We start from the raw sequence: 144,179 nt of genomic DNA, 5'->3' as shown, positions 1-144,179 counted from the left end.
GTTTCTTCTCCAATGGCAACCTGCCCTTGTTTACTCACAGGAAGACAAAAACTAGCAGATGGAGACATAAACTTAGTATAAACCAGTCAGATGCACAGGGCTTCAATGAATGTTCCTTGAGTTCCTGCTGTGCAAGTCTATACAATTGCCTAATTATAGTGTTGCTTTTCTTAGTGGCACTACTGACAAAAATCTTTCATAATTCATTACGTACCTATTCAAACAGTTCTGAACCATTTTATATCCGTTTTCACACAGAACTGGATCAAATATATTATTTCATGAGTCTAATTGGAAATGTGAGTATTTTAGAGTGCAAGATCATGACCAATCCTTCCAACTCTGAAGACTGGGGCCTGCAGATAGGTGTGTCTAAGCTTGTTTCATCTAGAGGAGAAAAAAAAAAATCAAAGGAATTACTTAATAATTATTTCTGAGGTCTGAAAAGCATGACTTTGTCCTTAGTGGCAATGATTTAAGAGGGAAAAGGATGGATGGGTCTAAATCAGTGGTTCTCACAACGGAGGTGCTTTTGCCCCAGGGCACATTAGCAATGTCTGAAAATATTTTTCCTTGTTTCAACTAGGGCTTGGGAGCAGCAGCTACTCTTAAGTAGTGGGTAGAAGCCAGGTACACTGCTGAACATCCTATACTGCAGAGAACAGTTCCCCCCTTTCCGTAACCCCCACCCACGCAAGACCTCCCACCCCTGCCAACACACACACAAAGTATATCAGTATTGTGAGATTGACTCATAAAGGAACTCAAATTAGGTTGAAGGAAGAGTTTCCTTATCACCCCTTAAAAGACTCTGAACCACACCATTAGGGGAGTTTTCCCAATGTTTTGAAACAGAGAAAATAGGTAGGTATGTAGTAAGGAACTTCCCATTCTTTTGTTACTGGTAGCTAATACTGTGAAATAATTACAAGCTAACAGAGACATCTTTATTTCATGTTTGCACGTACATTAATCCCATCACAGGTTGTTTTTTCCCCTAGACAAGATTTGGAGAAAACAGGCTTGTAAAAGGTTTTCTGATGATTCCTCTAACTTTAGACATTTTGATCTGGATTTGTTTTCCCTCTTCATTTTTGGAACTATAGGTTAATGTATAGTTGTTTAGAACATACCATATGTCATTTGGGTTAATAACCACAATTATCATTAGATCTGACATGTGTTCTACCTATCCAATATAACTTAAATTGTAAACTCCATAATAACTAAATTTAACTTGGAAATGTTTTCTGTTATATAACATGTTTTGACCTGCTCAACCCAGCAGGAAGCCAGACAAGAAAACCATAAATTGATTTTAAAAGCTTTTCAACTCAGTGCAAACAGTAATCTGTAGTCAGGGTTAAACCTTGAAATTCCCAAAAGATTTGAAGGTTTTATAAAGTTTACCCACCCATTATGTTAATTTCTACCTTTTTTAGTATCTGACTTAATTGCTGTGAAAGTCAATTATCACAATGACTGGTTGCTTTTGTCGTTTTTTTTTTTTAAACCAAAATTTGCCAAGAATTTAACTTATTTCACTAGTACTCAATATCTGTTGCATTTTGGGGGTAATTTTTTTTTAAAGACTTATTTATTTATACCAGAGCTGGGGCACAAGCCAGAGGCATGGGAGGGCACAGCGGGTTGAGCGCAGCCCTGTGAAGCTGTCTGTAGCCTCTGCAGCACAGGTTTGATTCCCGGCTGGCCAGGGAGCTAAACACATACCTCGGCAGACCTCTACTGTCTCCCCCGCTGCTCCCCTCAGCAGTGTATTTCGGTCTGTTTGCCCGTTCTGGGTGTAATATTTTTTGGACTATGTTTGATGGCAGTAAATGTACCAGAATGCTGTCTTAATTGGCTAAGATTTCTCTGTTGGGACTAAGATTTCTCTGTTTTATAGAACACCTTGTGGTATAGGATTTAAAATCCAGAACCATAGTCAGAAGGCCTGGGTTCAAATTCAGCCTTGCACTTCCTTTGGGGGTGGAGCCAAGTCACTCAATCCCTCAGTGTCTCAGGTAAATGGGTAAATGTATACCCATGTATATGGGCAAAATAATAGGTTTCTCCTCTTAGTTATTTATCAGAATTAAATTAGTTACACCAGTGATTCTCAAAATATAGTCTGGAAATCTGCAGCAATAGTATCACTGAAAACTTATTAGAAATGCAATTTCCTGGCTCCCATCCAGACCCACTAAATCAGAAACCCTCTGGGTAGTATTAAGTTGTATAAAACCTTAAATAAGTGTCTGCTATAGCACAAGCATTCAACAAATGTTAGCTGTTATTATCATCAACATCTATTTCTGAAACACGTTTGACTTTCATACTCTCCTACTTTTCAGTCAAACACAAAGTGACTTGCTCAGAATCACGATCCTTTCCCCCTTTACCTTCCTTCCTGGCTCGTTGGACATCATTCTGCACTCCTTTCTTGGAGCCTTCATCCTTCTTCTATAAATCCTGTGCAGATCTTGTTGCCATGAAACAGGAGTTCTCTGTGCTTCCCATAGTACCTGTGATTATGTGAGAAAGGCAGTGTGCCCTCATGCCAGAAACACGTACTTTTTTAGATTTCCTTTAGGAAAGAGATCTTCACCTCTCATGTATCCCATTGCACAACCCCAGAGGGCACCACTCATACTATTGGATTATCAGAAAATTTCATGATGCTTTTTTGGTTGAAAAACATAGAAAAAATACATCATGACTTTTCTGACAACCCAATATATTCTCTATAATCCAGCCCAAGGTTTCATCCTAAGAAAGAATTTTTAGGATAAATAAGGAGGAGAGGTGATGCCCTAATGATCTCAAGAACAATATTTTTGGTGTAATGGAATCTTTTAGCACTTCTCAAAGTAGTAGATCTAACAGATTCATTTGGGACTTGAGTACCATGTGAAAAACAAAGATATAGTATCATACTGGAAGCCTGGGGTGAGTGGCTTTAATGCCAAAAGGATTTGTATTCTTGTTCAGATTCACAAATCTATTTAACTGACAGAAAAAAAAGAAAAGCAAACTTCCTTCCAAATGTACCATATAGAAAGGGGAGGGGCAAGAATAACTTTACGGTGGAGAAACCTGACAAACATTACCTCAGCCCGGTGACCTCAGTCAAAATCACAGTCATAAATCACGTTGATATCCTTGATTTGATTTGCAGTTTACTTCTGTGGTCTGCTTTCCTAAAATTCATAGTCCTAATCTAATCATGAAAAAAACACCAGATAAATTCTGACAGAGGGAGATATTCTACAAAATACCTGATCAGTATTACTTGAATTGTCCATATCATCAAAAATAAGGGGACTACTGTCACACACCACTTATTGTCAGTCTTAAAATTTTTTTAGCTATTTCTTGTGGACATGTAGTAGTACCTCATTTAAGAAATTAATTTGCATTTTCCTTATGAATACTAATACTGAGCACCTTTTACTTGTTGGTCATTTGGCTACCCATTACTGTCAAGTACCCAATGTAAAAATTCGATTGTCTTTTCTTGTCAAATACAAGAATTATTCATCTGTTTTGGAAATGTTTTATTAGGTATATGTATTGTGAACATTCTCTACTAGTCTGTGGCTTGCCTTTCACTCAATGATGTATTATGAACAGAAATTTTATTTTTTTATTTCTTATTTTTTAATATTTTATTTTATATAATTCTTACATCATTTTTCATCTTTGCACAATGTATGCATTTTTGTTATGGTTATATTCCCATACAATTGCACCCTCCCCTTATTTTGACTCCAGTTCTTCCTCTCTTTGCCCCTCCTTCCCCCCTTGTGTCTCTGGTTTATAGTTGCTTGTTGCTTTTGATTTTTACTTTGTGTTAATTAGTCTTTTTCCTGGTCTCTTATTTAAGTTTTCTAGATTCCTGCTATGAGTGAGACCATCCGGTATTTTTCTTTTTCTTTCTGGCTTATTTCACTGAGCATGATCCCTTCTAGCTCCATCTATGTCACTGCAAACTGCATGTGTTTATCTTTTTTGATTGCTGAGTAATATTCCATGGTGTATATGTACCACATCTTCTTGATCCAGTTACCTATTTTTGGGCACTTGGGTTGTTTCCAAAGCTTAGCTATTGTAAATAGTGCTGCTATAAACATAGGGGTGTAGGCGCCCTTTTGATTTAATGTTTCTGTATCATTTGGGTAAATACCTAGGAGTGGAATTGCTGGATCATATGGAAGCTCTATGAACAGAAATTTTAAATCATGATGAAGTCCATCTGCAGGCTTTAGGATATTTAAAATGTTTGTAATTAAAAAAAATTAAATCTAAAAATAAAACGAGTAGGGTCTTTCCCCCCTTTCCCTCCTAGTTATCATATTTTCTCTCTCTCTCTCTCTCTCTCTCTCTCTCTCTCTCTCTCACATACACACACACACACACACACACACACACGCTCCGCTCTCTCTCTTTCTCTCTCCCCCTCTCCTTTTCTTCTCCCTTTCTCCCTATTTTCTTTCCTGTATGTTATACTAACTTGTGTCTAATTTCAAGGTCAACCTAGAGGATAATTTTTTAACAGACAGGGCCAGTCTCCCTTTGGACTGTCCCATGATCCTTGCTTCCCTCTGTCCCCTCCTGACCACACCTCCCCTGCCTGCTGAGCAGGTCTTCCCTCCTCAGTGATTGATGACAGGCAGGGCCATGACCACAGCCACTCCGTGTGCTGAAGGAAGGCTAGCTTCCCGCTGTGGGAGCAGGAGTATGAGCTGCACAGAGCAGAGCACATGAGGCTCCTGCTTCATTAAGTTCCTGAAAGTTCACCTGGATAGCACTGTAAGAAAATATTCTGTAATGCAGGGCGGGCCCAGACACACTCTAGGATTAATAGTTCAGATTCTACTTGGGATAATTAAGCATACTCCGTGCTTCATAAGCTTCAGGAAGAGAGATGGGCGGAAACAGAATGACTCTTGTTTGATCAGTGTGCTGAGAAGTCTGCCGCTCACATAGAAGTAATGGGGAGGAAATGACCGTTAATGGTGGATGAACTTAATGGACTTCACAGTCAGCCAGATTTACAAGCCAAATGAGTGCCTGGGCAACAAAAGAAGAGACGGGTCAAAATCGTTGCTCCTTGAGAAAAGGAAAAGTATCTTTTAAGATGAAAATAATATCTACCTGTGATGTCCACCACACCAGTAGACTTGCAAGCTTCAGTTTCAATTTGGAATCTGAGGCCTAACTTGTTCCACACTGAGCCTTCATTTACATGCTTTTTACCTACTCTCAGTGTTTGCTCACCATTATCTCTGTAGATATCTGTCTCTGTCAACAGGTACAAGCTTCTTTAAACTATGTTTTATTCCCTCTATGTCCAGCAAAATAAATTGTTCATGATAAAAGACATTAATAAGTTTTTTTTTAACAAACTAAATTTCTGTTCACTTAGGAGACCAAGACAAAAGACTTTATCTAAATATTTTATATGCAAAGAAAACATTTAATCCCTTTAAGAACAAGGATTAATCCCTGCTGGAAAATGTCCTTTTTTGCCAAGTACTGTGTATTACTTTGCAGAACAAATATTGGAGGACAGAAAATATAGATCTGTAACTTCAAAGCTCTTTGAATGGTAAGAGTCTTAAAACTCCTACCATGGATGCCATCACAGTCCTCTGTACCTTTATTGTTTCCAGGAGGAAGTTCCTTGGAGATTTTCTCTGCATCTCACTCACAAACTTTTAGCCACTGCCTTAAGTAGCAATGTCTGCCTTGGAAAGTTAGTCATGAAAATTTTGTATTCCCTGACCTCTAACAGAAGGTTCCTATTTTACTTCTCAAAGTAACTCAAAGGAACTGGTTTTAATCTACAAAAGCTCTATTGTCCAGGTAAAAAAATTTTTAGAGGTCTCTGCTTTCCCTTGCATACTGCTCATGGTAATTAAGATGCTGGACTGTGTTAATGTCTATAATGCAAGGATCTGAATTCCAGGGAATGTGAAATCTGGTCTTGAAAAAGATAGATAGTATTCTCTTTATAATCCTCTTATTAACTCACATTAGATTATGTGAGTGCAATTCTGAATAACATCCAATCTGTCTTTATTAAATCATTGAAAATAGGACTAGTGGGCTCATGAAGTTTTCACATGAAATGGAGAAACACCAAAAAAAAAAAAAAAGCCAAGTAGATTTGGAGATTAATGTTAATGAATTTATAGAGGGAAAAAATAAAGATGACCTATTACAAAATAAAAAATGATTTAGAAAAGAACACATACTAATTCACCTACTGAAAAAATAACAGAATCAAGGAGATCAAATTTAGTTACAGATAATTCTTAGCAAAAATTATTTATTCAACCAGTTCATTGGCCACCTCACCTACTATGCCTCACATCATATGAGATTCTGAGAACGGCTACCAATTTATGTAAGGTATAAATGCAGTCCCAAAATAATCACTAAAGAACAAGACTTGCCCTAAGTCAAATTATGAATATATAATGCAACATTTATCATCAGTTTTCTTACTCCTATTTATATCTAATGTAAACTATATATGCTTAATATAATTAAATCTTACTGTGAGAATTTAAGTCAATATATCCTCTCTCAAGAGTATTCATATTTAAAAGCTTATCTATTTCAATTGTGATGCTTGAGTGATTCCGGTGAACTAAATCAGAAGGTGGAGACAAATTTATCAGCAGAGGATGACAATAAAATCCCTTTATTTAACCTCACAGGAAGTGTTATCCCACTTTTTATTATTGTTAGGAATTTGAAAGGCTAGCTTATTTAACTGCAAGCTTGAAATAATTTTAGTTGTAGTCAAAAAGAAAGTCTTGGTTTACCGAGTCAGATATTCCAGAGGTTTACATCATGAAACAGTAAAGGAATATTCTCTCTGCAATCTGTTTCTCTGAAGACTGTGATTGGAATGCTTAGAGCAATATTTGTTAACAGAAGTAAATTGATATAGTTGAGAGGGTCCAGAGCAAGGAACCAAAATGATCAAAGGAGTGACTTATGCATTGAGATCAAAAGACCTGGCAGTGTGTGGACTGGTCAAGTCATGGTGGAGAGGAATACCTGGGTACTCGATAAGAGTCTACAAATATTTGAAAGGTTAACACCACAGAAGGCAAGTCCTTATTCTAGTTGCATTGAGGTGACAAAATACGAAACCGTACAGGTAAAACAAAAGAAAGAACAACATACCAAGGATATCAGAAAATATTTCCAACAAGTAACAACTGAGTTTTTGCAAAATTAGACACTATGAAACATTAGATCCACACTGCCCATAGGAGAAACCCACCATGAAAGTGCCCTTGTTTTCAAATTACTGAATCTTACTGTTTTTCTTGCCTCTGTTACCTATCATTGGATACTTACTTACTCATCTTCTTCCACTGCTACCCAAATTCTTTCATATCTTTATAGGTTCCATCAGTGACATTATACATTGACAGAATATGATTTATCTAGCAAAGTCATATAGACATACAAAATATGAAAGCTTTTGAATAATTGATATCACTTTATGTGCTCCATACATAACCATTTCTGTTAATCAAGGAATGCAGAGTTAAAAATTTTTAAGAACCAGAAGCAAATTTGAGTTTGCGCAATAGAAAAATAGGGTGACCTCCAAAATGCACGAACCTGGTGACTGAGTAGAAACTAAAACTTAAGCTTCACCAGTGGGCCTGATACCTAGCATATGGCAAAAGGTCTCTGACTCTACCTGAGGGACTCAAGTTTTTCCTACAGCTATGATAAGCAAATTTTAGCATTTTTTTTCTTTACCAGATTTCCAAATTCACATGCTCTTAGTATTGCTTAAAATTCATTTATTTAAAATTACAAATTAGGTTCATTAGCAGTCCAGCTCTGATCCAAATAGGAAAATGACTTTGAAGTAAGGTTTCACTAAAGGTCAACACATCCATCGTCCTTCACACAATGATAAGCTTGAGCAGGGAGGAAATGGCTTCTCCTTCACACACACACAAGCAACCTGCTTGGGATTCTTCTCTACCCAGTAAGTCTACATGGTGCACAGCTAAGACCTGCCAAGAACATACCTGGGGCAATTTTACTGTATCATGTATTTTGCTAAAGTTGGTACTATGATTATTTCTTTTACCTAAAAAATTCATTATTATCGAAAAGACAACTGTGGTATAAGCATCTCATATAGTAATGAATGGGATGTTTCATAATTCATGGTCTACCTATTTGGTTCTCAGCACTGAACTAGAATCAAGAGATACAAAGAAGAATACAACATGGTTCCTACCACCAAAGAGTTCTAATGTGAGAGATGAAAACAAACCAACTTTTAAGATTGCTGTGATGGAGTACAGATGAAGGATGAGAGAAGAGGCAACCAACACTGGTAAGATTGGGGAAAGCTTCCTCAAAGATGAATCTTTTTTGGTTGTTAAGCATTCTTTTTCTATTTCTTTCTATGTGTATACAAATTATGGAGAATTTTCAGTGAGTTTTAAATTGTATAGATTTTTGGCATTTTTAAAGAAATCTCAAAAAAAATATCCTAGGCATTCTTCCATACATGTCTACCTCATTTTTCCAAATATCCAGAATGTGTATATGTCCATCATTTATTTAGCCATTAGTTTGTTTTTGTACAATTGGGTTGTTTCTAATTTTAACTAGTTTATAAAAATCTGGAGAACAACCTCCCACTAATTTTGTTCCTATGATGGGTGTCTGTCTGTACCCCCTGGGGATGGGGATGGATCAGAGAAGTCAGAGTTGGGGTCTTTTATGCCTGGTGCTATTTTCCACTGGTCTTCCACAGTAGGATGGCTGGTACTTTCCAGAAGTCCATGAATGAATGTTGTGCTCTTTCTAAAAAACAATATAATCTCACTAACATTTTCAAATCAACAACATGTTGACTTTTTTAGGGCCCTTGTCAGTAGAACTGTAAAAGCAGTAAGACTAGGTATCCTAAAGTGTTTCAGAAAGTGTTGAGAGAGGTGGTATTCAAGTATTGCTCATTTGCTCACCTACTTTCTTCTGTTGCTACACATGAAAGGGGCAATGTGTCTCTGTTTAGAAGGATATTGCAGGTGGATATTCCTTGGTTCTCTGAACCTCCGCTTATGTCCCAATTCTCCTGAGTTCTGACATTAAGTCCTAAGTCACTGCCTCCCTCACTCTCTCAGGAAAGTCGGTCCCACTCTGGAGGTAACAAAGTCTCAGCTGCAATTCCATGGAGCCTCTGTGTCCCTCTAGTTTAGTTCTAGAAGAACAATCAAACTCTCATACCATGAGAGGAAGATGGACCGAAGTTCAGAAGTTAGATGACACATAGTCTTATGAGGAAACTTAGTGTCCATTCTACAGGTACAAGGGGAATGACATGATGCTGTGGACTATATGTTTGTGCTCCCCTTCCAAATTCATGTGTTGAAACCCTAATACCAAGTATGATGATATTTGAGATGGCCTTTGGGAGGCAATTAGGTCATGATAGTGGATTCGTTGTGATAAGATTAGTGCCCTTATAAGAAAAAACAGAAGAAAGTTGCCTCTTTCCCCAAAATCCCACCCCCGCCATGTGAGGACACAAGGAGAAGGTAGTCAGCTGGTCTCACACCTAGAACAGTAAGAATGAATGTTTGTTATTAGGCCATGCAGTATATGATAGGGAGGTGTAGATGACCCATACTCATGACAATAAAGAAACTGGATTCAAGAGGGTCAAAACTTAGAGGAATGGGGAAGGGAAATGCTTGTCTTGTCTCTCTTGGGAATGGTAATAAACTGGTATACTTCTGAATCAAAATTGAGTATTTATCCCTCTGTTAGAACTCATACTGTACTGCTATAGGTAAAGAAATCATTTATACCTTAGAAATAGCTATCCTAAAACTATTGACAATATAAGGCATGCAGAAATTAAAACTCTTTAGTATAGAAGTACTCTTAGACCCAAGGAAGCTCTAGTGCAAAAAAGTTAGTCTCACCTAATCATAACACAAAGTCCAGAAATCAGGAGGAAAAGAAAATGTTAAATTTTCTCGTTGTGCATTGACAGTAGATACCGTCAATGCACAATGGTAGATTCGAGGGAAAGAGGACATTAAGTTAGAAATGAGTATTGAAAACATGTAAAATAAAATGAAGGAAAATTTATACAATAAAAAAAAGGATAAAATAAAATAATAAATCAGAAGGGTGTACACAGATAACAGTATGTCACTAAGAATAAATCAAATTGATTAGTTGTGTTATATGCAGATAAAAAACACCATTTTAAAAGGCAAATAGCAGATTTGGGGGTAATATTTATAACACATATACTAGATAACTTATTTATAATATAAAATCATTTTTCAAATCAATCAGAACATAGCAAATAATAGAATAAAATGCAAATCATTATCAAATTTGTGAAAAACTGTCTGGCTTCATTTTCAACCTAATGAAGAATACATATTAAAACAGTGAGATAAAATTGTTTGCTTAATTGAGAAAAAAATTGGAAATACTAAGAAAATTCAATGTGAAACAGGTGAAGTTTGAAAAAAAGTTTGTTTTCATATCCTGCTGGCAATAGTATTAATTGGTATGATCTTTTTGATAAATGCATATTATTTGGCTTAGTAATCTCCTGGTCATTTTACCTAATAAAATAATAATGTGGTAACCAAATTATTAACCTTGGTATTCTTTACAATAACAAAATAATTGGAAACACCTTAATATCTACTAAAATAGGAATATTATGCTAGCATTTTGAGATATATAGCATACACAAGTGTGAAAACAATACACACAGAGCATAACCATCTTTTTGTTTAAAAAGTTAAGTGTGTGTGGCATGTTTCTCTGTGAAGGGTGTGTGTGTGTGTGTGTGTGTATATGGTGGGGTAGGAGGGGTGTGTGGGGGTCAGTTGTGGATATGAACAGTTAATGTAATAGTGTATTGCATGTGTGTTGTATGCCTGTGCATGGTCACTCTGTGTTTTTATGCATGTATAGTGTGGTAAGTGGGTGTGTGTGCATGTATGATATATGTATGTGCGATATCTGAGTGAATGTGCTTGGTGAGTTGGTATGTGGCATGTGCATGCTGTGGTGTGACAACGGTATTTGTGTGTATGTGTGTGATACATGTATTTTGTGTATACATGTGAATGTATATAGTGAATGTGTGGGTTGTGTGTGTATGTTAGTGTGTGTGTCCCTGAACAGATGCACATTTGGAAGGTATCTCATCACGTGCTGGCAAAGCTGGCACTGTGTGACATAGTTGGAACTGGAATGGAAGTATGATGGAAAGGAGTTCATTTTCTCTGTGCACAATTCAGTGTCCTTTGAGTCCCTAATGCAGATTCCTATTCCAATGCTCTGATGTCTGATTCATGTTTCCCTTTTCATGCTAGACCTTTAGGGAGGAAATGGTGCAATTTCTATTTCAATTCCAACACAAGAGACCTTTTTCTTAAGACTTTCACTTGAAGACAGTGACTCATTTTGCAATCTCTCCCACAATGTAAGAGACATCCCCAATAAAGGAAGTGATTGTCAGAGACATTTGTTTCATAAAGCGCTGCACATAGATACAATTGTGAGATAAAGCAGCAGCAACGCATTTCCTGTATTAAATATCACACAGAAGTAGCACTTAAGATACTGACCAGAAGGTTAAATAAACAAAAGAGGAAGAACACTCTTGGCAGACACCAGTGTGCTAGTTACCTTGTCTATTATTTGCCAGTTATATAAAAGACAGTCATAAGAGAAGGCAGCAAGGGAATGGCTGGGACACGTCCATGTCCTCAAAGCAAAAGCATATCAGTCTAGAAGTATGTGCCATAAGCTATTGATAGGGGTTACTTCTGGGGACAGATCAAAACTTTGGCTTCTTGTTTTGTTTAAATCTGGATAATGTTTTAAAAGAATAATAAATTAGTATTATGAAAAAGGGTATTTTTTTATTTGTTTTTCTCAGCTTTCCCAATTTTCTATGATATGTCATTTTGATAAGAAGAAAACGCAATCTCAAAATTTGAAATTTAACATTTTAAAAAATAGGACACATAAACCCTCCTGTCAGGGATTTATGTGGCTCAAGAAGCCTAGTTTACAGAAACTATTAACACCTAAATTGGCAGGGCTCCCTACTTGTGAAGATTAAAACAACATTTTAGAAAGATATTTAATTAACAAAAAACAACAGTAAAATTGTGTGATCTTATAAAGAAACACTTTTAGAGTTGTACATTCCTAATGTTGATTTTAGCCATGTTGTTATAGGACAGGGAGAGGGGCAGCCCAAACCCCGCAAACCTGCCTATTCTAAATGGGTTCTGCCATCCGCCGCATCAACACAAAACATATGAGACTTTAATGGGAAGGAACTTTAATAAAACTAGGAAACAATACAGGTAAGGCAAAGAGTCTAGTTTCTAAATGAAGCACCCAAAGTTACCCATCCCCTCGTGGGTAAAAGTCCATCCAAATGGGATTGGCCCAGAGCAAGGCCCCAAAGCTTGCCACAAGTCTACAGCATCTTCCAGTGGGGACCCACAGAAAAGGGCCAGAAACAACCAGACAAGCCCGGAAGGAAAAGAGCAAAATCAACATCAAGATAAAAGCTGCCATTGTCACCTCCCCATGGGTCTCACCCACATCTGTGTCACCCAGTCCACGACCAAAAGACAAGTGCAGTTTCTTCACGTGTCTCTAGGCTCCATACGCCTCCTCCAGGTCTCCTGGCTCCATCCTGCTTCCTTCCTTCCTCAGTCTCTTCTCCAGCTTCTCCTCTTCCTGCTCAGCTCCACCCTCCCTTGGGTGGGGCAGGGAACCTCCCCCTTTCCTGGGGACCACCCTGTTACAATGTGACCTTAGGAATGGCCATAGCCTTTCTGACCTCTAGTCTCCTGGTCTGTGAACTAGGGATGCTGAATATGAATCTAGCAGAGTCCTAGGTTGATGGGAGATGCTAACCAGGAACTATTGTCAACAAAGAACAACAGCATTAGTTCTCTGGAATGTCTATGAAAACTGAGAGTTACACTGTGCTCCCAGTCTCTCAGAGACCCCAAATGAATTGTTGATCATGAAGGCATTTGAGGGAGGCTGGGCCTTTCCTCCCTTTGATCAAAGAGTCAACTCTCTTGCCAGCATACCATATGCACTTGGACTCCCAACATTTTGCCATTTGGACCTCCTCCATCTCCACTTGCTGAAGTCTCTGCTATTCATCCATGCTATCTGCAATCATGGATATCATACTCTTAGTCATAGCACAAGAAGTCTTCTTCCTTCCCAGCACCCCAAAGTTTCTGCTCTCTCACCTCATGAAGACTGTAGAACTACAAAATACTGTCCCTTCCTCAAACCTCAACATAAACAGACCACTTTGAATGTGTCACCAGTACTCCTCCTGGTTCCATGTAGTCACCTGCTCTCCACTACACCCTTAGCTTAGGCACTGGTGAAGAACCAAACATCCCCCTCTGACAGTGAAGGTATGGCTCATTGTCTAGTGGTGCCCATAGATGAAGAACCCTGGCAATCACTGAGGGTTAAAGACACAGCATATCATTTCTTTTTGAGAGAAACTTATTTATTATCGTTCATATTAATTGGTGTATCCTTAACCTTGAATTCTAATGTGAATGAATTATCTCCTCTAAAAGCTGTCTTGATACACTTTGGACTTTTCTATTGTTCAGTACTGAAATATAGCAGAAACAATGTAATAAAATCAATGCTGTCCACTTTCAAACACTGTAACACATGTTACATGTCAAAAAGCAAAACAGCTTTTGGTTCAAAATGAGAGATGCTTAGAAAAAGCTGAATGCAGAGGGCTTTCTCTTCCAAAGAGAAACTATTTGTTCTCACCTGCTGTTGTTAGAAATGACAATTCTTTTAGCAACTCTTTAAAAAGCTAAGAGTTAACATGTGCTCATACTTATTATATTCCAGTACTATTCTAATATCTACAAAAACACTAGGGAGTTATACTTGAGGAGTAGGAACTCCATTTAGAGATAAGGAATTTGAATTTTAAAGTGACTTAAGTAGACTAAGAAGTTAATGTGGAAATATTGGAGTTTGAGCCAAGGCAGCCTGATGCAAAATAGCATGCATCCAAGTAGTAGAATTATAATGAGGACTTTAGAAGATGCAAAGTTGACTAGAACAGTTTCCTTTTGCCAAAGTCCTTCTGTCTATTTCCAACAACATATACATCTCTTACTTTCAATGATCTATGAAGCTGGAAAATAAATAGAAATTAAATTCTGAGGGACATGTAATCAACAGTTTATGACCTTGAATAAAGTTAGGAACATTCCATAATTAATCACTTTTATAAATTATTAATAGGAACTATTCTGTGAATATATGGCATAAAAGAGAGTTTTATACCTAGGGGAGAATTTATAGAATTCTACACAAATTGTCTTAGAAAACAGGAAAGGAAGTGATGCTTCCAAACTCATTTTATGAGACCAGCATTACCCTACTACCAAAAACAAACAAGGTCATCACAAGTAAAAAGAAAAACTAGAGATTAGTATTCTTCATGAACATAGATACTAAAAACACTTAAAAAATCATTGAGTTGATGGTCCAACCACTGTGGAGAGCTGTGTGGAGATTTCTGGACCTACTAAACATAGAGCTTCCATATGATCCAGCAATTCCACTCCTAGGTATTTACCCAAAGGACACAGAAACATCAACTCCAAAGAGCACCTGCACACCTATGTTTATAGAGCACTGTTTACAATAGCTAAGCTTTGGAAACAACCCAAATGCCCAAAAATAGATGACTGGATCAAGAAGATGTGGTACATATATACCATGGAATATTACTCAGCATTCAAAAAAGATAAACACATGCAATTTGCAGCAACATGGATGGCGCTGGAAGGGATCATGATCAGCGAAATAAGCCAAAAAGAAAAAGAAAAATACCAGATGGTCTCACTCATAGCAGGAATCTAGAAAACTTAAATAAGGGACCAGGAAAATGAATAACTATAAGAAACTGAAAATCAAAATCAACAAAAAACTATGAACCAGAGACACTTTTAGGGGGGCGGGGGCGGGAGGGGAGGGATTGGGGTCAGAATGGGGGGGCTGCAATTGTATGGGGAATATAAAAATAAAATTTATTATTTAAAAAAAAATCATTGAGTTGAATTTTGGAATATATGAAAAGGATCATCCATTATGACCAAGTCCCAAGTATGCACGACTGATTCAACATTCAAAAAATCGGTCAGTGCAATTCATATAAATTAACTAAAATAAAAAAATTCTCAAAGATTGCTTTCTATTGAGTATGTGGTACTGAATAAGATTTCTCACACAATTAAACTCGCCTTTGTTTTCTACTGAAATATTTGAAGAGCAAAAAACTAAACTAGAATTCGAATTTTTGTCTTAAAAATGTACTGATGGCAGAGCTTGCCTTCTCTGTATATTCACAGCTAAACTTCAGCAGAACATCAATAATCCCTGAAAGAAAAACAGACAACTACAGTACACATCAGGAGCAGTGGCTCAGCAGAAAGAGATAGGAAAATCTTTAACTGAATTGTGTTCAGCGCGATGCTGGGGCAGGACGACCCACAACCAGCTATGGTGAATAAAGCCGCAAGGAACATGAGAGTGCTGGTGTTTCTTCAAGACGGCAATTTCATTTCCTTTGGATAAGTACTCAGAAGGGGGATTCTTAGAAGCTCTCTGTAAATTCATTGTCTCAGCAACACTAACAAGGTAGATGTTTTCCCCTTCTTATTGTTTAGGAAAATGAAGGTCCCTCTTCCCACGAAAAACCCCAGGAAGCCCCCTCCATTCTCTGGTATGAAGGTTTGAAACGTCCTCTGTCATAAAGTCAATGAAATGCAGCATGGAGCTCTGTACAACGGGTCCGTTAGTTTTCCCAGTGCCGTTATACAGCCAGGTGGCTGAAATGCAGCTTGGTGCAGAGAGTAAAATAAGGCACTTATACTGTGACCCGGCATCGATAAAATGTGGTAAACTGGTGTTATTAAGACATAATTGTGTAGAGTGTAGTGACATATTTCTTTATCAGCATGGCATCAGATTTAGTTTTACCAATCAGAGCTTTTGGGAAGGATAAGAGAAAAGCTTTTCAGTAGTTCCCCTTCATGGTGTTCAGAAATAACAATGGGCCCGCCGGCATCTCCACAATGAAGGGAACACTGTGGGCTGGGGCACTGCACTAATGAGCCGTGGGTCAAGAGGTCATTCCTCATCTGAGGCGGTCCTTTAGCCACACTCTGCTCCTGGGCACATATGGGGTCCTAACCTCAGTTCCCTTTCATCTTACACTTGGGAAGGTCTTGGTCACAAGAGGACCAATTCAAAATAATTTTCGACGACTTAGTGACTATCATTGGAGATGATATTGCATTGCTACATGTATTTGAACCACAAATGTTTCTTAGTGTGATTTGTGTAGATTGAATATCATGTAACCGGTTTTCATTTGAGTCTCTGCTTTCAAATGCCTCCTGTTAGCTTCCAGCAGAACAGTAAGAATCCTCATTCAGTCCCTCATCTATTTCTATTAGTATTAAATTCCATAGAGACCTTAGGGTCTATTTGCTTATGCAAAGAAACTTACTGAGCATCTAGTTGTGATTTAATGTCAATGTATCATGAAACTATTCCTGTGTGCAACTTGGTGGAATATGGATTTCGTGTTACTTGCAAGGTTGACTACTTCAGAGAAGAAATAAGCCTGTGTCAACTTGGAAATATTTTATCCTTTTAAATAGGTTTCTTCTTCTTCTTTTTTTTTTTTGTATTCAGAGGAGCCCAGAAAATTTTCTATGGAGTCCAGGTATCACAGAAGTGTTCCTGGTCTGCTTTTGAGAATTTGTTGAGCATTACACCTGAACTTTAAATACTATCTGAGTTCTGTGCCTCTTGGAGAAATGATATATGAGGTAGAAAAATTATTAAACACAAAAAATAAACACGGCCACTTCAATGTTATATTGAACTCATTAACTAATTATATTGAACTCATTCAATTACATTGAACTCATTAACTAACTCATTAACTAATTTATTCAAATCAAATATTTTGCAATTAAAATTGTTTAAGAATCGTAGAAGTCTGGGAAAAATACATAAGCAATATTTGCATATGTCACACTAGGAAAAAACTGGATTAGGGAAGGAAGTTATATAAAGAAAGATTAAATTCTATTATCTTCTAAATTTTGCAAAAATATTTCTGTGACCTTCTAAAAGTTCATGTTCCCATTATAAAATAAACCATTATAAAATAAACAAACTTTCTTCATTCTGTGAAAAAGTTGTCTGGAATTCAGAAATGCAGTGTGCCTGCATTATAATGTACATGAAATTTCTTCTGTTTTAATAATGCTAAAAATAAAACAATCTTATTTTGCTGAATCTACCATTATTAAAGAATAATATAAGAAAATATAAAATAATGTGCAAGTGATTTAATTTTAAATTATAGTGAATTAGACTAACTGGGGATTTTTAGTGAATTAGAAGTCAGAAGTATGGATTTGAAAGAAATAAGCCTTAAAAAGCAAAGAATGCAGCATTGGGGTTAGCACAGGACAAGGAATTTCCTCTACATAATTACAGTTTATTGTGAATTTAAAAATGCTCAACAGGTATTAATGAATAATACCTACCCCCAAACTATAGATTGTTCTAAAATCTAATTTTTAGAATCCTAAAATATGATCAAGACTAAATTTCTACCCCAGGACTTACATGAGAAGAAGGCAGATAAGTCACCCATTAACTGTTGGTTATCTGCTGGTTAACTACTTTAATTAAAATGCTACTGTTTAATTGACAGTCAAAGTCTAATATTTTAACTTTCAAGGAAAAGACAGCTTATGCAAAATTCTTAAAGACTAAACATTATTCTCTTCAACTGGGGTTTTTTTTGGCAATGCTTTTTGGAATATACTAATGTTTAACTATTCTGAATGTTTGATAACCAGTTTTTGTGAAACATTGTGATTTTTATCCACTGAGAGGTAATTAAAAGCTGTCATTCGGAACCCAGATGGATCAGGGATCTTATCACACAAGAATCATCCTGCAGCAATTACCATGCCTTCCAACTGGGAAACAGATAACAGAAACTGTGGTACTTGAGGCACAATAGGCTAACGTGATTAGAAATCAGGCAAACTCTGGCTTCTCTTGAGCTGTACTCCCCCACAGGCTGAATTATAGCTCTCCTACCAGTCCCACGGCTCTGAATGATGTCATGGGATCTGTAGTTCACCGAGATGAAAGGGATAAAGCAGAACCCGCTGGCACTAGGCAAAGCTCCCAACACAATCCACAACACAGCTTGGGAACCTAAAAGCTACACATCCAGCCACTCAGCCCAAGCTTGGAAGAACCATCGGTATTGCCTGGTTGCAAAAAAGAAAAAAAAAAAAAAAAAGATGGGGGTGGGGGGAAAAAAACAACTCGATCGGTGTTAAACAAAAGAATTTGTGGTCTAGGAGGCAGGAGGTGACTACCTGCTGAAAAGTGAACTTTCTTGATATCCTTGCATATATATATATATAAACTTAGCCCTGCCTTTGAAGTTCTGCAACTGATCACCGATCAGATTACTGGCATTTCATCTTGCTGCTCCTCTGCCTTTGATCTGCATGGTTAATTTTATTTTCCTGGATTTGAAGTTTCGTCTGGGCTTGTGCTGACATACATTTTGGGAAGGTAGAAGCATTTGGCATAGAAGTGCTGCCAAGGAGAAACTAAGTGAGTACTGGAAAGAGTTCAGCACGTTGCAGGTACAGCATTTTATGTTTTGTTGTAGCTTTCACTTCACTTTTCATGTGTGTTCTAAAAAAAGCATCGTTTTAATTAATTAAAAAAAAAGCTTTTCCTTCTTGAATATTATGCTACATGTATGTACTAGACTAAATATGATCCTCAGTGCCTTTTTAGTAGTTTGTACAAAATGGTTTGCAATCTGTCATGCAAATTTCATTTGGAAATGAGCTGTTCAAACAGGACAAAACAGAAGAGTGCTAAGTTTAGCATATAACCAATGTTTGCTTCAGCGCCTGAGATCTGTAAGCTATAATTGCTCTAAGTATTTACAGCATACTTTATTTAGTAAACAGGCTGTGGAACTTTAACTTGTTGCCAGTGCTTCCTGATTTTCTTATATAAAAGAATAAAGTGCATCTCTGGTAATACTGTTTCTTTATTCTCTTACCTCCCTGATGTAAAAACTATCAAATACATTTCTTTATGCAGTTTGTATTCTCAAGGGAATCACTGAGAAGGCATTCAAGTATGATTAAAGGCTTTTATGTGTAAAACTAAAGAATTTTAAAACAGTGAGGGTAAAGTTGCCCCAAGGTTAGTTAAAAAGCCTCTAGTGATTTTCTGTAACCTTTGGAAATAGCACCAGGCTCATTTAGAGAAATGTTCACAAGGTTAATATCCTTAAAGTAACATTCACTTCAAATTTATAGTGACAGCTGTTGTAAGTTAAAATTTGGGGACTGTTTATGAAAACTATCTGGATAGTCAACAGTTATTATGTTGCATAAAGATTTTTGTCACATTTTCACTTTGGTTCATGCTCAACATGGCAAGACCAAAGCACATTGCTGTGCTGAATATGAAAGTTGTTTTTCGTCCATTCAGTGATTTTTAAACACACACACATACACAGTAAAATCTTTATATTGAGGTGCAAAAGTTAAATACAGTGGAAAAATAAGAGCTCCATTTTCTCAGTTCATTTTAATGCTCCAAATTTATGTAGATAATTATTATCATCACTCTATTTTATGCTGACCTACAAAGAAATTATGTGATAACACTGGTTATCCTTTAGCCTGAAATTCTGATGGAACAGAAAAGGTCTAATGTCTTGTTTCTTATGTAATTAATTTTTCAAAGTCAATTAATTGCATTACTTTCTAAACTTTCTTCCTGCTATAGAAGTGGGGTAATTAGCATTGTTTGCTTAATTTTAGAACTTTGATAGCTGTTAAGTGGATATTATTTAAAGCTATACTAAGCTGACTATTTTTTAACAATGTGTTAGTAAGAATTTAATGTAAAAGTCTTAACTATTTTTTTTAGTCATGTCAGGGGAGACATTTAAATTTTTGTTTTACTGACAATGTAACAAAGCATGTTCATAATATCCTGGAGTATCAGGTTAGGCTGATTTTTTCCATTTGTTGACTTAAAAAGATTTTCATTTAAATCACACACACACAAAAAACCACTTTTAATGTTGATATTCCACTAAAGAAAATTAACCTTTTAAAATCACGACTGAATAGGACACCTACAGAAACAGTATGCTTAGGACCTCAGTCACTTAATTCAGATTTGGTATTTTAAAACTTTTTAAATGACTATTTACTTTGCTTCCTGGTTCATTTTAACAAATACAGACTCTCCTCAACACAAAACAAAAGGGAGAATTAGCAATTATCTGATTAATTTAGGCTTTGTAGCAAACTAGCCTGGGCAAGTCAAGTCCTTGAAAATCCACTTCAGTGTCTGAATTAATTCAGTTAATTGTTTATTTCTTGTGTCTTCCTTGAGAAATGAGACAGATTATATTTGATTTTAAAAGAAAGATGGTCCTGCTAAATGTGCATGTACATTCTCAAAGGCATTTCTTAATAATCATAAGATGATCTTCATTGTTATTTAAGTGTGTATATTTCTTAATACTTCTGCTGAGTGAAACTCTTAAGATATATTTTTCAAAGGCCTTTCTATCTATTGCTTCAATGGTAGCTTTGTTATTACAAAAATTCCAAGTCTTCAAAAGACTTTTATTTCTAATCCTGATTCAGTCACTGATTAGTTATGTGGCCTTAAGATAGACACTTTGCTACTTAATTATCTCATATATGGAGGTGATCAGTTCATCCTCATGTTAAGCAGGGCTGGAATTTTTATAGCCATTTCACAGATGAGGAAACTCCAACCCGAGAAAAGTTACTTGACTACCTTAACTATGGTTCCTTGGCTAGCTTTCCAGGTCCTTGTCCAACATTCTTTCTGTTTCTCCATGCACAATCTATTTTCCAACAACTGCTAAAACAAATGCACTGTTGAGCCAATTAGAGAATGATGTTAGTTTGAAAGATAAAGATAGCCACTTCCTATGACATTACATTTTTTTTGTTTCCATCATAGATATGTCAGTCAACTGGATTAGTCTGGTTATTTCCCAGCTGTTCCTTTACTTCTGTGTTTCTTAGCAGTCTAAATACAATTCCGGCTACAATTTACTGCTATAATTTACTGCAACATTTAAAATGACTTTCACAGAATGTTTAATATGTTAGTACAATGTGGAGTTATATATATTTGTGTCTGTCTGTATATGTGTATACAATTTTGGCATTATAAAAGCACTTCTTTGTATGTTTCCAAGTAATTGATGTTTTTTTAGACGATATCAGGGGGGATCCGTGACAAGTTTAATAGATAATTAAAGGTGATTATTCTCCAGGGGAGATTGTCAATGGAATTTTGGGAGATTTCTGTTGGTGAATTTAATGTTGATTTATACAAGATATGGGCTGCATACTATATTTGATGATGTTAAAAGTCCTTGAATATGTTTTAATGAACTCTTTCTGGGTTATTTTTATTAATGATATATTTCTTGTGAATTTAATATTTATTGACTGTAAGTTGTGCACATATACATTGCTCTCCAAGCTAAATAGTTTTATTATATCTTATCACTTCATAAAGGTTTTATATAAAGCTTTATAGATTATTAGTAACACTCATTAACATTTATTAATTCACTAATTATTCATTAACTCACTAATATTAATTATTTATGTGCCAGACATTCTAACAATACTTTAAAAAACACTTTCTCATTTAAATTCACAAGTTTGTGATACCCATTATGCTGATGAGCACAATGAGTCTCAGAGAAGTTAAATAACATATATAAAATCACAGGGCAAATTAAGTGACAGAAATAAAGTGTATCTGATTTCAGATCTTGAGTTCTTTTGTTCTAGGGTTAGATGGCTAATTCTTTCTGTTTTAAGTATTGACTTCCAATACAAAGTAACCAGTTATTTCACCCCCAAAATGGGTCTATTTGGAAACAACTATATACCAGTTTGGAAAGTGTAGTCTCATGGTGAGACACAGGGCAAGTCCTCAGAACCAGTGGCTGGGGAAAGAGAAACAAACCTCTCTTCCTTCCACTGAGGCAGCAAGGTACCATCACCTCTTGGGGGAGATGCAAGGCATGTTGGCTCCTACAGTTGATTGATTGTACATGTATGGGTACTTTCTTTTGGCTTCCTGTCTTCATGTAACTAGGGTTTCTGCACATTAATTTTCACATTATGTAGAGAATGTAGAGAACTGAATTTGACTGTTAGCAAATATTTTAGTCAAAAAATGGGTTCTAGGTTTTTTTTCTTTCTTCCTTTTGATATATTTTATGACAGCTACTAGAACTTTTTGATAGTTTTCCCAGAATTTTGGGCCATAAGGGACTGCAAGACATAATCCATTCTTTCTTTGCTTCAGGACTGGACTGAAATCAGCATTCACTGTTGGTTTGGCAGGGCCAGTTCAGGGCACCCTGGAAAAACTAGTAATTTGATACTCCTTTAAGGAGTTATTTTTGTCAGCCTGATCCAAAGGAATGCCCTATGAAGGGTGAGCAGGAGGCTCCCTAGTGACTATGCTTAATTTTTCTACATTCACAAACCAATTAGGTTGGCCTCCAAAGTTGTCTGTTGAATTCTACCATTTGCTGAAACCACCACTCAGAGGTAGTCAAGTCTCAAGTACTTAGATTGAAGGTAGTTTAACACCAACCATCCAAAGAGACTTAAATTTGTTCTTTTGTATAAAGAGGGAGGGAGAGGTGGAATGGTGAGGTAAGGCTTTCAAGAGACATCATCAAACCAGTCCCTCCAATGGTAAACTCACTCTCAGAGTTCTGCCAACTACAGCTTTTTCCATCCCTTTAAATGCCCCCAATTCTTTGGCAACCCTATAGTATAGCATTTATAGACTGCTGTCCAATGAGCCTGTTCTTTATTTCAGCCATATGCAGAGGAAGGAGAGAAAAAGAGTCAGTGATCCCTTCTCATTAAATACATGAAAGGTGCCTGGCCAAATGGGGTGGGGTATGGAGGTGGGCTGGGGATGTAGGGTGATAAATTCACAAAAATCAGTGTAAGCATCTTCACTTACAACAAATTTGCTCTATAGATGTCATGAGTTTGACATTATTAAACTAAATAAATAACCTCATGGCCTTAGACACATGCTGGTTTATACACTAGTGGTATGGTAAAAATTATATTAGAATTTAGGGAACCTGCATTTTGATTCCAGTTTTATGATTTACTTGTTGTGTGACCTTGAAAAAAATCACTCAATATCTTACTCCAATCCTTCACTGATAGTTTATAATTGGCAGTAATGGGTCTTGGCAATTAAATAGTTGGATCTTGGTTATTTACTTTTATTTTCTTGACTATGTTTATCAAACTTTATTCGTCTTTGAGATTCTCACTCCTGTTTACAAATTCATTCAACAAATTTTTCATGAGTACCAACTATGTTCCAAGCACTGTGAACTAGTAAACTAAATTCAGTATTCTATTCTACTAAATTCAGTTAGATTTTCTTTTTGTTCAATTTTCTGATTTATACCAGAAATTTCTAGAAATTAAATTATTCCAGTGAGCTAAGTCATCACTGAAACTATTTGTAACCTCATTATCTCAACTTTGTATTATATGTGTTATTCCCAAAAATAGTTTCAGAAAATGAACCCTTAACAATCTCAAAAACAAGATCACTACCATGATCCTCATAACAATTTGACTTTCCTGGTAAAATTTCAACCCATAAATGAGATTAAGTTCTTTAAAGGAAGAAGCACTAATTCTAAGCATTGCTGCTAAATTGTGGGTCTGGGTTCTTATGTCTTCAGGTCACATAAACTCTCAAAGTAAGGTAAAGCAAGGAACATTTATTTAGCTTACCTGACCTCTTCTTTAACGACTAAGGCATTTTTATAGTAGCTTGGAAGGATGTTATATCCTACACAAGATATACTGCTACTAATAATGGGTACCATTTAATGAGCACTTACTATGTACCATTGGGTTAATTGCTTTAAATACCTTATTTTATTTACAACTGCCAATGAAACATCTCATTTTACAGATGAAGAAATAAAAAATTAGGGTGGTTATGAAACTTTTCCAAGAAAATGCTACTATTGAATGGCAAACTGGCATCCAAGGGCAGATTATTTGATGCCAAAGCTTTTACATATTAACAATAGGGTCTCTTTCCATAGTGAGCTAATAGACTAACTGGGAAAATCAATCAAATACACATAAAATGATGCAATACTGAATGAACTAAATACTGTTTTACTGTCTTTAGTATAAAGGCGGTTGGAGAAAAAAGAACATTTGGCTTTAGCCAAAGAGATAGTTTCTGAGCTAGCAGATTAAATTCCACTCAGAAAATATGTATTGAACATTTGTTTGAATGTTTGATGCTATTAGAGAAACAAGTTTGAACAAAATAGACCCCTTCTCTGAAGACATTTTTAATGCCTTGGGTTAAAAATAAGTTAAGGATACTTATAACACAAGCTAGAATATGGCAACTGCTGTCATTGTAGTAAGAAGGCCACAAATCTTGGAGAGATTCATGAGAGTAGTGACTTTTGAGTTGGGTCAGGAAATAAAAGTAACGTAAGGGGTCAAGAGAGGGAGGGAAAACCTGTGAGTCTAAAGAGGAAGCTTAGAGAGCAAGGGGAAGGGCAAATTCAGGGCACATTTGAGGCAAGTCATGCAGACCAGTTTGGCCAGAATATAAAGTGTGCGGTCTAGAAAAGAGAAAGATAAGGTTGAAAATGTGGGTGGAGCTCAAACATGGAAATCTTTGAATGCTAATTCAAGGAGTATAGAAGCCATTCTTTATGATGAGGAACCTCTTGTAAATCTTTTTAATGGACAATGACTTTGGAGAAAGGTGGGAGGAAGCAGGATGGGTTGGACAAAGCAGCAGAGAGAGAGGTTTAACAGACTGTGGTAATACTTAGTGAATGTGGGGACAACTTGTATTGTGGTGGAGGTGGTAGGACAAAGAGGAAAAGGAAGAAATGGCATATGAGTGAGACTTTACCAAGGAAGAAGAATAAATTCACTTAACAAAAATGTTTGGAGTACTTACTATATGCTAGGCTCTGGGATGTTAAGAAAATAAGATGTGCCCTTAGGGTATTGAAGTCTAGTTGGGGAAAGGAACCCAAATAAATAATTACTTTATAAAATAATCAGCATGTTCGTGAGGCATACTGAGTCTGTAGTATTATCATCTAACAGCTGACAAAATAGGGAACTGTATGTTTGCCTTGAAGTTCAAATTAGATAAAATTAGATAGTGTCTGCCATTTGTAAATCATTTACAAGTATGCCATTGTGATTTACATTCTGGTCATGTTAGATTTGGAGTAAACCATCTTGAGATGTGACACCTAGGAGTGACAGTCTTTATTTAAAGATTTATTTATTTATGCATACAAGATCTGGGGTGTAGGCCAGATGTGCAGGAGGATGAGAGGATTCACCAGAGACAGAGTGGGGAGCAGATCAGGCAGACAACCAAAATACACTGCAGCGGGGAGCAGTGGGAGAGTCAGGAGAGGTTTGCAGTTCCATGTGGGTTGCTCCCTGGCCCTGGTTGGGGATGGAACTCAGTGCTGCAGTAGCTGTGGGATAGCTTCATAGTGCTGAGACTTAACCCCTTGTGCCACCAAGGAGACCAATGACAGTCTTCTTTTTTAATGTATTTTTCAAGCACCTAGTACACCACGAAGGGTGTTCTCTGTGTTGGATCACAAGAAGTGCTTATCAGTAATTAACTATAACAACTTATTCATTTATTCAATAAATACTGAGTGGCTACTATGGGTCTCTGGTTGTAGAAAGGAAACAGAATTTGACACCACCTAAAGAGCTCTGTTGGGAAGAAAAAAAAAAAAAACCCACCAGTGTTTGCTTCTGTACCAAAGGCATGCACAGAATTTTGGGTTTGAAGGAACTCTGTCCACTTATTGCTTACTAGACAGACGAAATAATAATTGCTTACATTACTATAATATTCTACTGCTGGAAAACTTTTTAATGCTGTTTCATAAATATACAAACTAAGGTTCAAAAGTTCCAAAGCCTTACACCAATGGCTAGTGAAGGCAGGAGCCCAGGCTCTGTGCTCACCCCACATCACCAGAGGTTTCAAGTTCATTGAGTGATCATGGGAGGTCGACTCCTGCATCCGCAGGGGGAGGGGTCACTAGCGCCTGGGACAGCAACCTGAGAAGCTCCCTGAGGAGCTGAGCTGAGGCTGGAGGGGGCGCCGCTGAGAGGCTAAGGGGAGAGATGGGCGGGGCTTTCATCGGTGGGCGGGGCTTCATCGGTGGGCGGGGCCCGGCAGGCGGCGGCCGTTGCCGGGCTACCAGAGAGCGCGGGGGCCCACAGCGCTGGCGAGCTCTCGGCTCAGTGCTCTAGAGAGCACCCGGGATTCGGCTGCACGCCTTGCGCACAGCGCCCTGCCTTGCTCGGCGCGCTCCGGTGCCTCAGACTCCAGCCCGGATCTACGGAGCCGGACTGGCCGTGGGGCCGACGGGGCTGCTCAAGTGACAGGAAAGGTAGGTGTGCGGCCCCTCTTGGGGCTCGCCCTAGGCCCTCGCCCCAGAGGATCCCGGGGAGATGAAAGCTGGGAGAATAGGCGGTTGTCTTACAGAAGGAGGGGGCGCAGGCAAGGGGTGCTCACGTGAGAAGAGGGGGCGGGCGCACTGTGCTGGGCGAGGGCGACCCTCAGGAAAGGGTGGCAGCCTGGGATTGCCGGGTTAGGGCAGAGGGGGCTGGGGGAGTGGGGAAGGCACCGAAGATGCTAGAGCTTTATCTGCACTAGCTGGAGGGACAGGGGTGTGTGAAAGCCTCAGGATCTCCCCTGGCTATGGGATGACGGGACTTAGTCTTAATATCTTGGGATCTTATACATAGAAAATCGGCTTATAAGGCAAACGTGTGTGGATAAATAAGTCTGAACCCCGGCTTTAAACGGTTACGCTCCAGTCCTTGCCTATCAAAACCCGCGCGTCTGACTTTGTGGGGCGCAATTCGGCTGAGTAGGCTTGCACCCCGAATGCTCTTACTGGAGGAAGCTGACTGCAGGCCAGGACTATCCAGTTGTAGTCGAGAAACTGCAAAGCATTTACAAGATTTATAAATAGTCCATAAATATACTCATTCTGTGGAAAAAGAAAGTGTCACAAATATGAGCAATATTTATTATGTAGTGATGGGTGGAACTTCTCATAGATTAGCAAGAAAGAAAGGCCAGCTCTAACAGCCCTTGTCAAGGTTCTGAAGTCATGGAATAAAATGGTAGCAATTATATTCTTTTTTTTTTTTTTTTTTTTTTTTTTTTTATTTTTTTATAGAGGCATGTTTTATTTATTTATTTGTTTGTTTCTTTGTTTATACATGCAATTATATTCTTGAAGATGAAGTTTGGAAGGATCGGAATTCAATGATCTGTTTTGTTGGTCGCTAACTCTTCTTCAAACTTAGCATTGGAGAGATTCATGTCACTTTTTTGAGTGCATTTTAATTAAAATGACTCAATTTGCAGACAAAACCATAAGCTTTGTTTGCTATTTCTTTAATAATTTCAGTTGAAACAACTTAATTAAAAATATTTACAGAAGTTTTTACTTCAGTGATAGATTTCCATAACTAGAAGTTTATGTAAACAGGAAACAGTTATTGTTAAACATGACTTATACAAACAGAAGTATTTATTTTAATATGTTGTTTCATGATCCGATAGCTATAGCAAAGGGGAGGATTATATTGCATTAGTTCAAGATTTATTCAATATTTCTGTTGTGCAGTTTTACCTTAGGCACTTTTGTCAATACTACTTTCATGAAGTTTAAATACATATTTTATTTGGTGCACTGCTTAATATCTAATTTAAAGATATGTAACTAGGGAGTGAGAATTGAGTCCTACTGTGGAAAAGTTTTTGTCATTAATTATTACTCACCAAGAAGTGGATATTTATAAAGAACAATTCTTTGTATAATATTTATAGAGCTGTTCTGAAAATAATAAAAAGCATTTCATTTGAAAATATTATGAGGACATTCTTAGAGTCTTATGTGTTCTGTACATTCTTTGCTTTTTAATCATTGAAAATGTCTTATGACATCTATTTTATTGCCAAGGCTATGTGACTTTATTGACTTAAGAGATTTTTTTTCAATAGAAAGTGCTAACTCTGGGATGTTGTGTTAATGTTTTCTGGGGCAGCCATGAGAGTGTCTTTTGATTCTGAGGTCAGGCTAGATCTTGAATTTGAAGGTAAGGACACATGAAGATGTTTTGTGTATTGTATTATGTGTAGCATGCCTTTCTTCTCCATAACTTGAATATGGACACATTGCTAACATTTAAGTAGCCATAAGAAACTTTTTAAAAGAACAGGAAATGAGAGGGTTTTGTTTTTTTTTAATCTCCAGGTGATCACCAGCTCTAATTTATCTGTGTGAATATGTGTGTGTGTGTGAATGGAAAATTGAGATATGTGTAGTCAAAGGCTGTCTTTAATATACAATTTAATTTGCCAGTTATAGCTTTGATACATGAATCTAGAGCATGTTGGGTACTTTTGAAATATACTGAGGAATTCTGCTGACACTCATGAAGAGAATTTGGGTCTCCTTTTCCCCTTATTTTAATGTCTGTACCCAACTTTTATCCAGTCCAACATAAGAAGTTAACACAACATGAGCAAAAAACTGTAGGCATCTTTAATACACGAGGGGAAAAAAAACCCAGTCCTTTAAATCTGCACTTTAAAGGCAAGTATTTAAAATTCTGGAAAAGGTCAACATACTCTGTGTTGACTGCAGGAATAAGAATACCCACCTTGAATAAATGTACACCCCAAATGAATAGACAGCTGCTTATGTGATAAGAGAGCTGGGGAACAGTCACAGTTAAGTCCATTTGTCTCATGGCAGCTGATTATTAAATGTTCACAGCCTTTTAAAGTGACTTCCTAGCTGAAAGAAAAGAACAGTAAAGCAGTAGGAACATAATTTCTTTTCATGATTTACTGATTGAGCAGTGGGTTCATTCATTGCATTTAATCTGTCTAAAATGTTTACATTTTAAAGTAAGTTGTTTAAACAGTATTGGGTTATCTTCTAGTCACAGAATATGTACCTTTTAAAACCTGGATTTTTAAGAGAACAGCCACCATCAGCAATTATATAAGACAAAGGAACTTGTATATCTGAAGATTAAATATTATTTAGCCTCTCTGCAGTCAGCTTAGATGGGTCTAATAGGAGGAAATTCTAAAAGAATAGAAGCTACTTACACTGGAGAAGAACACTACAAATGTTACAAAGAGTGGTTTTGGAATCCATCCAGACATACTTCTAAAATAAAAATTTAAACAGCTGTGTTTTAGAAGTGGTTATACACAATTCTCTTAGAATAGACTGTGATGTTTGAGGTCCCCTTAGTTCTTGATGCTACAATTGCTCTATTTGTGTCCTAGGATAGAAAAACATTTTTAATTTGAGGAAAAGCACTTTAGTTACTACATATGCTTATTGAGTGAACAGTTTGAGAACACTGACAGTGATTTTCCTAAAGCAAAGATGATATGCCTACAACTCAGAGAAATAAAAAGGATGTCTCAAAAAAGCCTATTATAATTTAAATTCTGATAAAAATAAATAATTATGGGAGCCTGACAGTGAGTGACCCCTAATGTTTTTGAAAAGTGGTGGAATTGAAGATATTATATTTGGCAATGGAACATTTCAGTGCTTCTAGGGTTTTTAGTAGAAAATATTTCATTATTTGAAAAAGGGAAATCATTCTCAATTCCCAGCCAACAACAATATGTATATTTTTATTACAGCATACCTTTGTGAGCTTCCTAGGCTGCAAAAATGATTGCAAACTACCATGTAGGAAGAACGAATTTCAAATATAGTGAAATATAAGGCCAAGACTCAGCATACCTAGAGGCTATGGATTATTGTTCTATTTGGAAAAGTCAATACCTACTTTTCTAATTAATTTTTTATTCTCTTAACATAGGACTGACATTATTTCTAAACCATTTATGATTATGTTCCACCATTAAAATGTAAAAGGCTATATGTATAACATTGGCTTTATTTCAATGCTGATTTTATAAATTGTAAGCTTGCCAGTTTACTTTAATGTTGATTTTTTTAAAAAAAATATTTCAGTTTATTGCATATTGGAAAAATGTATGAGTTGAGTGTAGCTTCATTACATAATGTTAATACAGTTTTACTAAATGAAAACTGTTACCTTATTGCATGCACTGCATGTTAGATACTAAATCACTTTTAAGAAATGGAAAAAAAGAAAATTAATCTATTCTGAAAAAAGTCATTCTGATTTCATTTGAATGATTCCAAGATTCATTTATTTTGTTTACTTATAAGATCCAAAATAAAGATCATTCTTAGAAAGTTTATTGAATTGTTAAAATTAGAAAGGTTAAGTATTGGGTCTTCTTTCTTAAAATCTTTCTTGATATTATTATAACACTATATTCAAAAAATGATGTTCTGATTTAAATTATGTTCTTTAAAAATATCTTTCAATCTCAAGTTATAGTTACATATATTTTTCACATATATTATTGTAGTCCTTATAGCAACCCTATGAGGTAAATCGTTATCCTGAAGTAATGAATTTCTCCACTCATTCAACATGTACTTAGGCATATATCTTGGATGAGTTAATGTTTCTAGAACAAAATTACAATTCTTGTTATTAAGTCCTCAAACCATAATTGGTGGTAAATTCCCAAGGCTTGGCTGGTAATTAAATGAAGGAATGAATCCCTGTGTGCAATAGGGAGTGGTAGTGACTAGAGCACTAGAGGGTATACGTTCTTTGAAAGGGACAACTGTTATTCAGCTCTAGATCATGTTGCCTTTATGTGGAAATCACTGTTGCCAAATTTTCTAATATTTCAAGAAAATTCTTCATTTTTTGATCTTGAAAATCTATTTTAAAACTTAAGTGATATGTCGACTGAAGAAAATAATGCTGCTGGATAGACACAACACAAAAAAGAATACTACAAAGGCTAGACACTGAGAAGAGAGACAATAAACCAGATAATTATGATCTGGCACAGAGATAAACCCAGGATCCTATGGGAGAGTGTCTATCCAGATTTTGAGGAGATCCCAGGAGAACTTTGATAGGTTGTGGCAAAAGCAAACAAAGGTACAATATATAGCGAGTCTCTAAAGCGAAAGAGAGGTATCTGCTGAGGGAAATGCAGGTTGAAACCACGACTGTGGGTTACAATCCAGTGGTTTGCCCAGCCCAGAAGAGAAGTCTGGGGCTATTCTTCCCCAGCAGAGCTTCAATGCACTAGTGTTTGTGAGCCCCTTCCTCTTTGCCTGTTGACACACCATCAGGTTTTCATGATTTGCATAAGGAAGTGAAGCAGGGTGCATTTCTGCACCTGTTGGATTCATCCCCTTTAGCTAATTAGGACACATCCATATTGGTTAGCACCATTGATTCAGATGAGAAGGCTAGGCAGCTTGATTTGATAAGCAGCCACTTTCTGTGTAACCTAACATAATGTTTACTCACTCTAAGCTCTAGCCTCCTCTCTTTTCTTTGGTTTGCCTGGTTACTGCTAACCTGCTCAATATTGTTGAATAGCACATAGTGAGGCAGAAATTGCATCCTTCTAGAACTGGATAAGTCAGGCATTTGTCTTCTTATTGCTTTGCTTGGGTCAGTTTCCCTGTGCTTATTTTGCAAAATAGATGCTAGATAGTTAGTGATAGTATCTAGTTTGAATATTTTGGCAAACTATGAAAATCCCAGAGCATCTATTGAACCTAATCTCTATAATGTGTTTGTCTTATTCCTAACAAGTCATCTCAAGTAAATAGACACTATGCCCTAAAAGCCCAGGTTTAAAATCAATTTCAATAAATTCCTTTTTATTACTTCAATTTTAGTTTAAATGTAATTACTTAAATGCTTGTTATTTCATTAAAATTTCCTTTTTTTTTATAAATGCCAGAGCATTTCACAAGGTATTTATTTTTATTCCAGGAAATTCAAGGTCACACTTGTAAGACTCCGCCAATACCAGCTAAGTTGGCTCTTTCTAAATACCCCGTGGCCAGGCTATATTAAAAGGTGTTTAGGAGATCTCACCAGTCCTGCTAAGCCGAGCTCTCTTCAAGTGCATCTGTAGTGTCATCCCCACCCCTCCACCTGACCCTGTCTCCCTGCAGGCACCTGATAACTGCTGCATCAAACTGTGTTGGCCAAATGGATGAACAATTCAATGTACTGTTCTCTTATTTAGTTTTGCTTGTGTTAGTCAATTTTGTGGGTATAGTCCATCTATGCCAAGAGGGCTATGGACAGTGCAGGATGGTAGGTTACAACCCAGAGTTAGCCCTGCAGAATGGTTGAGTGCCCTGTTGAGTCAGTAGACATGAATATGATTTGGCTTTTACTGCTTAAATTACATGTGTCCCTTGACCCTCAGTTTTCTTTCTCTTCTTCCTTACTAAATGTCTACTTTACAGTATGGTAGTAAAGAAAAAAATGTTATACTTTTAATAAATCCTTAACAAAGTTCTTGACATTATAATTGCTTAATTCAAACTCTGAATCAGTCTTTGAATGTCTCCTGCATACGGATAGGTCTAAAACATGACCTGCCCCTTGATTGTGACTGTCTGAAAATGTCTTCCATTTGTGTAACAGGTTACAGGCTTCAAGGACTGTTACATGCAATGGCTCATTTGATCCTCAACAATAATACCATTAACAAGAACAACAATAATTGCTAGCACTTAGAGAGCACTTGCTAGGAGCCAGAAACAGTTTATATCAATTAACACTCCTGTAAGTGCTTTCTCTACAGATGTTAAACTCATCTATTCCTCACAGCAATATCAGGAGGTATTTAATGTCATTATGCCAAATTTAGATTTGGGAAACTGAGACTTGGGTTCCATAACTTGTGCAAGTTCATACAGCTAAAAAGTGGTGCTCACAACAGCAAAGCAACAATAACAGTATCAGCAACCATAATTGATGAATCTCTCACTCTGTTCTAAGTACTGGGCTAAACACTATGTGAGTTATCTCAGTTCATCCCACTGCATGTCCATGAAATAAGTTCTGTTTTTGTCTCTCTTAATGTGTAAACTCAAAGTGACGTTGCTAAGAAATGGGACTGAAAACCCAGGTGTTCGGTTGCTACTTTCTCCTGACATTCCCAATGAGATCCAGGTTATTTTTACACATATTAGGTTTACATGCAGAAAACTCTTCAAACCTGGATTTTACATCATGTTGACTTCTGTCAGGATAATCTGCACAGTCTAAATGATTTTCCAGTCTTTGGTATAAAAAACTAGGATAAAAGAAAAGTCACAGAAAACAAGTCAATGGCACATTTCAATTTCCAACTCCATTAGAAATCTCCCAATGTGCTGAAATCCCTGTACTTTCTAGTAAATTAGGAATTTTAAAAATGTATCACTCTATTATTTAATCCTGTCTCCTCTTTTAAAGCATTTAATGTCTTGAACATGTAAAAAGATAGATGGATAGACAGATGTAGATATTGGATGGATGCATGGATGGATGGATAAGGGATACATATATGAAACAGAATGTTTAATCTATTCACCAGAGAAGAATTAAGTCTGTTACATGCAACCAAATTTCACTTGTTTTCTGCAATATATACTTCATTATTTGTGCTTCTTTGTCTACTTAATTCATCAAACATTATAGAGCATCTGTATGTGCCAGGCAATATGCTTGACACTGGAAATACAAAAGTAATAAAGGCCTGGTCCCTATTTTAAAAGAGCATGCTGTCTGATGAGTAAAACTGATACAGCAATAAGCATATGAAGGAATGTAGAAAGAATTATAGGACCATAGGGAGCAACTCTCTTGGTTGTGGACAGCATCTCAGCAGTGTGAGAGCAGGCTGGTCATTGGAGGTATTTAGTAGGAGACTCTCCAGATCCAGAGGAAGAGAACAAGATCACTGGTGTTCAGGAGAAATGTGATATCAGCATATCACTGAAATGGATGGCCCGTGGGAGGGGTGACCAGTGATGAGACAGGCAGGCCATCTGGTGACATTGTGAGAGCTCTCAGGTTAGGAGTTTAGGAAAAAATATGTGGGAAGTAGTCCACCTGCACACTTGGAAATTTAGTCATGGTAATGCTACCCTTATATTTCTCATTTGAACTATTCAACTTAGCATGCATGTTGGAAAAATAATACAAGTCAGCGCACCAGAAATACTGATAGTTCCATTATGTTTTTTCTACCTTATCATTAGAAAAGAAACTCTCTTGATATATGTCATAAAAGGTAGTGTTCCTTTTAAAAAATATGTCTAAAGTGTTCACTTAAATTTTTGCCATAAGAATGTTACACACGGGCCTCCCCGGTGGCACAGCAGTTGAGCGCTGGGCTGCGAAGCTGCCAGCAGCCTCTGCAGCGCCAGTTCGATCCCTGGCCACCGGGCGAGGGTCCCACATGGCGCGCAGACCTCTCCTGCCGCCCGCTGCTCCCCTCAGCAGTGTACTTCGGTCCTTCTGCCTGTTCTGCTCCCGCTCCCGCTCTGGCTCTGACATATTCTCTCACCCTCCTGCGCTTCTGACTGTACCTAGTGCTTGTATAAATAAATAAATCTAAAAAAAAAAAAAAAAAAAAAAGCTGAAGACTATTTGCAAAAAAAAAAAAAAAGAATGTTACACACATATATTTTTCATTATTAATGAAATATTTATACAATGAAGAATTTTTTGAGAAAAGAAGGGGAAAATTCATCCAGAATGCCACAATATGAATCTAACCATTGATACTATCTTGGCCAGCTTATTTTTGTACATAAAATAGACATATTCTATAAAGTCAAAATCATATTGCTTTGACTCCTAACTTGATGTATATGTCAATGACTGCTCCAGCATTTGTCTGCCTTCCTCGATCATTAACACAGTGTCTCTATAGAGTATTCTGTCCAGACTACCTTCTCAATGCTATTGTTATGCTCTGACTCTACTAATCTCTATTTCTCATAGTTTGTGTAAATGCTTTGGTGTTTATTCCCTCTTTTCCATATTAGTTTAATCCCGTATAGATTTTATGTTTTTTGCTTTAAAAATTAGCTCATTTAAAAAAAAATGTAGGACCATGTCAAGAAAGAGGTAACATGAACCATACTTTCCAGGGAATGTGATTTTTATCTGCTGACCCCAAACTTGGGTCTACACAAGCTGCATGGTTACATAATTGTTGGATGATTTTGAGATGTATAAGGGGAGGGAAAAAACTGTAATTAAGAAGCTGGAAAAGAAAAAAACATCCAAGGAAGTGTTTGAATTCACTCAAATTAGGTTATTCATTCAACAAACATTAAAAATGATTTTTCATTGCCCTATGACTGGATCTGCTTAGGTGTCTGAAAGGACCATCTTGGTTACACATCTACAGAGCTGATTAAATTCACCCTGATTAGCTGTATGATCAGTAGCCTGCCCTGTTCTGGTTGCTTTGTTGGCATTTTACTGTTTTTCTTGAGCTCTTTGGTCTGTAGTTCTGATTCTTTGCTCTGGCTTCTTTCTAAGTGGTCAGATTATCTGCTGTGGGCCACTGTTAGTTTGGGGAGATTTAACTTTAAAGGCCAATTGAAGCATTGTTCACCACCAGACGAGTCTTCACTTTTTGAAAACAAATTCCTTCTCTTGACATTGTATGAATCTATAAAATGAACAAGCAAACAACCAAATTTGTCTTTATATATTAGAATCTTTCTGGTCAAATTGAAGAAGTTCTGTTTATCTTCTTTTAAATCAAGTTTTAGTGCCAGTTTGTTTTCTTAGGTTATTTCTAGTCTACTAATGAATGAAACTATCAGTAATTGTCTTTCTGACTTATTTCACTTAGCATAATCACCTAAAACTGCATCCATATTTGTCACAGAAGACATGATTTCATATATTTTCAATAGCTGAGTAGTATTCTAGTGAGCATATATATCTAAATTCTGCAGTCACCTATTGATTGGCATTTAGGTTGGTTCCATGACATGGCTCTTATGAATACTGCTGCTCTGAACCTATCTTTTTTTGTGTTAGTGCTTTCATATTATTCAAATAAATAGATAGAAGTGGTATTGCTGGATCTTAGGGTTTATCTTTTATGGAAATGTCAAGCTAGTGCTTCCAATTTCAAACTAGTTAATTATTTTTAAATGTTCTTAAATGAATGCTTACTTTTCTGCTGTGAGATAGTTGCCCTGTAGTAGTTTAGGGAAGAATTCACAAATGCCAAATGCTAGCTGTGTGTTTGCTTCTTAGTGGAGCCGAAGGTCCAAGTTTTATTAAACAGAGTGGATTGTTTTGCAGGGTATAAGGGATAAAGGGACACTGAAGCCAACCACCTGGGTTTGCATCTAGCTCTACCTCTTAACAGTGGTGCAACCTTGGATGAATGACTCAGCCCTCTCTGGGCCTCAGCTTCTCCATCCTAAAATGGGGGTAATGATACTATCTACCTTCTAGAGTAGTTGTGAGGATTAAATGATTTAACATGCTGAAAATAGTACTACCACATAGTGCTTAGGTCTTGTTAATTATTTTATCACTATTATCATCCCTGTGGCACTGATTAAATCATAAAAATGTCAGCTCAATCTTGTTTCTGTTTAAATATAATTCTCCACTGGATGAATTATATTGACCAGTACAGAGACTTGGTTAGAAAATAAAAGCATGGGAATTCAGAGCCAGTAGGAGTTTTGCATATGATATATAGGAAGACAAAGCATCCATTCTTACCACCTAAACTTTTTAAAGAATTACATACTATTGTTATATTGTATCTTTTTCAAAGACTATTCCTTTTAACCATATAAATGATGTTACCTAGTATAAATAGTAAATGGTAAGCAATATAACAAATACAGAGTGTGGTTGTTAATGTTATTAATGTTAACTATATCTTCTTATCTTTTAGGATGCTTCAACAGTAAATACATTTAATAGGAGCGATGGCTTTAAAAGTGTTACTAGAACAAGAGAAATTATTTTTCACCATTGTAGTTTTACTAACATATTTGGTAAGTCAATTCCTTTTCCTTACTTTCATAAGAATGTGGTAAAAGAATTCATATAAGTAGTACTGACTATTTTCTGTCTTTACTCCCACATTTAAAATTTTTCTTTCAAATTATATTTTATTTTTACTGCATTAATAATTTATGGTAACAATGATTAATAATGAACAAAAAATGCTACTGAATATCAACTCCCATGATGATTGCTGAATTGTTTTACTTAAATGTAAATGAAGTGATAAAATAACAGTGTTAGATATTAGCCTTGTAATGATTTTCCCTGAGTTTACAGGCATGTCTCTTGATCGATGTTCTAGACCCTAACAGAATTGTGACTTACATGGCTTGTGCAGAATTGAGATTTTTAAGTTATTTCTTAATAGTTATTTGTATCCTTTTCAGTCCAGAAAGCATTAAATACAGATGGAGAATTATAATGTTAGCTTCTCAAAAAATATGACGTTTTCAAAAGATGAACTTTTTTAGTCTGGAACTGTAATCATGCTCTATAAATATTAAAAAGAACTATTTAGGGCCTCCCCAGTGGCACAGCGGTTGAGCGCTGTGTTGCGAAGCTGCCCGCAGCCTCTGCAGCGCCGGTTCGATCCACAGCCCCCAGGTGAGGGTCCCACATGGTGTGCAGACCTCTCCTGCCGCCCGCTGCTCCCCTCAGCAGTGTATTTCGTCAGTCTGCCTACTCTGTTCTCCGCCCTGACTCTAGTGAATTCTCTCACCCTCCCCCGCTTCTGACTGTACCAAGTGCTTGTATAAATAAATAAAATAAATCTTTAAAAAAAAAGAAAAAGAAAAAGAACTATTTATCCTGAAGACAGTACCTAAAGTCTTCTTGGAAGAAAAAGTAAGAAGAAACAGGGTCAAATTGAAGTGTATAATTCAGGTACATATAAGAAAAGCTTCTTTTCAATTGAGGTTGTGAACCATTGGAACAAACGGCCTAGGAAATAGATTGGGGCAATTTCATTCTCAAATAATTACAGTCTCTACTTGGTGGAAGACAATCTTCTATCTTTCAAATAAAATCAAGGGAGAATAAAGAGAGGAAGAGGTTATTAGACCTTTAGCCCCAAATCATTTTCCCTCCTACTTTCTCTAGAGGTTTTAGTTAAGGAAGTTGCAGTAATCATCACATATTCTTCCGCTTCAAGGTAGAGATAATTTTACTGAATAATTATTCATTATTAGAACTATCAAAAACAATTCCCTATGTATCTATGTATGTTAGGCCTTAACCAGTCTCTCCTCCTGCAGTACTTCCTATGGCTTTCAGCTTTCATTTACAAAACCAAAATTATGGGAAACTATTTTAGCTATATTCTTTCTCTTCTCTCTATTGCACACTAATTCTATTAAAGTTATTTTCTATTGATAGTCAAAAAAAAAATACAGAAAGTTAAAATCATAGTGAAGAATGTTAGAAAGGGCAATCCTACATAGAATAAGAGGTGGAACTAAATATTGTCACCAATCTGAGATTCTTTTAATAGCAACATTTTTTATGAAATGTCATCTGTCTAGAAACATGTAAATATACTTTGGTAGTTTGATAAGAGTTACTGTTTTTAGATAAAGTGAAGGGAGAAAGTATATATTTTGGGAAATAATTAAAAACTATTTTTGCCAAAGTAGATAATCTTTCCAATGAATCCTATGCTCTCACCCCAAGGTATATTGTTAGGTCCCATTTAAGTGGATAAATGGTATTCAGTAAGAATAAGCTCATATTTACATAGCACTTTTACTTTGAAGAGAGTTTGGCCACAACTGTCATCATTAAGAATTTTATTGATTTAAATGGTGCTGGGAAAACTGGGTCGCTACATGCAAAAGAATGAAGCTTGACCACCACCTCACACCATACACAAAAATCAACTCAAAATGGATTAAAGAACTAGACATAAGACCTGAAACCATAAAATATATAGAAGGAAATATAGGCGAAACACTACGTGATTTGCACATCAAAGACATCTTTACAGACACATCACCCAAAGCAGTGATAGTGAAGGCAAAGATAAACAGCTGGGACTACATCAAATTAAAGAGCTTTTGCACAGCAAAAGAGACAATAACAAAAACAAAGAGAAACCCCACCAACTGGGAGAACATTTTTGCACCCAACACTAATGATAAAGGACTGATCACAAAAATCTGCAAAGAGCTGATGAGACTCAACAACAACAAAGAAAATAATCCAGTCAAAAAATGGGCAGAAGAGCTTAAAAGAAACTTCTCTGAAGAGGAAATGCAAATGGCCAACAGGCATATGAAAAAATGTTCAACATCACTTGTCATCAGGGAAATGCAAATCAAAACTACCATGAGATACCATCTTACACCAGTGAGAATGGCACATATTAAAAAAACTAGCAACAACAAATGTTGGCGAGGGTGTGGAGAAAAAGGAACTCTTCTGCACTGTTGGTGGGAGTGCAAACTGGTCCAACCACTGTGGAAAGCTGTGTGGAGATTTCTGGACCTACTAAACATAGAGCTTCCATATGATCCAGCAATTCCACTCCTAGGTATTTACCCAAAGGACACAGAAACATCAATTCCAAAGAACACCTGCACCCCTATGTTTATAGCAGCACTGTTTACAATAGCTAAGCTTTGGAAACAACCCAAATGCCCAAAAATAGATGACTGGATCAAGAAGATGTGGTACATATATACCATGGAATATTACTCAGCATTCAAAAAAGATAAACACATGCAATTTGCAGCAACATGGATGGCGCTGGAAGGGATCATGCTCAGCGAAATAAGCCAAAAAGAAAAAGAAAAATACCGGATGGTCTCACTCATAGCAGGAATCTAGAAAACTTAAATAAGGGACCAGGAAAATGAATAACTATAAGATAGTGAAAATCAAAATCAACAAAAAACTATGAACCAGAGACACTTTTAGGGGGGCGGGAGGGGAGGGATTGGGGTCAGAATGGGGGGGCTGCAATTGTATGGGGAATATAACAATAAAATTTATTTAAAAAAAAAAAAAAAAAAAAAAAAAAAAAAGAATTTTATTGATTTATGACTGTCAGATTTTTTTTTTTAAATAGAGGCATGTTTTTATTTATTTGTTTGTTTGTTTGTTTGTTTATACATGCACTGGGTACAGTCATAAGCGCGGGAGGGTGAGAGAATTCACCAGAGCCAGAGCGGGGAGCAGAGCAGGCAGAAGGACCGAGGTACACTGCTGAGGGGAGCAGCGGGCGGCAGGAGAGGTCTGCGCGCCATGTGGGACCCTCCTCCAGTGGCCGGGGAGCTGCCGGGGATCGAACCGGCGCTGCAGAGGCTGCGGGCAGCTTCGCAACCCAGCGCTCAACCGCTGCGCCACCGGGGAGGCCCTGACTGTCAGATTTTTTAAAAGAGGAAATCTCAGTAAAAGCAGATCAACAGAAAAATTTAAAAAATACATTTTAAGATAACATTTTGTGAAACATTTTTTCCAGGTATGTAAAGGGATTTGTGAAACAGGAGACTGTAGACAACAAGAATTCAGGGATCGATCTGGAAATTGTGTTCTCTGCAAGCAATGTGGACCAGGCATGGAGTTATCTAAGGTAGACATGGTTGCATGGTAAAGTTGTAGAGTTGTGTTCTTTTTAGCTAAATTAGTAATTACTAGTAAATTAGTAATTACTTTTGAAGATGTTATTAGTTGTAGAGAATTGATATATGGTTTTGTTCTAAATAAAGCATCAAACTCTTCCAGTTAGGAAAAAAAGATGACTTGGTTCAGTGTGTTACTTTAGCCAAATATTACACAATTTCCTTTTCAATATTTTTTTATTCTAACCTTTTCTTTTAATTTTTTAAAAAAATTTTTATTTTATGTATTTTTTACATTATTTTTCATTTTTGCACAATGTATGCATTTTCATCTTGGTTATAGTCCCTGTACAATTCCCACCACCCTTGTTTTGATCCTACTCCCTTCTCCCCTCCTCCCCTATATAAACCTTTTCAATATTTTTGATTCATGTGTCTGACTAAGATAAAAGGAATAGAGTCCAAGAATCAGAATTCAATAAATGTCCTTGTGTTATGGAACAGTGTTTATCATATTTCAATGCAAGAAGTATTAAGGTTTATTTGCATTAATTAAAAGTAAGCAATGTTCTCTTGAACATTTTGAAATAAAGTACTGAAACAGAAAATGGTAATGTTATCATTTATTGGGACTTCTTTTTCTTTAAGCGAATATTAGCATTGACTAAGAGGTAGAGGTCAACAGCATCTTAAGTAAACTGCTACAAGGTAGCCATTTTTTTTCCAAAGCAGTGTTTTGAACATTCCTTTGATAATGCACGTGTTATTATTAATCTCCCCATGATGAGTGTATGTTACTCCCAGAAGCATTTTAAATGGTTAATATTCATTTTAACCATTATTTGTTGAGAAACTGTGCATTCTAGTAGGGCATATTTCAGAATCTTGGATGTCTTGGGGGTGTTTTTTCTCTGTGAGCATGTCGAGCTATATATTCATTTTTTTTCTGACCTTTTGAAGATGTTATTAGTTGTAGAGAAATGATACTTGGTTTTGGTCAAAATAAAGCATCAAAGTCTTCCATTTAGAAAGGAACAAAAGATTTTTTTAATTTAAAGTGACTTAAAAGTCTTTTTCCTCTACAGACTGCCATTATTTAAAGTTGAGTCTTGTCATTCATAGATTTTTGATCAATGACCTATAAACAGCAGGAAACAAATAATTATGCATTCCACAAGTGATTCAGGGTGAATGGCCTTTCTCTGGTTGTTGTGTTAAATAAGGGGTAGCCTTAGTATCCTGTGCTTTAACCTTTGGATTAAAGCTTGACTGATCTTTGAACTCTGTTTGGTGTCTAGTTAATGGTAGCATCTCAGCTGATATTTTTGAGTCCCTGTTGACTGTCTAACATGCATTATCACACATAGGTTTTGCTTATTTGAGTGTAAAGGATCCTTTTTAGCAGATGTGCACATCTAGGGTCAGTGAACAGAGTAGTAAAAATGTGATAGTGCCCAAAAGGAAAATAAAGAATGGTGCTACTACTCAAAAGTATTTTCCCCAAATTTCTGTGATAATCTGATAGAAACTTCCCAGTTTCTTAGATGAGTCATTCACTGCTAAGATATCACTCCTGAATTTCATCCTTTGAGTCTAGAGAATATAACCTCAAGATAATTTCTGGAGAATCAGAGCAGAAGATAAATGTCTTATCAACTCTAACATTCTTTTTTTTTTTAGAAATCTATCTTTGAGATTATCTGATAACAGTTTCTATATTTCATAATTTCCCATGAATATCCAGAAGAAATATTTTTCCTGAGGTAGCAACTTTCTAAGTATTTTGTCCTATTATAGTAGAAGTGACCAATCAAGCAATCTGAATAATTCTACCTTTCTGTACTTTTTTTATTTATTAAATTTCTATTTCAATATTTATTACCATTTTCTTCATGAAAAGAAAAGAACCAGGACAAATTGAGGAAGTGTAAGAATACAGGTAAATGTAAACTGAAAAATTATATTCTTAAGACCCACTCAGGGCCTCCCCGGTGGCGCAGCGGTTGAGCGCTGGGTTGCGAAACTGCGCGCGGCCTCTGCGGTGCCGGTTCGATCCCCAGCTGCTCCCCGGCCACCGGACGAGGGTCCCACATGGTGCGCAGACCTCTCCTGCCGCCCGCTGCTCCCCTCAGCAGTGTACTTCGGTCCTTCTGCCTGCTCTGCTCCCCGCTCTGGCTCTGGTGAATTCTCTCACCCTCCCTCCCGCACTTCTGACTGTACCCAGTGCATGTATGAACAAAACAAACAAACCAACCAGCAAACAAATAAATAAAGCATGCCTCTATTAAAAAAAAAAAAAAAGACCCAGAGGTACAAATGGCAGAAATGTACATGCCATGTTCTAGTAATTACTTTGGGGTAAGAAATTTCAAAACTGCCCATCTTGAATTTATAGTTTCTTCCTTCTAGACCATCTTTGTTAAGTCTTTATCAATATCATATAACTTTCATAGGTGAGAAAGGTAAGTTCTGACTATATTGAAATCAGACAAATCACTTATAATAATACCTCCAATTGGTTAATTATGATTTCCAAGCTTTTCAAATCAAAGGGAAATTTGTTTTGTTTTTGACTAGGATGAAAGCTTTTTATAAAAAAAGTCAGAAAAATAGGGCCCCCCCGGTGGCGCAGCGGTTGAGCGCTGGATTGCGAAGCTCCCCACAGTCTCTGCAGCGCCGGTTCGATCCCCAGCTGCTCCCCGGCCACCGGACGAGGGTCCCACATGGTGCGCAGACCTCTCCTGCCGCCCGCTGCTCCCCTCAGCAGTGTACTTCAGTCCTTCTGCCTGCTCTGCTCCCCGCTCTGGCTCTGGTGAATTCTCTCACCCTCCCGCACTTCTGACTGTACCCAGTGGTTGTATAAATAAATCTTAATTAATAAATAAATAACTCATGCCCATATATTAAAAAAAAGAGAGAAATATATAAATAATTGCATTTTACTTGGATTACTATCTATACAGTCTAAAAACAGGATAATTTGTAATGTTAATTATAAATGAAACTTAAAATCAGCTGAGTAAATTTTAAAAATCTTACTCACTTTACCATGCAATAGCCCATCTATCACATAGAAAGGAACTCCAAGAAACATTACAAATTGAATGATTTTATAGGCTGAAGGGAGAAGGAACAAGGAAGCTACACTAGCAAAGTGTACGTTGGTCATATCAAAGACATATCACTGATCAGCAGAGTCCTGATTGACTGGCTTACAACTCCATTACTAGGAGAGCCAGAACTATAATTAAGTCACACTTTGGTCATGGAACTTAGTATAAGTGACTCCCTATTGGACCTGTTGTCTTGTTTTTAAGAAAATGAATGAGTCCAAGAGCCTTTTCCTTTTTAACTGAGGCTTACCATTGTGGTTACCTGTGGCATTTGAAAATTTAAAAGCACAATAAACAGTAAATATTTTTAAAGGCAGTTATGAAAAAGTAGAAAAGCTGAATCAAATTACTGATACCCACAGCAAAGGGCTTTGTATTTTCTTTGCATTAAGGGTAAAAAACAAAGTACATTTCGCCAGACAGAAGAGCTTTCAAATAACCTTTGTTCTAACACTATGATATCACTTGTTTTGCTGTGTTAACCATAATTTAAAACTTGCATCCATTTTCTAATATCTTGTCTCTCTAAAATAACAAACTCGGGTCATAAGTTCTTTAATTACAAACATGTATCTGTGTCTTAAAAATAAATCTCGGAAATACTTTGGGTAAGCAGGTGTAGTTAAAATTTCCATCTGTGGTTTTATTACTCCTAATTATTATTTTCTTTGGAAGACATTCAATTCTACTTTTTTCTCAAGGTGTCTGGACTTACTTGCCCATTGTTCGGTCTCTACCATTTAAAACATGTAGTTGGGGTTTGCCAGAAGCTTCCAGAATAGCATTCCTGGAGACTGTGTGTGTTTTGGCACCCCTGTGGTGTGTGATCAGTGGTTCTCGCTCTCTCTGCCTCTGTTTCTCTGTCTCTCAAACACATACACACACATACACACACACACTCAATGTCCTTTTACTTCCTTTCAATTACTAGATAGTAAGAAGTTTGCACAGAATGTAAACCATAGATCTGAGGTATACAACAAGGGAGGGACTGGGGTCCAACCAGGGGAGCAATGATCACAATTGGACTATGGTGATGGGCCATGGGTGCTTGTGGTGGTGGGACAATTATGGGGACTACACCCGCCTGAGGGGAGAGACTGAACACTGTACAAAAAATGAATGGTGTAAGAGAATTAAACACAACAAAAAAAGAAATCTATACAGAAACTCAAATTGTAATACCATTGTGGCTTATTTAATTGACTCCCTTCCCTTCTCTGGCCACTTTTTAAATGGTTATTTATTTTAACATTTCACCTTGAATATGTTGAGTTATGTTCATCAAAACATAGCAAATGTGTATTGCTCCCAAATAGGTCTTCAATTATTATTCTGTAATACATATTTTGCAACTAAAACAGTTAATATTAGCTAACATTTACTACTATAATAAGCCAGGTTCCCTGTGACTTTCATATATTAAATAAAGGAATGCCTGTGATAATATATTTTAAATAGGGAATAGAACTACTCTTTTTTTAGGATTTATTTATTTTTTAAAGATTTATTTATTCATACAAGCACTGGGTACAGTCAGAAGCATGGGAGGGTGAGAGAATTCACCAGAGCCAGAGCGGAGAGCAGAACAGGCAGCATGACTAAGTACACTGCTGAGGGGAGCAGCGGGTGGCAGGAGAGGTCTGCACGCCATGTGGGACCCTCGCCTGGTGGCCGGAATAGAACTGGTGCTGCTGAGGCTGCATGCAGCTTCGCAGCCCAGCGCTCAACCGCTGCGCCACCAGGGGAGGCCCCTAGAACTACTCTATTGTAGGGTGGGGAAACTGAGGCACAGAGAATTAGTTGATCTGTCCAGTGTCACAATTAGTATGTGACAGTGCTGGGAGAAAGTGATGGAATGACTTGTGAATAATGATCTATTTCTTATGTTGATAGCACTCTAGTACAGTGTTGTCCCACAGAACTGTCTGTGATGATAGAAATGTCTATATTGGTGCTGACAATAAGCAAGCTACTAGGCACTGTTGTTATCAAAGACTTGAAATGTGGCTGGTGTCATAAGGAACTAGAGTTTTAATTTATGCCATTTTACTTAATTAAATTTATTACACCACAAAAGATTATGAATGTTCTATTTGGACAGTGAAACTCTGGAATGATGAATTTCTAGAAATTCTGGCTTAGACCCACTTCCAAAAAAATAAATATCCAAGTCATGTTGCCCTAATGTACTTGCAGCACAGGAGCTGCCTCCCTGTTCAGTTTGCTTGCTCTCCTTCCTCCTCCTAGCCACCTACATCCCTGGTTTCCAAAAACCCACCTTATTCTGTCCTTTCATGTGCTTCTTTGCCTTGCATTGGAATTATGGCCTCTGGCTCTCCTCTTAGGATGTGGCCCTTTGTGCTTCCTTGTGCCCTTATTCAGTATCATCTCTTTAGCTCCTTGGTTTCCGGCTCCCTCCCTAAAATCCCCAGTCCTTATATCTTCTCATTTGGGGTCTCTTTAATAATTTAACTTAATAGGTAGTTTCTCTGTATTATGGGTAAAAAGGTGATAGGTCACTGAGCCATTTGGAGTCTGTTTCGAAGGTTTTATCCCATTAAGCTATATTTACTCTCTTCCACTGCAGTTTATATAAGCAAGATCATTGTTAATGCCTTTTTGCTATTTGGGGGGAAAGACATACAAAATATTGTTTGCCTTGCTCCATAAGTGGTACGTTCGGGACATTTTGAATCATAAATTTGCACAAAGATGTTACATGGCCGTCCTTTCAGCTCATGAACAGAAACTGCATTGGGATATGTGGGAGAAGATGATTTTTGTTTCCCAAAGTGACCACATTAGACTTTTAATTCTTACTGTCTAGAATTTGCCCAGCTACAACCCCTCCTCCTTACTGAGTGTTAATGCCAACAATATGCTTTTAACATGATCTCCTCCCAGCAGTAAATCAGGAAACTAGTTTTTGCATGAACCACTTGAAACAGACTTCAAGTCTCTGGCACAGTTTTCAAAGTCAGCCTTTCTAAGCAATTATTGGGATGACTTTAGTTAATATGAAAAAGTTAATTCTTATAAACAGCAATATGCTTCTTTCTACCTGCTCATATGTCCGACTTCATATTTTTAAAGATGTCTCTTTTTTAAAAACTATTTTCATCCTTCTGAAGAAAGTCACACAAGAAGAAATTAATGTAATTTGCAAGCATAAAAAGATTCATTTCTGCTAGTTAATTACAGTGTTGCTTTACTTTATTTATGTCTAATTATACCTAATCGAGCCTAGTGATGTTGGCAGATATTAACAAGTTCTAGCTTGTAATTTTTTCTTTAAAAAACTCAACTACAGGTTTTCATAAACTGAAAGTTAGGAAGGAATATGTCTTTGGTGTTGTTTTATTAAAGGAAATTAAAAAGCTGATTTCTAAACACCAGCCACATAAATCTAATTTGTCATTTCCACTTGTGAGCCCTAGATTTTCTCCACAAATAACTTCTTTTCTGTCCAGATTGGAACTTTTAAAGTTCAAAGAACTAAAGTTAATAACTTATTGGCTGTACAAATAAATAGTGCTTTAGACCTGAGGCCCATAAATGTGTTTTCTGGACAACTGATGGCCTGTGAGGCTCTCCCTTGTGGTCTGGGGAACTGCTCCTCGAAATGTAGGTGGGATCTGCTTGTGTTTTGTTAAGTGCTGGATTTTCTGATTTTCAGGAGAGAAACGAGAGAAGGGGATTTGAGGACTGTTTACTTTGAGTCATTTTGCTACTGGAAAGCTACCAAATCTGGCTTAGAAATATTGGGCAGAGCAAGAGGCCTGCCTCTGCTGCCAGTCTGCTTGGAAGCTGCCCTCTCTACCCTTGGAACCAAGATAAGGAAGCCCATCTCCCACCGTAACTCCCATCTTCATCTGCCTCTCACCTCCACTCCACCCCACCTTAACCTCCCCCTCACCTCCTTGCTCATCAGTGGGGGGGGGGGAGCAGTGATGGGGACAGACACGGACTGGGCTGGGCTTACCAAAAGGCAGATTTTACTGTGGTCTTTAGTCTTTATAGGCTTTTGATCCCTGGGATACAATACTACTACTAGCAGTAGCAGTAGCAGTAGTAGTAACAATAGTAACAATAGCGAATGCTTTAGGAAATTCTGCCTTAAGTAATATTTGTTTACTCAGCAAGTTTTTACTTATTACTCACTGGCCTGTTTTATATCATTAAAAAAATTCAGTGAAATTTGTAAAGATGGTAATGGAGACTTTCTTTCAGACCTTCAACAATGGGTGCAGAAACCATGAACAGGATTTTATAGCGTGAGGAAGCAATTGGGCTCAACTCCAAATAGAGCTTGTGGAAGTGGGGACATATAACAACCAAGCAAGGTGGAAGATAGAGGATGGAAAACGACTGAAAGGAAACATCAGGGGTGAGGGTTCTGGCTAAACTGACCTAACAGGATTCTTTGTTGATGACAGGCCAGGGTGCTAAGACTTATGGGGGGTTGGGGAGGGAGGTAAGGGGGGAGTAGATGAGGAGAGACCTGATCAGATATTGAGAATAGGAGGTTCTGTTTAAACTGACTTAACAGGGTTCTTACTAAAGGTAAATTTTACAAGGAAAAGCATAGATGCATCTAGGAGAAGTTTCAGGAACCCGATTAAAGCTTGGTCAAGCCAAGAATATATCAGTACCACGTACCAGGCAATGGGGAAAGAGTAGTGGAAGGAGTTGTCGGATATCAAGGATTGTTCGCCTGTTGTATAGTTGTTGGAAGCAAGTGTAAGAACTCTATAGCAGTGCTTTTTAAAAAACCGCATTTTTTTTAAAGATTTATTTATTTATTTGTTTATTTTTATTTATACAAGCACTGAGGGTACAGTCAGAAGCGCGGGAGGGTGAGAGAATTCACCAGAGCCAGAGCGGGGAGCAGAGCAGGCAGAAGGACAGAAGTACACTGCTGAGGGGAGCAGCGGGCGGCAGGAGAGTTCTGCACGCCATGTGGGACCCTCCTCCAGTGTCAGGGGAGCAGCCGGGGATCGAACCGGCGCTGCAGAGGCTGCAGGCAGCTTCGCAACCCAGCGCTCAACCGCTGCGCCACCAAGGAGGCCCAAAACCACATTATTTTTAATGCAATTAAATACGCATTATCCATGTGTATGTTTCCACTTTATTAATAAAATGGTCTTTCTTCTCAAGATTCTGAGAAGTCCTGGCTATTTCCTTCAAGCTTTTAAGGTATACCAAATCATAATATCAAAAATGAAATGATGGAATTGCTTTAGAGCCTAAATCTGTGTCTGCCATTGATGTTAATGGCAGAACTTGCTCCTTGAAAATAAAATACATTTAATTCTGAAGCCCAAGACAATGACTGACTTAACCTTCCTCCATTCTATTTTCCTTCTCCCTTATACTTTGCATCCAAACACACACACACACACACCCTTAATGAAATAAAGAAGGGACAGGTCTAGTACAACCTGAAAAATGTCACACAAAACCAGAGAAAAACAATTGTCAATGCAGTAATATCAGCTTTTATTCTGGACTATTGCAGCAGAGGGGAAAAAGACTTCAATATAGAACTGAGCTCAACTCCAAATGCAACACAGACAAGTGGGAATTTATAGCCAAAGATCAAGGTAGGGGGTAAGTGGATGGAAAATGGCTAAGAGGAAACATCAAGATAAGGGGGGGTTCTAGCTAAACTAACCTACTAGAATTCTTGCTGAAGCTGGGTCAAGTGGTCAGACATCACCTGAAGGAGGGTGGAGAAGAGGAATTTGATCAGATATTCGGGGTAAGCATATAATGAGGATGACAGGATTTTTGGACAACCGGGCTCTTAAGATCAAGGCACAAGAATGAGGTCTGTTCATAAACGTGGCTCAGAGGAGATTGTCTGGAGTTTCAACAAGAAGAGAGTCTGCCAAAAAGCTGAACCTAAACACTGCCAGCCTGGCTAGCTCTCTTTAAGTACTCTTTTGTTTTATTTCCCCAAAAATCCATTCATGCCTTTCTTCTAGTCCCAAGTGTGGTATACTAGCCTGCTGTGGAAAACAATATGCCAATGGAAATTGCCCCCTTTCTATCCAAAAGTAATGAGCAGTGGGGGGAAGTGATCAAAAAATTTAATACTATTTTTGTTAGATGCGCAAGTACTTCATGTGATGAATGCCAGTGCAATTCATCAGACATATGTGGTCACCCTTTCTGTCTTCTGGAGACAATGATGAGGAAGAACCACTTCAGTAAAGAAAATAAAGCTACATCTATGCAATGTAATGCTCAGCTGATATGGAGCTTCTAAAGGAGCACGTAAAAATGCACACACACACACACATGCACACACGGACACGCACACACTGGCAGGTTAATCTGGTAACTCTTGCCTTGTGTGGTGGAGGTAGGAAGTTAGAGACAAAGGATTTAAAGAAAGGTTTAAAATATCTGTAATTTTTTTTTAAATGAAAAGTGATAAAAGTAAAGGTCAAAGAACTGGTCTCTAGCCAGGAAGTGACACAGTTTGTGAAGGCACAGTATCACTGTGTGATCAGCACTGTTACCAGGGCTATGGGACCTCACTTTCAGTTTTTCTGCCTCCCCTCTCTTTCTCTTGGTAATAATTTATTGGACTTAGTGGTGAAGACTTCAAGATATTTTAACCACCTAGTTTTACTGAATGAAATAAAAACATCAAAGTAGTCATTTGTATCTGGGTAATTTAATATTTTTATGCTGTTGAATTTATAGCCTAGATTTCAAATTATTGTGGCGTCTTTATGTTTATGGTGCTTTAGAAATGTGATGATCAGCTCCACAAGTGGTAGCTGCCATGGGCACCCTATTATAATTTAATTCCTTGGAAATAACTTTTCAATCTCTAGTTAATTCAAGGTTTCTAGTTAATTTAAGATTGTAGAATGGTTACTTCATAAATTTTTTTAGACTATAATGAACTGCAAGCTATGCTATTTTGAAAAGTTTGAAGGTAATGTTAAGCTGTTTTTCTAATATTGGCTTTTTCAAGATGGAGAATATGTCAGAGAAAATACATTTTATTTATTTTTTTTATTAGATAATAAATTTTATTGTTATATTCCCCATACAATTGCAGCCCCCCCATTCTGACCCCAATCCCTCCCCTCCCGCCCCCGCCCCCCTAAAAGTGTCTCTGGTTCATAGTTTTTTGTTGATTTTGATTTTCAGTTTCTTATAGTTATTCATTTTCCTGGTCCCTTATTTAAGTTTTCTAGATTCCTGCTATGAGTGAGACCATCCGGTATTTTTCTTTTTCTTTTTGGCTTATTTCGCTGAGCATGATCCCTTCCAGCGCCATCCATGTTGCTGCAAATTGCATGTGTTTATCTTTTTTGAATGCTGAGTAATATTCCATGGTATATATGTACCACATCTTCTTGATCCAGTCATCTATTTTTGGGCATTTGGGTTGTTTCCAAAGCTTAGCTATTGTAAACAGTGCTGCTATAAACATAGGGGTGCAGGTGTTCTTTGGAATTGATGTTTCTGTGTCCTTTGGGTAAATACCTAGGAGTGGAATTGCTGGATCATATGGAAGCTCTATGTTTAGTAGGTCCAGAAATCTCCACACAGCACTCCACAGTGGTTGGACCAGTTTGCACTCCCACCTGCAGTGCAGAAGAGTTCCTTTTTTCCACACCCTCGCCAACATTTGTTGTTGCTAGTTTTTTTAATATGTGCCTTTCTCACTGGTGTAAGATGGTATCTCATGGTAGTTTTGATTTGCATTTCCCTGATGACAAGTGATGTTGAACATTTTTTCATATGCCTGTTGGCCATTTGCATTTCCTCTTCAGAGAAGTTTCTTTTTAGCTCTTCTGCCCATTTTTTGACTGGATTATTTTCTTTGTTGTTGTTGAGTCTCATCAGCTCTTTGCAGATTTTTGTGATCAGTCCTTTATCATTAGTGTTGGGTGCAAAAATGTTCTCCCAGTTGGTGGGGTTTCTCTTTGTTTTTGTTATTGTCTCTTTTGCTGTGCAGAAGCTCTTTAATTTGATGTAGTCCCAGCTGTTGATCTTTGCCTTCACTATCACTGCTTTGGGTGATGTGTCTGTAAAGATGTCTTTGATGTGCAAATCACGTAGTGTTTCGCCTATATTTCCTTCTATATATTTTATGGTTTCAGGTCTTATGTCTAGTTCTTTAATCCATTTTGAGTTGATTTTTGTGTATGGTGTGAGGTAGTGGTCAAGCTTCATTCTTTTGCATGTAGCGACCCAGTTTTCCCAGCACCATTTATTGAACAAACTTTCTTTGCTCCAATGCATAGTCTTTGCTCCTTTGTCAAAGATTAGTTGACCATAAATCTGTGGGTTTATTTCTGGATTTTCTATTCGATTCCATTGGTCTGTATGTCTGTTCTTGTTCCAATACCATGCAGTTTTGATGATTATGGCTTTGTAGTATAGTTTGAAGTCTGGGAGTGTGATGCCTCCATTCCCTTCTTTTTTTTTCAGGGGAGCTTTGGCTATTCGGGGGTTTTTGTGATTCCATATGAATTTCATCAATAATTGTTCTATTTCTTTGAAGAATGACATTGAAATTTTGATTGGAATAGCATTGAATCTGTATATTGCTTTTGGAAGGATGGCCATTTTAATAATGTTTATTCTTCCAATCCCTGAGCAGGGGATGTCTCTCCATTTCTTTGTGTCTTCTTCTATTTCTTTTAACAGTGTTTTATAGTTTTCTTTGTATAGGTCCTTTACCTCTTTTGTTAGATTTATTCCCAAATATTTGATTTTTTTTGTTTCAATAACGAAAGGGATGGTTTTTTTGATTTCTTCTTCTTCAGATTTATTGTTTGTGTATAGGAAGGCTACTGACTTTTGCGTGTTGATTTTGTATCCTGCCACTTTACTGAACTGATTGATGAGTTGAATTAGCTTTTCTGTGGAGTTTTTGGGGTTCTCTATGTATAATATCATATCGTCTGCAAATAGTGATAGTTTGACTTCTTCTTTTCCTATTTGGAGTCCTTGGATGTCTTTCTCTTGTCTAATTGCCCTGGCTAGGACTTCCAGTATTATATTGAAAAGCAGTGGTGAGAGTGGACATCCTTGTCTTGTTCCAGATCTTAATGGAATTGCTTTCAGCTTTTCACCATTGAGAATGATACTGGCTGTTGGCTTGTCATAGATGGCCTTTATGATGTTGAGGTATGTCCCTTGTATCCCAAGAATTTCAAGGGCTTTTATCATGAATGGGTGTTGTACTTTGTCGAAAGCTTTCTCAGCATCTATTGATATTATCATATGGTTTTTATATTTCTTTTTGTTGATGTGTTGGATAACATTGATTGATTTTCGGATGTTAAACCATCCTTGTGTCCCTGGAATGAATCCTACTTGGTCGTGGTGAATTATCTTATGGATACATTGTTGGATTCTGATGGCTAAAATTTTATTGAGGATTTTTGCATCAGTGTTCATTAGGGAGATTGGCCTGTAGTTTTCCTTTTTTGTGTTGTCCTTGTTCGGTTTTGGTATTAGTGTAATGTTGGCTTCATAGAACGTGTTTGGTATTGTCCCTTCCTTCTCAATTTTTTGGAAGAGTTTGTGAAGGATAGGCACTAATTCGTCTCTGAATGTTTGGTAGAATTCATTTGTAAATCCATCAGGTCCTGGGCTTTTGTTTTTGGGGAGGTTTTTGATTACCATTTCAATTTTGCTAATTGTAATTGGTCTGTTTAGGTTTTCTATTTCTTCTTTATCTAGCTTTGGGTGATTGTAGAGTTGTAGGAACTTGTCCATCTCCTCTAGATTGTTAAACTTGTTTCCATATAACTGTTCATAGTAGTTACTGATTATTCTTTTGATTTCTGCTGTGTCCGTTGTGATTTCTCCTCTTTCATTGATGATCCTGTTTATTTGTGCTTTCTCCCTTTTTTCCTTTGTGAGCCTGGCTAGGGGTTTGTCTATTTTATTGATTTTTTCAAAGAACCAGCTCTTGGTTTCATTGATCTTTTGGATTGTTTTTTTAGTTTCAATTTCATTTATTTCTGCTTTGGTTTTTATTATTTCTTTTCTTCTACTGGTTTTGGGGATTTTTTGTTGTTCTTTTTCTAGATCTTTGAGCTTCGAGATTAGGTTGTTTCTTTGCGTTCTTTCTTGTTTCTTGATGTGAGCTTCTATTGCTATATATTTTCCTCTTATTACTGCTTTTGCTGCATCCCATACATTTAGGATATTGGTGTCCTCCTTGTCGTTCAATTCAAAAAATTTTTTAATTTCTTCTTTGATCTCCTCATTAGTCCAGTGGTCTTCCAGTAGTGTGGTTTTTAATCTCCATGAGGTAGGAAAGTTCCTTGCCTTCTTTTTATGGTTTATTTCTAGTTTGATGCCTTCATGGTCAGAAAAGATGGTTGATAGGATTTCAATCTTGGTGTATCTGTTGATGTTTGTCTTGTGCCCCAGTATGTGATCGATCCTGGAGAATGATCCGTGTGCGCTTGAGAAAAATGTGTACTCCGTTTTTTTGGGGTTTAGTGTTCTATAGATGTCTGTTAAGCCCAATTGCTCTAGGTCCTTATTTAGAGCTTTGGTTTCTTTACTTATTTTTTGTCTTGTTGATCTATCCATTGTTGATAGTGGTGTGTTGAAGTCTCCCACTACGTATGTGTTTTCTCTGATGTCTGTTTTCAGAGAGGACAACAGTTGTCTGATATATTTTGGTGCTCCTTCGTTTGGTGAGTATATGTTAATGAGTGTTATTTCTTCTTGAAGTATTGTCCCCTTGATCATAATGTAGTGACCATTGGGGTCTCTTTTTATCTTTTTGAGTTTGAAATCTGTTTTATCTGATATAAGTATAGCTGTTCCTGCTTTCTTTTTTGGTCCATTTGCTTGTAGGATTGTTTTCCATCCTTTAACTTTGAGCCTATTTTTATCTTTTGTAGCTAAATGTGTTTCCTGGAGACAGCAAAAGGTTGGGTTTTGTTTCTTAATCCAGGCTGCAACTCTGTGTCTTTTTATTGAAGAGTTTAGTCCATTTACATTTAGAGTTAATATTGATATGTTAACATCTGTATTTGCCATTGTGTTTGTCTTTCCTTTGATTTTATTTATTTATTCTTTTAATAACTTTTTTTTTTTTTGGCCTTCTTTCATTGTTAATCGTCCCTCTGAGGTTCTGGCTTTAGGACTCCTTGTAGTATTTTTTGGAGTGGTGGTTTAGTTGCAATGAAATTCCGGAGTTTCTGTTTGTCTGGGAAGGTCCATATTCTTTCTTCAAAGAGGAAGGAGAGCTTTGCGGAATAGAGTATTCTTGGTTGGCATCTGTTTTCTTGGAGTCTGTTGACTATGTCCCTCCACTCTCTCCTTGCCCGTAGTGTTTCTTCGGAGAAGTCTGATGTCAGCCTGATTGGCTTTCCTTTGAATGTTATCTGTTTCTTCCCTCTTGCCAGCTTCATTATTTTTTCCTTGTCCTGGATTCTTGGGAGCTTTACTATTATGTGTCTTGCTGTATTTTTCCTTTCGTCGTGGAAGTTTGGTGTTCTTCTTGCTTCTTGTATATCAATTTTTAGCTCCTTCTTCACATTTGGGAAGTTCTCTTCAATTATCCCTTTGAATATTTTCTCTGTTCCTACTTCTCTCTCCTCTCCTTCTGGTATTCCTATAACTCTTATATTTCCTTTCCCCATGGAGTCAGATAGTTCCCGAAGTCTTTCTTCATTCTTTTTCCTTCGTACTTCTCTTTCCTTTTCTGTTTTGGTTCTTTTTATTTCTGTGTCTTCAAGAGTACTTATTCGTTCTTCCATTTCATCAATTCTGCTTTCATTGCTTTTCCCAGAATTCTTTAGTTCTTCCATTAATTCTTTGATCTCCTGCATTTCTTTTACTTCCCTCTTTAGGGACTCAATTTCATTCTTCTGATCGTTGATTATTTTTCCCTTATCATTGTTTTCCTTTATGACTTCTGTCAGTTTTTTAATCACGGCAATTTTAAATTCTCTTTCTGGAAGGCTCAGAAGTTCTTCCAAGTTACTGTCGTTGCAATCTTGGGGCTGGTTTTCTTTTTGTGGTGTGCTTTTCCTCTGGAGAGTTGCTAGGTTGCGTGTGGTTCTTCTCCTCCCTACTGTCTGTTTTCTAATTTGCCGTATGCGTTGGGACACTGTGTTGTTGGGACTGGCCGGCATATTGGGTGGGCTTCTCTGCTCCCCTCTGGTTCCTCCAGGAGTCATCTGTCAGTTTCAAGCAGTCTTTACTGGAGAAAGGTCCCTGTTCTAAAATGCCGATGTGAGGACACACTCCCCTGTGCGCCTGGTCTGCCCCGGCGGTGGGTTCCTGCTCCCCATCTGGGCTTGGACTGCAGGCCAGAGGGGGTCTGGCGTAGGCGAACTTCCCCCGCTCACCTCTGGCTCCTGAGGAAGCCTTCTGCAGGTAGTCTTTACTGAAGAAATGTCCCTGTTCTATAATGGTGATGTGGGACACACTCCCTGCATAGCTGGTCTCAGGCACACTCTTCTGCGCGCCTGGTCTGCCCCGGCTGTGGGTGCTCGCTCTCCCTGTGGGCTCAGACTACTTGTTCGGAAGGGGCCCGGTGTGGGCTAATCCCCAGCTGGCCACTAGCTCCTTCAGGAGCCTGTGCTGGCTTCAAGTCGCTAGGTGGCGCCAGTGATCTCTCCTAGAGCCCTTGGGGAGCTGATTTTCCACCCTGTGGGACAGGGAGCAGAGCGGGGATGGTAGGGTACACCTCAACGGCTTTGGGATGCTGTGTCTGCCTTGTGCCCCACCGTCGTGGGGAACCCATGCCCCTAATTTCGTGCCCCGGGTCTCAGTTCCAAAGCCCTCAGTTCCAGGACGCGGGCTGTAGCCCAGATCAGTGGCGCGGGAATGGCGCCTTTTGAATCCTGCTCCCCTGCCTGGGCGCCTGGTTCCTGCTCACTCAGGGAGGGCCTCCGCGCGTCTCCCCGCAAGCCTAGGTCGCAGGCGTGGGGACCTGGGCAGCTATGATCCGATCCGGATCCGCGTCTGCTTTTTCAGCGCGCCGCTTTCCGCGCAAGCTTACCGGGTGGCCGGGGCTGTGTACTGGTGCTGGTCTCCTCCTGGGGAGGCGGGGCTCTCTTTAATGGCGCCTGGAGCTCACCTCCGCTGCGGATACTGCAGGGTTCTCCACAGCTCCCGTTCACAGGGTGTGGTGGCTGCAATAGTTCCTTTCCACTCACAGTCCCGCTTGCTGCGTCCTTTGTTCTTGTTGGCCGTTTTGGTTTGTTGTTTCCCTCCTCTCTGCCGGTCAGAGAGTGCCGACTTTGTGGGTGGGGGAGGGGAGCAGGGTTCTGCGCTTTCCTCCCTTCTGGTCCTCTTTTATGGCAACTTTCTTCTTCGGGCAGTTTGCTGGAGTCGTCCGTTTATCTTCCGTGTCCCAGTTCTCACTGGGACCTGCCGCTTTTCCTCCCTATTAACTTTTTTTAATGGGAGATCTTACTCGCAGCGTCTCCTCGCCGCCATGTTGCTCCGCCCACCAGAAAATACATTTTAAATAAAATTCCTCCAAATAATCAATCTTTATAAAAATGTCTAAGAGATTGTGTGGTTAATAATACATGCGCCATAAATACTGGAATTATTTGGCCATAGTAATGGATACAAAGACTTATTTCAACCTCTCACCTAAATGCATCCTTTCTGCTGCCACCAAAGCATACAAACTCTAAGCAAAAATAGGAATATCTAGCTAATGAAAGCCAAATAAGAGGTATTTGGGGCCTGACTCTGTTTTCTTTCTATACATGATTTGGTCGAATGTAGATTGGATCAAAAAAGAAAAAAGTCACACAAAATCTTCATTCTACAAAATGTAATAACATATACATGATACGGACAATATTTGCAAGAACATAGTGGTGAGAATGGCCCTTATGTACATTGTAAATTCTAGAATACAATCAGAACTCAAAATATAGGCACAAAGATCTCTTACGCTGTTTATATTCTTTTGCAAAAGAAATGAGACCATCACAATATTTCAAGCTCATCTATAGTTGGATCATTTATCCTAGTTCTCAGGAATGGAGTGAGGACATGAATTGTTAAAGATAGCAATACTTAGCAAGGAATGGAATGATAGTTGATTGCCTCACAAGGATATTCAAACAGCAGTCTGTTTACATAGATTCAGGGGACTCACAGTTCTGGATCTGCAGTAGGTGATTCAACCCCATAGGATAAATTATATTTTATTTTTGTATTCTTATTTTTAAATTAATTTTTATTGGGGTGGCATTGGTTTACCGCACTATACATATTTTGGGACTGGGGTCAGGCCTCTTCATGTCACCACACTATGCATGTCACCACCCTATGCCCACTACTAAAGTATTAAAATCTTCCAGCACAATCTGATGGGCCAACTCCACCCTTTGCTCATGCTCTGCCTCCCAAGAGTTGCTTTTGTCTGTTTTTTGCTTTGTTTCTTTACATTCCACATACGACTGAAGTCAACCAGTATTTGCTTTCATCTTCTGACATATTTCACATAGAATAATACCTCTCAGTTTCCATCCAAATTGTTGCATATGGAAGGATTTCATCTTTTTTTCTTTATGACTGAGTAGTATAGTGTGTATACATAACACATCATATCCACTTTTCTGTTGGTGGGCACTCAGGTGTTTCTATAATTTGGTTACTGTAGATAGTCCTGCAATGAACATAAGAGGTATATATACCCCTTTGAATTAGTTTGCATTCTTCAGCTGATTCATAGAAGTGAAATTGCTGGATCATATGGTAGGTAGGTTTTTAATATTTTGAGAAATTTCCATGCTGTTTTGCTTTGGGACTAGACCAATCTAAATTCCCACCAATAGTATACTTTCTCACCAACACCTCTTGTTTTTGGTCTTTTCGGTATGGGCCAATATCACTGGTGTGAGGTGGATTCTCATTGTGGTTTTGACTTAAATGTCCCTAGTTATAAGTGGTGGTGAGCATTTTTTCATGTGCAAGTGACTATTTAGCTTTCTGTCCATTTTTTGACTGGGATATTTGTTTTCTCTCTGTTGAGTTATATGAGTTCTTTGTATATCTTCAATATTAGCTCCTTGGCCGATGTATGATGTACAAATATTTTCTCCCATTTGGTAGTGTGTTTTTTGTTTTAATAATAGTTCCTTTTTTGTTGAGAAGCTTTTTAGTTTGATGTAGTCCCAATTGTTTATTTTTACTTTTGTTTCCATTTCTACTGTAGTGTCCCCAAAGTCATCTCTGAAGCAAATATCATGGAGTATTTTGCCTATGTTTCTTTTATGTATTTTATGGTTTTAGGTATTACATCCAAGTCTTTATTTTTAATTAATTTCTGTGTCTAGTATAAGATAATGGCCTAGTTTTAATCTTTTCTAGGTGGCTGTCCAGTTTTCCCAACACCATTTGTTGAAGGGATTTTATTTCTCTATTGTATAATCTTGGCAGCGTTGTCATATATTAACTCACTATATACGTAAGAGTTTATTTTGGGGTTCTCAATTTTATTTCATTGAACTGTATGTTTATTTTTATTTCCTTACCATATGTTGTGATTACTATAGCTTTGTAGTATAATTTGAAATATGGGAACTTAATGCCTCTGTTCTTTTTGTTGGAATGTTTTGTCTGTTCAGGGTTTTATGTGGTTTCATGCAGATTCAGTAATTTTCTATTTCCTTGAAGAATACTGTAGAATTTTTCTATAGGAATTGCACTGAATCTGTGTATTACTTTGGGGAAGATGGTCATTTTAAGAATAATAATTCTTCTGATCCATGAACATGGATTATGTTTCCATTTCTTTGCGTGTTTTGTATTTCTTTTAACAGTGTCTTATAATTATCATGGTCTAGATCTTTCACCTCCTTTATTTCATCATTCTTTTTTTATGTTATTGTAAATGGTGTTGTTTTTTGATTTCTTTCTCTTCTAGTTCATTGTTTTCATGTAGAAGTGTAATCAACTTTTGTATATTTATTTTGTAGCCTCCTACATTACTGTACCAATTGTTTCCAACAGTTTTTCATGGTGTCATTAGAGGTTTTTTTTAATGCATATTGTTATGTTATCTGCAAATAGTGATTGTTATACTATTTTTTCCAATTTGGATTTATTTTATATCTTTCTCTTGCCTAATTGCTCTAGCTAGGACTTCCAATATTATGTTTAATAGTAGTGATGAGAGAGCAGAGCCTTGTCTGGTGTCTGATCTTAGAGGAAAAGTTTTCAGTTTTTCACCATAGAATATAATGTTAGCTGTAGGTTTGTCACATATGGCCTTTATTATGTTAAGGTATGTTCCTTCTATCTCCATTTTTTGAGAGTTCTTATCATAAATGGATTTTGAAACTTGTTAAATGATTTCTCTGCATCTATTGATATGGTCATATGATTTAGCTTTCATTTTGTTGACATCATGTATTACATTAATTGATTGGCATTTGTTGAAACATCCCTGCACTTCTGGGAAAAATCTCACTGGGGTCATTGTAATATATGATCCTATTAATGTTTTGTTGAGATTTTGCTAAGATTTTGTTGAAGAATTTTTTAATTTATGTTTATTGGGGATAGTGATTTGTAGTTTTCTTTTGTGATGTTCTTGTCTGCTCTTTGTATTGGGTAATGCCGGCCTCACAAAGTATGTTTGGAAGCATTCCTTCTTTAACCTTTAGCAAAAGTTTGAGGACAGGTATAAGTTCATCATTAAAGGTTTTGTTCCCATTTTTAAAAGGCATGTCATTGTGATCCCATTTTAGAAAGATTTTTACTGAATAAAAATATTTTAGATGGAAAGTAATATTTCATTAATCTGGGAAAGATTGGGGTCTCAAGATTTTCTTGTTCTCCATGTGGCTTTAATATGCTTGAATCAGGAAAGGTGGTATATTGAGTTGAAGAGAATACAAAATAATAATAGCCACAGGTATCATTTAGCGGGCAGTTGCTTGCTTTCTGTTTTATTTGCAGTTTAGAGACTTTATATGCTATTTTCCCCACTTATTTTTCAAAACAACTCTGTAGAGCATGTATCACCCCATCTCACAGATGAAGAGACTTTGGGTCAGAGAGTTCCCTCAGTCACTTCACCAAAGAGTGGCAGAGTTGGCATTTAAACTCATGTAGTTCTGGCACCAATGTGGGAATCACACATTTTTACCACAATACCAACCTGGTATGAAAAACTAAACTTTAGATGTTTTCTCAGAATTAATACTTTTTCTCTTTCGCCTCTCTCTGTTTATTTCCCCTTTTTCTACTCTCTTTTTTTTGTCCTTTGTTGTATATTAACTTGTATGTGAGACTCATAATCCAAGCTGCCTGGATCAAAGCATGATTTTGAAACATTGCTCTTGCAAGACCCTTTGCCTGGAGATGCTGAACCTGTAAACAAGGAGGCCCCCACCCCCAAATGTCTCGTGCACCAGGCTTTGATCCTGGGAAAATGAGTGGGAGGTTGCCTTCTGTACTTTTAAAGAATGTCTTTGCATACATGTAATTCTCTTAGCAACTAAAGTACCAGGAAGAACACATTTCTACCCCAGTGCAGAGCCGTACTAACCCAGTACAAAGCACGCGCGTGCACACGTGCGCACGTGCACACACGCACACACACACACACACAAAATCACAGTGATGTCCTCACAAAGACCTAATGCATGTCCCAAGAAATTATTTTTGAATGTCTTTATTGTTCTCATTACCAGAGTAATAGATGCTCTTTGCAAAATTTAAATTATTGAAGAATTAGAAAATTAAAGATACCTCATAATTCCATTAATACCATCCCCCAAAGATAATCCATGTTAACAATTTTAAAGAAATTCTAATGTGTGAATTAATTCTTCAAGTCAAATGGTTCCCCTCTCCCCCTTTCCTCCTGTTTGTGCTTTTGGCTTAGAACATTGTCTAGCTGGAGTGCTGAGGATTAAGGTTGTTGACCTTCCTCCTTTGTTTCTCCTCTACTCTCTGTTGTTCATATTCAAGATGTCCTTTTCAAAGACAGGCAGAGTAGCTGAAAGGAGGAAGGAAGGTATCATTCATCCAAAATGTGAGTGACTTCATTAGTAAAAAAAATCTAAATTGATGTGTTATTACTCAGTATCCTTTACTGAGTAGTTCATTGAGTACAGGGAATACTTTCCTTTGTATGGGATTTGATTTCATTTTTGACCAAATTGGTACTATTTATTTGACTTTGTATAGAAATATGAAAAGAGAAGCTTAAATATTTTAAATTTTGTAAAAAAAAAAAGAGGGATTTTCAAGTATTTGGAATTGCATTATGGCATCTATAGTTTACAGAGAAGGAAACAGGGGCTCTAAAATGTTTGAATGTCTTCTACCCTTTGCTACAGTGAGCTGTGTGTGTGAGCTCCACATGCTCTCTGGATAGATGCTCTTTCAGCTTGTGAACTGACGTCTATTTTTTTAAATGACCAGCATTCTATAGAAGCCATCAGAAAGCACAGATAAGCAGTGTTAACATTTGCTATGTATTCCTTCCCACATCCTCCTCTGTGTATATTAGGGACACTTCCTGACAGGCTCCATAGTGTAGTTACATGAAGTCTGAATTAAATAGTGAAGGTTCAAATCCTGGTCCTAACATTAAGCTCATCACCTTGGTTAAGGTGCCTTTTGGGCATGGTCCCATCCATGAATAGGAATAATGGTAGCACATTTCTTTTTGGGAAGGATTATGAAGTAACAAGACACTACGTATAAAGTCCCTGACATAGATTAAGCACCCAGCCAATGCTAATGTTTATTAGTTATATTTTTGTAAGAAATTTGTTCATGCTATGAATCTGGATATCTACCCAGTAGAGATCATCTACTTCTGAATCACAACTTATTTTTAAAATCTCCTTTGAGTCATATCTGCATCATTCTTTTTATGGTTGTATTATGATTACAATTGTTGTATTATTATACAATTGCTGTGATTTATTAGATCATATGGTGGCCAAAGAGCCATCTGTTCTGTCCATCCTTGGAAAACAGTCGTGTGTTCTAATGTCCTCAGCTGGAGAAGCTTGAGACCTTTAGTAGTACACAGTTTTACCTGAACCAGAATGTAGTGTTTTTTTAAGAAACATATGAGAATCTTCCTACTATTATATACAATTAAGCTTCTAAACACTCCAAGATACTCTCTACTAGATAGATTTCCAGGCTTGTAAATATATGAAATTTCTTATGCATTTGTCCTTATTTTCTAAAACATCACTGTTGATATCAAAGTGCATATTTTCTATCTTGATAAGTGAATCAGTGTCTGAATATCTCCCTGACTTTAGTTTTTGAACACTACATGACTGGCTTAATTAGAAAAGAAGAAAGTGCCCTAACTCTGCCATAAGCTGGCAATAATGCAGCAGTGGGGTGCTGACGAACCTTTATTATTCAAATGCTCATGGCTTCTTGAATAAAGTGGATGACTAAGTATACTTCTCACAGTAAGAGAGATTATTAGCAGTGGGAGACACATTTGAACTTGCTGAAAGGGCTGCCTTTGTAGCTAGAAGACTGGCACTCAGTAATTATTAGACCAGGTCTTCATTTTATCCCAGCTGTCTTTCCTTTTTCACGCTTGCAATGTCTGAATAGCTTTCTATTGCTTGCTAATCCCTGCAGGAATGTGGCTTTGGCTACGGGGAGGATGCCCAGTGTGTGACATGCCGGCCTCACAGGTTCAAGGAGGACTGGGGCTTCCAGAAGTGCAAGCCATGCCTGGACTGTGCGCTGGTGAGCCGCTTCCAGAAGGCTAACTGTTCTGTCACCAGTGATGCCGTCTGTGGGGACTGTTTGCCAGGGTATGTTGTACCATTTCTTTCCCTCATAATTATTTATTGTGAAATTGGCATTTCTCTTACTCCCTTCCAAATAGTGAATGCACTTGGATATTAACCTGAACACATTTAGCGCTCATGACCTTTTGTCTCAATATTCACCACTAGTTCTTTGGGCCTTCTACGTGCTAATGCACCATGATAGATTTTGGTTGTAAATAAAATGAAAACGCATGCTAACAAAGAATGGGTGTCATGAAAATCCAAAGAGTTCCTCCACATCAATAAAAAAACAAAGCATGCACAAATGACAAGAGAATGAACAGGCTATTCACAGAAGAGCAAACAGGTATATTCTGTGTTCAAATGAAGATGTTTATCCTCCTTGGTGATCAGAGAAAATGCAAATCACAACCATTCAGTTATTTCAGCGGAAATTCTAGGAGCAGCTGTGAGGCACTGGTTAGGTCCAGAGGCAAAAATCCCTACCCATGGGAGCCTCTATCTTAATGAGGTTTTTAAAAATATCTCAACAGTAAATAATAAAGAAGTAAATTATGCAGAAAGATGGAGGATGATGATTATTGCAGAAAAAGAAAGCTAGACCTTTCTTTTTGGTGGGATTAGTTGTGGCCCCAGTATCGGGTAGGCAAGGTGCATGTTAAAGTGGGCAATCAATGCAGGCATCATTGGTCAAATCAGAGCTGAACAAAAGGTTGAAGTCAGGGAGGTGATAACTGAGCTCCTATGTGAGGGAAACGCATTTAGGCACAGGGAATAACAAGAGACAGGCCATAAAGTCTGCCTTGAACTTGATATTTTTAAGAAACTGCAAAGAGGAAAGGGGGAGCAGAGAAGAAAGTGAGGGCTGAGGGGGTAGGAGTGGGTAGGGCAGGTGTGAGTGCTGCAAATCTTCAGTGTGCAAATCCCCAGACCATGGGGAGAAAGAGACCATACTGGGCCAGGTGGAGAAACAAAGCACAGAGGAGGAAATTTTAAGTTTTTAGTGCTTCTAGGTAACCATTGGACAGATAAGTCAGACCAAACAGTCAGTAGGAGGACAGCGGGTGTGGAGAGCTGGATCAGAGGAGCATGGGTGATCATCTGCTAGGGAATACACTTTAAATGGGTGGATTGTGTAAAATGTGAATTCTCAGTATCGATTATTGAAAAAAGCAAACTATAATTTCAGACTATGTGATACCTACAAATATAATGATCCAGAGTTTTGACCTTGTGCAAATCTAATTAAAGAATAGGAACGGAACATGTGACATAGCTCAATTGTTGCTATTCTGATAAAATCATGTTTGTACACATCTGCTTTCTTCTGGGGGACAGGGAGAAGACAAGGTCCATAGGAAATATGGGCATAAGGTGGGCAGTGCCCAGTAAGTGTGAGGAAGGGTGCAGGGCCCGAGGATTTAGATTTACAGAGGGAGCCCACGGGGAGTGCTATTGGGTGACAGAGAAGACATCCTTCCCAGCACCTCCCCCTAAGCATGTTTCCTCTTGCTTAACCCCATTCATTGTCATCTGAGCTCAGTACTTTAGTTTCTACAATGTTTGCTCATTCTTTAAATAAATGCTGTGATGCAGGAAAGCTATAAATGAATAGATGCTTCATAGTTTATTTATATGATTAGTTTAAAATTACATCTTTTTAAAGTAAGCATGAATGTATGAGGCAGGCAATAATTATACAGTGACTTGTAGCTAAATCTTCCATAGTGCCCTACAAGTACTCATTCAACTAGATTATATTTACGTGAAGATACAAGTAGTTGAAAGCCATTTCACAGATAGGGATATTGAGGCAAAAGGGAAATAATAGGCAAATTGAATATTCTAGAAAAGTAACATGAAAATCAGGCTTATGGTCAGCAATTCTATTTCTGCTACCATTGCTACCCTCTGCAGCTTCAACCTCTTCAAATAAGGTCTTTTGCTGCCCGTAGGTTCAGCCTCAGCAGCGCTCCAGTTGCTTTTTTCCCAGTGCAGGTATGTGGGGAAATAGTCAGTCCTCTGTGCCCACAATTTAAGTGGTTAAAGAGACCCAGGCTGCTTGTTTCTGAAAGTGAACTGATTTTAGGCCAGTTGCTTAATTTCCCTGACAGCCATTCTTCTCACCAATAGAAACAGTATCTAATAATAATACCAACCTGCAGAATTGTTGGAATGATGAAGAATTTAATGCATATAAATGCCTAGCAGAGTGCTTAGTCCCTGGTGCACTAAAAAAGACATTGTTGCCAATTAATGTTATTTGCAGCCAGCAAAATCTTTGCATACCTTTTTGCCAAGTGTGGCCAATGAATCACAGCCTATTCTTTCTGCTCCCATGACCCTGTCCCCTCTCTATTAAGGGAACCTGGGATCCACCTGAAAGAATAAACTGGCCCCTTTCAGTTCTTTGCTGCTTCTAGTAATATGATAGCTAACATTTTTTAAGCACTTGCTATATGCTGAGTACTATATGCAGATTAGTTTTTCTAATCATCAAAACCCACTTTACAAAGTAGGGATTAATCTATTCCTCCTTCACAAAGGAGGAAATTTGCTCCAATAAATGATTTGCCCAGGGTCACCCAGTTTGTATGTCCAAAGACCTGAGATTCTATTGCTGAGGTCCTGTAATTAACTAGGCTGCTAATTTTGCAGGGAGGTGTCCCCTGGCCCTCCATTATGACTAATCATGAGAACTACAGCTGACTATTCTGTGCCCTACTCCCTTTTCACCCTCACTTTTCCCCATGTCCCCATCTTCAAGCTCACTTCCCCTTGCCTATTCCCAGATGGTACCCTGTTAACCACTACAGTGTTCATGAGCTCTGGGTCTCACCCTAAATATTCATCCTCACATTGGCATTTGTTCAGTTTCAGCAAGGGGCCATTGCTGTGGACTGTTGAGAAACATGACCAGCAGGTTGACCAACCAGTATGGAACTGGGTGCTAACAAGAGTATAGGATTGAGCGGAGTTGTCATCTGGTAACTAACACGAGCACCATGGAAAATTTGACCAAGACTTGATTGTCATACATGGGCCATGGGAACTGCATTCAAAATTGCATTAAGCATGATCATTATAAAGCCAGAGCTAGAATTTTGCTGTGTCATCTACTTGCAGACTTGCTTGCATTGATTGAACAGATTATAGTCAACAGATTATTTCTTAAAATAATTTTCAAACAAGGAGCTCATTAGGCTAACTATTGTTCTTTGAATTCAGTTTAACCGAAAGTTCCTTTTCAAATGCAGTATTGGTGGGAAATTTGGGTCTATGAAATGTATTTATATGTTGCCTCTCATCAAAACAATAAGTAAAAATTCCATGTGGTTTCATTTTGTCGTTTTGCATTAGCTACCTGAAAGCCCAGAGTAAAATTTAAAGTTCAACCATAAAACCAGTTTTATCAGACACCTTGTATGTATCTCTGTTACCTGTTACCTTACTTTACTTTTGAAAATTTGTACCTTGTCTCACTTGGTCAATAGGCAGAATTAAAATTGTTTCTATTTCCCAAAACCATGGCAGGTTAAACACAGTAAATAAAGAGAAAGTAGAATAATTTTAGATTTATGAACTTATTATCCATTTAATCTATTAAATTATACCCTAGAATGACAATTCTTTTATCTTCATCTCCAAACGAGATAATTTTGAGGGAACTTTTTATAAATTAAAAAAATGGGTCTGATGATAAGTAAATTATTGATTATTATTATTTAGTAATTACTCTGTACTTTCAGATTTTAACCTTAACCTCATTTTGTACTATGTGGAAAATGTGAGTGGGTTGATGGTTTTGAAAATGTTGTAGCAGTTTAAAAAATAGACTGTAGAATCTACCATTAAGCTATTGAAATAAAGACACTGACAGACTGGGTTTTGGAAGCTGTTGTATAATCTGTCCAGCTATTGATAGCCCTGTCAGAGTCCTGCCCCCACATCACATCCTCTCCTTGTGAGCGCTGACTCAGGAACCTGCCAGTTGTACCCCCCCAAACTCCTTTCCACTTAGTGTTTCTAGTTAACATTTAATGTTCATTCAAAACATAATGTGATAACTAACACTGCAGTGTGATATAATATTATATTTAGCCTATGAGAACCTTTCTTTAAGTAATAGAACTGATAATGGAGAATGCCAATAATTTATGAACTAGATCTGTTTGCTGTAACTGTGATCTTAGATGAAAGGATTATTTTCCTTTCTCTTCTAGATTTTACAGGAAGACAAAACTTGTTGGCTTTCAAGACATGGAGTGTGTGCCGTGTGGAGACCCTCCTCCTCCTTATGAACCACACTGTGAGTGAGCGCCATACAAACACAGCCGAAGGGCTCTTGGCCTTTTTTTAAAAACCCTCTTCAGTTGCCAAATGGAGCAAAATCTCTCTCTACTGTGGGGCTTATAGTGTGCACTCTTTTATCAAGCTTCTAGCAGAACATAAAGCCCTTTTGTTGTGTGCCTCAGTCAGCACACTGTGTCTGTTGAATTGAATCTAAAGTGAAATATAGACATTTTGCTGCTGTGTTCCATCTAAATTCTTACCCTTCACTCTGGATATATAATGCAGGCAGAGCCAGTTACCTAGGTGGTCCAAATCCTAGTGTTTAATGTCTTTGTGCCATGGGCCCATGAATTCCTGTGTTTTCCCTCTTACTTCCCACACCCTGTCATTTGGCTTCTTTGCCTTTCTAGAGCCATTCCTTTCCATGATCACCTGCCCTATTTAATGTATCCTCAATGGAATGGTACTTCATTTCATTCATTCTTTCATTTTTTTTCATTTAACAAATAAGAGAAAACCCAGTGTGTGTGTCTAGAATAAAACTGTAAATGAGAAAATTGTGCCTTTTCCTCTATATAGTAACATTAGTTCATTTTGTTCCCCTTGGATATAAATAGTACTTGTTACAAATTATCACCTGCACTGATTCTGAACTAGAAAGAATGAGTGTTCACTCTTCTTAATCCTGAACACAAATTTGGCCAATGAAAACCCACAGGTGGTGGGACAGGAAAGGCATTGGCTAGTGGACTCCCGCAGGCATGCTCAGAGCGAGCTTGTCTTTGCCCAGCAGAACTTTAGTGGGCAGTGCATTACATACACAGGAACCAGGGAGGTTAGCAGGGAGGACTGAGGAGGGCTCCTTATCTCATATATAGGTTGCTCATGATTTTCTGGGGAACATTGGCAATCTAGATGTTTATATTAGAGCTCGTTTTTCTATAATGTTCAGCACAAGGGATGTCTTCTTGCTTCTTCCTGTGACTGAAGCCCTCTCTGAATTAGCTAAGAATTACTGCATTATTTTATAAGGTCACATAATACTTCTCTTTCTAAGAATGTCATGGGATGTTGCAGTCCATGTAACTATATCCGTTACCAAAATGAACTACTATCTATTCTTCTTTTGAAGTGATAGAAAGAAAATTGAAGACTTTCTGTTATAAAAATGTATAGTGACCCCCTTTTTAAAATATGCAAGCTTCACCAAATAAATCAATACATGTATTAGTCATTATTGAGTAACTATTTGTTGTACTTAATTTGCTCTATAATCCAATCATCAACCACATTTGTCAATGAAGATAATAGGTCCAGAGCAGTTTATAATTTTCCACTGTTGGCAGGTAAATAACAGAGACAGTATTAGATATTAAGGTGGTCTAACTTCATATACTGTGCTCTCTCTACCATACTTTACTGTCTCCCTGAGAAAAGCCAGCCTATCTAATTTGTCCTTTTTTGGCTGGTGTAATCTACTATATGTTGACTTTTTCTTGTATTTTTTCTTTAATGTTCATTATTTAATGGAAAAGTATATAACAGAGGAGATATTAAAGGAGACTTTTTATGCTATACAGCCCATAAAAGCACATGTCCTTTTGCCATTTAAAGTGGGCCAGTGACCTGATCTTGCCTGTGAGCTGGATCAGCCTTCATTTAATTATGTACTTCTTCTAAACTACCATAGAAATATTTGGTAAAGAAATTGGTATTACCTAATTTGAAGATAGAAAGTAATAGGGTTTCTTTTCTCCTTAATTTATTGGATTTTAATTTAATGTAATATAGATATAAGTTTGAAGAATGGAAATTTTTGCCTGCAGGGTTCTGGCTAGGCTTGGACATTAGCAATTAGTCTTTAAATGTAGATTTCATGTTTGATTTTAATTTTTAAAGCACTAATTAAGCCACAATGAGAAAAAGAAATTAGCTAGTTCAATTTATATGTATAGATATATTTTTTAACCTATGAAACTTTGTAGAAAGCAAAGGATAAATTATCTTTCAAAGTCAGAAATATAGTGTTCATAGCTAATAACCTTTTTAATCATGAAACAGCAGTCTGATGATCTTTGGTGAGCCTTAATCCTTATCTCTGTAAAGCGAAGTTTGCTGCCTTTGGCACAGTTCTTGGGAATAAGTCCAGAATACAACTAATCTCTTCAAAAGAGAGCTTGAAGTCTTTGGGAGGAAATTATGTAAGGCGCCTTGTGTTTTCATTTCTTCTACTTTGGGCTTTCCAACTCATCCACAAAGAACTGCTTCTTCAGTGATTTTCTCCCTGAGGAGTTCCTGGATTATTTAGACAATTAACTATAAGAAAGTGATGCTACTCGAGCTACCTCAAAGTGATGGGGTTTGTTTCAAGGAACACATGGTAGTAACAGAAGCCCAAATCTCCCAGAACCCAGGAGGACTTTCTTAGGAATCTAGGGACACTGTCTTCCCTGACCAGGAGTCTCTGAGATTTGGATCATCGCCACACAGTTACTTTCTCAGCCTACAGGACTCTTTATGTCCCCTAGTGCTCCCTCACACTTAAAATGGACTGCTTTGGTCTGTACTTCCTTATTCAAGCTCCTGTAGGAGACAATCTGATTGTTATTTGATAATTAAATGCCATCACCCTATGAAGCAGAGCCTTTTTTACTGACCCTTTGAACAGGTACTTTAGTGCCTATGGGATGCCAGGCACACTATGAGAACAAATAGACCCTAGTCCTTTTCTTCATGGAGCATTTGGTATAATGAGGAGTTCTCAGGTAACTACTCTGAATTCACAGGATTTCAATCTTGCACATATAATTATAAATTGTGACTGATCAATCTCTTGCCTGGGGGGATCCAGTCATATTCTCTAAGAATGTATAATGGGTAATGATTTCAGAGCATTAGGGAAGACTTTCCTGTATTGTGTCTTTTGAGCTTTTCTAAAGGATCATTTTGAAGAGGTTGAGTCTGAAAAGAATACTAAACCAAGGGATCAAGAAGTTAGAGGAAACAAGGAGAGTATTGTGTCCAGCAGCATTTGGATGATGTGTGCAAGTGTCCTTTGGACTTAGCACTCTGAAGGTCTTTGATGACATTGACAAGCACCATACTAGTGAGTAATGAAAATGGAGGCAGAGTAAAATGAAATGTAAAGCTAAGGTAAGAAAGGGAATGAAGATGATTATGGACACCACTGTCGAGATGTTTGCCCATGAAAGAGTAATGAGGTGACACACAGAGTGTGCAGGCATGGGGGGGGAGGGTTGCCTTTTATATTTTAGGTAAGAGACACATCTGCATGTTTGAAGGTTGAAGGGAAGGCTCTAGCTGAGTGAAGCTGACACTCTTATATAAGAGAACAAAAGAATGGCCATCACATACAGTTTATTGGGGAAGGATGCTGAAGCATAGGTGTTGGGTTGGCTTCTTCTGGAAGGAGAGAGAGTTCCTGATGTAACCAGGAAGGAGGGGACTGGCAGATGACCATGGTTATGGTTTCAGGTTTGATAGAAGTATGAGAAGTGAGGAACTCATCTGCAAGGCTCCTTATGTATGTGACGTAGGAGGCACCATGTTCTGTCAAGTGAGGCAAAAGCCAAGGAACTTGGGACTTAGAATGTAAAGCAACTGTCAAGAGACCTAAAACAATGTATTAATAGAAGACAGTAATAATTGGGGATTTCAATATATACCTTACACAAAAAGATTTATCATCCAGACAGAAAGTAAACAAGGAATAAAGTCTTGGACCAGATGGACTTAATCGATATTAAAGAGCCTTCCTTCCCAAAAGAAATAAATACACACTTTCAAGTGCACATAGAGCATCCTCAAGGATAATCCATATTCTGATACACATGTCTCAAAAATACATATGAATGTAGAAATTACATTGTGTCTTCTCTGATCATAATGATAATAAAGCTAAAATTAACCACAGAAAGAAACTTGGAATAAATTCAAACATGTGGAGACTAACCAAAATGCCTTTGAATAACTCCTGAGTAAATTAAGAAATCAAAAGATAAATAAAAAATTATTTGGAGACTAATAAAAAAGAAGAGACAAACTACCAAATCCTATGGGAAATACATAGCAATACTGACCCATATTAAAAACAAGAAAAATCTTAAATAATCTAACTTTTACCTGAAGGAATTAGGAAATGAAGAAACAGAAAATCAGTAAAAGGGAGGAAATAATAAAAATTGGAGTGAAAATAAAATGAAATGGAAAACAAAAATAGTTCAGAAGATCAATGAATCCAAGAGGTGGTTCTTTGAGGAATGAACAAAACTGATACACGCTTAACTATTCTTACTAAGAAAGAAATAAGAAAACCAAAGTGAAAAGAATCAGAAATAAAAGAGGTGAGATTACAACAGATAGTGCAGAAATGCAAAGAATGATAAGAAACTACTAGGAACATCTTTATGCAAACAAGCTGAACAATCTAGAAGAAATGGACAAATTTTCAGAATTGTACAGCCTTCCAAAACTGAACCAGGATGAAATGGAAAGTGCAGAAATCTCCTTAAGAACAAAAGTCCAAGACCAGTTGGATTCAATATTAAATTCTACCATACATATGCTACTCAAATTCTTCAAAAAAAAAAAAAATTGGAGTGGAAAGCTTCCTCACACATTATATAAGGCTACAATTGTTTGATCCTAAAACCAAACAAGGACAGTACAAAAAAAGAAAATTATAGACTGATACATCTAAAGAATATAGATGCAAAAAATTTTCAACAAAATCTTAGCAAATTGAATGCAAGCAATATTTTAAGAATCATTCATTATCTCCAAGTAAGATTCATTCAGGGATATAAGGTTGGTTCAAAATACAAGAACCGAGGGTCTCCCCGGTGGTGCAGCGGTTGAGCGCTGGGTGGCGCTGGGTTGCGAAGCTGCCCGCAGCCTCTGCAGCACCGGTTCAATCCCCGGCTGCTCCCCGGCCACCGGAGGAGGGTCCCGCATGGCGCGCGGACCTCTCCTGCCGCCCGCTGCTCCCCTCAGCAGTGTACTTCGGTCCTTCTGCCTGCTCTGCTCCCCGCTCTAGCTCTGGTGAATTCTCTCACCCTCCCGCGCTTCTGACTGTACCCAGTGCATGTATAAATAAACAAACAAACAAATAAATAACTCTTAAAAAAAAAAAAGAAAATTTAAAAAAAAAAATACAAGAACCGAACAGTATCATTCATGCAATTAACAAAAAAGAAAGATAAAGATCACATGATTATTTCAACAGATGCTGAAAAAGCATTCAGCTAGATTCAAAATCCACTTATGGTAAAAATTCAACAAAATAAGGATAGATGATAAATCACCATAATGAAGGCAAGGATGTGTAGAAAAAGAAACACTCATCCACCATTTGTGGAGATGTGATTTGGTGTAGCGTCTATGGATATAGTGTGGAGATTACTTTAAAAAAAAATCATAAACATGTAATCCATCAATAGCACTGCTAGATATTTACTCAAAGTATACGAAGTCTTTAATACATAAAGATACATGCACTGTTATATTCATGCAATATTATTTACAATATCCAAGTCGTGGAACCAACCTTAAAATTCCCACTGATAGATAACAGAGGACTGGATTAAAAAAAAAATTGTAATTGTGGAATATATATTCAACAGAATACTGCTATTAAAAATTATTAAATTGTACCTTTTGGAACAAAATGGATAAATCTTGAAGTGATTATGCTAAGTGAAGTAAATCATAACGTGAAGGACAGTTACCAGATGGTTTTGCTCATTTGTGTAAGATAAATAACTAAAGAAAACAAACTGGCAAAGCTCAGAAAAAGTAATTCTTAGGCTCTGAAAAATATACTGGTTATCAGGGAGAATATCAGGGAGTGGGAAGAGAGATAGAGAAAAGGGGATGGGAAATTGGCATGGGAGTTGTGATACAGAATGAGTGCACATATGCTCTCATGAAGTTTATCCCCAAACTGTGGAGTTATGTGAATGATGGAGAAATTAATAAAATTTGAGAAAATAAATAAGTGTGTGTGGGGGGGAAAACTGTCTGTTAATAATAATTTTAAATGAACATAGCTATATTTTCCTATATTTATATTTCCTATATTTATATAATACCTAAAGTAAACCAAAGTAACAACAGAAAAAAAAAATACAATTAAAAACTTGTTGACTTGGGAATAATCAAATTGTAATGATGCCATAAAGAAAGCATTTATTTGAGAATGGAAACCATGGTCTTGGTCCACAACCAATGAGCAGTTCTAAGGGGTGTTCCATTGGGACTGGGGTATCCTTCATTGCTCTCCCACTGTGGAAGGAAGGACTAAAAGGGACTGTAGTGGATTTTAGTGTCTGATTACTAGAATGCCAGGCTAAAGACTCCACTATAGTTGTTCTCTTTTCTCTATTCCATTGTCCGAGGCTGCATACCCAGTGCCCAGTCAGCATGAGCTTTACAGTCCCCAGCCCCCAAGAAAACAATGGATGTGTATGAATACACTCAATTAGTCCACCCATAACCAAGTCACTAATGGCATTAACTTGTGAGAATTTCTGGGTGACCATGGCTCACAGGACCAATTGGTGACTTAACTATAAATCACAGATAAATGAAAGGCATCCTGCTATGGCCGGCTCCTCCTTGTGCCTTCACTTCCTAATAACTTTTGCCCATTTAGGGCATTAAGGAGAAATAGAAACACACAAGACATTTTGGGAAAACTACATTCTACTCTGGATCTGATAGGAAATGGAAATTTTGCATGATTCTTTTAGCAATGTTTACTTAATTTGGAGCAAATACCATGGTTGGAACAAATGGTTTCAAAAAAATTCAAAGTAATTTTCATGGAGTACAGCTTTATTAAGTGTGTTTAACCTAGATGTTTGCTTTGTTCTTGGGGGCTTTGTAAAACAAGTCATGTGATTCCAGAGAGATAAGGGATCAGATAAGTCGCTGTGTGGGGCAGAAGGAAAGTAGGGTTTTGGGAATTTGCCATTATTTAGGAATTTCACCTGGCTTAATACTCCGGAAAACAGTCAGCAACTCTCTCTCTGTACCAATAAACAATAAATCTCATTCTATTTAAAAAAAAATGGTTATTTTCCAGGGGAAACTTCAAATATCTTTTAAATACAAATAAAAACAATTTTCAAAATAAACTTTTGATGGAAATAGTTTCATCAGAGATAGTTTTTGAAGTTTAGTAGAAAAAAAGGAGGAAGAATATTAGAAACAAAACATTTCCAGCATTAGAGCAAATAAAGCAAAATACAGCACTTTAATGATTTTCTTTCCAACTTTTTTCTTTCCATACCACTGAATTTTAAAAAATATAGTTGTGCCATACATAATATTTTGTATCTTTTTTTCCACCTAAGATACTGTTGTCTTCACATGCTCTCTAGGCAACAGTATTGGTGAGTAAAGCACCATATGGGTATTTGGATTGTAATTGGACTTTAAGACTGCTTTTGTTATACTTATTGCTGCTGCTGATCACACATCTCTGCAAGAAACTTTCCAGTATACACACTAAAGGGCTGATGTCTGCAGTGAACTTATGTGTCCAAAGGTATTAATATTTTTGTCTCTTGACATGCCATGCAGTGCTGAATTACTTTAAAGCAAGGTTATCTGGTAAAGACCCATCGTAAAGAAAACAAAAAAAATTTTAAAAATAATTCAAGTATTTTATCCATTTTGAGTTGATTTTTGTATATGGAGTGAGATAGCGCTCTAGTTTTGTTTTTTGCATGTTGCAGTTCAATTTTCCCAACACCATTTATTGAAGAGGCTTTCCTTGTTCCAGTGTATATTCTTTGCTCCTTTGTTGTACATTAGTTGACCATAGTGATGGGTCACAGTTGGCAGGACAACTATGGGGACTACAGTGATGTAAGAAAAAAAAATAATTAAAAAAGACATAAAAAATTAAAATAAAACAGTATATATATTTTGTGTAAGAAAATAAAAATAAATGGAAAGGGAAATCATTTAGGAGTATTCTGAGATCAATATCAATATAGGTTTTCAGGTGGTTGTTTTGGTGTTTTTTTTTTTAATCGGGGGAGGGGACAAGAGAAGAAAGTTACTTGTGGTGAATTACAGTTGCCTTCAAGTTTTACCTGAATGTTTTAGCTAGCTAAACTCCTAAGGTTAAGAAACAGTATCCTGGTATTCTTCAGCACCCAGAACTCTTTGTCTTGGGCACTTAAATACTTTCTGAATTTGATCGTAGAATATGACTATGTAAAGGCTGCAAACGAGAAGAGTCCACAAGTATTTTACATTTGTTTTGGAAACATGTGCTTTTGATCCATGTGCTTTGTATCTATGTTTTTTTTTTTTGTTCCTGCATCAGAGTTCTTTTGATGAGTTTGCTAATATTTAGTGGTTTTGACTTTCTAGAAGACATACTGGCTCCTTTGCAGGATGCATCCACAAAGCCACTATGTACCAATTAAGGGTTCAGTTTACTGAGGGTTTATAGAGTCTGTGGTCCACAAGCCAACACTCTTTAGTGTCCAGCCAGGGGATGTTTGCATGCCTCATGTTTACAGAGCCCAGTACTGAGGTATGGTTCAAGAAGAGATGGGTACTGCCATCCTAAATCAAATTCTTACACAGTACTAAAGGGGAGTTTCTTAATAGAAATCTTAAAAAAAAAATAGATTTCCTGGGGCCTCCCTGGTGGCGCAAGGGGTTAAGACGCAACCTATGAAGCTATCCACAGCCTCTGCAGCACAAGTTCGATCCCCCGGCCAGCTGGGGAGCAACGCACATGGCGAAGCAGACCTCTCCTGACTCACCCGCTGCTCCCCTCAGCAGTGTATTTCAGTCGATCTGCTTGTTCTGTTCCCCACTCTGTCTCTGGTGAATTCTCTCAACCCCAACACCTCTGACCTGTACCCCAGTTCTTGTATGCATAAATAAATCTTTTAAAAAATTTAGCTTTCCTGTTAAACAGACCTTTCAGGATAGTGAACAGTAGGACGGTGAGATCAAAGAGAATTCAGCACAGATTAAACAGCCCTGCTTATGGGAGACATTACAAAACCAGCCTACCTCTCTGACATTTGAAGCTTATTCTCTTTGAAATTCTCTTATTTATTGTTGGTTTTAGATATTATAACCCTTCTCCTTCTTCTACTTTCTGTAGTACCCTTCTTTTCCTTAAAGCTCCCTTTCTTTATGTCAATATTATATGATTTCACAATTTTATTGAAAAGCAACTTGAGGGCCTCCCTTGTGGCACAAGGGGTTGAGCACAGCAATGTGAAGCTATCTGCGGCCTCTGCAGCACAAGTTTGATCCCCGGTCAGGGAGCTATTCACATGGCGCAGCAGACCTCTCCTGACTCTCCCGCTGCTCTCTTCAGCAGTGTATTTCAGTCAGTCTGCCTGTTCTGTTCCCCACTCTGTCTCTGGTGGATCCTCTCACCCCCACACCTCTGGCCTGTACCCCAGTTCTTGTATGCATAAATAAATAAATCTTTTTTTAAAATCTTTAAAAAAATTTTAAAAAAAGGAAAGCCACTTGAAATCATCATAGTCAAGGTTGCTTATGTGGAAACCAAAGAAACAGAGATTGACTGGATCTTCAGAGCTTATTACTAGAGGAATAGCTTTTTTATTCCAAATAGCTTTGGAATCCATCTGTTTTTTTATGGTAACCATTGCTATGGCAAGCCACACCAGCCATGGTGGAGGGAAGGAGAGGAGAGGGTAGTGCCTAAGAGCAGAGAGGCAGATGCTGCAGGAGGTGAAAGTTCCTGCAGTCTATCTCGGAGGAGCTAGAAACACTGCAATAAGAAGCCACTAGAGCTCGAAACACACTGAAATTTTGTGCCATTTAGTATTGAGCAAACAGACCTGTCCATCCTAATGACTGAGCCTGAGATTTTCTAATACCATTCAGTACAACCATTATAGTTTTTGTTAGTATTGTGGATCCAGAAAAACAGTGGAGGATTAAAAAAATTACATTTCCTGAAGTTTTTTAAGAAAGCAGTAATATATTTTAAAATCAGTGGAGAAAAGTCAGCTATAATTTTAATTGTTATGTATGAATATTAACTCTTTGGGGTATTTATCTTTCCTGAACTCTAGTTTGATTAAAGCTATAGATGTCAAAAAGTCTTAAAAGTCTCTTAAACTTATGTGCTTTACACGCGTTCTTTCAATATGAAATTGCTAGATATTAGTAAGTCCTTAACTTTGCTCCAAATAAAGAAAAGAAAAGGAAAGGAAGGAGTAAATGCCTTCACTGAGTCAGTTGACAATGTCCCTTGAATCTGGACTGGCTTCTAAGAGCACTTGTTTGCCTGTGACAGTCTTGGGAAGCAGGAGGTTCTGAGCTAAGGGTGCAGGAGACCAGAGTCTTTGATGCAGCCTTCCAAGAACAGTAGCAGTTGATTTTTTTACCCAAACAGCTATAAATTTAACTTCTCTAGCCTTTATCTTCTTTCCCTTTTAGACATTTAAAGCCTATAAGCTGGATTAAATACTCACGGAGAAACAGGTTATGGTTTTTAAGGACCATCACTAAATTAAAAGAATGTTAGATTAAGTGCAATTTATTACAAAAACATAAAATTCAGCATGCCTGTTTCATTAAGTCGTGAACTTTTACAAGTGGAGCAGTGATTTGTGTGTGTACCCATTAAATGCTCTTAATAAATAAATGTGGAAAATGGCCATCTAACAGCATATGCCAAAACCCGTAATGAACATACTCAGTTTAAGTTTTTGGTCACTCTCTTTGGTACAGTAGAGCTACTTGGGACATGAGCTCATGGTCCTCAGTGGGCCCACATTCTGAAGGGGACTAGCATGTGTAGCCTTGGGATGCTTCTGTCTTTAAACATGGGTGAGTGTGTCTCTTTCTACATCAACTACTTAGGAAGGGGGTTTAATTTAAGAAAAGCATTTTGAAGAGTGAAAAGAGAAAGGAGCATCAGGAAAGTTTTAAATAGCAAACATTTCTTGAATTCTAGAAGGTACCTGACACTTCATCTGCCTTTCTCAGCAGTAATTTTCTATGATGTGCATGTATCATCTTTACTTTCCAATCAGAGAACCATCTGATGAAAGAGTAGACAGGATTCAAACCCAAGTCAGTCAGTGTGAGAGCACAAATGTACCAGCTCAATATGGCCTCTCTATACCAAGAATAAGAGAGTCCAAAAATGATTTTTAAATTAAGAAAAAAAATTGGGAGCTCTAAGTATAGTTGAGTCATCCTACTTGAAAAAAATAGTGTACATTAACTCAAAGGTTGGAATAGGTATTACAAAGTAAAAAATGGAAATTTAGAAATCAATTATCAAACAGGAATTCATTTTTGTAAGGTAGTATCCCAGTTCACATTTTAAAAACATTTTAACTGCTATACTTATTTTAACCATCTTGAGAAACTACTTTAAGTATTATTCATGAAAGCTGTTTTGATATTATGAATCATGTGACCTTTTACTTAAATATTCAAGAACCATATTTTCTTGATTACTATACAACTATAATTAAAGAGAGGAAATAGATATTTTTAACTGTGGCAAAATAATTTTTTGACAAACTATATTGAAATGTAGTTGATGTACAAGAAGTTGTTCCTATTTTATGTACAATTCTGTGAGTTTTGACAGGTGGGCACACCTGTATAGTTATCTCCCTACTGAAGATGTGTCAACATTTCTGTCATTCCTGCAGAAGGGAAGTGATTCTTTTAAGTGATGACTCGATCTGGCCTCAGGAATTCTCTTCCATGAACTGTCTTAAAGATATGGCTTGGACATCTTTTTGTTCTCTTACATTTTTTAAAATTTATGTACTGCATATGTTAGTATTTTTCTATCAATGTTTCATTTTCTATCAAGAAACCAAAGGGTTATAGTATGGAACATTGAATCTTATCTTTAAATTGGTATCTGTAAACTCTTCAATATCAAACTTTAAAAATGTATTGAAAGTCAGTCATTCCTAGGAAACTTGCCTGTGGGCATAGGAGGCATACTTTTCTTTAAAATGAGACAAATTTCTTTTTTAAATTCCTGGCATTACCATTTAACTCAGGAAGAAGGTCAGGGAGTACTTTTCAAGTGCCTAATCCTTGCCTAGATATCACAGCAAGTGATTCATAAAGATACCTCCTCAATGTTATAATTTATCTGCAGATCCGTTTGTCGTCTCACTCATTGACAGATGTAGCCTTCTGTGAGCACCAATGTGGGCTCACATCATTTGGGACACCACAGTAAAACACACAGAAGAAACTCACAGTGTTCAAGGTGTTGACCTTCTCCACTCCAGAGCTAGGGGTATGACTTAAATACGGTGGTCAGAGAAGTCCTAAATCAGGTGACCCTAGGACGGGCCCCCGGAGGAGGCCTGGAGGGAGCGAACTGGGGACAGTGTTGGAGCAGAGGCTGGAGTCTAGTGAATTGGTGGATGGATCTGAGGAAAGGGTATTGATCAAGTAGGGCTTATAGGCCATTGTAAAGGTCTGGTCTTTTCGCAGAGATGGGAAATTCACTAGACGAATGACATGATCTGACAGGTTATGAAAAGATTGTTCTGGCTACTGTTGAGAACAGGCTTCAGGGGCACAAGGGAAGAAGAGGAGGCTAGTTAAACACAATATTTTTAGCTGATTCAATAAATGTATGCACTTTGAAGAACAGGCTTTCCACCTCTTTCTCAAGAGTTAATTATTAGTTCACTGTATTTAATGAATTTTAATTAATTTAATTTAAATAAATTTAATTTATTTAATTATTAGTTATGTATTAACAAAATAACAACATTTATTATATTTCACATACTGACTGTGATGTCAAAGAAAATTATAAAAAAATAGCATTTGGTTGATTTTTTTCTAAACTTGGGCAAAACACAAAGTGGGAAGGCACTAACTTAAAATCTTACATCCTCATAAATGTTTACTTTATTTTCAGCCTGGGGACACAGCCAAGAATCTGAAAAATAAAAAACTAAAATGCAAGTAAAATCAGGGGGGTTTCTAACCTCTATTACCTGAAAGAATCCTCACACAACTACCTCATTTGATCATCCCAAAACTAACGCAAACCAGTATCTACTTGATTTTTTCTTGGATTTGTTCACTTAATCTTCATTATAAAGAGGGCTTGATTTCCTAAAACCTAACTTTCAAATACGTTCTTTAAAACTCTCTGTGTCCCATTTTCTTCCTGTACCAAATAATTATCTAATAATTATAAAAGAGGAAATCGAATCTGGGTTGAATTCCAGAATCAGCCTCATGTTTCAAGCCTTAAAGAAAGTGTGCTCTTTCCCATCTAACCCAGTTTTGTTCTTTACCATAAGTTCTGTCAACTTTGAAAATATAAATTAACTAATAATAGTGTTAATTCTGATGTAATAGGAAATAGCAAGAAACACTATAAATCCAGTTTTTCTTTTCAGTGTAGACCCAGCCATATTCAACTGTGCATAGAATTACATTTTTTTTCTTACTTGAACATTAATGGGCAGAAATATTTGAGTTTTATCATCATAGAATAATTTCACAGAAGATTACTTTTTAAAATACTGCAATGAGGTAAATAAGAATTATCCACTTTACTAATAACAGGGAGCCTGTGAATTATAGGATGCAGGGTCCTTAGGCAAAAGTATTCCTAGCTCAACATTGCCTTCTTTGAAGATGAGGTAAAACATGAACAAGGTCATGTTTTCACAGGGACATGGGTCCAGGACTTTACATGGAGCCTGGCACTCAAAGGGTTAAGCAGAGTCTCTGCTCAGAAGCTGGGAGGGCAGCCGCCCAAGTTTCATATCTTTGTTTCAATTCCCAGATGGCAATCCTGTCTGTTAGTTCCAATTGAAGCAAAACTATTTTTGAGCTTGTGTATCCTTCAGCACAGATGTTCAAGGCCATAATAATGTGTTGGTTTTTTTTTTTTTTTTTATGGTGTCTTTTCTGTTTCTTAGGGTAGAAGTTTAAAAGCTTCTTTGTTTCATCAGTCAAATAAACATAGCAAGAACTTATAGGACTGTGGGATAATAAAAAAACAGCTTTGAAAGCAGGGAAAAAATCTTCTACTTTATCATATTTGCAGAGAAATATTATAGACAATCTGCTGCCATTTTGTGGCTTATAATTTTTTTCAGTGTTAATTATGGTGTTTATGGTAATTAAAGTACCAAACAGTTATACCTATAATCCACCAAGTGCCAAAGAGAATCTAAAGTAATGAGCTGGCTCTTGGCATAACTGGCTTTCTCTGAACAGAACAGGCAGCAAAAGGCTTCAGTCAATCTGAGGTCTGAATCCTGGACCATGAGGACTGGTGTTCCCTCCCCTTACCTCCCTTCCTCCTTCCCTCCCAACCTGGCCTGCCCCTCTACTGTGATAACTGCTTTCTCTCTCCTTCTTTCTTCTTTTCCCCTCAAAGGCAGGTATGATAAAATTTGGGCTACTTGATTCTAGTGAGAAACAGCTCTCTATGCCAAGTGATCGGAAGCTAGATTAAGAAGCAGAAACCAACTTAAGGCACGGGGTCCTTACCTAGGATTTTCTCCCCTCCAGGGTTAGTTCTACAACTCCTGGTTAAATTTAGAGATCCCCTCTGACCTCCAGCCTTCAGATCGCTCCCTTACTGCTTCCCATGCCTTCCTGGGTGCCTTTCTATCTGTGCCAGCCTAAATCCATCCATCCCCCCAATGCTCCCGTACCAATTTCCTGACACCTTTGCCCATGCAGCCTCCTATTGCCCTTAGCCCAGTCCTATACATGGGCTGCTAAGTATCCATAAATCCTGTTTCCCTTTAGTTTTATTGCCCCATTTCTGATAGTACATTCTATGACATACATATCTTGAAGAGTAGAATACATTTTATCTTGTTGTCCTCTAATTTTCTTTTGTCTCTGCCTTATAAGGTTATTCAGTGACTTATAAATACAGTTAATTTTCATTATCTGAATGGACACATTTACATTTTGTATAAGAAGATCCAAAACCAAATTTAAATAAATTAAAAAAAAATAGCACTTCCTGTTGAAAACACTCAACAATGACTGAGTAACCACTCAGCTATTGGTGCCCTTGGGTAGTGACAGGCTGAGACACTGGTTAGTGTCTCTCCCCAGCAGCGAGGCTGTTCTTAGCCATATCCACACCCTGAATATAGTTGTCCTCCCTTTACTCCCTGGGGTCTCCCTGCCAGTGTTGGGGAGCAAACCATGAAAGAGTATGCCTCTGAGAGTCTGCACTTTGTCTTTATTTCATTGGCAGCTCCCAACCAATAGTGTGTGGTTCAAACAAAACAAGTTACTGTGGTGGATTTGGGTAACATGGCAGTGGTCTGCATTTCTCAGCCTTGGCTGGACGCAGGCCAGGTAATTGAGGAGTAGATGATAAGACAGAACCAAGGTAGCGACTATGGGGAAGGAGAAGACGAAAGAGATCCAAGTATTTGGAAAGATGATTTTCAAAACAGTATACACTGCTGGTTGTAAAAGGATATGCTAAAATCATTATTTTTCTAGCAATTATAATACAAAGTACTTATTATTGCAGTCAGGATGAATGATGAAATGATGATGATGACTTTTCATCTTAGGACCAAAACAAAACTATATTGGCACAATAACAATGCTTTGTAGTTAAGTTGTTAAGCACTGTCATCTTATTTTATAGTCTTAGACAACATGTACATTGGCCTAATACCCCTATGTGGCAACACATAGAGAGGTGGAGAGAGTTCTGAGTGGTGTGGCCTTAAAGGAGAAAAAAGCTTGATTGCCCAAGAGATTCTGTGAAAACATTCTCTAAGAGGTCATTTATTTAGCTGGAGGAGGTTTACAATGGAAAATAACGGTCTCAGCTGGACAGAGAACCAAGCCCATGTTTGTACACACCGAGTAGAGACTTTGGTGACTTCTGCCTCATTTTTTGAAATCAACTTTTATATCCGAGGTCAGTTATTCAAGTTAGAAAATGTAGCTAGCTGTGTTGATGAGCATTAGAAAGTTCCAAATTTCTGCTTTATATCATGCCGGCACCTTATTGCCAATTAATGCTATCAAGATTTCTTTTTTGTTGTTGAAATAGCACAGCATTATAACAGGTCTGGATCACTGAGAATCAACATGTGTGTATCATACATAAAATTCACAACTTAAGTCCTGGTTCTGTCTTCCTCCATACCATCAGCCCCTTTGTCCCAGTTTACCTGCCTTCTTCCTCTTCCCCTTTTGGTAACCCCCAGTGGTCTTATAGAGCAAAAGTTTATTTTCCTTTTTAATGTAATTTATTTTAATTTTTAAAGCCAGGAAAAGAGGGCAGGCTAAAAATAATATACTTGTATAATATACTTGTATATTGTATACCGTTAATATACTTGTAACATACATGGACTAGTAAAGGGAGGCTCCTGTCTTAATTCTTTTTAAAATGTATTCTATGATCCTTCAGAAACAAAGTGCTTGAATTGTCAACAACCAGTGCTTCAGGTTCTGGCAACATCTGTCTATATCAAAGCCCCAACATAAAGAGTAGGCCAGACCTTTGGAGTGTGTGTTTGCCATTTGAATTCTCACTTGATAAAATCAGACCCTATAAACATAACTTTAATGTGCTTTAAATATTTGAGCTGTTTATCACTGGAGCCTGCTTGATATTATATATATATGTGTATATAAATTATATATAATTAATATATATTATATATAATATACAGTTCAGTTTAAGCATATATTTAAAAGTGCAATAAATATATATATTATTAAATATATATTTATATATTATATTAGTTATATATTATATATAATATGTATTAATTTGGATAGTTCTTGCTACCTTTTTCTGCTTTAGCAATAGGTCTAATTAAAAACTAATAATTAAAAATTTGATGTTACATTCTTATCTTATTATCATAGTATTCTATCATTACCAAACTATTAACTTATTTCTCTCTCTCTGAGAAATGATTTAAAACCACTGACTTCCCTTTAGATTTTCTAAGAGCAGAATAAAGTTGCAGATAAAACCAATAAAGAATAGATAGACCTGTTGTTTAAAGAAGTTTCCTCTTTTCTAATTGCATGCCTCTGCTGTTATAAGAAATTCAGTGAATTGTTTTGATGAAAACTTTGCAGAATGCAGTAAAGGACTTGGATTCATTTAATGGTGTTCTTAATTTTAAGATTAAACATCTCTTAAAATTTTGCATCTTTAATGCAAAAGGTAATAATGGGATAACTGAAGCAATTTTAGAATATTGATTATAATCATATATTTTTAAATGTTTTGTAACAGAGAGTAACATATCTTAATAATCTTAAAGAATTTATTGTTTAAATGACTCCATGTAAGCATGTAAGAATAAATGTAGATGTGAAGGGCATTTCAAAGTGCTTTTAATTTAAGAATGGCTAGCATTACATCCCTCCTTCCAGTTTCAGGGAGGACATTTTGTATTTTTTTCATAGTTTTCTCCTAAAAATTATGGTAACAGGTTGACAAATGACAGTAAAACAGTGATGGGCAGGTAACACAGGGGAAAAAAGAAATTAATCAAGTTAGATTTACAGGATGAAGAAAGTTCAAAGAACTTTCATGAGATTATAAGAGTCTCCTGCTCTGTACTGTCCTAAAGAACATTCATCCCATAATGCCACAAATGGAGAGCTTGTCAGTGCCACTGCATTATGTTATGAATTTCTTTGGTTCCAGGGATACCATTTCAGCTTTTACATTTCACTTTATTTACCCTCAGTGCTTAGCCCTTGGATACAGCTTGGCTAAGTTTACTTCTTAGGGATGGGCTCTGCTGATAATAAAACTGTATTAGTGAATCATGGTACTAATACTAGAGAAAGTTAGCTTGGGGCCACTTTGGGGTTCTGTGTTGATTCACTTGCCTTTATATCATGAAAGTACTGCTTATTAGGGCAGTGCCCCCAAGGGAACTTGAAAGAAGGACTCAAGCCTAGAAGTTGTGTTTATAAACAAATGTTACATTGTTCAACAAAGCAAAGACATTTGCATAGCTGTTCTGCTTTTGATGTGCTCTAATTCAAAAAGGGAAATCAGTAAAAAATGGTATCTGGCACTAACTTGGAAACTCAGCACTCTGAGCATGTTTGAAAACTGGTCTGACATGAACTTTTGTTTCTACATGTGCACAACTGGCTGCCCTAGATACAGATGTTAGAAGATAATCTGGCCAATGTTTACCATTCTCAGGTAATGGTAAACAGAGATGTCAAGTGGAAGGGGAAAAAAAAAATATATATATATATATGTGTGTGTTAGATATTATATATATCTCAAAATAAGGTCAGAATGACTCCTTAGGGAAAAGATGAAAATTCTAGTATATTCTTTCTGGCATCATTTGAAACAAATACTTTCTTAATTTAATCTTGCTTGGGTAAAAAATTGTGTTTAAGTTGTGATTATTATTATAAACTCCCACTGAGTTTTGCTTTTTTCAGTCAGAATATGACATCACATTCTGAAGTCACAAATCGGTTTCCCTTTAATTCTCAAAGATTCATCCAATAATAAATTTGTAGGCAGCTACAATGGACAAGTTTGTCAGTTTTTTAAAAAATCACAAATCTATTTCATTTTCCTCTGAAGTGTTGGAATTTGCTTTCTGTAACTAATTTCCAAAATAGAATATCTGAATGTAGCCTAGTTATTTAAGATTTAGAATTTATCACATTAAGCTTTGATTTCTACTTTCTTGAAATGCTTTCTTCTCTAGACTTCCTTGACACCGTCCCTGCTTGTTTACTTCTTGTCTCAGAGGCTGGCTCCTCTTCCTTCTTCTATCAGATTTCCTAATTTCAAAGAGTAGCTGGGTACTGTCCAAAGTCCTTGTCTTTATCTGTACTATACCTGGAGGTGATTTGAGCTTTAGCTATTACCAGTACACACATCATGTTCTCATTTCTCTCTCCAGTTACAGTCCCTCTTCCATTTTGTTCTTATACCTAGCTATCAGCTCAGTATTCCTTGTGGGTAGATAATGTGTGTCACAAACTTAACATTTCAAAACTGACTTTTTGTTCCTCAATACTCTGCATTCTACCCTTACCAAATCCACTGCCCCTCAAATTTTCACCATCCCAAAAAATTCATAAATGGTACCATAATTTACATAGTAATTGACTCCCAAAACCTAGGCATCATCCTTGATTCCATCTTCCCTTGCACTAGACTCACCCCAATATATCCAATTGCACTTATAACCAGTGTTTCTCAAGTATAACCAGTGGACATCTTCATAGCTGTAATCTTTCCAGTGTCATTATCATCATCATTTTAACACCCAGTCACTTCTCACTCATCTCTTGACCTCCATCTCTCACTCACCTTCCCCCAGCAGCTGGTCATCTTTCAAAAGTGTAGGTCTGAGCATGTCACCCTCCCTGCTTGAAACACTACAGTCACTTCATGTTATTCTAAGGGTGTGTGTAATGAAATATATATAACATAAAACATGCCATTTTTCAGTGTACAATTCAGTGACATTAATTAGAATCACCATGTTGTGTAGTCATCACCACTATCTAGTTCCATAACTTTTCATCACCTAAAACTGAAACTGACAATTAAGCAATTATCCCTAGTAACTAATCTACTTTCTGTCTCTATGAACTTACCTATTCTAGATATTTCATGTAAATGGAATTATAGTGTTCAAGGGTTTGAACAGCACACATCTATTGCAGATTTTTTTGTAAACAGGTAAATTAACAGTATCAACAGGGCCTCCCTGGTGGCTCAAGAGGTTAAGCATTGCACTATGAAGCAATCCACAGCCTCTGCAGCACAAGTTCGATCCCCAGCCAGCCAGAGAGAAACCCACATAGTGAAGCGGACCTCTCCTGTCTCGCCTGCTGCTCCCCTTAGCACTGTGTTTCAGTCAGTCTGCCTGTTCTGTTCCCCACTCTGTCTCTGGTGAATCCTCTCAACCCCCCATCTCTGGCCTGTACCCCAGATCTTATATGCATAAATAAATATTAAAAAAAAGTATCAATGAACATAGCATAGCACTATTAATATATTTACATTTACTGCATGGGGTGGGGAAGGTCAGTAGACTGTTTAAGGGCCAATTGTATATCAATATTTGCCCTTTAATGACTGACTTATTTCACTTAGCATAATTTTTTTTTATGATTCGTCCTTATAGCATGTATCAAATTTTCATTCCTTTTTAAGGCTGAATAATATCCAATTGTATGTATAGGCCTCATTTTTGTTATCTAGTCATCTGTTGATGACTGGGTTGTCTCTGCCTTTTGGATATTGTAGAAAATGGTACTGTGAACTTTGGTATTCAGATATCTATTTGAGTCCCTGTTTTCTGTTCTTTTGGGCCTATAGCTAGGAGTGAAATTGCTGGATCATACAGTAATTCTATGTTCACTTTTAGAGAAACTGCAAATTATATTCTTCAGAAGCTGTGACATTTTATATTCCCATGGATAGTTCATATTATTCCCTGGTATTATTACTGTTGTCATTACTGTTACTATTTTCATCATCGTCGTCATCCTCCTAGTAGATTTTTGAAGTGGTGTCTTATTTTAGTTTCTCTTTGCATTGCCATAATGCCTAATAATGTTGAGTATTTTTCCTATGCTTTTGGCTATTTGTATGTCTTCTTTGAAGGAACTCAATCACTTCACCTATTTTGTAATTATTTGCCTTCATTGTTGAGAAATGTGGGAATTCTTTATATATTTTGGATATTAAACATTTACCAGGAATATGACTTTCAAATATTTCTCCAATTCTGTGGGTTGTAATTTTCTTTTTTTTTAAGATTTATTTTATTTATACAAGAACCAGGGTACAGACCAGATGCATGGGAGGGTGAGAAGAATCACCAGAGACAAAGTGGGAAACAGAACAGGCAGACTGACGAAATATACCACTGAGTGGAGCAGTGGGCGAGACAGGAGAGGTCTGCCGCGCCACGTGGGACCTTCGCCGGCCGGCGGGGATCGAACCGGTGCTGCTGAGGCTGCGGACAGCTTCACGGTGCTGCACTCAACCGCCTGTGCCACCAGGGGAGGCCTGGGTTGTGATTTTCATGTCCGTGAGGATGAAGTACAAAAGTTTTTAATTTTGATAGGGCCCAACTTAGCTCTTTTTCTTTTGTTGCCTATGTGTTTGGTATATATTTATGGCACTATTGCTAAACAGAAGGTCATGAAGATTTTCTGTCATGTTTTCTTCTAATAATTTTAGTTTCAACTCTTAAATTTGGATCTTTAATCCATTTTTGTTAATTTTTTAATATGGTACGAGATAGTGTTCAATTTCTTTCTTTTGCCTGTGGGCATCCAGTCTTCCCAATATACTTTTTAACCATTGAATGGCCATGGCACCCCTGTCAAAAATCAATTGCCCATAGATATTTTATTTTTATATTCTCAATTCTATTTCACTGTCTATATGTCTGCGTGTCCATTCCAGTATCATACTTTTTTGTTACTGTAACATTTATTGTAAGTTTTGAAATCTGGATGTGTGAGCCTTCAAACTTTGTGCTTATTTTTCAAGACTGTGTTGACTATTCAAGGTTTCTTGAACTTCTATATTAATCATTGGACGGTTTGTTCATTTTTGAAAAAACATACCATTGGGATTTTTATAGAGACTGCCACAAATTTCACATATCACATAGTCATCTTTTTTAAAAAATTATAATTTATTTTTGCATAGAAGAATGGTGAAGGCCAGAGGTCCAGAGTGTGAGAAGATTTACCAGGGACAGAGTGGGAAGCAGAACAGGCAGATCTACTGAAATACACTGCTGAGGGGAGCAGCAGGCAAGACAGGAAAGGTCTGCTGAGCCATATGTGGGTTAGCTCCCAGGCCAGGATCGATCTCATGCTACCATGGTGGGCTGTTGCAGTGGTAGAGCTGAGACTTAAACTGTAGGCCACCAAGAGGCCCTATATATTGTTATCTTAAGAATAGTCTTCCAATGTATGAATATATTATCTTTCCATTTCTGTAGGTCTTTCAAAAATGTTTTGCAATTTTTCTAGTATATGTTTTGCACCTCTTTAAATTTATTCCTAAGCGTTTAAGTATTTTTGATGATATTGTAAATAGAATTGTTTTCTTAACTACTTTTTAGATGGTTCACTTATAATTGTGTTTATTTAGTGTATAAAAATGCAACTGAATTTTGCATGTTGATTTTACATTCTAAAATTTTACTGAATTCATTTATTAAACAGGTTTTTTGTAGAATTTTTAGAATTTTCTACATATAAGATTATGTTTTGTGAACAGAGGTAATTTTACTTCCCCCTTTTCAATTTGGATTCCTTTATTCCTTTTTCTTGTCTAACAACTCTGATGAGGACTTCTAGTACTATGTGGAATAGAAGTGGTAAAAGTGGGCATCCTAGTCTTCCTGATGTTAGGTAGAAAGTGTTCAGTCTTTTATCATTGAATATGATATTAGCTGTGGATTTTTTCATATAAAATCATTATCATGTTGAGGAAGGTACCATTCCTTACTAATTTGTTGAGTGTTTTTATCATGAAGGGGTGTTGAATTTTGTCATGTACTTTTTCAGCACAATGTGGTTTTCCCTACCACTTTATTATATATTTCATTGATTTTTGTATGATTAATCATCATTGCTTTCCTGAGACAAGTCTCATTTGGTCATAGTCTAAAATCCTTTAATATGCTACTGAATTTGATTTGCCCTTATAAGACTATGTTTGCACCTACATTTATAAGGGATTTTGATTTGTATTTTTACCCTCTCATGCCGTTATGTGCTTTTGACATCAGAGTAATGTTGGCCTCTTAGAGTGAGTAAAGAAGTGTTCTCCACTTATTGGGAAGAGTTTGAGGAGGATTGATGTTAATTCTTCTTTAAATATTTGAGAGAATTTACCAATGAAGACATCTGGTACTTGGTTTTTCTGTACTGGAAAGATTTTGATTATTTATTCCATCTGCTTACTTGTTACAGGTTTATTTTGACCTTCTGATTTTTTGGTCAGTCTTTTTATTTTGTATATTTCTAAGAATTTGTCTAGCTCATCTAGTTTATCCAGTTCTTCATAGTATTCTCTCACAATCTTTTAATTTCTATAAAGTCAATAGCAATATTCTCTCATTTCTGATTTTAGAAATTTGAATCTCCTCCATTTTGTTCTTAGTTAATAAATTTTGTTAGTTTTGTTGCTCTTTTGAAAGAACTTTTTGTTTTACTAATTCTCTATTGTGTTCTATTTTCTGCTTCATTTATTATCACTGCTCTGATCCTACTATTTCCTTCCATATGCTAGGTTTTTTGTTTGTTTCATTAGCTCTTCTTTTTCGAATGTCCTATAGTTGAAGATTAGGTATTTGCTTTAGGTCTTATTTTTTAACATAGACATTTACTGATACAAATTTTTCTCTGAGCACTGATTATATTGTATTATATAATTTTTGGTTTTGGTTTTTGGTTTTTGGTTTTGTTTTTTGTGGGACCCTCGCCGGTGGCCGGGGATCGAACTGGCGCTGCAGAGGCTGTGGGAAGCCTCGCAATACAGCGTTCAACCACTGCGCCACCAGGGAGGCCCGTGTCATGTAATTTTTGATTCTGATGTATTTTTTTTTAATTCATCTCAAAGTATTTTCTAATTTCCTGTGTGATTTCTTCTTTGACCTATTGGTTATTTAAGAGTGTGTTATTTAATTTCTGCATATTTGTGAATTTCACAGTTTTCCTTCTGTTGATTGATTTGTAGTCTCATTCCACTGTGATTGAAAAAGATGCTTTTTTGTGGATTCAGTTTTTTAAAATTTTTTGAGACTTGTTTTGTACCTAATAATATGGTCTATTCTGAAGTATATTACACATGTTCTTGAGAAGAATATATTCTACTATCATTGAATTCTATTATTCTTAGACTAGAACTCTTTCCTACGGTTTATAAATCTCTACATGGATTGACCCTGCCCAGTTTGTCTGGTATCATCTTCCTCCACTATTCTCCTGGTTCTTGCTCAGAAAATATTTTTATTTCCTGATTCATTAACTTAATGTTTTAGTATGATGATAATGCATCTTTTGACAGTATGTGGAATAATTGCTATGTATCTTTATGGAAAGTTTAAAAATATATGGAGAAAGCTTATACATGTATGTCCATAGCAGCATTGCTTGTAATTACCAAAAAAATGGAGACACCTATCACCTGATAAATGCATAAGCAAATATGAATATGCATACAATAGAACATTGAGTCATAAAGAATGAAATTCTGATACATACCATAACCTGGATGAATCTTGAAAAGATTCTAAGTGAAAGAACCCGGACACAAAAGACAACATAATATTGTATGATTTCATGTATTTGAATTACCCAGAATCCAGAATAGGCAGATTCATCGAGACAGAAAGCAGATTAGGGTTTGCCAGGCAGTAGGGAAAAGAAGGACTGGAAAGTGATTGCTTAATGAATATGGGGTTTCTTGAGGGGTGATGAAAATATTTTGGAATTAGTGGTAATGATTACACAACAGTGTGAATGTACTCGGCATCATTAATGATAAATTTTATGTTATGTATATTTTACAATAAAAAAATACAGTTCAGTTTAAACATGTATTTAAAAATGCAATAAAAATGCCCACTTTGGAGTAAATTTCTATCGGTTATTGAAAAACCACATAGTTCTAAGACCAAAGTCTAAAATGAAAAATAGTAAATGGTGAAGGCTCACTCTAACATTTATTCAGTATTAGAATGCTTGGTATAAAATGGGGGAAAAAAATCTATTTTGTTTATTGGCAGGCTCTTTTGTAGTACATCTGGAATTCATATGTTGAGCTTACCCCATAGATATTTTTGTTTAACCAGTTTAGATTAACAAGATAAAGCTTACACCCGAGAACTATATTCTTGCCTCACTTAAGATTGCAAAGAGCTCTTTGTTAGTAATTTTTTTATTAAAAGCTATGGCTAGAAGTAGATTCATCAGGTTTTAATTTTGTTAAACTTTTATTCAACATGGGCGTTTTGTTAGTGGTGGTGGTTTGGGAAGAACACAGAAAAAATAGTTTATTGAAATAAATTTAATAGTGAAAGCTATATTTTAGTGAAAATTATTATAAAATGTCAAAATAGTATATTTATGTTCCAAAAGTGTTACTTGATTTTCATGTGCCATCATATGCTCATCAACAAGTAAAAATGCTCATATTTCCAGTTAAGTTGGAATTTCCAAAGTAATATGTCATATAGTAGTATTATTTTCATGTGCTAAACTCTCTGATGGAAACATAGAAGGCATTAGTGAAATCTTAAAATAGAAACCCAGAAAGAAACCGTAATTTATACGTTGTGTTCTTCCCTTATATATTATTTGATACTCATCATACTAACCCATATAGACCTTTAAAATAACACTTAATTTTTTTAAATCATATGTTCTATTTCACTGCAATAAAATGCAATAGCCTCTTTAGTTTGGGGATAAGAAAGACTGAAATTATGAACCTATATTTATATTTTAAATTTATATTGTATATACTAGCTGATTCCTTAGAATTTACTGTTCTGTACAAAATTTGAATGAATAATCCTTCACATTATATTTTTCCTCTAAAAGATTTGAAAGAGCATAGACTAATTTACTCCAAAAACACATTAATTCAAATTTAGATCAAACTATATAATGGTTGCTTGAAATAAAAAAAATATTTAAAGATATGTATAGACTTCTTTATCATAAGACACTTACTATAAAGGATTATTGTTACACTTAGAAAGTAGGGGACTGACCAGTTTTAGAAGTTTGGGTATGGTAGCTGTGATGATATTGATAATTTCAAGTACTTCAAAATGATTATGGGTTCTTTTCTTTAACAGTTCTTTAGATGCTCCTGTTAGTGTTGGGGAGGGCATAAGAATATAAGGTTATATGCCTAATTTGATAAAATTTGCAATGTAATCAATTCCTGAAATTGATACCAAAGCAGCAACTTTCATTGAAGAGGTGATTGACCTCTCAAAGATCTCCCCATTTTTAGCTTTTGGTAATTCATTATAAATCAGCCTCCACTATAAGTGTAGGTAACTTATAGTTAGTTAACTAGTTAATTAAGATTATGTATAACTAAAATCAGATCCCTTTGTGTTGAGTCCATGGAGTGCTAATTAAAACTGACTAGAGAAAGCTAAATTTTTGTTTCATATTTATTCTGAAGTGTTATATACAATAATTCCTTGAGGCTTGTGGATTGATAAATCTAAGCAGCCCTTGTTATTTCACCCATAATCAAACTAATATTATGTAAAATGAGTGCTTACAAAAGAAGCGATTTCCATCTACACTCTCTACATAGCCAGAGGTAGAAGGATTTAAGACACACATAGTTGACATATCTCATCTCATTGACTGGCCATTTTCCCATTAAGCAAGATTTTTGTAATAAAGAGGATTTTCTGGTTTCTTTCACAAGCATTCATTCATTCCATCACTTATCAAATATTTGCCTGGCACTAACTATGTTTCAGGAAGTCTTGTAGGTGTTATAAGCAAAACTGACAAAAATCCTTGTGCTTGTGGAACTCATATTTTAGTAATGTAATTGGTTGAAGGCTAAATTGTTATAAAAAAGAGCATCCAAAACATTTTCACCTAAGAAGATAGATATTGCCCCTCTTCAGTTTTGTGACAGTCCACCCAGTTCCTACTAGAGGAGCTCAACCAGATGTCATGTAGAGGCCACTGGCACTTTGCCAGCCTTGGACATCTTCCTCATCTATAGGACCTAGACTGGGCTGCTGCTCATCCAACTTCCAGCCCACGGCAAGTAATTTTCCCCTAAGTGGGAGGACAGGCAGCTACTACATTCTGCACATCCCTCCCCTTCTCCATTGATGCTCATTTAGATAGATCGTCACACCTGTCTGCAAAAGAGGTGGAAAATGTGACCTTTTGCTGGGCCAAGCTTAAACACAAGCCAGGTGGGTGTATTTGGGAAAGCAGAGTAAGATCTGTCACTCCCACCATAGAGAAGAATGACCCTGAACTGAACAAGTTTAATTTATAAGTGCCAGGCAGGAAAAGAAAGCAGGGGTGAGGGTAGGAAGCACTGGGGTGAGACTGCAATTTTAAAGAATTTGGTGGGGAAGCCTCACTGAGTAGGTGACATTTGAGGAAGGACCTACAAGAGCTGAGGTCCATGTATCAATCTGAGGAAGAGCATTGCAAACAGAGATAATGACAAGTAGGAAAAATCATTGGTATCATGGGAATAATAGCTCATTTTTTGGACATGTTTAATTTAAGATGCATTTCCTTTCCACTGGAGATATTTAGTAGGCGATTGGAAATATGACTCTAGTGTTCAGGAAAGTAGCTGACACTGGAAATAGAGATTTCAGAGTAGTGAAATACAGCATTCTACTTAACCTGATTATTTACTGTAAAGGCCAAGTCATTTCTGTAAGTAGAAGTCAGCCAGACCACAGAAAAATCATGGGACTTTTAAAGTAGATTTGTCCAGGTGTGTGTGGAAGTGAGTTCTGCAGGCGCTCATCTGCTCTAAGAGATCTTGGCCCCTCCTGGTGGATCTTGGTGTCTGAATAATAAACCATGTTGAATCTTCTCCGTGAGGAAGCCAAGATCCAGAGTGATGCAAAATGTCATTCATGGCCAGGGTGGAGAGAGGTGAGACCTGGATTTTGGAGGCCTTTTCCCTTCCTCCCAAGCCAGTCCTCCCTCGCAGGGCCTTTTGTTCAGAGTATACTCTGGGAAGAAGGATCTTTTGTTTAGCACATTTTTTTATATTTTTTTCTTTTTTTTTATTTTAACATTTATCCTTTTTTTAGACAATATTTGCTTCTCTCCACCCCCTCAGATCGAGTCCCCATAGAATTTCCTTCCCCAAGGCACCCATGCACCATCACCACAGTCCCCTGTGTTTAGCACATTTTTAAACATAACCTGCTAGGAAGTTGAAGTGGTTAAGCAAGTAGGGAGATCATCGGAAGAGTTATGGTTATACAATGGTGGTGGACCAGAATAGCTGGGCAGAATGCACACACAGCTTCCAGAAGCTGCCTTTCCATATTTTGTCACCTCTATAGTTTTCTCTCCTCTTCTTCTAGTGACACTCAGCGCCAGCTACAGAAATGCTTGTTCATACACTGACATGCAGACATCATGAGCCCCATCCACTAGGGCAGACCATCCACTAGGGCACTGACCACTCTCAGGGCAGTTGAGCACATGTGGAATGGGCTTCTTGCAGCCTTGAGTGGGTCTGCTATTGAGAAAGCCCCGTGATCTCTGGGTGACCTGGCTGACTTCTCTCTCCAGGAGCATGACCTTCACATAAACAGTATGAACCACATTCTGTTATCATTACCTGGCAGAATGTTTCACTGTCTTGGAAGCTACATGCATCCACCCAACAGTGTGCAAAGCTTCAGAGAGCCTGATTCCAGTTCTCACGCTGTCTCCATTTTGCCATGTCCTTGAACAAGTTACTCAAAGCATTGTTTTTCTCATCTATCAACTGTTCCGAGGATGTAATCACTGCCAATGTGTGAGCGATGTGAAGCTCCAAAAGTGCCCACAGAGGCAAGCCTCCACATTTCACTCAGCTCTCTGGCCCGTAAATGAGGTCCTAATTTGCATCATCTGAGATGTTCCTGCTCTGAGACTTGCATGACTCGTCAAACTCCACACAAACCTCTCCAACATCTTTACCTCTTCAGCTACACTCTGAAGCTCCTCAGGAGCTGGCCATTTTTAGATCTGCACTGCTGCATATGACAATTATACCTAAGAATGACCAGCCCATTTCCTATAAAAAGATGTTTTGCTGTATTCTCATGAAATTGTACATATCACAAGAATCAGGACCGTGGTTTCCAGAATCCTGCTTTCTATGGGAACACTCTGAAGTGCTGTTTAAGTTAAGATACATTTTATTTATAGTGTCAAAACTTGAGGGGTAAAACATGTAATTTTCTTCTTTATCTTAAAATGCTACTGCCTGGGAAATACACAGAGAAGCAGCTGACTGGGAGTACTTTCCTTTAAAACTGATGTTATCATGACAACTCAGTACCACTGACATTACAGCATTATTGCTTTACCTTGGAGACACATGTCTTAACAAGACTTACGTTTTGCTTGGGGGCAATAAACCCTGAGTCACAATCCACCAAATCAAAAATAAAATCCCCCATGTGGAGGTACTTTTTTCTTATCTATAAATTAGAAGCAGTTCCTTTCATGTGAAGGCAAATAAGCTAACACATTTTAGAAAGACTTAATAAGCACTTAAAGGACTCTAATCTTGATCTTACTTAAACTTGAAATCCCTACTCTTAGTGAGGTTTTTCTGAATACTGACTATTATATTGATGCGCCTAACTTAACAATCAATAGTTAGGAACTTTGAGATCTTCAACTCGAATATGTATTATGTCTCATTTTCATGACAGCTTTTGCTAAAGCCTAATACTGAGTTAAGGTAGGATGATGAAGCTAAGTCACCTTTCTCACAATGTAAATGAGGTGTCAGTTTTCCACAACTTCACCATTTTGTCCAAATAAGTAATACTCTTCTCTCCCATGTAACTTCCTTTTCAAATGTAGCATATTATTTCACCAGCATAGGATGTAAATTCCTATGCAGTTATTTGTCAGTGTTTATACATTCTTTCGTGAATATCTACTGATTAAGAATATCTCAGATTGAAACTTAATCTCTATCAGGTTAGGGATGTAATTTAACATACTATGTGATAAACCTTTAATATGTTCTACTTGATTACAGTAAGCCTATATATTAATTGATAAAATATTTCTTATGAATATTAGACATTTTTAGAAATCAATACCCTTTAAAAATCTATAATTGATTATTATTCTTATTCATTCACGCCTGAGGCATGTAGCTGATGTGTCTCTCCAGGTGGCAAGAAGAAAGTTATTAATGTGTCCCAGAATCGTTGATCCTGGAATTCCTGGTATTCATGGAATACCTGGAATTGTTGAGCCTGGAATACCAACATTCATTGTTACAAAGTGATCATTCCTGCTGTCCTATTTTTGTGATTTCATAATGTTAAACCTAAAGTGTCTCTCTCGTTCTAGTCTCAAGTACCATAAACCATCTTATGGGGCTGAAGGTGGGGGAGATTGCAGCCAGGGACAAGGAAAAAAGTACCAGGAAGTATAGTCCAGTTCCAATTAAATAGTTGACTTGCATATAGTTGCCATGTTGCACAAATAATGATACAAACCTTTAATCACTAGTGTTGTACTAGCTACTACAAAAGCCATTAGCCATACATAGCTCATGAGGACTTGAAATGTGGTTAGTCCAAATTAGGGTGCACTCTCACTATGAAATTCCACCAGACCTTGAATTTTTTGTATGAAATAGAGAATTCAAAATAATGTCACTACCAATATTATGTTGAATAAATGCTGAAATTATAACATTTTAAGATATATTGGATTAAATGAAATAGATTAATTTTACCTTTTTCATTTCCCTTTTTTCGTGTGGCTTGCAGAGAGCTTAAAATTATGTTTCTCTCAGGCCATAAAGGGCTGGAGGCACCCTCAACAGTGGGGGAGCACCCTCTGAGCAAAGGCAGTGAGAAGAACTAAGGGAGAAAGCCGGCTTACCTCCATCAGGGGGCAGTCGGCCAAAGGAAGATGTAGTGGCAGGAAGATGGGTACAGAGTAGGTCTGTGATCCAAGCAGGTGGGTAAATGAGAAGTCCTGGAGCCCTCGGTGGCTTTTTCAGGCTTTCGTTGAGTTTACCAGGTACAGAGCAGGCAGGGGGGCGGGGGGGCAGGAGGCTGGCAGGCCTCCCAGGCCCCCGGCGAATCTTCACTCTTTCTGGGCTCTCTGGCGTTTTTTCGAGGTCTCGGTCTCTCCTGCTGGTCCCGTTCCGTGCTCCCGCTTGTTCTTCTCATTCTCATTCTGGGCTTTCTCTTTGCTGGTGGTTCCATTCCTCTGGCATCCCGTGATGCCACCCTTATGAGCCCAGTCTCTCAGCCCAGGTGTACCCACCTATGCATGCCCACACCCCAATCCAGGTGCCCGCCATCAGGCATGCATTCAGGACCTCAGGGTTCCATCATCAACCCTAATACAGAAGGGCAGAAAAGCCTGACAATCATTTACCCTACAGAAGAGAAGGTTGCAGTGCTTCTCAAATTCTCAAATTCTTTTGAGATTGAGCAGGATGTGAAGTGACTCCACTGAATATACATTTCTAATATAAATGAGTTTATTCATCACAGCGCCCTCAAGATAATTAAGCTGCTAGAGACAAGCACCATTATTCCAGCAATTGATGATTCTAGAGCACTAAGTGCAGAGCCAGTTCTGGGTGCTTTACAGGAGAACATTCTCAGCCGCAAGCCTAGCGGTGCTGTTGTTACCTTCATCAGACACTGTACGGGCAGGACTGGACACAGTGCAGGTTTCCTGATCCAGCAGACCGGGTAAAGGAAGAGTCAGAGTCCTTAGTGGCTTTTTTGCAGGTCTTTTTAGTGGGATTTACCCAGTACATGGCAGGCAGGGATGCTGGGGGGCCGGGAGGCTGGCAGGCCTCCCAGCCCCCAGCAAGTCTTCACTCTATCTGGACTCTCCGGCCTTCTCTCAGCTTCTGCTTCTCTTGCTTCCCTCTCAGCTTCTCTTTCAGCTTCTGCTGGCGTCCCTGTGACGCTGCCCTTAAAAAGCCCAGTCTCAGCCCAGGTGAATCCCATCTACCTATGCCCACACCCCACTCCAGGTGCCCGCCATCAGGCATGCATTCAGGACAAGGATCCATCATCTATCCTGATGGCGGGAGGGCAGAAAAGCCTGACATTTTTCTTTACCCTACAGACACACATAGGTGTGAGACTCAGTGAGGCTCAGTTATTGATTCAAGGTCATGCTGTTAGAGGTTGTTCGGGACCGTGGGCTCTAGTCTCTCTTTGCCTTTAATCAGCCTCTAAAACAGAATCTTTTTCTCCACAGCAGTACAAGTCATCTCCAAAACTTAGTGTTTAGTTCAGTAACTTAACAGCTAAGGCATTAAGAAATGTTTACTGTCTCAGAAATTGGGGTCTACCCTAAGGTCACTGAATGATCTTTCCTTGTTTTTCCCTAAACATGCCCCCCCCCAAAAAACAAACCTAAGTTCAATTGACTTTAAAATAAATATAGTCCAGTTCCTATTAAATAGCAAATATTAAGTAGCTATTTGTAAAGCAACCAACCCATTCCGGGCAGGTTTATGAACGGTTCTAGCAGCCACATGCTCTTCACTGCTGTTTGTAGTCACCATTCTCCTCCGTGCACTCCACTCCTCTACCCTTAACACCGCACTCCCACCACACCGCACTCTGCTGCACTGCCCTTATAAATCAGTCTCTTAGCTCAGATGGACCCACCTACGCATGCCCACACCCTACTCCTGGTGCCCGCCATCAGGCATGCACTCAGGACTGCAGGGTTCCGTCATCCATCCTAATGGCGGGAGGGCAGAAAAGCCAGATAGCTTCTACCTTACCCTACACTATTTTATACTAAACACTGTACCAAAGTACTGAAGAGAAAGATAAAGATGAGAAATTTGCGGCCTCCCTGGTGGTGCAAGGGTTAAAATCTCAGTGCTATCAAGCTATTACAGCCACTGCAGCATGAGTTCAATCCCCAGCTGGCCAGGGAGCAACCCACATGGCACAGCAGACCTCTCCTGTCTCGCCTGCTGCTCCCCTCAGCAGTGTGTTTCAGTAGATCCTCCTGTTCTGTTCCCCACCCTGTCTCTGGTGAATCCTCTCACCCCCCACACCTCTGGCCTACACCCTAGTTCTTGTATGCATAAATAAATAAAAATAAATCTTTAAAAAAAAATGAAACTCCAGCTTACAAACAATTCCAGTCTAGTGGACGGAAAAGCACATTCCCACAACTCAGTTTGTTGAGGGTTGTGTATCCATGGTGTTGTGGAAACAGAGGATTGGCACATGCCACACATGGTAGGAGAGTGTTAGTAAAGAAATCCAAGATGTGAGCCATCTTTCATGGGGTGCCATTTGGGTTCCTCAGGTTTTATTTATATTCAAAGAAGGCCATTGCTAAGGTACTGCCCACTTCTATGTAAGCACTGCTTCTCCTAAGTGGTTGAGAGGGTGCTTACTCTGTTCCTGTGATTTTCAGGTACCAGCAAGGTCAACCTCGTGAAGATCCCGTCCACGGCCTCCAGCCCTCGGGACACAGCCCTGGCCGCAGTTATCTGTAGTGCCCTGGCGACTGTTCTGCTGGCCCTGCTCATTCTCTGCATCATCTATTGTAAGAGGCAGTTTATGGAGAAAAAACCCAGCTGTGAGTTTTAATCTCTTTTTCTTAGCATTTTGGTGAAGTGTGCTTATCATCATTGTTACTTGATTGTTCATAAGAGACTTGACTAAGCCAAGAATCAAGGAGTTGTGAGAGGGATAAAGGGAAAATGGACTTCACAGTTGTCTAGTCCCAAGAGGCACAGAAGGGGCACTGAGGGATGGCATCACTTTATTGAGACATTGAAAAGGCAAGAGATGTCCTCGAGTCAGCAGGCAAAAGTGAAAATCATTTTAAGTTCGGGTAATATAAATTCCCTGCCTTTTGAGCTTTCTTGACAAATTATTTCATATCTGTACCTTTTTGTAAAAAGAAATATTTTAAAAGGTGGATGATAGCTATCTGTAAAAATACAAAAGCTTTCAAATGATACTGGTCTCATTATGTTAGAGACTCTTTTAGAGAAGAATCGTGTTCACTGATAATTCTCCTCCCACTTTTAGGGTCTCTGAGAGCACATGACATTCAGTACAACGGTTCTGAACTGTCATGTTTTGACAGACCTGGGCTTAGCGAATCCACTCCCAGACCATGTTGCCAGTACCACCAGGACTCGGCCCAGACCTGTGGTAAGTTCAGTGAGTTAAGGGTCTATTAGGGGAACAGCAGGATCATAGACATGGAAGCTGCAAAGAATTGTCCCTGTTCACCCCGCAGCTAAGTTAGGGCTATAGTGAAAGATAATCTTATTATTCTCCACTGTCCTGAGGGACTAATTATCTGGAGTGTCTGCAAGTACTAAAAAGCAAATAAGTATCTCATTAAAATTCTAGAATTTTCCAGCACCTTTTAAAGAAGTTTGCCTTTCTTGCTTTGGGTCAGTTGATTTTAAATAGCATTAATCTTTTGTAGAACAGAAATTTGTATCCTTTCTTGTCTGATGGATTCAAACTAAATTTTAATATGTTTATCTTAATGTCTTTTTGGATTTCCTAAAGAGGGAAGAGGGTGATCTATGGAAGAGTGCTCCACAAACCATAACTGCTTCTCAGTTTATTGGAGAGATAAAAGTTTAGGTAGAGGGCCTCCCTGGTGGCCCAAGGGGTTAAGCACAGCACTGTGAAGCTACCTGCAGCCATTGCAGCATGAGTTCGATCCCCGGCCAGGGAGCTACCCACATGGTGCAGCAGACCTCTCCTGACTCTCCCGCTGCTCCCTTCAGCAGTGTGTTTCAGTCAGTCTACCTGTTATCTTCCCCACTCTGTCTCTGGTGGATCCTCTCACCCCTTGCGCCTCTGGCCTTTACCCCAGTTCTTGTATGCATAAATAAATAAATCTTTAAAAAAAAAGTTTAGGGAGAGAGGTAATTCAGATGGAAATTGGTTTCTAATTTGGGCAACCCTGGGCAGAGGTAATACTAACTTTCCTTGCCACTTATTTGTATTCATCAACACATTACACTCCCCACTCCCCTGTCCACTGCAGTGATTTCACCTGCTCTGGGAAGTAAACTCCTGTATGACCACAATGCTTCCTAAAAGTTTACCTCGACTACCCCAAAGTCTATAGTTGTCTTAGTACCATTGGAAAAAATGCCAATAGCACTATTTTTCTCTTGTACCAATTCTTTGCTTTAAGTTAAATGCATCCCATTTGGATCGACATATACTTTTGGAGTTGTCCAATCTTTCTAAGAAATTGCATCTTTCCATTATTCAATCTAATATTTCATGTGTAGACTAAGAAATTTCAACAGCATTATTTTTTTAATGATCATCACCATCCTCTATTTTAGGAATGGGTTAAGAGTAAAATATAGGACTTTCTGTGACATGTGGATCTTCTTTTGCCTTTGGCTGTGTAGATAATAGACCCTCAGACAGTAACTGATGGTAAATTTGTGATCCTCAAGACATCCAAGTGTTATTTCCCAGATACTATACTGTGCCACTGCTCTAGAATCACAGTGAACAAGAATAATTTGAGAGATGAACACAAATTTTAAATATAACATATAGCTTTGTGCAGTCTGCTTCATTTTTAACTTCTATCTGAAAAGAGAGATTAAATATAAAGATGGACTTGTTGCATGTCTTCTGAAGAGGACACCATGTGAATGCCCAGGTTTAGAATAGTTTGTCATTTAAATTGCTTCCTCTTTCATGTCAGTGTCTTTTTTCTTTGAATTTTTCATTTTACATAATTCCGAACTCACAAAAATGTTGAAAGAATAAGACACAGAAATTTCCTAAATATCAGTGTAGTAACATCTTATCTCATTTCCATGTTTGCTTTATCACACACACACACACACACACTTTTTTCATGTCATTTAAGAATCATTTGCAGATATACTGTCCCTTCTTCCCTTAATACTTTAGTGTTTGTTTCTCAAGAGCAATAAAATTCTCTTACATAACAACATAGAAATTAAAGGATTGATGTCTATTAAAAAAAGAGAAATGTCACCCAAAGGAACATAAGTCATTTTTTTAAAGATTTATTTATTTATTTATTTATACAAGCACTGGGTACAGTCAGAAGCGCGGGAGGGTGAGAGAATTCACCAGAGCCAGAGCGGGGAACAGAACAGGCAGACTGACGAAACACACTGCTGAGGGGAGCAGCAGGCACAGCAGGAGAGGTCTGCACGCCATGTGGGACCCTCACTGGTGGCCAGGGATTGAACTGACACTGCAGAGGCTGAGGGCAGTTTCGCAGCCCAGTGCTCAACTGCTGCGCCACCAGGGGAGTCTCAGAACATAAGTCATTTTTAAGAGCAATGTTGAACTGGTGTTTAAAAGAAACTCCCCAGCATGGGAGGGGGGGGTGCGGGGGTGGGGTGGAGAACAAAGTCATTTTTCCTCACATGCCTCTGGCTTTTTCAGGGCCCGTGCACTTGATTCCATCCTTGTGCTGTGATGAGGCCTGTAGTGTTGACCGACTGACTCTGGGCTGCAGGGTGCATTCCAAGGCCACTCTCCAGGAGAGGTAACTGAGTATTTAAATCCATTTAATTTCATGTTCTCTTTTGTAAGTACGTATTCTACTAATTTACCAAATTTTATGTAAAACTATAAGACTATCACTTTTTAAATTATCTTAATGACATTCTGGTCATTGGAGGGGGACTATTCTTTAGTAAGAAGTAGATAAGTCACAGTTACTGGTATTCAGTGCAACACTTTTCATATTTTGTACTCTTTTAATTGTTTTTATCCTATATTCATGATTTGTGACACTTATGTCCTCTATAAGTAATTATTAACATGATATACTTATAGATTTTTAGAATCAGATTCAAAGAAACTCAATAAAGATCCATGAAATAGCATATTTTAGATACTGGATTAAGCCTAAATATATTTATTGGATGTGATTCTATGTGTAGGTATGAAAATTCAATATTAGAGGAAATGGTGTAATTGAACTTGTTATATTGAAAGCAAGTTTATAACAACAGGAAGCCCCAGAATTTCTGACTTAATAAATTGCTATTTCATCTAGAAAATGTACAAGTATAGTTGGAGTGTTGCTTTGTAGTACTGTTTCCCCCCATGGAATACTTAAAAATCTCTTGAATATGTGTTCAGAAATGCAGGTCCAGTGGGGGAGATGATGCCGACTTTCTTCGGGTCCTTCACACGGTCCATCTGTGGCGAGTTTTCAGACGCTTGGCCTCTGATGCAAAATCCCATTTGTGATGATGACATCTCCTTTTGTGATTCTTATCCTGACCTCACTGGAGAAGATATTAATTCTCTCATTCCAGAAAATGAAAGCTCAACTTCCTTGGATTCAAACAGTAGTCAGGATTTGGTTGGCGGAGCTGTTCTAATTCAAGCTCATTCTGAAAATGTTACAAAAGCTACTGATTTCTCTAGACATAACAACTCACAGAGAGAACCAGCATTATCTCAGGATCCACTAACTACTAAAAGCCAGCTAGATCAAGAAAGAGGTGATATCATTAACCTAACCACTAAAACATCCATCCAGGTAAGGTGATGAAGATTTCACTGCAGACATACAGCATTGACTTATGGTAAAACTTATGGAATGGAACTCTATTCTGACTTTAATGTGAGGAACTTAATCTTTCATAGCTTCTTATGTGTTATAGGGGAATATATTTGAAGATAAATTTCAGGAATTTTTTTTCTTTCTACCTCCATCCTTCCTACCTCCTCTCTTTTTCTCCCTCCCCCACACCCTTTTCACCTCAGAACTTCATGGTTTTTATTAATGTCTGGTAGTTTCCAAAAGTATTTTACTTTGTCCAATTATCCATTATGTAAATGTCCAGTATTTGTTTTTGTCTTTCAGACTTGCTTTACTACACATAATTCTCTCTGTTTTGCTGTACATGACTGTATTTCGTTTTTCCTTATGGTTGAATTATATTCCACAGTGTGGATACTACATCTTCCTGATCCAGTCAAATATTGATGGGCATTTAGGTCCTCAATTCTTTTATTCTTTGTAAATTCAGCTTCATAGTGCAGCACCCCCACCTCCATTCCTAAGTAGGATAGGTGAGTTAGTTGTGGGAGCATCTTGTAAAGAAATCATAACCTTCATTTTCCCTGTGATGTTCTTATGCCCAACACTTACAACACTTTCCTCCTCATCAGGTTAATTAGAATTTAGATCTCCTAGGGCTTCCCCTGGAGGAGCAGGCAGTTGAGTGCTGCGCTATGAAGCTGTCCACAGCCTCTGCAGCACCAGTTTGATCCCGGCTGGCCAGCGAGGGTCCGACATGGTGTGGCAGACCTGTCCTGTCACACCCGCTGCTCCCCTCAGCAGTGTATTTCAGTCAGTCTACCTGTTCTGCTCCCCGCTCTGTCTCTGGTGAATCCTCTCACCCTTCCGCGAATCTGGCCTATACCCTGGTTCTTGTATAAACAAATAAATAAAATCTTTAAAAAAAAAGTTAAAAAAAAAAAGAATTTAGATCTCCTAAAGCTGCTCTGTCCCTTCCTCTCCCTTTTACTGTTACTTTCTAAATTGCTCAGCTTAGACTTAGTGATCAGTTTGGTTGGACATAGTTGTTATCTGGTACCAAATGCAGTGTAAGACCCTATCAGCTAGAAGGATTAAAGTCTGGTTTTGGGGGAGGTGATAACTGCCAGGAGGTGTGGCTTCCTGCCATGCTACAAAGTAGGAGGCAGAGTTAAAAATAACTGGACTCCATCTCTGATTTCTCTTCTCCGTTAGGATGTGGCATTTGCTGACAGACATTTCCTTAATGTATGCACATATATTATAGGTTATGTTTTTCTGGAAGAATGATGCTACTTTTGAGTCTAACTGGCAAAGTTGTAGCAACCGTGAGGTTATCAGGCCCCACAAAACCCTTCTCTGCACAAGCAGCATGGACTTGCTGCTGTCCCTTCCTTCTACTGAAGATGCTGGACACGCGCCCATGTGGTCCTCTGTCTCCCAAGAGGCAGTGGCCTTGTCTCATTGTCTACTCAGATAAGAAACTTGGTCTCAAGTCAAAGTGTGAATGAAGATGTGTTTCTTCTAAGAACAGTGTATAAAAGATAGATAGATAGATAGATAGATAGATAGATAGATGGATAGATAGATAGAACACTATTTTTTTTAAAGATTTATTTAGTCATTTATACAAGAACCGCGGTACAGGACAGATGTGAGGGAGGGTGAGAGGATTCACCAGAGACAGAGCAGGGAACAGAACAGGCAGACTGACAAAATACACTGCTGAAGGGAGCAGCAGGCACAACAGGAGAGGTCTGCCATGCCATGTGGGACACTCACCGGCCGGCTGGGATTGATCTGGCACTGCAGAGACTGCAGACAGCTTCACAGTATGGTGTTCAACCGCCTGTGCCACCAGGAGAGGCCCAGAACTCTATTTTTTAACACCAAAAATCCTACATTACATGAGATGATGGGTGCTAACTAAACTAAACTAAAACTTATTACAATAACTAAAATTATTACAATAATTTCACAATACATGTAAGTCAAGCCAATATGTTATATACCTTAAATTCATATAGTGATATATGTCAATCATATCTCAAAGAAATTGGGAAAGTCTAAAGAGAAAATATAGGGAATTCTATACAGAAAATACTATTGGCTTTGCAAAGTGCTGTTTTTTTCCTCAAAATAAAGGAAATGAAGATAAATGAAGAGGAAAATCACAATCTAGGCAGTTTAAAAATATAAAATATAAGTCTATAGCTGGGAAAGATTGTTTAATGATCTTGCTCATTTGAGTCACCCCATAATTTTTATACCTTTCATAATAATAATAATAATAAGATTTCAGAGTTATGCTAGCTAACTGTAGATCTCCAGAATGGATCGTGGCCACAAAACTTTGGGACTGAGGACTCCCAGGACCAGAGCAGGAAACAGGCCCTGTGCTAAAGGGTAGAGGGCACAGGAAACAGGATGATAATGCCCTGCCTTGACTCTTAAAATTAAGTGTGTGTCACATTTTCACTACAAGACATTGAAGTTTCTTTTATGTCAAGTCTAATGATTGTGACCATTACTGCTTGTGTTGCCTAGCTGTGCCTCTGTTGTTCAAGGAAAGTCTGAGTAACCACAAGGATTGTGTTACTAACTAACTGACTAGGATTTTTCAGATCATTTTCAGTAAATAGAATTATCACTAATCTTAATTGTATAGCTTGTCCTCAATTCTGTAATGTCAGTTCTCAGACTAAGAATGAAACATCTTGTTAGTGAGGTGGAGGTAGAGTTGATAAGCACTATTATTACAGCTATATGAATGTAAAATTTTAGAAACATTTTCATATATGAGATTAGTATATAATGACATTAATCCCTTTCTATGGACAGTTTTCAAGGTAATTATGATCTACATAATGATACTTTCAACTCATAGAATTTACCAAATTTACCAAAATGATTTAATAATTATAAGTTAACACATTTTGGAAAGCTAATAAAAATCTAATAAAAATTCAACTTAAACAATAATTTATTAATGAAAGGTTTTTATTAGCTTTCCAAAATGTGTTAACTTATAATTATTAAATCATTTTAGTAAATTTAAATAAGACATTATGAAGTCAAGAAATGATTAAAAAGTAAATTATTCCCATTTCTTGGGCAGAAGAACTAAAAAGACATTTCTCCAAAGAGGAAATGCAAATGGCCAACAGACATATGAAAAAATGTTCCACATCCCTTATCATCAGGGAAATGCAAATCAAAACCACACTGAGATACCACCTTACACCAGTGAGAATGGCACATATCAAAAAAACAAGCAACAACAAATGTTGGCGAGGATGCGGTGAAAAAGGAACTCTCCTACATTGCTGGTGGGAGTGCAAACTGGTCCAACCACTGTGGAAAGCTGTCTGGAGATTCCTCAGTCTACTAAAAATGGAGCTACCATATGATCCAGCAATTCCACTACTAGAGATCTACCCAAAGGACACAAAAACAGTGATTCAAAAGAGCACCTGTACACCTATGTTCATTGCAGCACTATTTACAATAGGAAAAACCTGGAAACAACCCAAATGCCCAAAAATAGATGACTGGATCAAAAAGATGTGGTATATATACACAATGGAATATTATTCAGCCATCAAAAAAGATAAACTCATGCCATTCACAGCAAAGCGGATGGAGCTAGAAGGAATTATGCTCAGTGAAATAAGCCAGAAGGAAAAAGAAAAATATCGGATGGTTTCACTTACAGCAGGAATATAGGGAAACCCAAAAAGATATCAGTGTAAAAAAAATAACAACAGTACAAACCACAACAAAGCAAAAACAGACAATTATAAACCAGAGACATACTGCAGGGGAGGAGGAGGGAGAGGTGTGAGAGGGAGGGCGGGAGGAGCACAGGGAACTAAGGTGATGGTGCTTGGGTGCCTTGGGGAAAGAAATTCTATGGGGACTCAATCTGAGGGAGTAGGGGGAAGCAAATATTGTTTAAAAAATGTGAAAAATGATAAATGTTAAAATAAAAAAATTAAAAATAAAGAAATAATAAAAAATTATTCCCATTTCTCACTATAATTAGAAACAGAAATATCTTGAACCCATTTTGAGATTTAATATTTTCCAGATTATTAGCACTTTCTCTTAAGTTACATTTACTGAATTATGAAATTTAGTGGATGAAACTTAATCTTCAAAAGAAAATAGGAGGTGGCAAATCTTAGGGAGACTGACTCTTCTTTATTCCCAGGGCTGGTAAAGTACTTGACTCAAATAGATTTCTTTATTATTATTTTTTTTAATCTGTTAGATTCCAAAAAGTGGTCCAGCCTTCCCCTTAACAGTAATTCTGCAAGGTAGAGCACATGCTTCACAGAAAGTATTTGATTTCAATAAGTTACTATTATGAATCAAGGAAAAGGATTCTAGTCCCTCTAGTTCATGTCTAGTTAGCTTGGTTTCCTGGCATGAACTCTCTCATAGTCAGGAAAGCACTGTTGGGAAGATATAAAAGAGCAGCTATAGCTATAGCTATAGCAGCCCCTTTTTATTAAAAAAAAAAAAGAGGGTCTCCCTGGTGGGGCAAGGGGTTAAGCACAGCGCTATGAAGCTGTCCGCAGCCTCTGCAGCATGAGTTCAATCCCCCGCCGGCCAAGGAGCTACCCACATGGTTCAGCAGCTCTCTCCTGTCTTGCCCACTGCTCCCCTCAGTAATGTGTTTCAGTCAGTCTGCCTGTTCTGTTCCCCACTCTGTCTCTGGTCAATCTTCTCAGCCCCTGCACCTCTGGCCTGTACCCCAGCTCTTGTATGCATAAATAAACAAATCTTTAAAATAAAATAAAGTAAAATAAAGATATAATATTATTTTATTTTTAATGAAACTTTAAATTTCTACCCAGGCATTCACCTGTATTTTCAGTTTTTTAAAACTCTGTTCATTCTTTCTCATCCCTCCCTACTTTATTGAGATGTAATTGACATTCTATAAATCTAAGGTGTACAGTGTGATGACTAACAGCACTTATGTCTTTACTCATTGTGAGACTCAAATTTCTAAGACATGAAGCATTTGTTTTTGAAAATTGAATTTTTACACAGTAGTTTTCTTGTGGGTGGTTTAATACCACCCAGAATCTCATGATGATAATTATGTTTCAGGATAAAGCAAGTAGGTATAAGAGTCTTCCTTGGTATGAATAGCTCAAATTTAATCAAATTTTCCTTGTATGTAACCTCCCCAGAAGGGAACACAACTAAAATATTTGAGAAATCATTTGCTAAGATATTTGGGAGAATCAAGCCAGCCTATCTACTTAGAGGAAAAGCTGTTGTGCATAGTGTTTTTTTAACCAACGTGTTAAATAGTAATGTGGAGTAATGGGAAAAATGGTAGCAAAGATATGACAAGATTGAATTCTGGTTTCTCACCTATCGAAACCTCTTTTTTTTATTGTAAGAATGAGTATAATTTTTTCTCCCACCATAGCATTAATAGGAATATTATCATAGCAATTGATCAACATACTTGATAAAACTGTCTTCTAATAATGAGAGTACTTCAGAAGCATCTACTTCTAGATCATCTCATTAGACCTAGAGAAAGATTTTTCCTATAAATTTATCTGCTATGTCACCAATGCCAAATTAGTGATAAATAAGTTAATGAAAGATTACTGCATAAATGAAGGTTTTTTCACTCATATTAGGGTGCAAGTAGTCAATGCCAGGACCCCCCCTGAAGTGAGGTCACTGCTTTTTTGTGATAAGAACAAATCTAATGAGTCCACTTTGCTGAGAACCTTCCTTCCAAGGAGGGAGATCATTATAAGACAAATCTTACTCCCAAACTATTTCTAATCTTTCTCCAGTAGTTTACCTGAAGTTTTGAATTCAAATACTAAGAATGACATTATTCGTAGATTGTCTTTGTTCTTTTAAAGAAGGGATTAAAAAACCCTAAACTCCTTACCTACAAATGCTTTAAAGGAGTAGGATGCAGAAACAAGCTTTAAATATTTGAATGAGGTTGAAAAATAGCAAAAGAATTGTTTGTTAACACATTTTGTTTGCTGAGAGTCTCATTATCTTTTAAGTACTATTTGCAAATAATGAGTGACTGTGAGTTGCTATGAAATGTATATTTTATTCTCAGAGTCCACGGGTACCTGGATGTTTGAATGCTGTTGAACTGAGCTCCTTGCCCTTATGTTACAATATGCATACTACTAGTAAAACTTATGTACAGCGATTCTTTTACAATTACAGTTTAACAATTTTAGTGTGTAAGGTATTGTCTTTAAAGCTTTCCTTCTTTTGTTTTTTTAGGAAGCTTAAAGGACTTGCTTGGAACCCCAAAGGGCACGCACTCCTCCACTTAAGCTTATGGACTGAGCACAGTCTGGACCTTGCATGGCTTCTGGGGAAAAAAAAATAAATCTGAACCAAACTGATGGCATTTTAAGCCTTTCATCCAGTTGCTTCTGAGCCAGATCAGCTGTAAGCTGAAACCTCAAGGAATAACAGGAAGACTCCAGGCACTCATGATACTTTGCATCTTTCCTAAACATGAAGCTTCCAAACTGTGTGACTTTGAAGACTGATGGGTCAAGTCTGTAGCCTACAAAATGATGGGCACATAGCGAGAAACAGAAATGGTCCGTGCTTATTTTCATGTGAATGTGACTTTACAAGACTGAAGAAGCATACTGTAAAGTTTCATTTATATTATTTCCAGAAATAAGTTCATATAGCTGATAGTCCTACTAAAATCCATGGTCAGATTAGTTACCTTAGTTTTTTGGAGAATGGATTCAAAGTGAGTGCTTCTATTTGATGAAGGTCACTTTTTCATCATCTAAAGTAATTAGCTAGGTGGTTAGAATTGGCTTCAGACTGCCTGCCTCGATAGCGGGTTTAGTAGATGAAATTAATTGAATCAGAGATAAGTGTTTTCCAGAATGGACACTTTTGTCTTTGGCTACTATGTCATGAGCACCTGCTGGAACTGGTAGTGAAAGGGGCTTGAGTTAGGAAACAGGGTTGTGAAAGATCCATAAATCGCCCTGGATTAAAAACCACTTAATATGCATATCCTAGAGACCTGTATGCAAAGATTAGCATATTTCTGTGAAAATCAATTGATCTGGAAACATTTGTACTTCCATCCCTGTGATTGAACTTAGAAGATCCAGAATTTCTCTTTTACAGAAGTGTATTTATAAAAGTAACGATCCTTTATTTGCAGTATATCTTATACTAAAGGCTTTAGAAATGACAACATGTCAGCTTCCCCTACTACTGAAATATAACAGTGTTTAGGTGAACTGCCTGTAACTGTCCTAGTGAAGTTTGACCAGGACGCTACAGTGTTCCCTTTGATCATGTAAGTGTTGTTAGCACAATAATCTCTTAATTTAGCCAGGTGACTTAAATTTAAGTGCGTGGTATTTCTATGAAAGCACTCCATTCCTTACCACCTTGGTATTTATGCACTACAATTATCTCTAAAGCTAGGACAGAAATGAACCCAGTTCAGTCATGCACCAAGGGATGGCTCATTTGCTCTGCATCTTTATGCCCTGCAGAGGAATTAATTGGGCAGAATTTATGGTTTTTCCTGCTTGAACCTACATGATCAGAACTGGCCTTTGTCTTTTAACTGATTATTATTAAGTTTGGTCCCATTTGCACTTTAAAAACAATAGATTTTTGAACATCAGTGTGTTATAGTACGCTAAGATATTTTGTTTCAGAATTGCTCTGCCCAAATCAGTGTCTTTTACTTAACATTTAAATTGAATATTAAAAATCTCTTTTCTATCTTCTCTCCCTTTCTAATGAGCTCTTTTCCTTATGGTTGGAACTCTCTCTGCCCATAGTTTCAAGTTCCTATAGGTGTGCATTTGCTTGCTTGTGTTTGGTACTTAATATGGCCTCAGTTCCTTTAACTGAAATTGGAAATTACAGTGTCTCATGGTAACACACAATCTTTCATGTCTACCTAGTACTAGTCACAACTTACTGATATTTTCTTTTTTCTTTTCCTTACTAGTTTTAAACTTTCTACTCACCAACTATTATGAGAATTGCCTTTAAGAGACACATCTGAAATATTTAGGATCTGACCACAAGATGTTTATGAAAATGGAACAGTTTCCTTGAGTGGCTTCACTGTGTGATTGTTTGCAATCTGATCATTTTTATTATGACAGAGGGATGATCAAAGTAGAAGGTCATGGTTGTCCCCCTTTTTGTAACCCAAATATATATTTCCATATGCAGGGCCCTCATTAACTTCAAAAACAAACACTTGCTAAAGAAAGTTAGATGGATGGGAAGAAGACTTTGGTTTTAATTTTTTTTCCAACTGATTTTTTTCCTCTTACTTGAGGCAATGTTGCTTTACAACATTGTATATGTTTCAGGAATTCAGTTTTACACTTCTTCAAATGTATGTTATCACACCACACCCACCACCAAAATAGCAGTAACCCTCCATCATAGTCCATTGGGAGAATGAGATTTGGCCAAATATCCTGAAATATCACTTCTGATGAGTTAGAGGAATATTTAGGGTTAAAAGTTGATTCTATTTTGACGTAGTTGATAATGCATTTGAAACATTCTGGGCTATTTTTATCAAGATGAAGACATTGTACCACCACCTACTATGAAAACATGCCATAATGCTCTAATGTGCTCTCTCAAGGAAAAAAATTCAATTTGTATTTCACATTGTTGGAATATCTTATAGTGCTCAAATAAACACAAGTTGCAGGAGTGCTTATGCAGGAAATCACCATCAGGTAATAATATGACTGGGAGTGTATAATCAGTGTGACTTTTAAGGTTGCAGAAACTCAGCAAGGGTGAAGAAAGCAACCACATAAAGGCATGGATTTTATAATTTTGTGTATATGGAATATATTTTTTCAAATATAGACTTTTCTACCTAGCTAAAGTGCTGTTACTATCACCTAAGTTAAGCACTATTATCTGTGCTAATAGAAAATAATAATAAAGAGAAAAGCAAAGGAAAAAAATCCATCATTGCTTTAAGGTAGTCTGCTTGGATCAATTTAGATTTCATATTACTGTTTTGCATACTGGAATTTATAAATGTGTAAATGTTTGTTTTCTTATACAAATAGTTTTGTAATATCTTTTTATATTTGTGAATAAAACTGTTACCTGGTATTCTTATTTACATGTCCAGTAAGAAAATGATTGATGATGTGAATACAGCTCTTTTCCCCTCTTAGTCTCCATGTGAGGGTTTCACCCAGTCCTTCTGTTACAACCCTCTGTTCCCTCAAATATTATAAGCAAGATCTGAAATCCTAACTAGTGAAATGATTATATTTCTCAAGCAGTTCAAACTACTGAAAATTTCTCTGAGTTATTTGAGAAGCTTTGGTAATCAAGATTTTTTTATAAGCTATTAATTGTTTCCTTCATTTTATGACAAAGAGAGAAGGTACTAAAGAAGAAGAAGTTTTATGTTCACTCTTTTTAGACATCAATAGGGTGTTCTCTCATGAAGAATGGACTAAAGAAATGAAGAAACTTACATAGAACAGCACCGGTCACTGTAAACGTTTATTTTTTCCTTCCTAGCTTAATTCCTTTCTTTTCCCTCCCCACCTCACCCCCACATGAGAAAAGCTTTTAAAGCTATTATTAGAGTCAGAGAGAGGACTTTAAATTTCCTGGGAAAAGTGAGTTCTTCTAAAGTGACACCATATTCTCTCAGCTGGTTAGTCTGTGGTGTTAAATGACACCATGGATTCCATGAGGGAAAGTCGTTAGCTCCTTTCCCCATCCTACCCCCATCCCCTGGCCCCTCAGCTCATTTAGACTTTTCCAGTGTCTTTGGAAACTGGCTGGCTTTAAAGTTATCATCAGCTCCTGGAGAAAAGTAACTCAAGCACAGGAAGTCTGAAGTATTCCATAGTTCATAAACGACATTTTCAATATTATTGCTGTTATTAAGGTTGTTTGCAGCTGGCTACATGTCACTCTGACTTTGCTTATCTGTCCTATTTTACCAGGAGAAGATAAAACATTTGGCATATTTAAAAACTCTTGACATCCAGGGCCTCCCTGGTGGTACAGGCGGTTGAGCGCAGTGCTATGAGGCTGTCCACAGCCTCTGCAGTGCGGGTTCGATCCCAGCCGGCCAGGGAGATAACCACATGACGTGGCAGACCTATCCTGACTCGCCCGCTGCTCCCCTCAGCAGTGCTTTCGGTCCTTCTGCCTGTTCTGTTCCCCGTACTGTCTCTGGTGAATCCTCTCACCCTCCCAGCACTTCTGGCCTGTACCCCAGTTCTTGTATGCATAAATAAATACATCTTAAAAAAAAAAACTTTTGCCATCCAATAAGGTGTGTAAATGCAGCTTAAATTTATCATTCAGTATCTTGAAACTAAACAGTAGTCTAAGGATTTCCAAAATTTTCTCTAATATCTTAAGAAATTTCAATAAAACCTGGTAGATGATTCTAGAGAGGTAACCATACAGAATCAAGTCAGCAGTTCACAGTAACATTGCTTAGGTCAGATTTCAGCCCCAGAAAGGTCACTAGGCTTCTACTGTAGAGATTAAGCAGGCTGGGGTCAGGTGCTTTCATAAACCACCAGTGGCATTTGAATTAGTGTGATTTATGGCTGCCTTCTAAGTAGCCTTTCCAAAAGACTTGAATTTTAAAAAGTTAACAGCAAAACCACTTTTTCTGGAACCATGGGTGGTCTTCTGAAGCAGGTTTCAATTATTAGTCTATAAAGAGAGTATTCTTTTTATCATAATTTCTTATGTCATTAACATTTAGAATGCTAGATAGCATTCTACTTAAGATAGAAATAGCTGTGTTCTGTGGGTGTTGTTTAGGGGTGAATTTAGCTAGCATAACTCTGTAGAGGGATTTTCTTTACCTTGGTTAACTATTTATAGTAAATAGAAGATCCACAGAACACTCTTTTAATAGTAAGCAAGGCACATAGCTGCCCCACAGCTGGACACATCACACATCAGGTGAGTTTGGAAGGTGGGGTTCCAGAAAATACTTCTCTCAGTTTATAAATGGATCAATCCCATAATTGTGGATTCTTGGATGTGCTCTGAATGGCTGACTGTTAGATAGTATTAGTGGACTTTGGTGGTTAATTTTATGTGGCAACTTGACTGGATCAGGGTAGCAGGTATTTGGTCAGACACTAGTCTAGATGGTTTTTATATGAAATTAGCATTTAAATCAGTAGACTTTAAGTACAGCAGACTTCTCTTCATAATGTAGTGGGCCTCATCCAATCAGCTGAAGACGGAGGTTCCCTAATTTTTTTTTTTTTAAAAAGGGAATTCTACCTCCTTTGAAGTCCCATGATTCTTAGACAAATTATAATCCTGGCCTTCAAGGCCCTTTCTGATGTGATCTCTGTCCACTCCCAGTCATCTTGTGCTGTTCTCCGTTGGCCCCCTTCTCTGCTGGCCCTGGGCATTTGTATTTGTTCTTTCCTTTGCCTATTATGGCTGATTCAGTCATCCAAGAAATTCAATTCCGATATAACCTTTCAGTTCAGGAAGGAAACTTTCCCTGACCTCCCTTCTCTAAAACGCACACCTCTTTATTATCCACCCATCACTTAATTTACTTTCCTCCTAACATTCAGCATTTATTCATGTATAACATTTAATTATTTATCTATTCATCACCTGCCTCCTAATATAATGATTAAGTCACCAGCCTTCCTCCTAATTAAATTTCAGTGCTAGAACACTCTATGATATAGAGTACATGCTTAATGAATAATTGTTGAACAAATGATTAAATGAAGTCAGATATCAGTATGATTTATTAAATTGTTGACTCACTGTAGTTTCCCCCAACTCAAGACATATTTATTGGTGACCTTTGTTTACATTTTCCTAAATTGGTTCAGCATCAGACTAGACAATATATTATCTTTCTTATATTTGAGGATGACCTAGTGGCCACAGGATTAAACCAAGAATAGGGCATGTATTTATGCAGAGATAACAATGTAATGGTTGAAAGCTTGGGCTCTGAAGTCAGATAGACTGAAATGAATTCTATCCAACACTTAACAGCTCTGTGAGCCTGCCAGTGTTGCTTAGTCTCTTTGAGTACCCAGTTCGCCCATTCCCATGGAGACAGAAACTCTCTCCATCTCATAGTTCAGCTGTGGGAATTAAATAAGAGCTTAATGCATAAAAACTCATTATTAATATTCAATAATTTCCATTATTATTACCCATATCCTTCCAGGTCCCCAAGGATGATTGTCCAAATGTCCAAAAAGGGAGGAAATAGTTTGATGAAAATGCGCACCATGACAAAAAGTAGAAACCAGATTCTAGTCTGAGTTCTGCCACCCACCAGCTGAGTGGGCTTGGGCACATCACTTCTCTGGACCTCATTTTTCTTATCCTGTAAAATAAAGGAATCATATGTCCTTTGCTCTTTCAGGGCAGCAGCTGTTCTCAAGGCAACCACACACCCCAAGCAGCAAAAGTGGCACCTCTGAGCTCCTTCCCCAGACACCACTAAACACTGAACATTCATCCTATTACTCCTACTTTTACAATATGTTCATTTTATTTTAGGTTTCATCCCCTATTTGGTGTGATTTGATAAGTTAGTTCAGGGACCTGGGAATGGTCAAGACTTTTTCCATATAAATGGAAGTTGTTTCATTGCATTTCACCTTTCGACTTAACAAATGTTTCATAACAAAGATCCACTTCCAGACAGAGGAGGGGAGCCTATATCTATAGAAGTCTATTTGCAGTGACAAAGGGGCCTCTGAAGAAAGAAGCAAGGAAGGGACCAGACAAGACAATCTAAGAAAGAAAAACAAAAAACCCTCCTGCCCTGTCATGCACCGAAGTGCCTTACAAGGGGAAACCAATCGCCATGAGCAGGAAACAAAGGACAAGATCAGGTCTCTAAGGATTTGCTACCCTAAAGCCACAATTTGGAAGAGAATATAGAAGAAGTCTTGTTATATGATTGAAGAAATAAAAAGTTATGTGAAAGAAAGACAAACAGATTTGGAAAATAAACAAACAGAGGTTTTTAAAATTGAAAACAATAATAATCAAAATGTAAAACTCATTGGATGACTTAAAAGCAGAAGAGACACAACTGAGAAGAAAATTAGCAGACCCTCACCTGGATGTAAGAGAATATAAGAGAATTAAGGATATAAGAGAATGGAAGGAATAGATGATGAGTGCATGAAAAATAGAATGAGAAACTCTAATTTATATCTAATAGGAATTCCAGAAAGAAAGAATGTAAATGAGGGAAAGAAAATAGGGAAATAACATTATCCAGGACCAAATGAGCCTATCACTAGCACCATCCCTGACCCAGGCAAGCAAGCAGTCTGCCCTGGACCCTGTGCCTCTGGGAGCACCAGTGCTTTGGAGTGCCTTCCTTGCCATTTCTACACCCCCTTCCAAAAAACAAGGGCTGGACAGGAGACAGTGTTTGGGTAGGTGCTCAGAGACTGGCACAGGGCCTGTGTGGACCAGAGCCTTATTTCTTCCTGTGAAGGCACACTGTGTCTCTGGCTTATGTGGACAATGAGATGGCCTAAAGGACTTATAGTCTTGCTCCTATGGGTCTTTCTGGGCCTCTGGGCCCCTAGTGGCTCATTGACCAAAGCAGAACTTTTTTCTTGGGATCATGTGTGATCAAGTTGACAGAGGATGATGAGAAGCTGACTTTGGAAAGTCAAATGGCTTATATGGATAAGAACCCCACAAAAAGTATTTGCTTGGACCCCAATACATCTTATTCTGTGTCCAAAATAATGTCAGTTTGGAAATCATATTTTCAAAATGCTAAAGGAAACGATCAACCAAGAGTTCTGCATCCAGATAAAATCTCATTTAAATTCAAGGGTAGGGCCTCCCTGGTGGCGCAGTGGTTGAGCACTGGGTTGCGAAGATGCCCGCAGCCTCTGCAGTGCCAGTTCGATCCCCGGCCACCGGGTGAGGGTCCTACATGACACGCAGACCTCACCTGCCGCCCGCTGCTCCCCTCAGCAGTGTACTTCGTCAGTTTGCCTGCTCTGCTCTCTGCTCTGACTCTGGTGAATTCTCTCACCCTCCTGCGCTTCTGACTGTACCCAGTGCTTGTATGTATAAATAAATAAATAAATCTTTAAAATAAATAAATAAATAAATTCAAGGGAAAAATAATGACACCTTAAGATAAAATAGAATTTTCTATTATAGAATTTCACTTAGGAACCAGATTTTTACTTAAGAAAAACAAAATAAACCTGGATAGAGAGCATGAGGTAAATGAAGCAGTGGTGAGCAAATAAATAATAAAAATAAATATATGGGCAAGTCAACATGGATTCATTGCATAAAGTAACAAAGATAATTATTGCAGATAAGAGGTTAGAAAATAAAGTGGGTGTTTTATTGTCTTAACTTTGGTGATACATCACATTTAACACTTTAAATATCTCTAAATTTTTACTGTCAGTTATACTTCAGTACAGTTGTTTAAAGAAAGAAAGAAAATTTTCAATAGTAATGACATGATAGAGGAAGGATATTCAGTAAGTTTCTAAGATCTTTGTTATTCAGAAGAAGCAATATTAGCATCAGGCCTTAAGTCAAACATGTACTTTAAATTTTATTTTCTGTTTTTTTCATAAAAGATTTATTTATTCATCCACACAAGCGCAGGGGGGTGAGAGAATTCACCAGAGCCAGAGGGGAGAGCAGAGCAGGCAGACTGATGAGGTACACTGCTGAGGGGAGCAGCGGGCGGCAGGAGAGGTCTGCACACCATGTGGGACCCTTACCCGGCGGCCAGGTATTGAACCAGCGCTGCAGAGGCTGTGGGCAGCTTCGCAACCCAGCGCTCAACCGCTGCGCCACCGGGGAGGCCCTACTTTAAATTTTAAATGTAACCTACTAAAAAAGATTATATAACTCCCAGACCACTAGAGGGAAAAACTGGAATAAAGTTAAGACTGAAAAATCTTTCTCTTCTGAAACACAAAAAGAAGCCATGATGGAGAAAAAGAGAAGGAAACAGATGGTGACTATGGGATACAAAGTAATATTATTACTATCCTAATTAGTATAAATTGTTTCAACCTAAATTAAAATGCAAAGACTATCAGAATCAATAAAAATCAAACTTCAGCTATGGACTTTATATGCTTACAAAACAAAAGAATGAAATAATGATTAAGCCAATAGGGAAAATATCCTAGCAAATAGCAATCTAAAGAAAGATGGGAGACATCCCTGGTGGTGCAAGGGGTTAAGACGCAGCACTATGAACCTATCCGCAGCCTCTGCAGCACAAGTTCAATCTCCAGCCAGGGAGGTGACCACATGACGCAGCAGACCTCTCCTGACTCACCCGCTGCTCCCCTCAGCATGTATTTCAGTCAATCTGCCTGTTCTGCTCCCCACTCTGTCTCTGGTGAATCCTCTCACCTCCCACATCTCTGGCCTGCACCCCAGCTCTTGTATGCATACATAAATAAATCTATTAAAAATTTTTTAAAAATTAAAGAAAGATGGGCTAGATATATTAATATAAGACCAATGGCCTTTAAGGCAAATATCTATATATATATTTGCTAGCATTACATGATATAATCATAAAAGCAACAGAAAATGTAGCAATGTAAGAACATAATGGCACAGACTCAGATACATAAATAGACAAATAAGTTACGGACAAAATAAAGAATACGGATAGAATTACATGGTAAAATTAATTGACCTTCACAGAGGGAAATTTTAACACATCTCTCATAATGTATTTGATGAAACTCCAATCAAAACCCCAATTATTTTTTAAATTATTGCACTTGATTGTGCTGATTCTAAACTTTTTTGGGGGAAGGGCAAAGGGTAATGAGTAGCCAAGACATTTCTGAAGATAAGTATAGTAGAGCTCTTACCAGATGTCAAGGTTCCATAAAGAGAAAATAGTTTGGCAGTGATAAGTATGACCATGGCAGATGAATAAACTACAATAAAGAACTCAGAAACCAATCAAGAGTAGCATGACAGTGTGATTTGTGACAGGTGGCCCTGCAGAGCACAGAGTGCCAAGGCAGCTGGTCATCAAATGAACAGTTTAAAGGAAGTCAGAGATGTAGCTCATGGCATGCACAAAATAAATTCCACATGAATTAAAGATCTCAATGTTCAAAGCAAAGCTTTTAGGATAAAATCTATTTTGACCTTGAGTAAGGAAAGATTAATGAGACAAACCAAAAACACAAATTGTAAAGAAGATCATCAGATTTGACTATAATCAAATTTAAAATCAAAGTTGATAAGACAAATCAAAGAAGGGAGAAAATATTTGCAAGACACGTAACCAACAAAGGATTGGCATCCTAATGGATGAGAAAAGGAAAAAATAAGTTTCAAGATGGAATATTTACCTCTCAAGAAAAACGAAGGGTAAAGACTTGGAGGTTGAGGTGGGTACGATAGAAAAGATAGAAAACTATTAATATCAATTAAATCACAATTATGATTATAAAGATGTCTATTACATGATTTCTGTATGTTTACTATATATTAAGAAAAGATATAAATAGTGCTTTGTAGGCAAAAGATAAGGAATGGGTAAATTTAGAAAACAAAACAGAAATTATTGTTTGAGCATCTCTTCCATTAAGCTGCCTATCTTTGTGAGTTGACTGTCCCTGTCCCCACCTCTTCAATCATAATTTATGCCCAATATAAATCTCCAGGCCCAAAAGTGCACATTTGAATACAAGAAAATGAACCAATTAGGTGGTTTGAACACAAAATCAATCAAACAAACCAAGTACCGCATGAGAAAAAGTAGGTAAAAGAATTAGGAATTATGTTGCAGCTGAAAGGTTAGGCCCATGGACCATGAACAATAGGCTAGAGTGACAAGACCCCCAAATCTTAGAAGACTGTAGTCATTTTTTCTGAGTAGAATCAGTCACCACGCTACACTGGAGAGGTGGGAGTGGGCTTTAGAGAATGCACTCTTTCTCAGCTCTGAGAAGCAGCTGTGTGCACAGCGTCTGGATGTGATTCACCATATTTATTCCATTCCACCAGTAACCCTTCATATTGTGCAACATGGCAGCCCATGGAAAGGTGCTGAGCATGGATCAGGAGGCATTTGCCTGAGGTGAAGCCTGGGAGGGGCTCCAGGTCTCTACAGGGCCCACACCCTCTGGCTCAGAGCGCAATACTGTGGGCGCAGGAGTAGCAGCCGAGCCTCTTCTCATTCTCAGACTCGGAGGGAAGAAAACTTTGTTGCTTGTTTGTTCTGGTTTTCATTTGAATTTTATTGAGGCAGCATCATTGGGGGAGCAACCAGAATAAATCAGAGGGTACCAAGTGTACGTTTTATTCCTAGTATGGAACCAAAACAGAGCCTGAGCAAGAACCCCCTCCCCTCACCTGCAGTGCTCCTGGTCTGGGGAACGGACTGCTATTGTGGTGGAAGAGCGTTGGCCAGTGGAGCACCTCCTCAGAGATGGTCACCAAGCAGAATGTATGTTGGAAATCACCCAAATAGCCTTCAGATGCCTCTTCTGAGTGACCTCACTGTACATATGCGGAGCCCATGGGCTGCCTGGGTTCAAGAAGCCCCTGAAACCCCTGGCCCCATGGGAGCTATTGAACTCAGCATCATACTGCCACTTTTCAGCAGGTACATTGGGGCAATTAATCTGATACCAGTCATCTTGGGAGAGGAAGAATTTCTTCTTTGTTGTGGCTTCTTTAAGAGCCTTCAACTCACATTCCTGTGAAGTCCCTCCAAGCAACAGGTTACGTGTGTTCCACTCACCCTCCCTCGTCCTGACTGCTGGCTGAAGTTTAGATTACCTGCAGCACATTCCATCTCAGACATGGCTACATTTTCTCATCTAAACAAAGCACCTTCACAGCAGGCCCTGTTGCTATGGAGGGGGTTGGGGGTGCTGGCAGAGGAAGGGCCTGCACATCCCATAATCAGGTGTACAATGGCAGTCTGTGAAGCAGGGGCCTTTAGTCTCCGCCTGAATGTTGACAATTCTTCCTTGACCTTTTCTGGGCCGCACAGCTATTTTGATGACATCCTGGGATCAGGGCCAGCTTCAAATTTGTACAGCGAGTGAGTCACACGTGGCCCTGTGCTTGGTTTCATGCTCTGCTTGCTGTCACTCTCTCGAATCAGTAAATTTTTAACAAGGGACCCCCAGTCCCTTTGAAGTTGGCCCTCCAGGGGGATAGAAACTTAGGGCCTAGCTGGTGATAAACAAGGAAATGAAACCTGTCCAGGTGGAATAAAGAAGAGGCCATTTCTTTCGGACTTGAGGACTATAGCCCAGAAGACAAGGACTTAAGAAGCTCTTGAATCCTATTTTATGTTATTCGCAGGATGTACTCACAAAGAGACTGACTAGTTCATACTCAAGGCCACAACACCATTAATCATGAAGTCCTAAATATATGCCACTTACGTTCCTCAAGTCATTCAAGTTCTGATTGGTGCAATAATACATAAATTAGGTGAAGTTAGTTGGATAGTGATTGGTCAGGTTGCAATCCTGGGCAGTCTGTGGCAGACTACCTTTGATTCAATCTTTAACTGGAAGTGGACCTGATAATGTGGGTGAGGGGTGGGGGGTGACGACCTAGAGGTGCCTGGGGTTGGACCCACAACAGCCTCCTGAACGTTTTAGTAGCTTTTTTTTTTTTTTAAAGTTTCTCTTATTCATGCATACAAGAACCAGGGTACAAGCCAGATATGCAGGAAGGTGAGAGGATTCACCAGAGACAGAGTGGGGAACAGAACAGGCAGACTGACCAAAATGCACTGCTGAGGGGAGCAGCGGGCGAGGCAGGAGAGGTCTGCTGCGCCTTGTGGGATTCCTGCCAGCGGGCCGGGATCAAACCCGCATTGTAGAGACTGTGTACAGCCTCACAGTGCTGTGCTCAACCGCCTGCGCCACCAGGGGAGGCCCTGAATGTTTTACTTTTACCCAGACACTGTTGCCTCCTTTTTGTTGTCTTTCTTTAATATTTCTTGTCATTGGTCAGTGGTATTGCAGCATTTTAAGTTGAACGGCATGGCTAGGGGGGATGACGAGACAATGGGAGATTGAAGGGTAGCATTGGGGGTGAGTGGGGATTGGATGGGTGGGTGGCTCTGCTATTAGGAGCCAAAACATCACTCCCCCTTCTTACTCCTGCATCAATGCTGCCTTATGTTTCTCATTTCAAAATGTCAGTTGTGTCCACTAGGACCTGGCATTTAGAAGGATGTTAGACAACCCTAACCCCAGGAGCTGAGTGACTCTTGCCTAGAGGACAAGGAATGGACACTGTCACCTCTGGCTTTGCTATTTTCAAAACATCTCAAATGACTGTAAGATGGAAATGAAGATGAAACCCGTTGGAATTCCTGATATAATCAAATCAAAGAAAAAAAATGCTTTCCCAAGTACAGTGAAAACATCTACAATGGCTTTTAAAAAGCTGGGGTTATCCTCCAGATTTTAAGAACCAGATGTCAGCTACAATGCTTTGAAATCTGCAGTCCAGGTTATCTCAGGAATGTCTAACTGGTGACTCCACTTTGTCTTTGGATTTATGATAACCTCAGGTTTGGAAGAAGATAGGACTTGGTATTTACTTCCTGTGTTTTCAAAAAGGGTGTTGGTGTCCAACAGGGGTGGGGAGAGCCTTCAAAGATTAATCAAAGGAACCTTAGAACACTGCCTATTTCTCAGACCTTATAATACCTCAGCTCATTCTTTCTCAACATTAAAAGACTTGAAAAGTAGCATGTTAGGGGAAAAATAGGATTTTGAAAAATCCACTCCATTCCATGAAAATCAACCCAATTTGTGAACCTCACCTGCCTGGAGGAAGGTAAGGTGTTTTGTCTTGCCAATTGTAGATCTACAGAGTAAATATGAGAACTGGGAAGGCCTCATTAATCATGAAGCCCTAAATATAAATATATTGATGTGGGGCAATTGAGACCCAGAGTAGAAAATGACTGACTTAGAAACATTTCTGCCATCATGTTATTATCACTATATACCACTGGTGTATTCATCAGCAATCTGTTTCAAGCATTGTGATTGCCACTTTTCCTGAAACAACCATCACAGGCAGCAGGAAACTGGGGAGAAGTTAAGAAGTATCCACAGTGTAGGAATTCTGTTCAAACTGTCCCACAGCTGAGACCTTGTGGGAGTTATTGACTATCAAGACGGTTTATTCTGAGTTATCAGCTTACAGTGTAATATGAGATTCAGAGGAGGGGGGCCCATATAAACCATATACATGTGAACCACTTTCAAAGTCTGAGAATAGATACATGGAGCTCAATTAAGTTTCCAGGATCAAGAATGGTCATTGTAGACTTGCTCATTTGCACTTGATGGCATGCTCATAAGCCAAAATAACTCTAATGATACTGAGATAAATGGTTAATATACAACAGAAGAAAAGAAAGACTTGTGAAAATGACCAAAGTGCTGGAATCAAAGCCAGAAGACACAGTCTAATATATGAAAAGTCTAATGTACTGATGGAGTTTAAATGTATTAAGGGCCCCATTTGGTAAGGGCTGAACATGAGCCCTTATGGACACAGTAACTCCTATTTTATTTTAAAGATCATCAGGAAGGGACTCTCTCTAGTCTCCATCCAACTCCTGGAGATGGCTCTTTGACCCTATCCCATACCTCAGTATTAATTGTTGAGATATTTTTTTCTCAACTTAAATGCAAATCCTATTCTAGTATCACACTATTTACATCATGCAAAAGAGGTGGAAAATAGAGCTAATCTCTGTCTTGATATAATAATGCCTGACCCACAAAAACACAGTTGCATCTATTTCTTGGTTAGAAAGACCTGGTTACTTTATGTTTCCATCACAGATCAGATATGTAAGTCTTCCCATCAATTGCAATGCTGGACCCTAAGTGGCAAGACCTGGACTTTCCTAATAAGCAAAATTTACTGAGGTAGGAAGAGAAGCTCTCAGCTCCACACTAAAGTTAATTCTTTTTGACATTGCCTCACTGTTGAGAAACTAGGATAGGTGACTGTCCATTACCTGAAACTAAATAAGTCTCCCACCCAAGGATGAGACTAGCATAGGAATAATAGTAAGGGGTGATCATTAAATACAAGGAAGCCCTATGTGGAAAAAATGCAAGCTATTACACTAAGAGAACAAGAATCCCAAATATAGTTATTAATGGCAAGGAGATAAAGTATTTGGAAAATACAAACACTGAATGAGACCGCAGGGGAATGAAAAAAGGCCAACAAATTATATGTGAGCTTGAAACATGATGCATTCAAAACAACCACACAAAACACAAGTAATTTTGAATCACATAGTTGAGGTATCTAGTCATGGAGCAAGGGAGAGAGAGAGATCTCTCTCTGAGCCCCCAGAGACCACATCCAGGGCCCTCGGTAGAGAGCTTTAGATGAGATGGAGGGAACTGAAAGGAAAGCAACCACAAAGGGCAAGCAGTGGGTAGGTCTGATTTTAGAGAATAACCAGCAAAGCTTGTATGAGTGACTAAGAAGAGCGAGGGCCAAGCACCAGGGCCGGGGAGCGGCTGCTATGGGAGCCCGGCTGTTGGACATGGGTAGTTCAGTCAACTGATGTGGCCATAGGGTCCAGGGAGGTCAGTAGTGGAAATGCCAGGAGGCCTCAGGATTGTTGACTGGAATGGCTCTTCTAGGACAGAAAGCCGATTAAGGCCAGGTGGCATGTGAAACCATGATGGGGTCTGCACAGCAGCTTTGGTCTTGGAATCCCTAAGAAGCTTGTAAATGTTCCCTTGGGAGGGGGACTAGAGTTTTCTATTAGCCTTTCCATGCAGCCTCTGTACAACACTATCAAAGGCTGAAATTGCAAGGATCATGCTGCTTGTTCACCATAGCTCAGCAAGACACTGACTTTTGTGAGATGCTGAATGATAAAGATTATTTCTCACTGATTGCCTACCTGCTGTGCTTGGTCTTTCTATTTTTCCTTATGATCGATTTTATGCCCATGTTTTCACAAAAAGGTAAGACTCAAGAGTCAGAAACAGCAGAAGAAAGAGAGGACCACAAAAAGAACAGCAGAGAGGGCAAGAAAGCCCCTCCGGAGGGACACGGGTGCCTGGGGCAGTCCACCAAGACAAGGTGGAGAGGCAAGTTGGGAGGGTCAGCCTGGTCATCCAAGGCCCATGGCACGGTGATCTGGGGACTCAGAAAGGCTCAGGTGGAAAGCTGCTACCACACAGGGCACGCACAGGGCTGCAGGCTGAACTGGATAACCATCCCCCAGGGGCCTGTCCCCAATTTCCATCACAAGTGGCTGAAAGCCTTGTCAGCTGTATGATACAAACCCGCCTTTCATGATTAGGAAACATTTACTAAAGCCCCTAGGCCCAGCGATTTGCTACACTCTTATTATGCAAAAAATGTATAATAATAATAATAAAATAGCATGAACCTTAGTAGGGTGGGAAACAGACAAGGTTGGAAGGAGATGCCCACGCAGAGTACTAAGTGCGAGAACAAAGATGTGAAAGGAGATCACCGAGCCAGGATGGAGTGCCTGCTCCAGTCAATGAGGAAGACTTTCCAGAGGGAGTGACGACTTGTGGGTTCCTGCAGAAGGAACAGGATCCCACCAAGCTGTGGGAGGAGGGGCAGCCCGGCAGAGGGCAGCTCTGCAGAGGCTGGGGTGGACGGGGCAATGAACAGCACAGACGCTGGATGCACGCTTTCTGGATTTGTGACTTCAGGTAAGCTACTTCTCTGTATTTCAATTTCTTCCTCTAAAACATAAGGATGAGGGGGCCTCCCTGGTGGTGCAGGGGTTATGACGCAACCTATGAAGCAATCCGCAGCCACTGCAGCATGAGTTCAATCCCCTGCCAGGGAGCTACCCACATGGTGCAGCAGACCTCTCCTGACTCACCCGCTGCTCCCCTCAGCAGTGTACTTCAGTCAATCTGCCTGTTCTGTTCCCCACTCTGTCTCTGGTGAATCCTCTCACCACCACCCCCCCCCCACACACACACACCTCTGGCCTGTAACACAGCTCTTGTATGCATAAATAAATAAATCTTTAAAAAATACATAAGGATGAGGAATAGTAACTGTCTCTCAAGGTTGTTCTGAGGGTTATACTCATTAACATGTATAAAGCCCTTAAACCCTGAATGGTGCAATGTAAGCACTCATTAAATGTGAGTGATCGTCCTCACTGTCATATGTTTGTAGAATTTGGAGAAATTCAATATGGTTGGGTGGAACAGGGAACCAGGAACTCAGCAAACAGCCACAAGCAGGGGAAAGCGAGGCCAGTGAGAGTTACTACCAGGCGCAGGCTCTGGGACTTTTGAAAGATCTGATGAGAAATAGCTTTCTAATTCTTATTTTATAGATTTAAGCACACACTTCTTTTTTCATTATATTTCACATTTTCCAAAACTAAATTTAAAACACTCTGTAATTGCATGTTTCATATTTCAAGAGCTGTAGGAAATTATTGCTTAAACATGTTTATTTGTGCCCCAAAGAACAAAAACCAAATGTCCGAGTTTAATTATTTGACTCAAAAAATGCATAATGTTAGGGCAGTTTAAGCCAAAAAGGAGTTCCACAAAAATACATTTTACAAAATAGTACAATTAGTAATCAAAGTAAAGCTATTTGACTTTGAAGCGCTTATGAAGTCCTTCCCTGCATGAAATGCTCTTGTCCAGCCATCCCCTCAGGTCTGGTCCTGGGAGGGAACACAGGGCTCTCCCAGCCCTGGAGATGATGTGAGGGGTCAAAAGGACCAGATTCCTGCACTCGGCGAATCTCAGTAAATCTTTTTACATGATGAAGAAGACTCTGATCTTTAATTTCATTTATAATACATTTACCCATGTTTCTTAAAATGTTTATACTTCCCTTCCCCCCAAAAGCTAGATTTCTAGAAGTCAGGGATTGAAGGGTCACCTGAGATACCATCTGGGCCCCAGTGTAGGGGACATGGCCTCCTCCTCTTGGCCCTTGCACCAAGGAGCAGTGTAGCAGGAGGATTGGGCCTTGGCTGGCGCATGTGTGCTGTGTGCAGGGCAGCTTGTTCAAAGCCCCTCATCTTCCTCAGATGCCCAAGTCCAGGTGGTCACCCCTGGGTAGACTTGTCCAGGTCCATCTCCTCTGGGTTTTCCAACACTCATCTCTTCCATCCACTCACTAAGCTATGGTTTAGGGAAACACTTGGAAAGATGAAGCTCCATTAGGACTCTGGCCTCACCCACATGCTTCATCTGCTCTCCAGAGAGCTTCACAGCCCAGCAGGTTGGTTTGTTTGGCTATTGTTTTTGGGTAGAGGCCTCCTTTCTAGAGCTTTGGCACTGAAATGCCTGGGTCCAAGCTAGAACCCTGGTGTTCCCGTGGCCATGGTCATAACGGCCTCTTAGGAACATCAGAACTATCCCAGCTGAATCATACCTCAGTCCCCAAACATAGCTGGTCCCTGCAGCCCTTTATAGAGTCTCTCCTCTGTCACATAAATACTAATGATGGAACGTGAGAGGGACACACAGGCCAGAGAACCAGCCTCCACCACAACCAGGCACCCTCGAGTCACAGCCCCATTCTCACTTGAGTCTCTCAGCAAACCAGATGCTGCCCCAACCCACCCAGAAAACTTTGTCCTGCTCTCTGACAACAGTGATGTCTCTAGGCCTCCTACAATTTGGAAGCCAAACCAACAGCGCTCAGTACAGGTTGGTTACAATAATTATGATGAATACAGCATTCTGAGCAGAAGAAGAGTGAGACAGTGGAAACTATCTAAACCTGCAGAAGGAGAGGTCTCACTACAGGCCCATGACAGATTTCATCCAGATCCTATTAAGTGGTTAATAAAGGTGGTTAACAAACAAGAAGCAGGGCCTGGTGATGAATGTCTATATGACCTCTCACATGATTAATAATCATGATGAATTATTTTTTCAGGTTGAGCCTGTTCTGTACCACTTTTCACACAGCTTTTACAAAAATTATAAGTTACTTTATCAGGGGATGCTTGGACATTCATGAAGCTTCTTAAAATACTGAAATGTGAAGAAGTGACTTCAGAGGCAGGAGGTGTCTGAGTGGCAATTACCAGCTTAGTCATTTCCAGACAACATGCTAGATGTCCTCACACCTTCCCTGTAGGATGACAACTGAGAAGGACCTTCCTTGGACTGCAGTAGCCGAAATGTAAAGAGTTAAAAAAAAAAAAAAAAGACTCAAAGGTCAGGAAATTCTACACTCGATTTCAACAGCAGTGTTCCCTCTACCCACACATTCCACTAACAATCCAATGACAGGCTGAGGTCTTGCCAGATGCCACTTGAAAGAGAGCGGTTTGCTCTGTGCCTGCTAGAATTGCAAGTCTGCAAATCAAAAGTCTTTTAATAAATATTTGACAATGCAATTCCTGCTCGACCATCCCTCCCTCTCAGCCTTGCTGACATGTAGGGACCTGGATCTCCTGAGTGGATGGCTCAGTTCCTTTGCATTTTGTGTTGACATAGACTGGCCAGTCACACAGCAAGAGCCCTCATCAGCTCTACTCCATGAAAATCCAGAGGACCGATACTACTAACACACACGTGTGTCTGGTGGGTGCCTAGCACTTACTGTGCACCTAACACTGAACCGGGTATTTGACGTGTCCATTAACATTGTCTTTCCTGAAGACCTTTAATGCCTGATGTTATCCTAAGTCCTGGAGATCTAGTAATAAATAAAACAGCTCTTCAATATCAGGGTCTGATGTTGTGAGGGGATGCTATAAGTCATAAAATAAGTCAGATAGATAATTTTCCATAGTGATGAGCGCCATGCAGGAAACCATAGAAGGACATATTTATAGACAATGGTGTGTGGATAGTGAGTGGCACCAGGATGTAGGGGGAGGAATGTGCTAAACTTTGAGTTGACACCTGATGGAGGAAACTATTCCTTGGAATCTGTGGGAAGTCTGTCAAGCCAGGGAAGCAAATGACAGCCCTAAGACAGGATGTGAATAGACTCACAGCAAGCAGCATGAGCTGGTAAGAGAGGTGTCCAGGAGGCAGGCACTTCTTTGAGGCTGCCAAAGCAGGGTCTCTGCAGAGTTTGGATCTTATCCTTGCCTCACTTTCAACCCTTACACCCAGGCTCCTCAACAGATATGAATTATTACATCCCATTTTATGGATGAAGGAGGATGGGGGACAGAGATGGGAACAAGTCACTAAGGGCTCCTACCCCCACTAAACTGAGCCAGAATTCAAACCCAGGTCTACTTGTCACAAAAATCCACATTCTCACCACTCAAAAGAAGATGATACTGACTTCTGGCCATTTGATCCTCTTAGACTTTAACCCCATTGTGACATAATGACAAGAGCCTAGGGTAGCTGGATTGCCTGTTGTCTGGTGGTTTTGCATCAGAGGAATTGTTGGGGAGGATGGAACAAAGAAGTGCAAAAGGAGACATCTCTTGAGCGTGGCTAAATGTTTAACAACCAGTTCTTTGAGATGAAAGTCTGATTTGTGGCATTTGCCCATTTCCATGATATAAAACTTTCCCCCTGTTCCCTTTCAAGTGACCAAGATAACACAACTGACTATAGAGTGGGAGATGCCCAACTGACTTTGGGACCTGGTACAGCTCGGCAGTGAGAGGGAAGGTGCCCCTATCCAAGCCTGTGTGGTGTAGAGGTTAAGAGCATGGACTAAAACCAGACTGGGTTCAAATCACAGTTCGGGTGTTGCTTACTTATGTGATCTTAGACTAGTCATCTGAATTTTCTGTGTCTCAGTTTATTCCCCCTGTAAAATGGAGACAATTGTACCTTCCTCGTGATTGTGATGAACATTGTGAGTTTACATTTATAAAGTATTTAGAGAAAATCTAGCATACAGTAAGTGATATTTGATTATTTTCCAAATAAAAGATAGAAAAAAGTGTTGCTGGCTTGAGTTGATGTTATGATACATTTTTTAGGTTCAAAGACCAATTCACAAACAGGTGTTTATGTTAAAGAAAAGCAGTCGAATGTCAAACAATACTATGAAGAAAAGTCCTTCTATTTGTCTCTTTAAAATATAGTGTTAGTATTTAGCAGAATTTGGTGCTTTAAGATAGATATCTACAGTCTTCAAAGAATCAAGCTCATCCCCTCTTTAGGGACCTTGCACATACTCTTGCTTCTCCCCCGCATCCCCAAACACCCCATGGTTCTTTCACTGTCCTCTTTTAAGTCACATTCCCACTCATGCTGTTTCTGACCACTGAGTTTTAAATTACATACCTCCACAGGTTCCGTATTCTGGTATTTTTCCCTGGACGTTTTTACTGTTTAACCTACTGTTTGCTTTATTTTCTGTCTGTGCAATACTCTAAGGGTGGTAACCTGGCAAGAATTGTCTCTCTGATTATCATGGTCCCATCAGACCCAGGAAAAAAGTTCTCTGGCTTCCAGTGCTAAGTCATCAGTGGGCATCCCCTGGGCAGCAGCTGCAAAAACCAGGCACCAGACACCTGTAAGAGCTCCCCTCCAGGGGATACTAGTACTCTGAAATGTGGCAGAGAAAAGACAAAGACAGTGTCCCCCACCCACACACTGAAGAGTCTATGGAAAGGATTAGCCAGCCCTTAGATGTGTGTTTGACTAGAAACCTGCCTCTCAGCTAGCAACTATGATAAATTAGCTAATAAGCCTTTTCATAGAACAACTGAGCTCCTGAGTGTGTTGCTTTTTGTTGTGCCCTGGGTGTGGTCATTGCTTAAGAACTCTCTCTCCAAGGGTGATAGTCCTGTGGAACTGAGAGCATAAGCTTCACCAGCCACTGAGCCAGGCCAGGTAGAGGTGTTTCCTGGTGGCAGTCACAAAAATCAGGGTACCTTTACCAGCACACTCCTAGGACACTTACGATGTCTATGAAACACTACCGTTATCACCATCATACATATGTAAGCTGTGATGAACTCTCTCAGTAGCAACCATGATTAATTCATAATCATTTTAACTCATTCGTGATTTCCAGGAACATCAGACTCATATTTTCCATGATGCATTTCAGAATGGTTTTGCAAGAATAACAGCACAATACAAATTTAAAAGCCATGATTATGAGCGCTTTTAAAGTAAATGTATTATGATTGATACATTCACTTCTGGAACACTGATAATGTGTGCCCCTGAAACTATCCCATACCCAGAAAATCTGCTTATAGTTGAACAGTCACCATTATGTACTGAGAGTGCTTTGAGTTTTTCTGACCATGAAAACCCTCCTTCTCTTTCTCTAATGAAGTAATAAATTCAAATCAGAATAATATTGCTTTGAAAAAAGGGGGTTCCTTCCAAATTCTATAAGGCAGTCTTTAGAAGGGACTTCTTATAAGTGAAAATGTGAATGTGTGAAAAAAATTCTGCTTCATATTGTTTAATACTGGCCCATACGTTCTCTTTCAATTCCAGCATGTCAACTGAGAAATAATCAGGCCGTAACATAATCAGGAAATTATTCAGGAATGGAAATCATGATTCAGGTACATAAGTAAGGAACAGTTCTAAGGTGTGTCCCACCAGGATCAGGACATGGGAGAGTTTTAAAGGGTCAGGCAGGGAAGTGGTCTGAGCTTAGGACATCTCTTATGAAACTTTAGGATTAAGTCCATTTATCTGTTTATAGTTGGTTGACAAGAGTTCAGACAGAGGCTGCAGTTTGGGTCTGTGGTGACAATCAGTAGATGGTCTCCTGTTCCTTTTGTCATCTCCAATTCCTGCTCAGCAATTCACCTAGAAGTCTCAACATGACAGGTGAAGACAAGATGGAGTCTGTTTGGTCAGAGCAGGCTACACAAGTGTCAGATGCTGGAGTTAAAAATAACTTGTAGTGATATGGATAATGTGATTTAAGAATATAACTGGTTCAAAGTCAGTAAAAATAAACTTTGAGGTTTTCTTTTAAATATGACCTTTTACTTGTTTGAAAGTAAAATATTAGTTTTGGAGAAATAAAATGTGGATAAAAGCTATACTAAATGTAAGACGTAATGAAGATTATTTTCAATAACATTCTCATATCATTTATGTGCTGCTTTGATCAGCACATTTCACTTAATTCCAAAATAGTCTTGCCTTCAATTAGCTTGAACATGCCAGTAAAAGGGCACACTCTGATTTCAAATTCCTTTGGGATGACTGTCACCTAATAATAGAGACTGTAGCAAGCAGAGGGGGCCAGAAAAGTCTTTTCTGTGGAGTCTGGAAGATGCAGAACCTCACAGTGCCAGTTCCTAGTTAGAGCTGACCTAATTTCCTCTGTGTGTGTGTGTGTGTGTGTGTGTGTGTGTGTACAGTAATTGACCTACAGTGGGAAAACTCAGGAAATACAGAGCCTGACAGATAACAAATGTAGCACCTTCTGTTCTCTGTCTTGGAGCTCAAACCATCCACACAGACTTTGTAGTTGTCCGGAGATGAAACATAACTGGACCCGGAGGCCTGTTGAGCCCATAAATTATGGTATCATGCAGTCAGCTCATGAAATTTCTCCAGTTTCCTTTTCTCAGGTATGAAATCTCTCCCCATCTTGTCTGTTTATAGCTTCAGAAAGTTATTTGTTCCTTTAGGGAAGGTGCCAGTTGGTCTTTTGGGGTGATGTGATCTGCCACTAATAGGATTAGAAGATTCATGGTGAACGGCAGCCAAGGAACATAACATCTCGCAGGGAGGGGGACTCCTTACAAAAATACCTACATGCTTCCTGGTTTCTGGTCTTTCCTTCTTCCTTCCCCAGGCCAATTCAGCATCCTGGGCTAGTACAAAAAGGGGTGTCGGAAGGTCAAGTACTTTAGGGTCATAGAAGGCTTCCAAATAGAATTCATTCTTGGGCAGGGTGGGGTACAGCTATACAAAGCTCAGGGCATATTTCAGGGACTTTTCCCTGTACCCCATTCAAAGCAGCCAGAAACTTCTGCACAGGGACAGCCTTAGGTTCTGTTTCTTCAGAGTTTGGAGTAGCCAAATTGAAATAAATACTTAGGAAAACAGATTCTTCTTTAAATTCCAAGCTGAACTTAGATGTAAGTACTTGTCAGAGGGGCTTTTATCCTCTCTGCCCTCTTTCTTTTTCAAAGCAGTAGAAAACATTCTCTAAATGGAATCTTAGATGGAAATGCAATGTGTAAAGTCTGTCACCCAAGGCTGTCATGGTGACCCACAAGGTCCTTTGTGGAACTTCTGGAAGCTGCAAGGCTCTGTCTGAAATACACCCAGGAAATTCCCCAGGAACAGACCCTATTCTTTTCCTTCACAGCCCACCTTAGTGCAGACTGAGGGCCCTGGGAATATGGTAACACACCTGAGGTTTTTGCTTGTTTGGGGAGAGGACAGAGGTCACAAATTCCTTTGGGAATTTAAACTTAATCCCAGAAAATGCACATACCCACAAAATTCTGTATTTTCAATGTAGGTGCTCCATGGACCCTTTGAAGCACATCTGTACAGTTAAATTGCATTGCAAAGTGATCTTCTTTAATGGAGTAATTTTTATCTTAGGTTATAGGTGAGTCACATCAGAAATAATTCCTTTGCTGAACAATAAGCTTTGGAGTAATCATGATAAGTAAGCTTCTTTTATAAAAGCTGGGGATTCAACAAGAACTTAAACAGATGCTGACTAGCCATGATAGAGCTTACATTTTTTTTTTGAATAGATGTTTTTATTTATTTATTTATTTATTTTTTTAAATAAATTTTATTTTTATATTCCCCATACAATTGCAACCCCCTTATTTTGACCCCAATCCCTCCCCTCCCCGCCCCCCCACCCCCCATAGAGTGCCTCTGGTTCATAGTTGTTTATTAATTTTGATTTTTACTTTCTTATATTCTTTTTCCTGGTCCCTTATTTAAGTTTTCTAGATTCCTGCTATGAGTGAGGCCATCCGGTATTTTTCTTTTTCTTTCTGGCTTATTTTGCTGAGCATGATCCCTTCCAGCGCCATCCATGTTGCTGCAAATTGCATGTGTTTATCTTTTTTGAATGCTGAGTAATATTCCATGGTGTATATGTACCACATCTTCTTGATCCAGTCATCTATTTTGGGGCATTTGGGTTCTTTCCAAAGCTTAGCCATTGTAAACAGTGCTGCTATAAACACAGGGGTGAAGGTGCTCTTTGGAATTGATGTTTCTGTGTCCTTTGGGTAAATACCTAGGAGTGAAATTGCTGGATCATATGGAAGCTCTATGTTTAGTAGGCCCAGAAATCTCCACACAGCTCTCCATAGTGGTTGGACCAGTTTGCACTCCCACCAACAGTGCAGGAGAGTTCCTTTTTCTCCACATCCTTGCCAGCATCTGTTGTTGCTAGTTTTTTTAATATGTGCCATTCTCACTGGTGTAAGATGGTATCTCATGGTAGTTTTGATTTATTTGCATTTCCCTGATTACAAGTGATGTTGAACATTTTTTCATATGCCTGTTGGCCCTTTGCATTTCCTCTTCAGAGAAGTTCTTTTTAGCTCTTCTGTCCATTTTTTCACTGGATTATTTTCTTTGTTTTTGTTGAGTCTCATCAACTCTTTGTAGATTTTTGTGATCAGTCCTTTATCATTAGTGTTGTGTGCAAAAATGTTCTCCCAGTTGGTGGGGTTTCTCTTTGTTTTTGTTATTGTCTCTTTTGCTGTACAGAAGCGATAGAGCTTACATTTTTCAAAATTATTTTTTTAAACTGAAGTAACATTGGGAATCCCCCAATCAGGTATAGCCACCATAGTGCCTCCACCCCCAAATCACCCAAAGTCACCCACCCTAGTCCATTGTGCTTCCTTCCCTCTTTGTTCTTACACCTCCCCCATCTCTTCCATGCTCTAGGTGTGTAAGTTCTATACTCACCTTTCAAGGGTTAGTTTTAAGCTTGTCTTTATCTGACCCTTAGCAGAGCTTACATTTTATGGGAGAAAAGACAATAGGCAAGTTGTCAAATCATATTATCATTTTAGATTCTTATAAATGAATGAAAAGGCATAGCCAGTGGTGAGACGGTACACAGCATAGGATACAGCACTGAGGCCAAGCCCCCAAGCATGAGAGGAGCTCCTGCTACAGAGCGGGGCCGTAAGCATTCCAGGCAGAGGAAGCAGCAGCCACTGTTTGGGTGACCCTGGCCTCCAGCCGTGTTGATGTTGGAATACTTCTCACCAGCCCACGGTCAACTGCAGCAGAACACCATGGAAAGAGCCCCATCTCCTGTGGAGCCACCTGAAGGCCTCACTGGCTAGGAGTGATGTATTCACAGTTGTAGTGTCCTAGTGTTTTAAACACACACTTGTGCCAGGTGGTAGATTTTATAAACAAAATTTATTAGCTGTGGAAGCTATTGAATAGGTAAGGAAATAAACTTCTAGTGCTATTTGTAGCAGAGATTTCCTACAGTGAGTGATAAAAACCTGGCCCATGGCTCTATGAAAATTCTGCTTGTGGGCAGCACATTTCACACACACACACACACACACACACACACACACACTGACTCAGACACATACACACTCAGACTCACTCACAAACAAGCAGACATATAAACATGTTGCTGGTGGAGGGAGTGCTCTGGGTCAGGTGGTATCAAATGACGTCAGAAGCCCAATGACCCTTCTCCAGAGACAAAGGCTGCTCAACTCTGGCTTTGCCCCACTCCATGTTGAGGGGAGCCCCGTACATTAGCTGCTTTGAACTTCTATGTCCCTGGAAATTGCTACTGAGCTTCAGAAGGGACAGAGATACGTGGTCTCTACCTTCTCTTCTTGCTAACTCCCAACAAGAAACAAAAGGGATCCCAAAACACAGAGCCTGCTACAGAAAGAGCGGAACCCAGTGCACTGGACAAGGAGTGCAAGGCCTGGTCACAATCCCTGGGAGTCAGTGCTCCCATGGGCTCCTGAGGCACATCCACCACCTTCTCTAAGGTGTCTGAGGACAAAGGCAAGTCATAGGGGGATCAAAAATCAAACAAAGAGGACAGCGAGAAGAACTGGCACCCCCTACCTGCTCAGCCTTCCTTGGAGGGTGGGACTGGAAAGAGCTCCCTTGGCAGGACTTCTCACAGGTGAGGGAGCACATACCATGACGGATCTTGAATGTGGCACAGTCAGCCCCAGGTGTGCGGAACACGGGGTACAGAGAGTTGATGGACCAACTGCCCAATGCTAGAAAGTTGGATGACTTGAGAGTTGTGAGGTAGGTAGTATCCGGGATGCCCACATCTGCCTGTGAATCAGGCCTCTCCCCTGTGTGGTCCAGCGGAGACAGATCTACACACAAAGACAAGCGGGGGAGGAGAGTCTGCTTTCAGATCCATCCCCTGCCTCCACCGACCCTCCCAGTCTCTAAGATGACCCCAGTAGGGCCACAATGTGTGTATTGCCCACTATGGGCCAAGCAGGCTCCACACAGATTTCACTCAAAAGATGGGGGCTTTTATGATAAGCACACCTAGGATTATCTTATCCCAGGCCCTAAAGCTATTCAGGACTTGTATTTTGTTAGAATCATCCCTCTCAACTTCATGACGATGCCTCCAGGATGGGAAAATAAGAGCTAAGTACAAAAGTAGAAGGAACGGGGTGATTTCAGGGATCTATGCCTTGGAGAAATGGTTTGCTTTCTGCATCCTTGTCCCCAGGCCTATGGGAACCCAGCTGAGCTGGGTTCTTCCAAGGCCTGAACACAGGGACAGAATCAGCCAGTGCCACTCATGACTCTTCATCTGCTGTCTGACTTCTTAATTTGGGTGCTACTTATCATTCTCTCTCAAAGACCCTCCAAAACATTCAATGGAATACTCTGTTGCCACTAAAACTGACATAAAAATACTTAATATTAAAATGATCATATTTTAAAGCATATAATCTTTACAAAGCAGTTTGTGATAATACATTCTTGAGAAAACTGGGTAAATGCTAATATACTGTGGTTATTTTCTGTCTTATTCTGCATATTCTATTTTTTAAAAACAGATTTGTGCAGTTTCTTTTTTAAAAAATTTATTTATGCATACAAAAACTGGGGTGTAGGCCAGAGATGTGGAGGTGAGAGGATTTACCAGAGACAGAGTGGGGAGCAGAACAGGCAGATTGACTGAAATACACTGCTGAGGAGAGCATGCTCTGCCATGTGGGTTAGCTCCCTGGCAGGGGATCAAACTGGTGCTGCAGATGCTAGTGATAGCTTCATAGTGTTGCATCTTTAACTCCTGTGCCACCAGGGAGGCCCCAGATTTGTATGATTTCTAAAGAAAAGCTAAAAACCTATATTTAAGAAATGACTGCTTGCACATGACCTCCCTGGAAATGCTGCTGGCCGTCACCTGGAGTCACCGTGCCCTCCTCAGATCACCACAACCTTGTCAAGCACAGTTCTACGAGCTCACCGTGTATGATAAGAGATGATGGAGATGACTGTCAGCTCCTTGGGGCAGGGACCAGGTCTTGCACACATCTCTGTGACGACAACAACCAGCAGGGCACTGGGCCCATCACTGGTGCTCAGATAATGTTTGTCCAACGTATTTGAGAGCGGAAGAACAAAGGACACCTTACTAAGTTTCCCAGCACCTCAAGAGGTAACAGGGGAAATGGTGGACAACTTGTATTTCAGGACTGAAGAAAGGGGGATGGGGTATAAGCAGGGATGTGTGATCATTCTTTTCAATGGCAGAGAAGGGTCTGAGGGTGACCCTCTTATATGTATTGCTATTGCAATGAACATGACTGGAAAGGTAGAGCCAGTCAAAATGGACTGACTTCAATTATCAATTGAAAGGTGACCACTTGTTACTGATAACAGATTTGGGTGACAAAAGTAGATAACAACCTAGTTGTGCTGGCAGACCAAGTCCACATTAAAACGAATAGGTGGCCCTGATAACACATCTTTAAAAGCAGTATTAATGCAGAAGCCTAATTAAGTCAATCTAAGATTCACTGGACTCCCAGCCCATGGGGTCTCTGCAGCCTTTTCCAGATTTTAGCATCTGCCTTTGCTGGAAGATTTGTCCTGAGAAGCAGCACTCCCCTCTCTGAGCAGCCTGACACTGAAGGGATGTTCAGAGTGCTGAATGTCACAGCTCTCTCCCTGATTTCCCAAACCTCATCTTAGTGGTTTGTATCCCTCCCAGTTGTTACTGCCAGTTGAAGGGTATGTGTATACAGTTGCAATGTGGGTTCTGACCCCCCATCCCAAAGAAATCATATTGAGTACATGAAATTTTCTTGAGTGTGAAATCTTTCCACTTGGGTGGGAGGCAGCAGTTTTGAGAGCTGAATCTCATGTTATCCCCTCTCTTTTGCAAATGGTAAAAATAGGCTGCCCCCCAATCTGGGGCCATTTAGGAGCACCTCTGCCTTAAGGAGGGGTGGTCTGGGAGAGGTTGGGGAGGCCAACTCCATCCTATTATTTCAAGATTAGGCATGTGAGACTGTTGCTCATCACAGGGAATAGCCCCAGCCCTCGGCCACTGTCTGCCACCTCTTGCACAAGGAGAGGCAGGTATGCAGGGGGAAGGAAGATACTGTGGCTGCTGAAAGGGCTCATGGAATCCAGTCCCCTTATGACTCCACCTCTCCCAGGCTCTGGGAGGTTGACAGTCACTGTCTCAAAGCTATACCAGAGGAGCTGCAGTTGGGCAATTGTCCATTCTGGAAAACCCTGGTTCCCAGCTGCACACAGCACCTTGCGTTTGGCCTCACTCTACTCTATAAAACTTATATTTCCATATAAAAACAATCCAAATGCCCCAAAATAGATAACTCGATCAAGAAATGGAATGGAATACTATTCAGCAATCAAAAAGGATAAACTCATGCCATTCACGACAACATGGATAGAGCTGGAAGGGATTATGCTTTGAGAAATAAGCCAGAAGGAAAATGAAAAATATCAGATGGTTTCACTTATATGAGGAATAGGGGAACCAAAAAAGGGACCAGGAAAAAATAATAAGAATAAATTGAAAAAGAAAATTAACAGGCAACTATTAATCAGAGACACTGTGAAGACGAGGGGGAGGGATTCAAAACATGGGTGGGAATGTGTTCTTACATAAGGGACTATGGTGATGGTGCACGGGTGAATTGGTGGTGGGAATTTTGCAGGGACTACAGCTGAGAGGAGAAAGCATTCATTGTACAAAAGGAAGAATGATATAAAATCTACATGAAATTAAATTAAATTAAAAAAATAAAAATAAAAATGCTATTTATATTTTTTAAAAATGCTCTATTTCCTTCTGAATAACCACCTTCTTTCTTGTGCAGATCACATGTGACCCAGACCTCATGTGATCCTCATGTGATAGTATTGGAACCTCTGCAGCTACAGTGCTCAGCATGAGCAAGTGATCAAGGTTGAGCAACCAGAATCAACCCAGGGCCTTGCTAGTGCCATCAGGAGTTGAGTAATCTCCATTGGGATTGGCACCATAAGACTGAAACCTGCAGCTGCTGCTGAACTTCTCTGCCACTGTGTGGGCAGGGGGAATCTGCCAGGGAGCGAAAAACTATAGAACACAGGTAGCTTTAGAAAGAGTAGAATTTGGAGGTTGGTAATCATTTTTTTTTTTTTTTGTCTTGGACAAAGTAACAATCTGTAAGCTGATCCTCTGTTAATAATTACCATGAAGTGCTTAACTGAGGATCAGATAAACTAATATACATGAAACACAGTGTAAACTGTTATTGTATTGTCAGTAAAAGGATAAACTGGAAAGGAGAAGAAACAATTATAAGGCTTGAGGCCGGGTGATCAGTTTTTCCCCAGCATGCACCTTAGGGCCTGATTCATACAGCAGGGAACACAGAATGAATTAATGTTCATGAAATGAATGATCGTGAGGCCAAAGGATTTCTTGCAACAGAACAATGCTTTCTCTGAAAATCATTTCATGCAAATCTGATGCGATTGTTCATGGTTTCTGTGGGGGCTGTGGAAATTGCTGCTCAGATCCTGTTCAAGGCAATCTGCAGTTGACTGACAGCCCCAGTTGCTGAACCTTGGGGTCCACCAGTGTTGGTAGGCAGTGCTTTCCCTGAGCTCCTCCAGTCAGTGACTGAGCATGGTGAAGCTACTAGTACTGAGTCACTTCTTTTTTTGATTTTTAACAGTTTAATCACTATTTAATACACCACAAAATGCACTCACAAAGTATATATAACTCAATGGTTTTTAGTATATTCACAGGGTTATGCAACCACCCCACTATCTAATTCTACAACATTTTCATGATTCCTAAAAGAAATGCTATCCCTATTAGCCCTGACTTCCTATTTACTCCATCTCTAGTCCTAAGGAACCACTAATCTACTTTCTGGCTCTGTAGATTTGCCGATGCTGGACCTATCATATAATTGGAATCACATAATTTGTGGTGTTTATTTTACTTAGCTTCTTTTAGGATTCATCCATAGTACACCGTGTAACAATATTTTGTTTATTTTCCAGTTTCTTTCTTACTACTTTGTTTCTGTTGTACTGCTGAATATTCCATTGTATGGATACTCTACTTTTTGTTTAGCCACTGTTCAGTTGATGAACTGTGCATTGTTCCCACATTCAGCTAAAATTTGGGGGTGGACATATTTCATATATACATATGTTTAAAAATGTATGGTTTTATATTTTAATACTTCAATATATTCATATTGCATTTATCTTAGGCATACAATTCTAGGGGTAGAATTGTTGAGCCATATGGTAACTCTGTTTAACTTTTTGAGTAGCTACCAAACTATTTCCCAAAGCAGCTCTGTTTAACCCTTCAGTAACATAAGACAGTTGCCTGTCTTTGCTAGATTGAATTGTTTTACTACTCCTGTGAAAAATCTATTGACCATCATTTATTTATTTATTTCTGGATTCTTGATTCTATTCCATCAGTCTGTGTATCTATCCTTATGCCAATACTACACTGTCTTGATTATTATATTTCTGCAATAAGTTTTGACATTGGTCAATGTAAGTCCTCTAATTTTGTTCTTTTTCAAAATGGCTTTGTCTTTTCAGAATCTCTTTAATTTCTCCTGAGTATTGTATAATTTCTCTGGGATGCAGTTCTTGTCTCATGGACAATTTTGACTTAAAGATTCCCCCACTGGTCAGCTGAAACTTTCTCAGAGTGGTGCTGAGTAAAGACTCTTCTTACCTGATGATCTTCCACCTTTCTCCTTTCACATGTGTCAGGTTTGCATCAGTGTTGAGAGACTCTCTCTGCCTCCTTTGGCTACTTTCTGTTTATCCTTTACAGGCTTTTCCTGTACGACCTATATAAATCTCATGTGCATCTAGACATCACTTCTCAAAGATTCTAAACTCACTTTCCTAAGCTTGGAGTTTCTAACTCCCATTCCAAATCCCATTTTTAAGAGATTTGAACCTAGAATCTTTTGCATAGGAGAATAAGTAGGTACTGCTTTGAATGTTTTCTAAAATGAGCAATTTCTCAGATGAAGATAAAGCAGTTCTTTTTAAATTATTTTCATTTAATCATCCATAAATGTGGATGACATGACAATTTTTTCCTGTGGTTTAACCCAGGGTGAATCAAGATTTACCTTACTTATAGTCATAAGCATCTTAACTACTGTTGGCTTGAATGCCTTCGGTAACCGAGAGAACTTAGCTATATCCTTCCAAGGAATATACCAACCATTTTACACAAGCTGTTTTAAGTTTTGGGTTTTTTTTTTAAGATTTATTT

The 144,179-nt window shown here is 38.4% G+C and overlaps 1 protein-coding gene across 1 annotated transcript; it reads left to right on the top strand.

Annotated features, from left to right (window-relative positions):
- Positions 1-37,234: 37,234 nt before the first annotated feature.
- Positions 37,235-111,789, top strand: TNFRSF19 (TNF receptor superfamily member 19; the record flags this gene model as incomplete). Its single annotated transcript, XM_084235959.1, has 8 exons — positions 37,235-37,303; positions 40,774-40,884; positions 63,601-63,779; positions 67,982-68,067; positions 101,271-101,435; positions 101,894-102,019; positions 104,279-104,381; positions 111,681-111,789. 8 exons carry the CDS (start codon positions 37,235-37,237, stop codon positions 111,787-111,789), a joined length of 948 nt encoding a protein of 315 aa, XP_084092085.1.
- Between the last annotated feature and the right edge of the window lie 32,390 nt (positions 111,790-144,179).

The sequence above is a fragment of the Talpa europaea genome (genome assembly GCF_964194135.1).
Source record: "Talpa europaea genome assembly, chromosome: 6".
Taxonomy (NCBI): domain Eukaryota; kingdom Metazoa; phylum Chordata; class Mammalia; order Eulipotyphla; family Talpidae; genus Talpa; species Talpa europaea.
This window is presented reverse-complemented; position numbering and strand designations above follow the sequence as displayed.